The sequence below is a fragment of the Polistes fuscatus genome, unplaced genomic scaffold (assembly GCF_010416935.1).
Source record: "Polistes fuscatus isolate 324 unplaced genomic scaffold, CU_Pfus_HIC Scaffold12, whole genome shotgun sequence".
Lineage (NCBI taxonomy): Eukaryota > Metazoa > Arthropoda > Insecta > Hymenoptera > Vespidae > Polistes > Polistes fuscatus.
In genome coordinates this window covers 1884895-2029073 of record NW_025113020.1, presented here as the reverse complement: position 1 = coordinate 2029073, position 144179 = coordinate 1884895, and the positions used below count along the sequence as shown (strand labels likewise).

Sequence of the window (144179 nt, the reverse complement as noted above, 5' to 3'; positions counted from 1 at the left end):
TGAATCAAATGATCAAAATGAAAAGCATGCACACAGACAACGTTTCATGTGTCGTAAACAATATGAAAATGAAACAGTCAGACGTTTTGCTAATAGTTTGTTGGAAATAATTTCTGATTGTATGTGTGACGATCACTTAGATGAAAGATTATGCTACCAATTCCGTAGAGGAATTTACGACAAGAATATAAAAACTTATATAGATAAATATCCTGACTTATCATTCGATGTAACGGTAGGAATTGCAATTTCATACTCAAATGAATTATTTTTTATGGAAAATGAATAAATAAGCTTGAAAGACTACAAATACAAAAACAATAGACACATAAAAAATTACAAGTTAACCGAAATTCTGGGCAATTTTTTGTCTCTTACAATTCATAAAAATATGTACCACATCGAAAAATATCACATTAATATAAGATCTTCCAGGAACACAAAATATTCCACATTATTAAAATAACTCTATGAAATATTCAAAAAAAAATCTATTCCGCTTTTAAACATTACAATAACAAAGGTGTAAAAATTTTTAATTGGAGCAAAAAAGCTGTTTTTATCGTTAAAAAACATTCAAGCAGGTTATCGAAAAATTTTAAATGTTTCTTTATAGATTTTACAAAATTATAGAAATATATTTATATATAAGTCATAAAAATTTGTTCTTGAAATTAAACTTTTGTAAATATAAAATAAATAAACTGAAAGTAATAATAAACATTTAGAAAGATATATATATAATTAAAATTTTTACTTAATTAAAATACAATTTATATGATATGTTTTTATGTGTTTGACGACGAGTAAGACAAATCGTTAGTATGTGTGAGACAAAGATTTTTAATACTAAATGCAAGCCAGATGCTCAATAAACCGGCTCAATAATGAAAATTTCGAATAATGATGGACTTTCTCATAATAAAGCAGTTTGCGTTTAGTAGTCAAAAAGCTAACTCGTCTTACTGTATTAGTAATACTAATACATTATTTTATATTTTTAAAACTATATTAAATTTTCATTACAATAGGTTCCTTTATTTAACGAAACTTTTAAAACATAATCAGTATTCCTTTTTTTGTTCTTCAGATATCCTTTTAAAAAACTGACTAGAGAGAAAGAATCAAACGTTCTTGTCGAGAGTATTTTAGAAAGTTATAACGAGTAGTTTGTAGTATCGAGTAGTATTGTGAGATTGTGAGAAAAGAAGAAAAGCGAAACATAAATCTGTAGTTATAATTAATTAATAAATAATCGTTTGTTCACATTTGTTCGTTAACAATTGGGACTCACTCACTTGTTTGCGTAGAATATGCAAGAGGTACGTTTTTCTATATGAAAGTTCTTTTATTCAATATTGTTTATCTGACTTTCCGAAGACCATATACTTATAACAAAAAGTATTATTTGTAATAAATAGAATTTTCTTTTATGAAAAGTCATATAAACAACATTGAATAAAAGAACTTTCATAGATGACAACGTGCCAGTTTGAAGGTAAATTTCGAAGAGAACGGTTCATCGGACATATATTATGTGCTTTTAAACCACAATACACATTTCCTTCGTTTAATTAACAATTATTTTAATGCACTTTACTTACATTACAAGAAAATTTTACCCTCGAAGAAACTTTAAAATAATTATATAAAAATGATAAAAATGCTGAAATCAGAACGTTATAATCTTGAATTTTATTTATTAAGTTCATTATTCCCTTTATACGCATGCGCAATGTTTAGAAGGGCACATAAAGAACATTTAATAAAAGTAATTTTATAGAGGACAATGACTCAGTTCAACCGCGAATTTTGAAGAGGATGGTACATAGATCGTATACTCTGAACTTATAAGCAACAATAGACGCTTCTATTGATTAATTAACAATTATTTTAATACTTTAATACACTTCTTTTATATTTTAGATTGTTTGAACACATATTTATTGGTTGAAGCATTACACACCTTTTAACGTACTGTCAATAGAAACTAATTTCGAAATATTTTTATTTTATGTTTTTAAATTACTGTTTTTAACTTAAGATTTTTACAATTGTTAATTATAATCATAAAATTCTTCGATTACTTCCATTGTTTTTTAGTCAGTCCTTTGTTAGACTTTAACGTTTAAGCGTCGATGCGTCTTACTGGCGAATAGGTGATACTCTTAGGGTTGGACCTTAAAGTGTGGTTCCTTAAAAAATGTTTTCAGTTAGATCAATTTTTTTCTTTTCAATTTTATTCAAATGTGGACATATCCAGGATTCACACCCCTCGTAAGTCTTTGGAAACGGTTACCTCCTCGTGGTTAGACCCAAGCAATGGTATTTTACTTTCATGTAATGTTTAACGTATTTTATATGCTATACATTCCATTGCAAGGAAACTCTAGCCAAAGACTGCTTACCATAAATATTATATTAGGTGTACTAATAAGTTTCCGCCGTTTTTTATTAAAAATTAAGTATATATTCTAGAAGAATGGTAATTTTAAGGTTATTTAAAATACTGTCCATCACCTGCAATGACTTTTTCCTATCTCTCAAGCAACATTCGGATCCCACGTCGGAAAAACTCCTTGTCTTTTGAGGCTATCCACGAATCAACCCAATTTTTGGTATCTTCATATGATTTGAACCGCTGCTCCGACAGAGCATGTGCCATGGACCGAAATAGGTGATAATCGGACGGTGCAATGTCTGGTGAATACAGCGGGTGGGGTAACACTTCCCAATCAAGTGTTTCCAAATACTTTTTCACGGGAGCCGCTACATGTGGACGAGCATTGTCATGCAGGAGAATAATTTTTTCGTGTCTAGAATAATATTGAGGGCGTTTTTCCTTCAGAGCTCGGATCAATCTCATTAATTGTGTTCGATAGAGGGCTCCGGTGATTGTTTCGCTCGGATTAAGCAACTCATAATACACTACACCCAGCTGATCCCACCAAATACACAGCATGAGTTTTTTTCCGTGAATATTCGGTTTTGCTGTTGATGTTGACGTATGGCTTGGTAGTCCCCATGATTTTCTTCTTTTTGGATTATCATAATGTATCCATTTCTCGTCACCAGTTATGATACGATGTAAAAAACCCTTTTTTTTATGTCTAGCAAGCAGTATTTCACTTAAGCATAATCGGCGTTCAATATCTCTCGGCTTTAATTCGTACGGAACCCAATTTCCTTGTTTATTAATCATTCCTAATGATTTTAAACGATGTGAGACTGTTTGCTGAGTGACTTCTAATGTTACAGCAAGTTCTTTTTGTGTTTGAGATGAATCTTCCTCCAATATTTCCTCCAATTCTGCATCCTCGTAAATTTTTGGCCTTCCAATGCGATCTTTGTCTTCTACGTCGAAATCACCGTTTTTAAACTTTTGAAACCACTCACGACACGTTCTCTCACTCAAAGCAGTCTCACCATATGCTTCTACGAGCAATCGATGCACCTCAGCAGCAGATTTCTTTATATTAAAGAAGTAAACTAATATTTCCCGCAAATGACGCTTATTTGGCTCAAATTTGGACATTTTCAACTAAAAAAAATTATATTTTACCAATATGAAATCAATAATATTAATAGGTTATGTTGTTCTTAAACGTCCAAACTAATTTTTAAGCAGGATATCATCTGCGAAAGTTAACGGAAACTCCGCGCCGCGATATCTACATTAAAACGGCGGAAACTTATTTATACACCTAATAATTGTAATTATATATAGTTTTTTTCATTTTCCTAATTAACATCATATTATAATTCATTTCATTGTTTCACTTAAATACTCCCTTCATATTATATTTCTCATTATAATACTCGATTAATGTTTCAAGAACTCTAATCATGAACATTTTTTCAACCCTTTATGACATGCAGTGCGGTCAGTAATCACGTCGCGGTCGCGTTCGCGTTCACGATAAAGAAACTTTTTTCTAGTTTTTTTTTTGCTTACCGTCTACTACTCATCGTCATCTTAATGGTAAAGGACCAATCGGGCATTTATCAATGGCGATAAATGGTAAATTAATTAAATAATGGATTAAATGGTAAATTAAAGAAAAATTTTAATCGCGAAGTAGAGTCATTGTACGATTAATAAAAATAAAATTATATCGTGAAGTAGAGTTATTTTTTCTACAAATAATTAAAATAAAATTTTTATCGCGGAGTAGAGTAAATGCGCGAGTCGCGATAAGAAATTCAATGTTCTTATCTTCGTTTGAAAAGTGTACGCATCGTCATCTTAAGAGTAAGAGCCAAGTCTTACATTCATCAGTGAAGACTAACAGAAAGTAAATTTTTCTACCAAACATTTCTGTAATAATTTCAATGGTTTCATATTACGACGAGGATATTAATCGTTCTTTTTCTTTTTCTGTTTCAGAACATCATTGCAATCGTATGCGAAGCAATGTACGGGAGTGTTTGTTCGCATGATATTTTGCAACACCCATTTTATTACCGGATCTTCCATCTCAACTACCTTTCATTTTTTAGACATTTAGAACAGTTTTTACGTGCTAAACCAGTCTACAAATGAAGACAGTCTGAAAAATTCCAAATCAGAGTTTAATAATTCTAAAAATCAGAATTTTTTGAGGACAGCATTTATGCATTAAAATCTCATTGTGAAAATTATATTGAAGTAAATCCAATTTTATTTTGATTAAATAAATAGATCTTTTTTTTTTGAAGTTATACTTCTTCTGGCGCGTTTGAGAAAATGTGACGAGAATGATTTTTTTCCGAGCGACATGGTAAAAATCGTCACCACGAAGTTTGTGGGTATTTACGATGAGCGGTATTACAAAGAGCGATTTCAAATTTACGGCATAAAGTCGTCTTTTCTTTTTTTCTTCCTCTTTTTATTTTTCTCAAGCGGGTCACCCATCCAAGTACTAATCGTACTCAGAGCTGCTTGACTTAAATGATCGAGCGGGAAGTAGTTCTATCACCGCGCCATGACCGTTGACGCATAAATTAATTCGATATATCTCCCTTATATTTAGTGTGAACTGATATCTATATTTTGATATTTTGTTTTTTTTTGAAGTTATTTTATTGATGTTATTTTTAAGGTTATTGAGGTTAAATTCGATCTGGTACGCCAAAGAAGTATAACTTCTTACGTGCGTACATAAGTACACACACTAGTTTTTTTTTTTTAACATAAGACATGATTTTTTTGTCGAAAATCGAAAAAAATGTCAAAAGCAGCCATTTTGGTTATTTACAAAATAAATAAAAAAACTTCGATGAAGAACAAGTTTTTTTATAAACTGATGATTTATATTTTTTTTTGTTTCTTTTTGATTATCTGGTAAGATGTTCTGATAGTCACCACAAAGCACTACTTGCAAAACGGGGTCTAACAAAGATGACGATATTTTTCTAAATAATTAATATTTTTTTTTGAAATTTTGTTAAAGTCAAGTTGAAACATAATATAAAAACTCTGTGTAATCAGTTTTATAAAACAAACTTAATTACTATAAAAAAAAAATTATTCAAAATTCTCCTTTTTTTACACCTCTGACTGCATCTCCCCCTTAAGCGGGTTGCAACAGGACTGTATGTTTTACAAATAGAGCAATCATAGATATTCATGAACGTTCAAAAATTTTGTAAAAATGTATCGAATACAACATTACCAAATGGTGCTCGGTAATTTCTTCTAAAAGCTGCGATTATTAGTCGATTGTCACTTATTACAAGGGGGTACGAACGTATTGCCTATTGCCAGGCGCTGAATAATGTATAACACACCGTATAATTATATTTTTATTATTTTATTATTAGGAGTACAAATAGGTTTTCGCAGTTTTGAGAGAAATGGCATTGCACAAGGCTTACGTTAGAATTCGCAGATGATAACCGGCTTGAAAATTAGGTTACTCATTCAAGAACAACATAACCCTGTCATATTATTAACTTCGTATTAGCATCATATATTTTTTTTATCCAAAAATGTCTAAATTTGAGCCAAATAAGCGTCAATTGCGGGAACTTTTAATTTACTTCTTTAATTTAAAAAAATCTGCAGTTGAGGCGCATCGATTGCTCGTAGAAGCATATAATGAGGCTGCCTTGAGTGAGAGAACATGTTATGAGTGGTTTCAAAAGCGTAAAAACGGTGATTTTGACGTAAAAGACAAAGATCGCAGTGGAAGGCCAAAAATTTACGGGGATGCTGAATTGGTGGAATTATTGGAGGAAGATTCGTCTCAAACACAAAAAGAACTTGCACCTACTTTAGAAGTCACTCAGCAAGCAGTCTCACATCGTTTAAAATCATTAGGAGTGATTCATAAACAAGGTAATTGGGTTCCATACGAATTAAAGCGGAGAGATGTTGAACGCCGATTATGCATGAGTGAAATGCTGCTAGCTAGGCACAAAAAAAAGGTTTTTTACATCGAATCGTCACTGGTGATGAAAAGTGGATACATTATGATAATCCAAAAAGAGGAAAATCATGGGGACTACCTGGCCACGCGTCAACATCCACAGCAAAACCGAATATTCATGGAAAAAAACTCAAGCTGTGTATTTGGTGGGATCAGCTGGATGTGGTGTATTACGAGTTGCTTAATCCGAGCGAAACAATCACTGGAACTCTCTACCGAACACAATTGATGAGATTGATCCGAGCTCTGAAGGAAAAACGCCCTTAATACTACTCCAGACACGATAAAATTCTTCTTCTTCATGATAATGCTCGTCCGCATGTAGCGGTTCCGGTGAAAAACTATTTGAAAACACTTGATTAGGAAGTACTACCCCACCCGCCGTATTCATCAGAAATTGCGCCGTCCGACTATCAACTGTTTCAATTGCACATGCTCTGTCGGAGCAGCGGTTCAAATCATAAGATACCAAAAATTGGATTGATTCGTGGATAACCACAAAAGATAAGGAATTCTTCAGACATGGAATCCGAACGCTGCCTGAAAGATGGGAAAAAGTAGTTGCTAATGAAGGACAATACTTCGATTAAATTTAAACTACCGTTCTTTCACAATAAATATTATTTTTTTGAAAAAAAACTGCGGAAACTTATTTGTACTTTCGGTAATTTAATTTTAGTATCAGGATATTCCCATATACAGAACATAATTTTTTTTATGCTTGCATTGCGTTCTTGTCTTCTCGGAAATAATGCAATAAAATATGTCTGAAGTGGACGTCTTATTTTTCCATTTTTAAAATAAAATAAACACAAAACTAAAGAAATAATTGACATAATTAACATGAAATATATAATATTTATAATAAATAACATTTAATGATTCTATATAATGTTATGTACAATGCCTAGGAAAAGTTCCTAAAAATTCTTCTGTTTTCTGCATTGCCTAAAAACGCCTGGCATTGTGCGCAATACCGAGACAATGTTCGTAATTCCGTCATTTTCTACTTGGATTATAACATATATAATTCTAAGTGTATTATAGAATACTTATCGTTATAATATTAACATTTGATGGAGGCACGACTCTCTCGATTATATAACTGCTAAATTATTATAATATTATTATTATCCTAGTAAATATGAAAGGTTTCAAAGTTATCTGTCCAAATACTTTTGTGGCTTGAGCAAACATTATGTTTGTAATAAATAAATCATAACTACTTAATATATATTACGATTTAATTGAAACTATACTTTTATAATTTGGAGAGTCATTCCTCTATCCAATGTTAATAATATGTCGGTAATTGTTATATAATATACTTATTATAATTAATAAAGTATTTCATGGCAAAAGTTTCAAATACTTTCGTAAGTCACTGTATATTTTATTTTAAATAAAAACACAATGTATTTCCAATATTTATAAAAGAACCGATATGTAAGGAATTGCTACTTAGATCTTACAATTGCAAATATTCAAATTAAACCTAGTCTTAGATAAATAAATACAAATCAAGAAACTATATAATAGCTACTATATAAATAGATTTTTTAAACTGTCTATATCAGAAATTTTTAAAGGTTTCTAAGATCATGACACCGTTAAGAGGTTAACATATATGTTTCGATCTTTCCCACGTTCGAATTTAAAATATAAAATGAGCTGTTTATTGAGTTTATTGTTAAATATACTATTATTTATACAAGGACAAATGTATTCCCGCTGAACATATCCCCCCCTTCCAACAACTCCTATTCAAAAGCAATAAAGATAAAATTGTGAGTCGTTAAGTATACGTTAAACCGTTACGATATCGGTTGAAAAATTGCATGTTTAATTCTCAAAAACTTAATAGTTTTTTAAAAACATTTTTAATATCCGTTAAGACACTAAGATCGGTTACTTCAATAAAAAAGTCAAAAATATCCTACAAAATATAAAACGTATACGCGTTACTAAAAGAAAATTAATTTGAATTACATTACGAAAAGTGTATTACAGTTATTGGCAAAAGCGAAAAAACAAACCTTTAATAGATTATCTATTTACGTTCAAAAAGTAATAAAAATGCTTTTCCTTATTGAAAACAATGAGCGATCAGAATTTATTACACGATGAAGTTGAAATTAATTATTATCGACATCGAGTTCTTTAAATGATGAATATTTTCACTCTAGAAGATAATAAGTTGTTTTATACGTGGTTAAATAAATTTGAGTATATAGCAGATATAATCGAGGTACCAGATGATAAAATGATTGAATTTTTCAAAAAAATGGTGGATCATGATACCCATATATTTGTCGAGGAGTCATTAGTTTCTGTCGACTTCTCTCAACTTTCATACGAAGAAATAATAAAACATTATCTACGTTATTTTGCTCCTTCCTACGATAATGATTTAAACAGAAGACGTTTTAATAGTCGAAATCAATATTTATTTGAGCCAATAGAAAAGTATGCTAATAATATACAAGAAATATATAATAAGTGCGATGGTGAATATCAGGAAGAAGAATTATGCGGTCAATTTCTGAATGGAATTCGCGATGATGAAATGAGAAAAAAATAACAATATTCCTGCAAGTTTTCAAGAAATTTTAAATGTTTCCTTTTGGATTTTACAAAATTAACGAAATGTATTATTCAAATTTCAAACATAAAAGTTTGTTATGAACGCTAAACTTTTGTAAAAATGAGATGAAAATAAAAAGTTATAATTGTTACTTATTTGAATTTTTTACTAAATAGTCAGATAATTTATTTATGATATTTATGCGGTATGTGATGAGACGAATGGTGACGACGGTGAATCGTTAGTATGTGAGGCACATAGAGTGTGAGAGTATTAAATGAAAGTCAGAGAAGAAAACCAGCTCAATAATGTAAACATCGAATAATGATATACTTTTTTTCAGCGAAACATAAACGGTGTATAAAGAAGAAAAATTCTAAAATAGCAGTTAGCATCTAATAATCAAACAGCGAACTCGTCTTATTTATTTGTATTATTTTTGTATTTCATTTATCAAAATATATTGCATTTCTGTGAATAAAATAACATTTTTTATCAACAATGAACCTACCATCAAAATTATCGGAAGTTTCTATGTCTTGTTCGCCAAATATCTTTTCGGAAATCTAACTAGAGAGAAGGAATTGATACATTCGTGTCGAGGGTCATTATAAGTTATGATTTAGGAGGCCTAAATTATAATTTTTAAGTGTAAAATGTAAAAACAGAGCTGGTCATTATTTAATACTTATCTAAATATTATAATAATATTTATATGTGTCATTATTATAAATTTAAATTAATATGTAAATTCATAACATCGTTAGAAGTAGAGGATAATGTATTTGTTTACTCTGATCCCAGTTTAAATTTATAATATGGCAAGAACTGTTTATTGTGATAATCAGTAGATATATCAATTTCTCTACCAAAGACTAATGTAGGACGCCGAATAAAATCCCCTCTCCACTTCTATATAAGAACAATAAGATTTAAATTGATTAGTCGTTAAGCATACGTTAAACTGTTCTGATATTAGAATCATTTTTGTAAATTTATACACGTAATCTTAATGGTTTCTAAGAAAAATCTTTAATATAAATCAAAACACTCAAATCCTTTACTTATACAGAAACTTAAAGAAAAAAGTAACAGAAAATTTAAAACGTACACGTATTATTTAAAGAAAAGTTTTTGAATTAATTTATAGAAAGTGTATTATCAAGGTTATTGGTGAAAACAAACAAAAAACATAAAAGAACGATATACTTATAATAAAAAATAAAAGCGGTTTCAGTTTTAAAAAAAGCAATGAACATCCAGGACGTTTTACGCGAAAATAAAAAAGTAATTTCTTATCTAAATGAATTTCTTCGAATGATTTATTATAACGAACAAAATGAAAAAAAAGATATTTTGGTGGTGGTTGAATAAATTTGAGTATCTAGCAAATGTAAATTATGTACCAGATGAAAAAATGGCAGAATTATTCATTGAAATGGAGCATGAAAATATCCACGAGCGTGTGAAGAATGAAAACCCAGCTATCGACTTCACCGAACTGTCGTACGAAGAGATATTAAATCATCACATTTGTTACTTCAAATATTCTCCGGAAATTCTTTCGCAAAGAAAACCATTCAAGGATCGAAATCGTTTCGTACGAGAAGCAATAAAAAAAATATGCTGATATTTTACAGGGTATGTACAATAATAGCAATTATAGATTTGAATTAGAAAATAACTTAGCTACAAAATACTATTTTGAATTAAACAACATGGACAAAGGAATATATTAAGAAAACATTACTCGCTTTCCGTTAACTCACGTAGCGGCCGTTCAGATTGCAAAAGATATTGAACTAGCTCGGTATATAAATCCACCTCTTTCAACGATTCAAATTTACAACTCGAAAAACACGGACAATTTTCAAGAGTGGTTACATAAATTTGAATACGTAGCAAATATAACCAAAGTATCAGACAATAGAATGTTGCAATTTTTCAATAATATGATCGACAATGATGTTCACTCGGCAGTAAAAAGAGCTTATCCTTATATCAACTTAAATCAAATTCCATACGAGGAGAAAATCAATTTTTACCTTCTGTATTTCGTTCTTTCCGACGATAATGATATACACAAAACTCGTATTTTGTGTCTTAAACAATATAAAGAAGAAACGATTAAAAATTATGCAAATAGTTTAAGAATAGTTTATCGAAGAAGTGCTTTCATATAAGTGAAAAAAATGAAATTCTATGTGAACAATTTCTTAATGGAATATACGACAATGAAATGAAAACATTTTTAAAAAAACTTCATAGCTTTTCACTTGACAGTTTGTTAGAATGCGCTATTGAATTAACAAAATCTAAACAAATAAGTTATTATCTACAGGCAGCTTATTCAACGGTTAAAACATTCCATCTAATGAATGGAGAAGAATTTTATGAATGTTTAAACAAATTTGAATACGTAGCAGATATTCTTCAGTTATTAGGTGATAAAATCGTTAAAATCTTCAAAGACATGGTGCGTAGTGATGTTCATGCTACTGTCCAAGAGTGTAACCCTCGTGTAAACTTCCTTAAATTTCCATACGAAAGGATAGTAAACCTTTATCTTTGTTATTTATATATATCAAATTCAATGTATTTATACAGAAATCGTTTCATGTGTCGTAAACAATATGAAAATGAAACATTAGAACATTTTGTTAATAGCTTGTGGAAAATACAATATCATTGCATTTATAAAGATCGTTTAGATGAAATATTACGCGACCAATTCCGTAATGGAATCAACGACGAGAAAATAAAAACTTATATAGATAATTATCCTGACATATTATTCAATCTAATGGTAGCATTTGCAATTGCATATTCAAATGAATTAATTTTTATGGAAAATGAATAAAAAAGCTTAAAAGACTACAGATACTGAAACTATAGACAAATGAAAATGGATAAGCGGACTGTAATTTTGAACAATTTTTTGTCTTCTACAATTCATGAAAACAATTACCTAATCGAAAAATATCACATTAATGTAAGATCTTCTACGAACATAAGATATTCCACATTAGTAAAATTTCTCTATGAAATATTCAAGAAATAAAGCTGTTCCGCTTATAAACATTACATTAACAAAGGTAACAAAAATATGATGGGAGCAAAAAAGTTGTGTGTCTATCATTAAACAGTACTCTTACGCGTTATCGAAAGAGTTCAAAGATTTATTTTTGAATCTTATATAACAATTAGGAAAATATATTTATATTTAGAACATGAAAATTTGTTTTGAAAACAAATCTTTTGTAAAAATGAAATGAAAAATAAAAAATGATAATTGTTACTTACAAAGATATTGTTATCTATTTAAATTTTGTACAAAGTAGGCATACAATTTATTTATGATATGTTTGTAATATGTATGAAGACGAGCGAGATATATCTTAAGTATGTGTTCGACAAAGAGTTTCAGAATATTGAACGCAAGCGAGAATGAAACATCGGCCCGAAAATGTAAACAATTTAATAACGATAGTGTTTCTTATTGCGAGCCATAAATCAAATAAAAAAAATAAGATCTAAGGAAGCAGTTAACGTTTAGTAATCAAACATCGTTCTAGTCTTATTGTATTAATATTTGTTTTTGTATTTATTTATAACAATATATTGCATTTCTGTGAAAGGAGACATTTTTTATTTACAATGAACCTACCATCAAAATAATCGGCATTCCTATTTTCAGACATCCTTTCGAAAAACTGACTGGAAGGATAGAATTCCACATTCGCGTAAGATCTGATTATGAGTAATACAGAAAAAGGCCCTAATTAGAACTTTTAAGAGTGAAAATTAAAGCACCCCTGGTCATCATTTAAAACTTATCAAAATATTGTTAGATAAAACAATACTAATCAAAAATTGTAAGAATATCAATAACTAATTTGGGAGGTTAAATAAATTCCCTTTCCTACTTTTATCTAGAAGCATTAAGATTTAAATAGTCAGTCTTTAAGCATACGTTTAACCGTTTAGATATTTGTTGAAATTTTTAACGTTTATTCTAATTAACTACAGAATTTTTTGAAAAAAATCTTCAATTTACATTACAACATCTAGATCCTTACTTTATATATACATGTACAAATATAATATATAATATAAGATATATACATTTTTTCTTAAAAAAAAGTCTTCTAAATTACTTCATGAAAAGTGTATTGCTTTGTGTGATAAAAGCTAAACAAAAGTGCGAAGACTTAATTTTTAAGAGGTTTATTATTTACGAGCAATAAGTAATAAAAAGTGTATTCTGCTTGGAGAATAATGAGCAACGAGAATTCATTACACAAAATTGAACATATATTATTATCAAAATCAACTTGCTTCTATGATGAATATTTAGAAACCAGAGGGAGAGATGTATTTTCATACGTGATTAAATAAATTTGAGTATATAGCAGACAAGATCGAGGTACCAGATGATAAAATGGGTAAATTATTTCTGACAATGGTTAATAATGATGTCAGGGAGCATATGAGGAAGAAATTCCATCATGTTAACATCTCAGAACTTTCATATAGCGAGATAATAAAGTACTATAATACTTTATATCCTAGTATCAATAAATTACAATTTCACAGAGAGCGTTTTATTTGTAGAAAACAATATGAATAAGAACCGATAGCCAAGTATGCTAATAATTTACAGAAAATATAATATGTGTGATGACAAAAGTAGGTTACAAGAAGAATTATGCGAAAAATTCATCAATGGGATCCTTCATAAAGATATAAGAAATGTTTTAAGAAAAATGCCTGATTTATCATTTGATGGAACGGTAATTATGGCTATTGCTTATGAACATGAAATAAATTCTCGCAAAGGGAATATAACAGATTAAATTTTTTATAGGACTTCAAAAGGTAAACAAATAAATCAGAACAAGCGAACCGTAATACAGTTTAGTATTTTGTCCTTTTTTTAATTAACGAAAATAATTACCTAATTAAAGATTATCACATAATTATTCGATCTTCTACGAGAACAAGGTATTCCACATCAGTAAAATTGATCTCAGAACAATATTTAAGAAATATGATGTTCCGCTTTAAACATTACATTAAAAAAGGTGAAAAAATATGAAGTTAGCGAAAAAGCTGCGTTTCTATCCTTAAACAGTATTCCCGTACGTTTACAAAGAAAGTTTAAATATTTCGATTCTGATCTTACACAATTATGGAAATATAATTATATTTAAGACGTAAAAATTTGGTCTGGAAATTAAACTTTTTTAAAAATGAGATGTAAACAAAAAGTGATAATTTTAACTTAAAGAGGTATTCTTATATATGTAAAATTATTAATAAATAAAATTACAATTTATATTATATTTATATATATGTGTGAAGACGAGTAAAACAAATCGTTAGTATGTGTGAGACATAATAATAAAAAAAATTTAAATATAAATTTAAATTAATATGTAAATTGAAAACATCGTTCGAAGTAGAGGATAATGTACCGGTTTTCTCTGATCCCCGTTGAAATTTATAGAATAGCAATAACTGTTTATTTTAATAATCGGTAGATATATTATTATCTTTACCAATGACTAATGTAGGACGCCGAATAAATTCCCCTCTCCACATTTATCTACAAACAATAAGATTTAAATCTATCATTCGTTAAGCATATACGTTAAACTGTTCTAATATTAGTATAATTTTCGTAAGTTTATACACGTAAACTTTATGGTTTCTAAGAATAATCTTTAATATAAATTAAAACACAAAAATCCTTTACTTATACGTAAACGTAAAGAAACAAGTAACAGAAAATACAAAACGTACACGTGTTCTTAAAAGGAAAGTGTTTCGAATTATTTTATGGAAAGTGTATTATCAAGGTTATTGGTGAAAACAAAAAAATTAAAAAATTAATATTTATAATATTATCGATATACGTAAAATAAAAAATACAAAGCGTTTCCAGTTAAAAAAAAAAAATGGACGCCGACGATTTTTTACGCGACAATGCAGAAGTAATTTCTTATCTAAATGAATTTCCTCGAATGATTTATTATAACGAAGAAAATGAAAAAAAGATTTTTTTGTGGTGGTTGAATAAATTTCTGTATCTGGCACATTTAACTTGTGTATCAGACGATAAAATGGCATCATTATTCATTGAAAATGTGCATGAAAATATCCACGAGCGTGTCAAGAATAAATACCCAGCTATCGACTTCACCGAACTGTCGTACGAAGAGATAATAAGTCATTACGTTTGTTACTTTAATTATTCTCCTGAAGTTCTGTCGCATAGAAAACCTTTCAAGGATCGAAACTATTACGAGCGAGAAGTGATAAAAAAATATGCTACTTATTTACAAGATATGTACAGTAATGATTGGTACAGAAATCAACTAGAACATAATGTAGCTAAACAACTCATTAATGGATTCCACGACATAAAATTAACAAAATATTTAAAAGAAATCCCTGACTTAAAGTTACGTGACTCAGCGGCCTATAAATTTTCAAGAGCTATTGAACTCGCTCGTTATATAAATCCAGCACTTTCAATGGTTGAAATTTATAGCTCCAAGTATAAAGGCAATTTTTATGAGTGGTTGAATAAATTTGAGTATGTAACAAATATAATCAAAGTACCAGATGGTACAATGAAATATTTTTTCAATAATATGATCGACGAGGATACCCGTTTAAGCATAAAAAGGGCCTACTTTTTTTCTGCATTATTTGAATTTTCATATGAGGAGACAAGAAACTTTTACCTTGAGTATTTTGCTCCTTCAGATGATAGTGATTTACATAAAACCCGTCTTCTTTGTCGTAAACAATATCAACAAGAAACGATAAAAGATTATGCTAATAGTTTACTAAAATTATCCGAAAAGTGCTCAAATACAAGTCGACTAAATGAAATATTATTCGAACAATTTCTTAATGGAATCAATGACAAAGAAATAAGAACTATTTTAAGAAGTCTTCATGGTTTTTCATTCAAAGAAATTGTAGAATTCGCAGATGCATTAAGAAGCTTTAAAAATATAATTACTTATCTAAAACCAGCTGTTTCATTGACGAGAACTTACAATCAAATAACGGAAGGTACTTTTTATGAGTGGTTCAATAAATTTGAATTTATAGCAATGCTTCTAACCTTACCAGACAATGAAGCACTTAAATTCTTCAAAAACATGGTGCATAATGATGTTCATGTTAAAGTCCAAGAATGTGACCCTAGTGTCAACTTGTCTGAGCTTTCATACGTACAGTTTGTAAACTATTACCTTCGTTGTTTATATGATACAACTGAATCAATTGATCAAAATGAATTGCATGCACACGGACAACGTTTCATGTGTCGTAAACAATATGAAAATGAAACAATAAGACGTTTTGCTAATTGTTTGTGGAAAATACATTCTGATTGTAAGTATGAAAATCGCTCATTTAGAACATTATGCAACCAATTCCGTAGTGGAATCTACGACAAGAATATAAAAACTTATATAGATAAATATCCTGACTTATCATTCGCTGTAATGGTAGGAATTGCAATTGAATATTCAAAAGAATTATTTTTCATGCGAAATGCATAAGAATGCTTAAAATACTGAAGATATTAAAAAAATAGACAAACAAAAAAGTATAAGTTAACCTTTATAAGTGAAATTTTGGACAATTTTTTGTTTTCTACAATTCATAAAAATAATTACCTAATCAAAAATATCACATTAATATAAGATCTTCTAAGAACACAAAATATTCAACATAAATAAAATTACTCTATGAAATATTCAAGAAAAAAGCAGTTCCGCTTTTAAACATTACATTAACAAAGGTGAATAAAATATAAATTGACCAAAAAAGCTGTTTGTATCCTTAAACAATATCCCAACACGTTATCAAAAAATTTTAAATATTTCTTTTTGGACTATTTATACTATTTAGACTATTTATTTAGACTACTATTCTTTATGTATTTATTTGTAAGACATTATAATTTGTTCTGAATAGTCAACTTATGTAAAAATAAAATATATAAACAGAAAGTGTTAATAGTTATTTAGAAAGATATATTTATATAAATAAAATCTTTACTTAATTAAAATACAATTTATATGATATGTTTGTATGTGTTAGGTTACGAGTAAGACAAATCGTTAGTAAGAGTGGGATATAAAGTGTGAGAGTATTGAATACTAGCTAGAGTGGAAAATCGGGTCAATAATGTAAATATCGAATAATGATGGACTTTCTCACAGTAAAGCAGTTTGCGTTTAGTAGTCAAAAAGCCAACTCATCTTACTGTATTAGCAATACTAATACATTATTTTATATTTTTAAGACTATATTAAATTTTCATTACAATAGGTTCCTTTATTTAACGAAACTTTTAAAATATAATCAGTATTCCTATTTTTGTTCTTCAGTTATCCTTTTAAAAAACTAACTAGAGAGAAAGAATCAAACGTTCTTGTCGAGTGAGTACAGCGAGTAGTTTGTAGTATCGAGTAGTATTGTGAGATTGTGAGAAAAAAAGAAAAGCGAAACATAAGTCAGTAGTTATAATTAATTAATTAATAATCGTTTCACATTTGTTCGTTAACAGTCGGGAACTTTCATTTCATTAATAATAAAACGCCCAGATCCCACAATACTTAAGGTATAAAAATTTTTTTTTTAGAATAAATATTTTTATCAATGAGACGAAAAAGTAGGTGATAACTGTTATTAGAAACATTATTGTTATTTATTTAAATTTTTTACTATAAAAATATACAATTTACTCATGATTTTTACATAAAGATTGTTTATGAGTTAGCACATGATAGTACGTCATTTTTTCCAATTAGTCTTTTATCAACATTATCTAAAATCATTGAAAAAATGCTAATTAATTGTCTCTTAAAAAGCACTAAATACCCCAGCAATCTCTGAGAATCAGTGAGAGTCTCAGAAGTAATATTCCACAATTCAGCAAATTTATCATGTAACTCTTCATATATCATAAAATCTTGCACAAAATAAATTCTGTTCAGAAGAATTTCTGGACCTTAGACAAGCTTTCGATAATGTATAAAAAACTGGACTATTCTATAAATTCATAAAAACGCTGCTTTGTTCTTTCTACATGATTCTTAAATCTCACTATGGTGACATAAAACTCTTTACTCTGGTACCTAAACCAATTCACCACATCCCTACTAATCTTTTTCGGTGTCCCACAACCCATTGTACTAGGGCCACTATTACACGCAATTTACCCGGCAGTATTAATTACCCACATCTGATAAGATAACTACGGCTGCATTTGCGGAAAACACAGCTCAGAAATAAATCTTCGTAATTATTATAAATAATAACAATATCAATATTCCAAGTATTCAAAAAAATTAATAATTTTTTTTAGAAATATTAGCTTCTATTAAAGACTGTCAAACTCGGTGATTAACTTTTATATTAAATTCGTATTTGATTAATTAATTTGACTGATGATTATAAATGATATGTTGATCACATGATCAACATCGTATTTGACTAACGTTGTCAAGAAAAAAGATGAATTATTATACGTGTGACGACAAGCTTATGGTCGTGTATAAAACATTAACAACAATTTGTATTTTCTGGTAATTTGTAACTCAACATTCATATATTTATAAAGAAAATCTTTATATTTATTTATAAAGAAAATCTATATATTTATTTATTAAGAAAATCTTATTATTATACTAATGCAATGTTACTTTTTACTTTTTTAGGTTTCCGAGCATTGGGGAAATACAGCATTAATAGAAAACCTAATCTTATAATTATGTTTACTTTTTTATCTTCTTCATATTCGTTGTGGTCAATTCACCTCTATTCTTTTATACCATAAACAAGTGTATTTTCTAACGAAAGCTATAACTGCGATTTAAGAATACAAATATGATAGGAATTCTCACCAAAGACATTTTATCTGTTAGCAAATTAGTTGATCTACAATTTAAACATTTTATTTGATTATTTAAAAAGAACAATGTATCATAATGACCGAAAAAAATGAGTAATAGTTAAACGTGTAAATAAATTTAGATTGAATTTAACGCAGCAGTACTCGCGTTTTATAGTTTACAATTAGATTTGGATAGATCGAGACAAGTTATCATTGAAGTTTTCTACTCCGTACAAGTAAGCTTTAATTAATTATATTTGAATTGTTTAAACACGATGTAATGTACGTGGAGTATACTCAACTAATGTTTAAACAATAGTACATTTGTTTAATCCATACTCATTAATAAACTTTGAATATAAAATAATTTCGAATTTGAATGAATAACTAGGTTAGGATATTTAAACAATCAAAAATATTAGTAAAGAACAATACTGTATCCGATATACTTTAAATAATTATGTATGTAAATATTATGTACGTGTATACGTTCGGTTCACCGTTCTCTTCAAAATTCCTCGTTAGTCTAGCATGATATCCTCTATAAAAGTACTTTTAGTAAGGTGGTTTATATCACTTTCCTAACATTGCACATGTGTATCAAAGGAATAATGCACCTAATAAATAAAATTTAAGATTATAACGTTCTAATTTTAGTATTTTCTTTCTTTTTTATATAATTATTTTAATGATCCTGCGCAGTGATAACTTCGAGGAAAAAATTTTCCTGTAATATAAGTAGAGTGCTTTAGAGTATTAAAATAATTGTTAATCAATCCAAAGAAACTTCGATTGTTGTCTAAAAGCTCGAAGTATATGATCTAAGTACCGTCCTCTTCGAAATCCACGGTTAAACTGGTACAGTTGAACGACTGACGTGTTTTTAACGACTCCAGTGTTTTTTATTATCATTAGAAAATGCCGTCACGTGTGAATATCGAGAGTTGTATATTTGTTGGGAATAAGAATAGTATAAATAAATTAGTTATATTTTTGAGCCCAGCCAGTACTAAAGAGAACACTTTATTTTGCTCGTCAGGGAAAAGCTTTGCGACAAAAAATTTCTAGTTGAATTATATACACGATGAATCCTTACAACGACGACGAATGCCTTGCAGCTAGTTTGCCTATCGGCAAAGAAGAGATGCGTATGCAAAAAGCGGAATAAATTCTGACTACGTGTAAGACTGCCTTTTTCCTTTGTCGCTAGTAGTATTTCGATGATGTAATCGTTGCGCAAGAGTGTAGTTCTTTTCAATGTAATCTCTCGCAGGTCTCATGATAAAATAGAACGAGGATTGAGAAAATCGCAGGCTTTATAGGAAAAGGCGATGCAATGCACGGACTAATTGCTGACAAAATAAATACCGTAGCTGTCGATGCATATGATAGGCCTAATAGATGTGATGGGAGAACGCGCGCTAGAAGAACGAAGGAGCTCTTACAAAGGGATCTTGGCGTTCCTTGGTTTTACCGCTGAATTACGCTGCTTCTCTATCGCGGGTGTCGTCGCGCTTCGGCACGTCCCGACACGTCTCGACACGTCCCGACGCTCGACTTACTCACTCGTTTGCGTAGGATACGCAACAGGTACGTTATTCTTTATGAAAGTTCTTTTATTCAATATTGTTTATCTGACTTTCCGAAGGCCATATAAGTATAACAAAAAGTATTATTCGTAATAAATAGAATTTACTTTTATGAAAAGTCATATAAACAACATTGAATAAAAGAACTTTCATAGATGACAACGTGCCAGTTTGAAGGTAAATTTCGAGGAGAACGGTTCATGGGACATATATTATGTGCTTTTAAACCACAATACACATTTCCTTCGTTTAATTAACAATTATTTTAATGCACTTTACTTACATTACAAGAAACTTTTAAATAATAATAATAATAAATAATAATAATAATAATAATAATGATAAAAATGCTGAAATCAGAACGTTATAATCTTGAATTTTATTTATTAAGTTCATTATTTCCTTTATACGCATTCGCAATGTTTAGAAGGGCACATAAAGAACTTTTAATAAAAGTAATTTTATAGAGGACAAGTACTCAGTTTAACGGCGAATTTCAAAGAGGACGGTACATAGATCGTATACTCTGAACTTGTAAGCAACAATAAACACTTCTATTGATTAATAAGCAATTATTTTAATACCTTAATACACTCTTCTTATATTTCAGTTTGTTTAAACAGATATATGTAGGTTGAAATATTACATTACCTATTAACGTACTTTGAATATTAAATAATTTCGATGTGATATTCTTTTAGATGAAAATTTTATCATACGGAGTCACCACTATACAGGAGCGTTAAAACAAATGTACATTAATTTAAACAATTACATAAAAATATAAAAATGCTATAATAAACACGTTATAATCTTAATTTCTTTTTATTATATATACAATTCTCGTTACACACATGCGCAACTTTCGGAAAGCCATGTAAACAACATTCTATAAAAAAAACTTTGTTATATGACAACATATCCAGTTTAAGAGGAGATTTCGAAGTGGAAGGTACATCAAAAGCTACATCCATATTACTAGATTACAATATACATTTCCATCGATTAACAATTATTTTAATACTCTAATACACTCCTTTTATATTTTAGATTGTTTGAACACATATTTATTGGTTGAAGCATTACACACCTTTTAACGTACTGTCAATAGAAAATGATTTCGAAATATTTTTCATTTATGTTTTCAGATGACTTTTTTAAATCTGATTTTGTTACTGAGCCAATATATAAACATAAAATTTACCGATAACTTGCATTGTTTTAAATCAGTTTTTTGTTAGACTTTGACACGTAAACATATTACTTAAGAATAGGTGAAACTCTTAGGGTGTGGCTTAAGAGTGGGGCTCCTTAAAAAAAGTATTCGGTTAGATCATTTTTTTTTTCAATTTTATTCAAATGTGGACATCTTCAGGATGCATATCCCGGGTCTTCAGAAGCGGTAACCTCCACGTGGTTAGACCCAAGCAATGGAATTTTACTTTCAGTATAATGTTTAACGTATTTTATATACTATACATTCCATTGCAAGTAAACTCTAGCCAAAGACCGCTTACCATAAACATTATAATTGTAATTCTATATAGTTTTTTTCATTTTCCTAATTAACATCATATTATAATTCATTTCATTGTTTCACTTAAATACTCCCTTCATATTATATTTCTCATTATAATACTCGATTAATGTTTCAAGAACTCTAATCATGAACATTTTTTCAACCCTTTATGACATGCAGTGCGGTCAGTAAGCACGTCGCGGTCGCGTTCGCGTTCACGATAAAGAAACTTTTTTCTAGTTTTTTTTTTTGCTTACCGTCTACTACTCATCGTCATCTTAATGGTAAAGGACCAATCGGGCATTTATCAATGGCGATAAATGGTAAATTAATTAATTAATGGATTAAATGGTAAATTAAAGAAAAATTTTAATCGTGAAGTAGAGTCATTGTACGATTAATAAAAGTAAAATTATATCGTGGAGTAGAGTATTTTTTTGTACAAATAATTAAAATAAAATTTTTATCGCGCAGTAGAGTCAATGCGTGAGTCGCGATAAGAAATTCAATTTTCTTATCTTCGTTTGAAAAGTGTACGCATCGTCATCTTAAGAGTAAGAGCCAAATCTTACATTCATTAGTGAAGACTAACAGAAAGTAAATTTTTCTACCAAACATTTCTGTAATAATTTCAATGGTTTCATATTACGACGAGGATATTAATCGTTCTTTTTCTTTTTCTGTTTCAGAACATCATTGCAATCGTATGCGAAGCAATGTACGGGAGTGTTTGTTCGCATGATATTTTGCAACACCCATTTTATTACCGGATCTTCCATTTTAACTACCTTTCATTTTTTAGACATTTAGAATAATTTTCCAGAAAAGAGAGTAGGAAGTAGGTCAAGAAGAATCCTTCTATTCTTTAGACTACGGAGTCAAAGGTTGCACCTTCCAACCCAGTAACCATTCATACGAGGTGCATTTATCCCAATTGGATGAAATATTTGGCCTTTTTTACGAGAAGACTGCATCTCAATATATTTTTTCGTTTCGAGATGGAATGATGAACGAATTGTAGCGTATACTACGATAAAGAACGATGACTCCGTTTATATTACGTACCGTAGTTAGGATTAAAAGAAGCAGGCGCCAACAAGCGTATTTTTTGTTAAAAGGAATCCAGCACGTCATTATGAAGGTAAAAAATTTTAATTCCATATATTATTTCTACGTAACATTTAGGTGATAATTAAGACATAACATTTTTTCTTGGCTGTGACTACGAGATTAGCGAAAACGAAAATTGTTAAATATTCTTTAAAATAATATTACTATTTTAAATAGTTTTCCGTGTAGAAATAAGTGTATTGGTAAAAAGAGATAAAACATATATTTATTTTAAATATGTAGAATGTACAGGAATGTATTTTGTCTATTAAGATTATATTACATTTACATATTAAGCAGATATGTAATTTACCATTATTTGATGTAGACAATGGTAAAATTATTTTTTACTTTAAATGTATTTTAAATATATTTTAATATATTTTAATATATTTCCAAATACATGATTTATATAAATGTCTAATGATTATTTAAAAAAATATATTTATTAATAGCCGGGTTTATAAAAAAATTAAAATTCATTTAGCTTATTCATGTAAAAATTACCATTGCAGGAAGTCTTTGTTAGGTATTTAAACAACATCCGCAATAGTTTCAGCTAGAAATGTTAAAATTTATCACGGTTACTACGATTTTTACAAGAAATGATTTTTGCCTCGGTATAATATATATTTTATTTCGTTAATATTTCCATGTAGTTTAACCCTTGAAAAATATCCAGTATTTCCGTGATTATTAATTAAAACTGCTAATTTTTTCGATATGTCCACCCACCCCCATAAATGATTTATTTTTGTACAACATATATTTGAAATACGTTTATCGCAAGAAAATCGTATCTTATGAGTGAAGTGGTAATGTTTTCTTGATGCGTATTTTGTAATAGTTTTTAATTATCTATCGTTTAAGTTTAAACTTTTGCATTTGTTATTCCATGCTGCTATTTTTTCATTTATATTCAACTTGTAAATTTCGTGTGATAGTAGATCCCTTCCTAATACTGTGCACTAGAGCATTCTTCGTACCATATTTTTTCTTCTTATTAACTGACATAAGTGATTTCCTTACTATCAGGGATTGCACGATAAGGTTCAGGAGAAGGAATAACAGCATTTTTAAAGGCATTGATTATGTGGTATTCTAATCGATTTGTTTCTGATTTAATTTTTCATTTTTTTAATTATTTAACAATATTTACTATATTTAGTATAGAAATTTCAATTGCGAGAATATTCTAGTTCTATGAAATGCGAAATATGATATTCTCATCTGAGTCAGATAATGCATGCATGATTGATTAATATTTTCAATGATATTTTTTCTCTCTTGTTTAAAAGAATTTGATAAGGAATTTTGGAAAAATAAGTTTCGCTAGTTTAGGAATCTTACCGCCTCAGTTTGTTGCTCGTAACACCCTTTACCTGCACCCTTGTGCGATGTCAAATAAATTATGGATTATAAGAATATATCTATAGTGCAGTTGGGATTTCTGATTCTGCAGATTTGGAAACGACAGATTTCTTCCTTATTAACCTAAGATTTTAATTGGATTTTTTTCTAATTAAATGATCTATTATCAGAATATATAGTTTGAATATATCAGAATTTATATCTCGCGCACGAATATATAGTTTATAGTTTCCTTGTTCTTCTCACTTGACTGTAATAATAAAACAAATTCATTCATCATGCAACGAAATTTACGATATCCCTTCAAACTTTCCTATGTTAGTAAAAGTTACGCATACCGTTTAAATAAATCTAAAAATTTAGAGGTTCCGTCTAGTAAATTAATCTAATAAATTGATTTCTTATAAATAATATATAAAAAAAGAATCAAAATATAATATAATATATATAAAGAATGAATTCTTTCTATTCTCTCTATTTCTTTCTCTCTCTCCCTCTCTCTCTCTTTCTCTTTCTCTTTTTCTTCCTTTTTCTATTTTTTTTCCCCTCCTCATACTTTGTATATTACATTTCTTTATATTATAAAAGAAAGAGATAAACTTACCACGACGAATATGAAGAAGAAAAAAGTAAATGTAATTATAAGGTTAGGTTTATGTATTCATTCTGTATTCTATCAATGCTCGGAAACCTAAAAAAAGTAAAAAGTAAAATTGCATTAGTATAATATAAGAAAATTAAATATATGAATGTTGTGTTGCAACTTACTTACAAATTTAAATTGTTGCTAATGCTTATACATGCACACAAGCTTGTCGTTACACGTATGATAGGTCGCCTTTCTTGTTGACAACGTTAGTAAAACACGATGTATTGATTTATATATTAAATAAATCGAACATTAAATTCTATTTTTCCATTTGTGTGAATGTCTCTTGTTAATATTTTTAAAATAATGAATAGAATAACACCAATATATACTAAGAACCTTGTGTCGTATCGTACAGAAGAACAGAAGAAGCACAGAAGAATTGTAAAGAAAAGAAACGTCGTTGGTAGGCATCTTTAAAACAATTGACAATGCACACTATCAAAGTATTCAAATTGAATTTAGTACCTAATCGACAATGTAGATCAATACGGTAAAATTTTTCATTATCGATATAAATTACGCGAATTTTTTCTTTTACAAATGGCACACAGTGTCTTTTTCTTTTGAAAGATGTCTTTACAACAATAATTCTTTTCTATGCGCCTTTTTTCTTTGTGCAATGGGACAAAGTTTTTATTATATATTATGTTTATTCTATTCTGTCAGGGTGAGAGAAAATTTAAAGTAATGAGTGCATTGATATTTCTGGAAATATGGATAGACGATCTCCTTATAAGTACCACTAAGGAAATGTTATTCTTTATTTGTCGTATGTTGAGATAATATGGGTATGAGTGTATGAGAGTTTATTGTTGGATGAAAGAGAACGTTTCTCTAGACGGGAATGCATGTTTTATTTGTAAGATGACATTGCTTGGATTTATCCCTTTTGGGTGGTCACACCAATCTCTCGAACATTCCCGATACGGAAGTGCAGGAAGAATCTAGAATTTTTATGATCGGGATTGATCGGGAAGTTTTGGAAAAGAATGCAAGGAAATGATGAGACACGATGAAGGGGGTGATGAATATATGTAGGCGACAAAAAAGACCAATTGATTTGCATTTTTAGTACGAGGAGTGTTTGCGTGTGAAAAAAAACGAAAGACGACGACAACGAAGAATTAAGTACAACGATATCTTCGTTAATTACGACGTTTAAAGTAACAAATAACCCAACGAGTTGATTAATTATTAATTTAGACGAGTATAGATACTTAATATTTTTTTATATCTCATCTCATTATATCAAACTAAACCTTAATATTAAATAGATAAAATAGAATTATTAAATATAAATAAAGTATATTTTACATTACCTTAACCTAACCTTAAATAAACATCCAGGAGATTTCGTCTTGATAAATCGTTTCGATAAATATAAATTATAACGATTATTGTTCTTGATAAATATAACTGTTAGTAATATGCCTAACTTATCATTCAATGATACGGTAGCATTTGCCATCACATTTACAAATGAATTACTTTCTTTCCGAGGTAAATAAAAAAGTTCACAAAAATTACATGTACTACAACAATAAATAAATAAAACTAAATAAGCGGAGTGTAAATTAATGCAATTTTGTAACTTTTAAAGTTGACAGAAATTAATAACTAATAAAAGAATATCTTATTATTGTAATATCCATTAGGAGCACAAGAAGTATTCAAAACCAATAAAGTTTATTCATCGATTATATAAGAACAAAGAAGTTTCATTAAAAAGTTATGTTTGTACATACAAATACAGGAAATAATTAGTCGACAAGTTGTGTTTTTATCCTTAAACAATATTCCTGCAAGTTTTCAAGAAATTTTAAATGTTTTCTTTTGGATTTTACAAAATTAACGAAATGTATTATTCAAATTTCAAACATAAAAGTTTGTTATGAACGATAAACTTTTGTAAAAATGAGATGAAAATAAAAAGTTATAATTGTTACTTATTTGAATTTTTTACTAAATAGTCCGATAATTTATTTATGAAATTTATGCGATATGTGATGAGACGAGTACGGTGAATCGTTAGTATGTGTGGGACATAGAGTGTGAGAGTATTAAATGAAAGTCAGAGAAGAAAACCAGCTCAATAATGTAAGCATCGAATAACGATAGACTTTTTTTCAGCGAAACATAAACGGTGTATAAAGAAGAAAAATTCTAAAATAGCAGTTAGCAACTAATAATCAAACAGCGAACTCGTCTTATTTATTTGTATTATTTTTGTATTTCATTTATCAAAATATATTGCATTTCTGTGAAAAAAATAACATTTTTTATCAACAATGAACCTACCATCAAAATTATCGGAAGTTTCTATGTCTTGTTCGCCAAATAATTTTCGGAAATCTAACTAGAGAGAAGGAATTGATACATTCGTGTCGAGGGTCATTATAAGTTATGATTTAGGAGGCCTAAATTATAATTTTTAAGTGTAAAATGTAAAAGCAGAGCTGGTCATTATTTAATACTTATCAAAATATTATAATAATATTTATATGTGTCATTATTATAAATTTAAATTATTATATAAATTCATAACATCGTTAGAAGTAGAGGATAATGTATTTGTTTACTCTGATCCCAGTTTAAATTTATAATATGGCAAGAACTATTTATTGTGATAATCAGTAGATATATCATTTTCTCTACCAAAGCCTAATGTAGAACGCTGAATAAATTCCCCTCCCCTCTTCTATCTAAAAACAATAAGATTTAAATCTATTAGTCGTTAAGCATATACGTTAAATTGTTCTTATATTAGTGTAATTTTCGTAAGTTTATACACGTAAACTTTAATTTATATTAAGTCCTAATATTATTTATATTAATTTATATTAAGACACAAAAATCCTTTACTTATACGTAAACGTAAAGAAACAAGTAACAGAAAATACAAAACGTACACGTGTTCTTAAAAGGAAAGTATTTTGAATTATTTTATGAAAAGTGTATTATCAAGGTTATTGGTGAAAGCAAAAAAAAAATAAAAAAAAAAATAATTATATTAGTATCGATATACGTGTAATAAAAAATACAAAGCGTTTTCTGCTTTAAAAAAAATACAATGAACATCGAGCATCATTTGTGCGAAGATAATCAATTAATTTCTTATTTAAATGAATTTCTTCGAATGATTTATTATAACGAAGAAAATGAAAAAAAGATTTTTTGGTGGTGGCTCAATAAATTTGAGTATATAGCTAATATAACTATGGTACCAGACGATGAAATGGCTAAATTATTCATTGAAATGGTGCATGAAAATATCCACGAGCGTGTCAAGAATAAATACCCAGCTATCGACTTCACCGAACTGTCGTACGAAGAGATAATAAGTCATTACGTTTGTTACTTTAATTATTCTCCTGAAGTTCTGTCGCATAGAAAACCTTTCCAGGATCGAACCCATTACGAACGAGAAGCGATAGAAAAATATGCTACCCATTTACAACATTTGTACAATAATGGTCGTTACAGAAATCAACTAGAACATAATATAGCTAAACAATACTTTTATAAATTTAACGACATAAAATTAACAAAATATTTAGAAGAAATTCCTGCATTATCTTTACGTTACGCAGCGGCCGTTAAATTTGGAAAAACTATTGAACTTGCTCGTTATATAAATCCAGCTCTTTCAATGATAAAAATTTACAACTCAAAGAATACAGATAATATTTATGATTGGTTACTTAAAATTGAGTATGTAGCAAATATAATGAGAATACCAGAAGATGGAATGAAGAATTTTTTCAATAATATGGTCGATATTGATGTCCATTTGACCGTAAAAACGACCAATTCTTATTTCGATATACCTAACTATCCATATGAGGAAGCAAGAAATTTTTACCTTGAGTATTTTGGTCGTTCCTACGATTTAAATAAAACACTTCTTACTAACCGTAAACAATATACAGGAGAAACTATTGAAAATTATGCTAAAATTATTCGAAAATTATCTGAAAATTGCTTTCATATAAAAGGAATAAATGAAATTAAACGCGAACAATTTCTTAATGGGATCTATGATAAAGAAATAAGAACTATTTTAAAAAATCTTCATGGTTTTTCATTTGAAGAAATGGTAGAATTTGCCATTGAATTAACACAATTTAAAAAAATAACGACTTATCTAAAACCAACTGTTTCATTGATGGGAACTTACAATCAAATTACGGAAGGTGCTTTTTATGAGTGGTTAAATAAATTTGAATACTTGATAGATATTATCGGGGTAGAAGACAAACAAAGTGTTGAATTATTCAAAAACATGGTCCATAATGATGTTCATGTTAGAGTCAAAGAAAAAAACCCTAATGTCAACTTTTCTGAGCTTCCATACGAACAGATTGTAAACTATTACCTTCGTTGTTTATATGATACAACTGAATTGTATTCACACAGACAACGTTTCATGTGTCGTAAACAATATGAAAATGAAACATTAGACCATTTTGCTGAAGGTTTGTCGAGCATAATATATTATTGTAAGTATGAAGATCATTTAGATGAAAGATTACGCTACCAATTCCGTAGTGGAATTTACGACAAGAATATAAAAACTTATATAGATAAATATCCTGACTTATCATTCGATGTAATGGTAGGAATTGCACTTTCATACACAAATGAATTATTTTTTATGGAAAATGAATAAAAAAGCTTAAAAGACTGCAAATACTAAAACAATAGACACATAAAAAAGAATAAATAAACCGAAATTTTGGGTAATTTTTTGTTTTCTACAATTCATACAAATAATTACCTAATCAAAAATATCACATTAATATAAAATCTTCTACGAACGCAAAATATTCCACATTAGTAAAATTACTTTATGAATTATTGAAGAAAAAAGCTGTTCCGCTTTTAAGCATTACATTAACAAAGGTGAATAAAATATGAAGTGACCAAAAAGCTGTTTTCATCCTTAAACAATATTCCATCACGTTACAAAAAAAATTTTAAATGTGTCTTTTCGGATTTTACAAAATTATATAAAAATATTTTTATGTAAGGCATAAATATTTGTTCTTGACATTAAACTTTTGTAAAAATAAAATATATAAACAAAAAGTGTTAATAGTTATTTAGAAAAATTAATATTTATATAATTAAAATTTTTACTTAATTAAAATACAATTTATATGATATGTTTGTATGTGTTTGGTGACGAGTAAGACAAATCGTTAGTATGTGTGAGACAAAGATTTTAAATACTGAATGCAAGCCAGAGTACTCAATAAACCGGCTCAATAATGTAAATATCGAATAATGATGGACTTTTTCACAATAAAGTAGTTTGCGTTTAGTAGTCAAAAAACGAACTCGTCTTACTGTATTAGCAATACTAATACATTATTTTATATTTTTAAGACTATATTAAATTTTCGTAACAATAGGTTCCTTTATTTAACGAAACTATTAAAAAATAATCAGTATTCTTATTTTTATTCGTCAAAAATCTTTTTAAAAAACTAACTAAAGAGAAAGAATCAAACGTTCTTGTCGAGAGTATTTTAGACAGTGAGTACAGCGACTAGTTTTTAGTATCGAGTAGTATTGTGAGATTGTGAGAAAAAAAGAAAAGCGAAACATAAATCAGTAGTTATAATTAATTAATAAATAATCGTTTCACATTTGTTCGTTAACAGTTGGGAACTTTCATTTCATTAATAATAAAACGCCCAGATCCCACAATACTTAAGGTATAAAAATTTTTTTTTTAGAATAAATATTTTTATCAATGAGACGAAAAAGTAGGTGATAACTGTTATTAGAAACATTATTGTTATTTATTTAAATTTTTTACTATAAAAATATACAATTTACTCATGATTTTTACATAAAGATTGTTTATGAGTTAGCACATGATAGTACGTCATTTTTTCCAATTAGTCTTTTATCAACATTATCTAAAATCATTGAAAAAATGCTAATTAATTGTCTCTTAAAAAGCACTAAATACCCCAGCAATCTCTGAGAATCAGTGAGAGTCTCAGAAGTAATATTCCACAATTCAGCAAATTTATCATGTAACTCTTCATATATCATAAAATGTTGCACAAAATAAATTCTGTTCAGAAGAATTTCTGGACCTTAGACAAGCTTTCGATAAAGTATAAAAAACTGGACTATTCTATAAATTCATAAAAACGCTGCTTTGTTCTTTCTACATGATTCTTTAATCTCACTATGGTGACATAAAACTCTTTACTCAGGTACCTAAACCAATTAACCACATCCCTACCAATCTTTTTCGGTGTCCCACAACCCATTGTACTAGGGCCACTATTACACGCAATTTACCCGGCAGTATTAATTACCCATATCTGATAAGATAACTACGGGTGCATTTGCGGAAAACACAGCTCAGAAATAAATCTTCATAATTATTATAAATTATAACAATATCAATATTCCAAGTATTCAAAAAAATTAATAATTTTTTTTAGAAATATTAGCTTCTATTGAAGACTGTCAAACTCGGTGATTAACTTTTATATTAAATTCGTATTTGATTAATTAATTTGACTGATGATTATAAATGATATGTTGATCACATGATCAACATCGTATTTGACTAACGTTGTCAAGAAAAAAGATGAATTATTATACGTGTGACGACAAGCTTATGTTCGTGTATAAAACATTAACAACAATTTGTATTTTCTAGTAATTTGCAAGTCAACATTCATATATTTGATTTTCTTTATATTATACTAATGCAATGTTACTTTTTACTTTTTTAGGTTTCCGAGCATTAGGGAAATACTTTAAAATCTGACATTTCATACCTACCAATTTAAAAAATATAGGAATTGTTGAGACCTTGTTATGTTGTTACTTAAAACCGCTGTAAATAGGCATGTGTGTATAGATCGTACACATCGTTTCTTTGCATGTGTGAGCATATTTGTATCTAAGTCTGTTTGTAGGCGTTTGTATGTGTACGTTCACATTTCCTAATGAGTGTTTTTGTGCGTGCTGTATGTGTACGTTTAAATTTGTATGTGTATATGCATTCACAAGCTTATTCTGTTGTTCCTTCTATTACGGAAGGAGATTAATTGATTTTTTATAGTTTTAATCTGGATTTTATTAATGATAAAATAACACTTAAGAGAATCACTGAACAGAGAAACCATATGTAAACCTGAAGAACTTTTAATGCAAATCTAAAAATTCAACGAATACAGCATCTCAGTAAGCAATTTCGTACGCTTTCCTACGGAAATTGTATCTTTGGAAATTGTATTCCTTCGTCACTATCCAAGTAGACAGGTGATTAAGTGCTTTAAATCTCGATTGGAAAGCCAAGTCTACAAACTAATTTCCGATTGTGACTTCATTAGTGTCGACGAACTACTTCAACATCTAAAAGAAACGTTTTCTACTAAAAAATCTTTAAATTGTCTACGAAGAAAATTAGTTTCTCTTTTTCCAAAACCTAACGAAAACATTGTTCCTTAAAAAAAACTCCAATTAGCTCTATTGGACGAATTAGAAAACAAATATCCAAATAAACTAGCTTATTTAGTTGCGAATGCAGAATCTAATATAATTGAAAATTTCATTAACGGTACGAATTTTTATACTAGACTCGAATTAACAATGAGACAGATGAGATACACTACTCGTACTGTTGCTATCAATAAAGCTCTGAAAACAAAAAAAAAGAATCTCTGGAAATTAGGGGGAGGTACTGAGTTGACTCCTCCCACAACGAGAATCAACCAATAATCATCCCGTCCCCCTACACTCGCGACGCGAAGCACTTATCTCTAAAACCCTCCCCTCCCGACTCCGACCGATGACACGAACAAATGCCTAGTCCCTACGGAATTGGAAACATTTATCCCCACCGTAATACTAAACGCGCAACTATTGTAAATATTCAAATCGTTCGATCAAAAAATATTAAAAGTTTGCCAACATACTACGGAAACGGATAAATTTGTTCTTAGCAACCACAATGGAGGATCCGGATACTTTAGCTTTTATTCACAAAGACACGGTTTGATCGACCCCCCTTTTATTTTTGTGAAATTTTGCACACTTGTAGTTATTTATAAGAACATTCATTGCGTAGATGTTCAGCCGTTTGCAAAGAAACGCGAATTGAATTTTCATATAGATACGTATTTTTGTAGTTGTAGTAGTTTCTAAGCGGGGCTGTGTGTGTGTTTTTTATGCCGCTGATATTTATATATTATTTCGACAGAGCTAACTATGTTTTCCTTCTTTTATCCTCTTTTTTCTCTTTTTTTTTAATTTTTCTTTTCGTTATTGTAAAGTAAGCTTAAATAAATTTTCCTAATTTTTCTTTTTATATATATATATATATAAAAGTATTTTATATTATATAAAATATATATATAAGAAAGTATATATAAAAGTATATATATAAGTATAATATATATAAGTATATATAATAAGTATATATATAAAAATGTATTTTATATTATTTTTATAAGAAATATAATTTAAAAAAAAAAGGTATTTTTGTAATATAGGGCGTGTACATTTTTTTTGCTAATGTTATTACTTTTATTAAGAAATTAACATTATTACGCAAGTAATAATATTAATAATTATAAATTAAATAATATACAATAAATAACAAAAATTAATTTTTCTGTTATTTTTTTAAATATTTTTTTTATATTATAATTTATATATATATTTATATTATAATTTATATTATAATTTTTATATTATAATAAACGATTTATGGATCGTCACGTGGTAACAAGACTCCAAGGAAAAATATTTTTCGTATACTTGGACGATATTGTAATTTATATTAGAATTCTTGAGAAAAACGCAGAAAAATTTGATCTTCTTATTGAAAATTACAGTGGGGGGACAAAAGTATTCGTACAGTAAATATGTGAAAAGGGAAACATTTGTATTTTCTACATTATTAATTGTAATATCTAATACAATATATATGTTTGCATGTTACGCACTAACACTAATGTTAGTAAAAAAGTAAGTAATACAATTAAACAAAAATTAATTATAGTATTTTGTAATTTACAAGACTTCAACATTCGTTGAATGATAAAATTTTACCGTAACATAAGTATTCGTATATCGTTAATAATTAATATAAATGTAATTGTTAGTATTGCATATGATCCTTTTTTTGGCAAATAACTATACCTAATCTACGAAATCTGAACGAAAACCTAGCGTTAATGTCATTAAATAATTATAATAAATATTAAAATAATTATCGATTAAATAATACAGTTAGGTGTTACTTTATTCAATTTACATTTTTTTGAAATTTCTTCGCCTTGGTATTCAGAACACAACGTGGTTCCGTTACTGCGTCAATTTTACTTTTGTAATATTTGCATTTCATCATTGTAACTACAGAACCTGTTTTTCTTTGTTTTAATTTTTTAATATTTAACACACATTTATTTATAACAACAACTGACGCAATCCTAACACTCAAAATAATTTATTAAATCCGATTGTTACGTCAATCTTTATATAGTCACGATAATTCATTTTTGTTTATATTTAGAAAACTATTAAATATAATACCAATACTATTTTGAGACCAAGTTACCATTATAAGTTATTGTCTTTCGACTATTATTTGTCCAATGTTTATATCTTTAATAATAAAATATAACCGCAAACGAATATCGAATTTCATTATTCGATTATTTATATATTATCCGATATTATTCGATTCGAAATTAAATAAAAATTAAAAGCTTGAATTCTTGCGTTAACGTTTTAGAATCTTTTTTTATAAAAAATACGTTTCTTCTTCTTTTTTTACCTCAATTAATGTTTGCCTTTAATAGAGGCAATATTTCCTAACATAGCTTATACTTTCTATTACTTATAAAAATTGAGTTAGCTTGTAAAGGATGTTCTAGTTTTGTGACGTTCTTGAATTAATCCAATATCTTCATAAAATTATCTATTAAACTACTGGTTTTTATGATTTCTGAAATGGTTTACTTGACTAATTTATTTTATTTTTTTATTTTCTAATTGTTTTTAGTCCATTTCGGGTCTTCATTTAACGCTTTCAATTAATTTTAAGTCCATTGTTACAACAAACTAGATCCTATTTCCTTTAATATGCCATAATCGCATGATGTTGAATTTAGTATTCTATTGAATTCATTTTTCGTTTTTCAGTTCCTAGTAAAGTGAAAAAGTAAAAAATGATTTATGTAATGATCATAATTGCATCTAATACTTAGCTGCATCAAAGTGCAGCAATAGCGATGCATATATTCGCCAATTATATGTTTTCGATTGAAAAAACGATACCTTGCTGCAGAATATCCTTAATTATTTAAGTACATAACCTCTAACTGATGTGTAAGAACTTTCATTGAAAGTTCAAAGGGATTAAAAGGATCGACAGCACTTCGAAGTTGTTCATAGACGGAAGGTTCAATCATTATTAATAAAAAAGGAACCTTATCTTCATCTGGTATATTGAGCGTAACGATTGCTAACTCAAAATCATTTATCCACTCAAGAAAACACTCCTTTCTTGGATGGAACATTCGCAAGATTGCGAGACCTCGTTGTTGTAACAGCTTCAATGGACTCATTTTGTTTTATAAAATCTTTTTATTTATGTATATATATATATATTAATCTTTTTTTTTATGGCACTTAAATAGATTTAAATTACTTTGTTCGATTTTTTACTTCACTTTAACCGATGTACACTTTATTACTTTTGTTAAGTACTTCAAAATAATTTTGTAGGAATAACTGTCAATTTTTATATTTAGAAATAGTTGGTCCACATTTATTTATAATTGAATGAAGGAATTCTGTGTAATAAAGTTGGAAAAGTATTTTTCGTTCAATATTAACAAACAAAAAATATTCAATCTTAACTGATATTCCAACTGTCTAACAGATGCTTCACGACTATGTATTTAAACTTATTTGTTTGGTAACAGTAGAGAGCAAGAGAATTTAATAAGTGTCTAATATAAGTCCTTGATCAAGTTATTAATATGACTGAGAATTGTAAACAATTTGTACATTATTTAAAATTGATGAAACTTTTAATAAATAATAAATTATATATTTCCGTAATAACAAGTCTACTTTGAATTGTATTTTTTCTTTTAAAGTATTATATTTGTCAAACAGTTTTATAAATTATTTTCTAACTAATCTACGTTTCCTTTGCTTATGAGAAAACAAAATATCCAGGTTAAAAGCTTTACATTTCAATTCTGTTATCTATATATTGTTTAATGCATTCATTTCATTTTAATTAATTTTTTTCATACTATTTGTAGTATCCTTTTTAACATTTTATAAGAAAGTTATCATATCTGACTTATTTATTCATACTAACTCCACGTTTTCTACTAATAGAAAGTTTTGATATTGAAACAGTTTGATACTGGTAGTTTAAAATATTATAATAAAGTTATTCTCTCTTTTATTAATTTGACTGATGTCATTAAACGATGATTAGAGAAGAAATGTTGATGACAAAAAATTTGAAACTAGACTAAAGTAAACGATTACCGATTTGCGTTTGTTTATCCTCCCTTCAACGTTACTTCTCGTTTATAAATTTATATCATTGTCATATTTAGAAACGTTTCTCTTTTACAATTCGTCAGTATCTTGAAAAGTATTTCTGTCAATTTCTATTTGATTTTCTAGAACAACTATTTCTGTCAATTTCTGATTTGTCAGTCTCTAAATAAATATCAAAATTATTTTATCTTTTTGTTAAAGAAAAAATTAAAATTAATATATATAACAATTATTATTTAAATAACAATTAAAATTTTTGGTTTTCCTTTTTAAAACGTTCGAATAGAATAGCAAATTTTTATGTTTCCGGTATAAATATTATTTTCTAAAAGTATAACTTTCAGATCTAAATCTTCGAACGATTTCAATAACGTGCAGAATTACTGATTACAAACAAAAAAAAAACAACTTTTTCACTCGCTGCTTCTTCTATTAACCATTATTAACATATTTTTTTTAAACGGAGTTAGTTTGCTTTGAAATAGTCCATATAACAATGTCATACTTTTTGAATACTTTTTGTGCTTACTGGATAATATCGTCATATTTTGATTAATTATTTATCTGCACGAAATTTCAATGACAAAGAATTACACTGATTTCAAATTTGATTATCCTGTTTTATTTGTTTCTTGTTTTTTGGCCATTTGTTCATTTATTCTCTTAATTTGCCATTGTGTATGCAATTCCACGGCCTTCAATATCGCTTCTTTGAATGGGAGATCGTATGAACTGACATTTAGTATAGAAATACAAATATCTTTAATGAGCAATCCGTCTAAGAACCGTCTGGTTAATTTGCTTCCACCTGATTCTTTGTAAGAACACTCAATGAATAGTGCATGTAAATTTACAGCATATTTTGCTATCGTTTCGTGTCCATATTGCATTCGATGTTTAAAACGATCTCTGGCTATTTTTATTGCATCTAGTTGTCCATAACAACTAAGAAACACATGTTTTATCTCTTCGTATGAATAATTGAAAGCATGACTTGAAGATTCATCTTTCGTGATTTTTAAATTTTCTGGAAATTCCAACATTGAATAGAAGAATTCACCCATTCTGTGATCAGGTATTCCGACATAATCTGCTACAGACTCAAATTTATTTAGCCATAAAGAAACAAAATGTTTGTTATAATTAAATTTTTCTATCATTAAATTAGCTATACTTATGGAAGAATCAAATTGACTATTATCGCTAAACATTTTAAAAACAAATATAAGATCTTTAATAACTGCTCGTAAACAGGTAGTCCGTTAGAAGTTTTTTACTTAAACTTTTGTTTCACTTTCACCAGTAAACACTGAACTCTTCGCAATATACGTTGAAAGAATTTTTTTTTTAATAAAATTAATGTATTATATTTTTTACTATATTTTGTTATATTAATTTAAATATTTAGCTTATCAATGTCGTTATGAAGATTAATAATTTGTACAATAAGAAGATGAAATTAACAAGAATAAAAATATAAAAGTTTCACTTATATCTTTTGTGTCTAATTTACCTTCAGACTCGACTGTTAAGCAACAGAAGATGCAAAGGGCAGATATTCAACTGTTATTATAAATCCTTGTCTGAAATAATAATAAAACTGATGATTATAAACAGTTTGTTTATTATAAGGAATTTGAATATAACCTAAATCAACGGTTAACGATTTTTTCTAATTTTTTATGCTACAGAAAATATCAGAATTTTGTAAATATTAGAAACTTCTTAAATTGACTTTCTTTAAAACACTTCAATGTACATTTGCTTAAGATCAAATCTGTTTCTATTGTAGACACTGAAAATATCTAATCCATGCTTACTGCTATCCTAATCTTTATATAAACACACTTACAAATTTCTCTTTTTATTCAAGAAGATAAAATAATAACGATATTGTTTTGAAAAATAAATGACAATTACAATTTTTATTTACTAAATAAGTATAGTCAATAATCAAACTTTCAACTTTACTTGTAACATAGTACTTCAAACAAACATAACCTAGAATTAAGACTTTAAACTTTTGTAATAACATTATGGATTTTCTTTTACAGAAAATAGACTGAAACTCACTAGCATCCTATTCTTTGAATCCCGGCTAATTTAGTGTCCCATACGGACGCATGTTGATTAAAACAGCCTATATCATGATTTTTATTAATTATACAAATTTCTTGTGATCATATAGGGTTTCGTATTATTGTGGTGTTCTTTGATTAATTAAAAATCTTCTCAAATTCGATTATTCCAAAACTACTAGTATAAGAATGACTGGAAAAAGTTTACTTCTCCAACTTAAATATTTTTATTGTTTAATTGTTTGTTGTTTTATAATCTGTCCATTCGCATGATTTTAAATACATGCACCCATTCTTTGTCTTCAAGCGATTGTTAATGCTTCATCGAATGTTATATTTTCTTCTCATTTTAATAATTCAGTTTTAATTACATTATTTCTTACTCCATTTACAAATCCCATTAGGAAATTATCTTTCGTATTAATGTTTGAACTACAATGACTAAGTCGTTTCCTTAAAATGATTGCATAATTACAGATTCTCCAAATATTTGATCGCGATAATTAAAATGATATTTAGATGCGAATTCTCGAAAGAGTACGGGAAAATATTTGTTTCAACACTCAAATAAGCAACGCTTATGTAATGTTAAAAGGGTCAGAAAAAGTAACCTGAGTTTTAATTTTGACAGGAACACAAGGTTCGATTATATTTAATAAGAATTCAACTTTTTTTATTATCTGTTATGTAAAGCAGATCAACAATAAACTCGAAGTTATAATTCATTGAAAAAATACCATCAATCTCAAATCAAACTTCTATAAAAAAAAAAAGTTATAGTAACTAATTACACTGTTGTATTTCTTTTCAAAACGAAAAAAAGCTTTTTATTTCTTATAGTAAGTAATTGGATGATTTGTCAAAAGTTCGTTTGGTGTTCTTTGTTTTATTATTTGTAATGAACGCTTTGTATATTTCGTAATGAATTTAGAAATTCTTTTTTTTCTTGAACGACGTCAATGACTTTCACGATATCGTTATCTTGAGAAACACTTTTTCTACATCCGTCATTATCCTAATAGGTATTTTTAATGACCATGATTTTTTGTTCCGCCAATCCTTAAATGAATATCAAAAATAAATTCTATTTAAATTTAGAAAAGAATAAAAAATAATACTAACAATATATTGATTAAAAATGAATGTTTAACGTTATTATATTAAAAATGTATACCATCAAGACTGAATCTTTAAATCTCAACTATTAACATAATACTTAAAACAATTAACATCTAAAATTAAAAATTAAACTTATGCATGAAACGTGTTTGATTAGTTTTTCAACTAATTGTAAAGCGAATTCTGTTTGATTTGTATACTCCTTCAACAATTTCCACTAATTATGAAAATTTTCTGTACTTTAAAAGATGCTGTAATTTTTGTTTTTTGTTTTTTTATTATCAATTCTCGGTAAAAATTATAAGTAACATATGCTGATATGATACATTAACATGAATAACAAGAGTCGTTACAATGATAAGTGTAAACGGATATATCTGTTACAAAATAAACGTATTATTTATATATACTTATATATTATTTATTATATACTTATAAACATATTAGTTATAAACATATTATTAGGCTGAGTCATAAGTAACTTCCGTTTCTTTATCAGATATTTATTTTTCTCTCATTAAATAAAAAAATTACATTAATTGTTTTCCGTAAACACCACCGTTATTTATAACCTTCTCCTATCTTCCTGGCAATTTATAAATTCCTTCCTTGTAAAATGTGGCTTGTTTGAACTGGAAGAAGTTTTTGACAGCCTGCGTGATTTGCTCTTCAAAATTGAAAGTTTTTCCATTCCAAAAATTTTGTAGGGAACAGAAAAGGTGGTAATCTGTCGGGGCAATATCCGGGGAGTAAGGAGGATGTCGTAAAAAAGACCATCCATGCTCAAGAATTTTGTCTTGAGTCACCTCTGCTAAATGTGGTCGCCATTGTCGTGCAGAAGGATGACATTTTTTCGATTGACGATTCCCTAATTTCTCCAGGTGGCGGATAACGGTTGATTGCGATGTATTCAACCATTCTGCTATACATCTTGTCGATTGACGTAGATTTTGCTCCAATACTGCCTTTAAAAGGTTGTCGTCGAAGTCGGAAGTACGTTCTGCCCTCGGTTCGTCTTTTAAAGTCATATCTCCAGAACGGAATTTTACGAAGAAATTTCTAACTGCCCGATCAGTTATCAATCCTTCACCATACACTCTGCATATTTTTTCGGCTGTCGCTTTATCACTATTGCCTTGTTTAAATTCCGAAAGCATCACATGACGAATATGTACTTTTTGGCTCTCCATTTCAGAGGATAAAGAAGCAGTTTATTTTAACGTGAATCATATAAAGTTATTGACAAAAGACTAACGGAAACCTCGTGTAACTATTGAAATCAAAAACTCGTTGTATTGGTAACTCATAGCGGGTAAATTCGAATAATAGATTCTACATAGCTGCGTCGGAAATTACTTATGACTCAACCTAATATTTAACTAAATCTTATTTTTAGATTACAAGGATAGAATCTTTTTAATCTGCGTACTAAACAAGAGTTTTCAGGGTACATGACTATGAGTTTTCTGTTTAATTTTTTTTATAAGAAGATCGTAGAAAATTTATTTAATCTAAAGTATTACTAAGAATTGTAGCAATCAAATTTCTCACATATTTCTAGTGTTAACCAACAAAATCCTTATAGTAAGTAAATCATTGAAATGTGCAATTAGATATTGGAGGTTACCAAAGCTAGGCAATCCAAAGCATCCACCTAACTGTTCAAATCTTGATTTAAGTTATCACAATCTTCTATCCATAACAATTTATACTTTTAGTAAAAGATTTCACAACCTTAAATAATATGTTAAGATCATACATTTATATTTCTTAGCCACATTATAATCTCATGTTGTCAAATCTTTAAAAATTATTTTCAATGTAAAAATCCCTTTTTTCCAATTCAAATAATTTTTTTAAAGATATAAACGTTAATGTAAGATTGAAATAACTATAAGGGTCGAGAAATGTTCAAACTAAAGTGTCATATTTATAAAAAAGAAAGAATACGAACACAATCAATCTGTAATCTAAGATATTTTGTAAATGCTGATAGATTCTCTATTCTAACACCGATATACATAAAATAGAAAAGTATCAACAAAATATTCAGCGCCTTTCATGAGTCCTTCATTCAATTATCAATATTACAAAACACAATAAATAACTAATCAAGTATTACGAATTTGAACGTTGACGAATGTTAACGTTAATACCAAAGCAGAGTCATCTGCTGCGTCAATGTCTATAAAAATATCAGAAATAAAATCTGTTTTCCTCTTCAGTAAATTATACAGAATAATAAGAATATTGATCGGAAAAACCAAGATTAATTTATGTTTTCTTATTTTAAAGATTAATAGTCAATAATCAATCAAGTTTTGTTTTTTTATATAAACAAAGAATTTCAAATGGATAACATATAAAATTTGAATTTTAAATTACCGTGAAAACGTACTTTGTTATAGATAACAAAAAAATATAAAAAATAAAAATAAAAATAAAAGTATTACGTACTTTTTTTTCTTCTTATTCTGGCTAATGTACCGTTATAAATGAGAGCAATGTACTCTATCAAACTATTTACAGAATTTCTTATAAGTTATGAAAATTTGTTTTGCTCACAGGGGATCCTATTATTTGTCGGTTTTTATCGTTTATTCGATTATCATTATAAAATTAGTGATTGTAAAACTACTGTGATTTTCAAATGTCTTTTGAAATCTTTGCTTGTCCGTCGTACATTTCTGTACTTTCGGGTTACTTGTAATCCATTTTATCCAATTTTAAAGCATCTTAATGTGTATCCTCAAGAGATTCTATCCTCTCAGCCATATTTACTGCTTCACGGAATGAAGATACTTCCATTTTTAATAACACAAATTGAACTCGTTTATTTCTCAGTCCATTTATGAATCGACGGATTAAGTTATAGTATGTTTCAGAACCATAATTGCATTTAATAATTAATTTTGATAAAACTTCGGAATAATGTCTTGCGGACTCGCCTAAAATTTGATCTCGCCAATCAAAACGATACCTTGCTGCAGCGTCTTCTTTATAGTATGAAAATATTCCCTCCAATATTGACATAAGCAAATCGTATGGAAGGTTTGAAAGGTTTGCATGACCTACTTTTTTGCGTATTATTTCAATAGCCGTATGTTCCAACATACTTAATAAGAAATATGATTTTTCATACTCTGGTACTTTGAGGGTATCAACTAAATACTCAAAGCTATTTTGCCACACAAGAAAGACCATATATTCCGGATCGAACTTTCTGAGAAGTTGCATATTTTGTACCATTGATAACACTGATGAACTCATTGTGTTTATTATTAATACAACAAATAAGAGCTTCCTATATTTTATATCACGTTAAAAGATAATCAGAATGCAGGTTCGATCTTCTGTTTAACAATCGAACACTTTACACTTTTGTAATATACTTCGAAAATATATTAAGATCTTTAAAAGTGTTACGTTCACTGGTAAGTTTAAAAGAGAAATGAGAATAAACGATGAAAACTCTCGTTTTCCTTCAGTTATCCAATATTGACATATGTTTTGAAGTGTAAACCTTTAGCCCCTTAAAGTCTATGAATTTGTAAGAAAAGTTATACAGTTTAAAGGTTTGTTCACACCGCACCTAGATGTCGTTGCAATCGCAGAATATTTTACGTTAAACCAGCTTGATACGCTTACAGTGGAAATGAATTTTGACAAAATCAAAATTTGCAAAATAGCTCAAATTTCTTTATCAATCGTGGCATCTTTGTACTTGTATTTACGCAGATTTCTCCAACATGGAGTCCTCTTGTGATTATTTATAGCTAATGATAAGGAAGGTAAAGACCCGAATGAAAATAAAATTAAAACACGTGATCGTGCCAATAGAAAGTGTAATACTTTAAGGCTCGTCAGGGAAAAGCTTTTGCGGCAGAAAAACTGGTTGTTAATTCAGATACAGGTTAATGGTGTCCAACCTTAGATTGGACATGTAGCTTACCTCTCGCTCGCTTTATGAATATACGTGCAATAGGGTGTCTCACCAGGTCACTTATTTATAGAAATATAGAACGTTTACGTACACTTTCCTTATTTTCTTTCTCCGTCGGTTGCTGCTTCCGCGAATATTTTGCTCTTGGGTGCCACTTCCGCGGATGTACGAACTTATTCGATGACGAAAGTATATGGAAAAGTATACTTATCCTTGAAGGAATTCTCTTCTCGTTCTTATCACTTCTGCTTCCTTTTCTTTGTAAGTTCCTCGCTGGTTCTCTCCGATGTACCGTCGTATGCGTTCAGTTTAGAATAGAAGGAATATTTTTTGTAATGGGCCCAGCAGAGCGTACGTATAAGGGATTCAAATGGTGGGGGTGCGAACGTAGCGCTTCAAATTCCCTACAGGAGAAAGCGTGAACTTTTACATAACTATGGCGCGCATTTCGAATATAGGTTAGGTAGTCTACGATCGATTCCGATCGTACATTACTCGTCAAACAGTTCAAATACATTAAATGTTACGAAAGTGGAGTGTTTGCGGCCTCTTTAAATGATATAATAAGTAGATCGTTCAAATCGATTGAATTTTTTAATAAGTTACACTGAGGTTATGAAAACAAGAATTAATTCAATAACTTTGACGTCAACGCTGTGGCAACATCCTTGTTTCTATTTTACTTCTCACACGTATTTGAGAAGACAAAACTTCTAAAACATTGTGTAGAAGCAAAGAAATTTATTTTGAAAATATTTACTATACTTTATTACTTCCTCACTCTTAGACCTTTTAACTCATTCCAATCAAAACAATATATTGTTTTATGATTTTTGGTTGAACAATGAAGTTTCTAATAATGAAGTTAGTAAACATGGAATAGTTAGTATACAAGTTTAAACAGTAACAGATTTGATACACAAACATTTTCTTATTATTAGATTATTTAAGGTCAAAAATGAACATAGTGACTTTTGGCAGAACTTAGACCATACGAAAGGTCTAAAGGATTTGCAAAAGCATCTTTTGCCAATATCACTATATGAACGAAAGGTTCAATCACATTTAAAAAAAGTCATACTATTTAGTCATCTGTTACCTAACAAAATCTATTAAATATTCAAAACCATTTACCAATAAAGCTTTCGTTTTCAGGATCAAACTACCGGAGATGATTAAACAATTGAGATATTAAACTTGCCTGCCTCTTTATTTCGTCTAACATTTCAAAAACAATTAATATCTTGTCATTTTTTATGATTACAAAATGGATTTAAAGTATGGCATAGGTCTTTTTCTTATCTTTCACCAATAATTTAGTAATGTTTTACAAAGTAACTTATTTTTTCAAATACATATCAGTGGTTTTTATTTAAAAATAATTATTCTTTATTTATACACATAATAAGAAAACCTATATCGTACTGGACATTAAGAGTTGTTAAACAAAGAGTGCAATATTAACAAGAATAAAATTACAAATGTTTTGACTGATATTTTAAAAGTCATCATATAACCTGTTTATTCTGCTTCAGTTCATTAATATCTAATTGTACATTTGTTTATAACAATTACTTATAACGATATCTGATTCAATTTCTGACATTCATTATAAGCAGATTCATTAAGCAGATCCGAAAAACTATTGAATGTAATAGCAACAATACTACAAAGAAGTTTTATCATTTTACATTATCGTGTTTGTACCATTTACTGCCAATAACAAATTTTTATATATTTGGTATTAAAATGTAACAACAGACTAATAAAACGAAATAAAACTTTGAATCATTGCAGAGACGTGCTGAATTCTTTTCTGCAGTAAAAAATGCAACTTTGGCAAACAGTGACACTAAATTTCCTAACATAACCTATATTACTTTTTGTAAAAACTAATTTATTGCTAAGAAAATGGAACAATTGCTTTAAAGTTCTTTAGTTATCCAGTATTTTCATGAAAATAATAATTCTAAAACACTACTGATTCTTAAATGACTTCCAAAAGATTTACTTCTCCGGTTTTTACTTTTCTACTTTCTGATGATTTGTAGTCCATTTCATCTATTCATCTAGCGCTTTCGATTAAATCCATTTTCCTTTCTCGTAAAGATCTATTTGTTGAGCAACTAATATTGCATTGTCTAATGTTAATTTGTATACTTGTCGCAAATGACTTTTAGCTAGATCGCTTTTTAGTCCATTTACAAAATGTTCAGCTAGATTTACTTCAGTGCAAGTGTTACATTTGCATTTACTAATTATCTGTTTTAAGGCTAGGGCAAAGAGTTCTGGAGACTCCCAAGTAAATTGTTTTCGAATATTGAAACGGTAATGAATCGTATTAACTGATAGACAAGGTGAGAATATTAACTCTGACACATGTATAATATTTTCATATGAAAGTTTGAAAGGACAGAAAGGAGCAATGTATGATGAAATTTTCTTATAAGCATCAATTTCCAACATGTCTATTAAGAAAGAAACCTTTTCGTCATCTTTTACTTGGAGTAAATTGGATACAAACTCAAACTCATTTAACCATTGAAGAAAATAATGCTTTTCCGGATGGAATCTCGTCATATAACAAAGACCACGAGCTGTTACCGGCATTAATACTTCAATCATGTTTTATATTTCAAAAACAAATTAGATATCTATTTTATATTGCAGTGAAATTGATTAGAAATTCTTTGCTCGGTCTCTTGCTTCACTTTCACTATTGAACAATTTTGTTGTTTTCTAATATAAGATCATTTTTTTTTTTTTTTTTGAATAAATGTCAATCTTAATATATAGAAAAATACTTGGTTTACAATTATATATAGTTAAATATATAATATACAGGTAGTTGATTTTTTGTAATGAAATTGAAAGATCGTATTCAATTATATATTAATAAAAATAAAAATGCTTCAGTTTAACTAAATATTCTAACTGTCTAACAGATGTTTATCAACCGTATATTTAAACTTATTTGTTTAGTGACAAGAGAATGAATTTAACGCCTAACATAAGTCCTTGCTCGATTTATCAATATAACTGAGAAACGTAAACAATTTGCAGAATATTATTAATTTGAAAGTCGAGAAACGTCTGTGGTTATCAATTTACTGTTCTTTGAAATCCTTGTAACGACTTCATGCATTTGTGAGATCTGAGTATTTTATCTTAAAAAAATACAAATTAACATGTATTACCGATGCTGATTAAACGATTATTTATTAATTAATTACACTTACAGATTTCTCGCTTTTGTTTTCTTCTCACAATCTCAGAATGTACTACTCGATATATTCTCTCAAAATATTTTCGCAATACTCTCTAGTTTCTCGCGATGTTCTTTCTATCCTCACACTAATCTGTTATTCGCTATGTTCTCCTCTTTCTGTTATCTATTTTGTTATCCTCACAGTAATGGTTATTCACTATGTTCTCTCGATGCTGATTGGTTACTCACTTTGTTCCCTCGATGCTGATTGGTTACTCACTATTCTCTTAATCGAACAAAAGATGAAAAGACCATCTAAACAACAAAGATATCGGCTAGTTGATAAGGTTATGTCAATTGGTTTTTTTTTTAAATTTTTCCATTGACACTATTAAAAAATATATTAAAATGCAATAGAGGAAATTAAATGATATTTCGATTCAATATTATTCAAATCTAATTGATATTGATTTATATTTTGTTATAGCTAATCATAGCTAATATATTTTTTTTTAATTTTTTATGAGATATTTTTTACTTATGTTATATATGTTAAAAAGAGATTAAAATAAAAATATACTTTTTCAAACAAAAAGAAAAACAAAACAAAAGCTATCGGCTAGCAACGAAACACGTCTCGACTTGTAGTTGACTCAAGTAGACGACATCTTATTGTTAAGCAAATAACCAAACGCACGTATCTGGTGCGCCTGTCCCTTAGTCTCCCTCTCTCTTTCTCTCCCTCTCTCTCTCTCTCTCAGCTACAGTCCCCTAAACGATTTACTCTCAGAACAATTATTGATTAACGAAAGAGTCCAGGAGCAGTCCTTTAGAACCTAACATAATGACTGGCTAGAATTTTTTAAATAATACTGATCATCATAAATAATTATTTGAATAATACTAATTTAAACTCTGACGGAATTCAATGGTTTCCGGTTTTCACTCGCTTATCGTAGTTCTTGCGATAACGTCACTTTTTTTATAAATTTAAAATGATCCCAAAGATTGTATAATAAAACCAGTTTTTTAATGCGCGAATATCTAATTGCGCATTTGTTTATGACCAGAGCCACTTAGACTTCTGTCACTCTAAATAAATAATTGTAATCGTAAATAAAATCCCTTGCTGCGTTAATTTCTACATGGATATTTAAAGTGAAACTTCATTTAGGATAGTATCGAAAATTGTTAAGTCGAACAAAAGGTGCAAAGTTTTGAGATGGGCGCATTATTAGAGTGGCGAGGTAGAAACAGGGAAATATTGATGAGGCAACCGAAATAAATATTCGAAGTGTTAGGTGTTTGTATGATATTTATAGGTTAAAACTAAACCTACCGACATTTCATGTATACCTAATCCTAATATGAACGATAAAATGACCGCTTCAACAAAATATATGTATCTTAATATAGAAAGAGATTTTAGCCAATTGGATAGTAAACAAAATATTTTTCTGGTGCTACAATAAAAACCCACTCTTCTTTTTTCTATTTAAAAAGTTTTACTTACCCTTATGCATTTTCAGCACATGTTTTACAAATTACAGCTCTTTGTATTGCACATTTTCCACATATGTATTTTTTAGATTTTATACAAATTTTGTTAGTCTTATTGACTTTATAATATCTTATTGATCAACTCTGCCCTTTTTATAATATTTCGTTTAGCATATCCTGTCGGTCCTGATATTTCCTTGAAAATATTATAAATCGGTGCTCTTCCGCGATTAGATCCTTCTTTTATTTTTTGCCAAACAGTTCCGTTCATAGCAGTTTCAATCTCTTCCTCATTTTCACTTTCGGAACTAACTATGAGTCTCTTTCTTTTTTGTCCTCTTCGTATATTCAAAATATTCTCTTCATCCGTCTCGCTGTCAAATAAGTCACAATTATTTTCTGCTGTATCATTATCAATATCGGAAACTACTTGGTCATCTTCCGAACAATCCTCGCCGATATTATTTATTTTGTCTAATAAAATGATATTCCTTGAATGTCTTGACATTTTTGGGGATGAATATACAAATGATAAAGTAAATACTAAAATATAAAAATATTAATCAAACAGGGCAAAAACATTGAGACCAGAAATAAAAAAAAAAACAATTGTAAATCATACCACAAAATATTTGTTGGCTCTGTTGACTTTGTCGAAACTATCACTTACACCACTTAATAATTTCTATTATACACTGTGAAATTTTGATGCTCTCTGTTCGGATCGCAAGACCGTACTGTCGTACAAAGAACGCTGTACGTTTTCTCTATATAATCGCGCGTTTGTCTATACTGTAGATCCGCAATTACATTGTAGACTCGTAAAACAATTTCATGAGTGCACTTTCCGAAGAATATAATCGTGAATAACATAAATTTTTCAAACGGTCAAATGACCGTTCGTGGTAGACTAGACATGCTATAAATTTTTTTCGGAAAGTAAACAATACAAAAAGTTGTAAATATTGAAAAATGGGTTGTATGTATATTATAGGAAAAGACAATAAGCTACATGATGATACAATAACGTTGTATACGAAATTTCAAAAACTGTCATATGACCTCGCATTGTAGGTTTAGTTTTAAGTATTCATTGCTTTTTATTTTGTATATCGTAAGGGGTTGTACGATAGTATATATCCATGAAGTTTATTCGTCCACGGTATAATTAATAACACTTCATCCACGTTTAAAAAAAGAAAAGAATCCAGTTGAAAATAAAATTAGGAACAAAGGTTCTCAGTGGCGGAGAACCCAAGCTGCTTGAATGTTTTCAAACGACAAAATTTTTCTCCAAAGAGTATTTGTAAATAAAGGGTATTCCAGAGTATTTATAACGTCTTAGCATGCGCTCTTTAATTTACATTGCCATTGGTATTAATATATTGCAATTACAGTAGCATCCTATGGAGGGCCACTATAGTGGCCCGTAGTACTTCAATGGCATCTTATGGAAGGCCACTATAGTGGCCCGTAATAGCGAAATGGTTAATACTAAAAAAAAAGAAACGGAAGTAGAAAAAACTTACTTCTCTGCAGGAGCACATAATCGGTAATAAATATCGACCAATGGTATTTCAAGTATTGACCAATGGTATTTTCTAATATCGACCAATGGTATTTCAAATATCGACCAATGATATTTTAAATATCGACCAATGGTATTTTCTAATATCGATCAATGGTATTTCAAATATCGACCAATGGTATTTCGAATATCCACCAATGATATTTTTAAATATCGACCAATGGTATTTTCTAATATCGATCAATGGTATTTCAAATATTGACCAATGGTATTTTGTTATGTCGTGGTAATTGTTACTGACAGATGGTACTTCATAATTCGATCGCATTTTTGTTTCAGATTACTGTGTAAATAAGAACGTCGTTACTGAAGATGAATTATTTCCAACGTTACTGCTGTAATTTATTTGATAGAACGTATTTTTACGAAATTATCATTTTAACCTAAACCTAACATATGAGAACAAATTATACAATATTATTATAGAAATATTAATTTTATTAATCATATTATAATATTTCCTAAATAGTAATGCGAGGAAATTTTTTTTTATACATTAATATTAATGTAATAATGAAGTAACATAAATCTTGTATTTTTATTATATTTTCTTACATGGTTCTAGTCACTTTTCTATGAAAACATTTCCCAATTTTGTCAGTAAAAGCCACTTGAATGTCTACATATTGCACCTCGTTGGATTCGTTTTCTTATAAGCTACAAGACTGTTGTAGTGAAAATATGCAGTCCCATTAAAAAAAAAATACGATAACCTTGAAATTTCGAAAAGAATTACTTAAAGAAACAAATTTGGCCAATCATCGTATTGGCGCCTTCGAACAGAATATTTCTTTCCTGTGACATTTTTTCTATTGCACGAAATAAACGATATATTTAGAGTGATATAGTTAGGTGAAAGACCCTGTATAAAAATTATTCCTGTTATTAAGTCTCCGTTTCAAATATACAATATATATAATTTTTATATAATTGTGGGGTTTTGAATTATTTTAAAGGTATAGATATGAATGTGTTTTGCAGACGATACAGCTCTGCTAGCATCTGAGAGTGATCCACGAAACGCGACTGATATTCTCCAACGTCATCTGCACTTACTAGAAAAATGGTGTCAGAAATGGCGAATCAATATCAACGAAAGTAAATCAGCTCATATAACCTTCACATTGCGCAGAGGCACGTGTCCCCCTGTGGTCATTAATGGGGTAAATATTCCTGTTAGAGACTCGATCAAATATTTAGGTATTATCCTAGATAAAAGGCTGACATGGAAGCAACATATACAAACCAAAGTAAAACACCTCAAAGAACGAGTAAGAAAAATTTATTGGCTGTTTGGTAGATCGTCTAAGTTAGATTTGGAAAAAAAGCTCGCTATCTATAAAGCTATTCTAAAACCCATATGGACTTACGGAATCCAACTATGGGGAACTGCGAGTAACTCCAATATAGAGATTTTACAGAGGTTCCAATCAAAAACTCTACGAAACATCTGCAATGCCCCATGGTACGTTACAAACGAAAGAATTCATCAAGATTTAAGAATATCTACAATAAAAGAAGAAATTGTTAGCTTCAGTGAACGCTACAACTCCCGTTTAGCCAAACATCCCAACCCTTTAGCAAAAAATTTACTGGAAACAAATGAACTAGTACGAAGACTAAAAAGATTCTACCCTTCTGACCTTAAAACAAGATTTGAATGATTTAAAACATAGTAATATTATTTGAGTCTAATGTATTATATCTACACTCACCATTGTAAATCTTATTTATTTACATTTCATGTTATTACATCACGCAAGCCTAAAGTACTTATAATTCTCGTTGAGAATTGATTGTATGTTCTGTAATGAATAAAAAAAAAAAAAATATGAATGTGTGAATGGTATGAGTGTGAGAATGATTGAAAGGAATGAAAGAACGCATCGGTCGAGGATAAAGAAAGGAACCGTTGCGTTAGTTTAGGATATTTGTTTAGGTTTAGAGTTACACCGTCTGGACATTGTCGCCTTCAAGTGGCCACGTCGAAGCCTCTCGGGCGTTCTCGATTTTAAGGTGAAGAAAGGGCCTTTATTCATGATCGTGAATCATCGGGAAGTTTCCAGAAGGAATGACGAGAAACAACTTTTGTTCCACTGATGTAATAGTAGCGCAGGAGTGTAGCTCTCTTCGATATGATCGCTCGCAGGTCTCGTGGTAGAATAGCATTTAAGTGTGGAAGCACGCGGCTTTTATAGAAAAAGACGATGCAACGCGCGGACCAATTACCGAAAAGTTAGATAATGTAGCTGTCGATGCATACGATTGGCCTAATAGAAATGGTGGGAGAACGCGTGCAAGAAGAACGAAAGCGCCCTGCAAGGAGCACGCTGCGCTCCTTTGTTACACCGTAACTGAGATGTTTCTTTGTCGCTATATCTCGGCACGCGTCGACGTCTCGACACGTTCAGATGATTCTCACTCACTCGCTTGCGTAGGATACGCAACACAATGTAATAAAATGATCTTACACGAGGCAACGACGATTCGCGAACTGAAAAAGAACTTTGCATTGTATGAGGCTATGAAGGGAAGAATACAGAAAAAACTGAAAACTCCTAGGATGCATAAAAGCAAGGAGACGGAGGAACGACCACGCGAATCATCTACGGGGACTGACAGTGGACGCTGTTACAATTGTGGAAAGCTGGATCATCGAAAGCAAGATTGTCCATCGAAACCCAAGGGCGTGAAATGCTTTCAGTGCAACGAATTCGGCCATGTCTCAAGGAATTGTCGGAAGAACATCGAGCAGCGGGATACGCGGAAGCAAGCGTGTGGTGTGAGTACGGGGGGACCGGGGAAAAGTGTGTTAAGGAGGTGCAATTAGGAGTCGGTAATGTTACAACGTTGATAGATACATGCAGCGACTTGAGTCTAATTACAACGAACCAATATTTTAAAATCGGCACACTTAAATTGGGTAAGAAAGCTTTGCGATTATAGGGCGTAGATTCTGACTTAAATAATACGCATGGCGAAATAGAAATGCCGGTAATCATTGATGAGATAATATATTCGATTAGATTTCATGTGGTTTCTGGTACTCTTTTGGGAAATGACTAGTTTAGAGGTAAAGATTTTTTAAGAAAGGTAAATGTAGCAATTTGTTTGCGCGCAATGTGTGTATGCTAATGCGAATCCGTTTCAAACTAACGTTTTTAATTTTTGAAGTCGAATTATACGCTCGTCTTTTACGGAAATCTCGACGACAGTAACTTAATACGGTGTGGGTGGTTTTGTAGTAATACTAAAGGCAGTTCTTTAGTCAACAATAATTTTTTATTATTAAGTCTTGGCGACTAGTAATGGCGCTCGGGCAGAACTTTGGCGTTAAAAAAAGAATTTTACCCAAAAATATTTTCTCTGCATAGCTATGCCCATAACCTGTTATAATTCTGGGTTTAATGAGCACTCGCAATGCAGATTTAACTGTATTTATTGGATTACAAAATACAATTCAGACCAGGACGCCAATTCCACACTTGTTATGTTGCGAGAGAGAGAGCACCAGAGACTTTTCCCGTTTAGGATAAAGCGCTAGTGACGCATTCGGTAAAAAAGAATGAATCTTCTTCTTCTTCTTCCAGCGTCCAAATAGGCATATTGCCTGTTCTTCATCGCAACTCGCTTCTTGTAGGTATATTGTCCGCCCATCGTTTTCGTGGTCTTCCAGGGCTTCGTTTCCCTAGTGGTGATCTATCTCTAGCGATCTTCACAATTCGGTCTCCTGTCATTCGGGTTATGTGATCGTTCCACTGAATTTTCCTCCCCAATACCCAATCATTGATGTTGTCGATTTGGCATGTTCTTCTGAGGGCTTCACTTCTTTGTCTATCCCATAGAGATTTTCCGGTTATTCTCCGGATTATTTTCATTTCCGCTGCCTCCATCATCTGGCGGGTTTTAGATGTCTCGGGTCTTGTTTCCGCCACATATGTTAGTATGGGTCTTATAGTGGCCTTGTAAATACGGCTTTTTGTGTCTATTCTGAGATGTTTGTTGTGGAATATGGAGTCATTGAGTTGTGCCGCAGCTCTTGTTGCCTTAACCACTTGTGTTCTAACTTCCGTTTCTATTTCACCAAAGCTGGAAATTTTTATGCCTAAGTAGTCAAACTTCATCACTTGTTGTATAATGCTCTCATCAACCACCAATTTACATCTAAGGGGTATCTTGGATGTGGTCTTGCACTTAGTTTTGGATGTAGATATTACCATCCCAAGAGATTGAGCCATTGTGTTGAACTCATGTAGTAGTCTCTGCAGATCGTCTTCATTTTCCGCTATTAAAACTGCGTCGTCTGCATAGCATATGATTTTCAGTTCTTTATCTCCCATCATATAACCTCTCTGTTTACAGACTTTTTTTATAATTTTATTCATGATAATATTGAACAGTATCGGGCTCAGTGAGTCTCTCTGTCTAATGCCTCTTCCCAGTGTTATGGGTTCTATTAGTTCGTTATCTATTTTTTCCCGTATGTTGTTGTTCTGGTATATATCTTCTCTTGTTTTTATGATGTTGTTTGGTATTTGTCTGTTATAGAGGAGATGAATCACATCAGTTAGTCGTATCCTATCGAACGCTTTTTGTAGGTCTATAAAGCAGAAGAACGCCGGTTTATTATATTCTATCGACTTTTCCGTTATTTGTCTGACGACGAATGCTGCATCTGTACATGATCGTCCAGAGAGACGAAGAATGAATAAAACTCATAATTACATAATTCGTTGAACATCGGTTCTTTTAGCATATAATGATTATACTTGAGATCCTCTAGATTAAATTCATATTATTATTGATAACATTATAACATTGTCAGAAGGATAATGTAACTGTTGATTCTGCTTAACATTGAAATCTGTAATATTCTATAAACATTTTATTTTTCCGACTGCTTGTTATATTATTATTATTTCTAAACAAGACTAATATAAGACGCCAAATAAATTCCCTTTCTTTGATTCTATCCAAAAAAAAAAAAGCAAATAGATTTAAATAGTGAGTCAGTCGTTGAAAATACGTTAAACCTTTAATATATTAGTTGAAATTTTGTATGTTTATTGTTGTTAACTTTATAGTTTTGATCTAAATCTTTCATATTTACACTACAAAACTTAGATCGTTTACCTACATTTCAAATAAAAAATAATTAATGAACAATAGAAAACGTATACGTGTTCCGAAACTTTAGAAATCCTTCAAAATTGCTCTATGAATAGTGTACTAAAGTTGGTAATAATAGCATAAGAAGAGGGTTCGAACAAGGAATTTTAAAAGGTTCATCTATTACGGAGCTATAAGTAATTAAAAGTTTTCCCTTTATTCAGAATAATGTGCAACAAAGATTCATCAAAAGACGTTAATCAAATATCTTACTATGTAAATTTGGCTCTTTTATTTATGCCTGTCTTGAAAAAAAAAAAGTATTTAACAACGTTTCATACGTGGTTAAATAAATTTGAGTATGTGGCAGAAATGATCAAGGTACCAAACAATAAAATCATTGAATTCTTTGAAAACATGGTGGAAGAGGATATCCATAAAAGTGTCAGGCCCTGGAACTTTTGTACAAATTTATCAGAACATTCATACGGAAACATAATAAGCTATTACATCCGTAATTTATATAGTGAGAAAGAAAAATATTTCCATAGGAAACGTTTAAGAGCTCGAAATCAGTATGAACAAGAAACCATAGAGGAATATTCTATAAAATTACGGAAACTAAATAATAAATGCGAGTATTCAAAAACAAGTAATATATTATGCCATCAATTCCTAATTGGAATCAACGACGATAATGTAAGAAATTATTTACAAAATTATGTTGATTTATCGTTCGAAGATATGGTAGAAAAAGCCATTATATTTTCAGGATATAATGAAGTATATTCTGATGTAAATAAAGCACTTACACTTATTAATATTTACAATACAAACAATGCAGAAAAATTTTATGTGTGGTTTAATAGATTTGAGTATGTAGCAAAAAAGATCGAGATACCAAGTGATAAAATGGGTAAATTCTTCGTTACAATGGTGCACGATGATGTCCATACGCTTGTCAAAAATGAATACGATAATATAAACTTTTCTAATCTTTCATACAATGATATATTAAAGAACTACTTTAATTTTTTTTCTAATAATAACGAGAATAAATTGCACAGAGATCGTTTTAAAAGTCGAATTCAGTACTACGACGAAACGTTAGAAGAATACATCATTAATTTAAAAGAAATATTCAATATGTGCAAATATATCTTTCGCCCAAGTAAAACATTTTGCAAACAATTTCAATATGGAATCCGAAACAATAAATTAAAAAAATATTTAATAGAAAATCCTTGCTCTGTAATCGATGAAATGGTGGCAAAGGCAATTGAATTTGAAAGGAATAATGAAATACTTTCTTATATGGATCAAGCACTTTCAATGATTCATATTTACAATCAAGAAACGGGAGATGATTTTCACGTTTGGTTAAATAAATTTGAGTATGTTGCAGACATGATTAAAGTACCAGAAAAGTTGATGCTAGTATTCTTTAATAAAATGGTTAAACAAAATGTCCAAAACAATGTCAAGCAGAATTGGCTTAATGTCAACTTCTCCGGACTTTCATATGAACAAATAGTAAGCTATTTTCTCCGTTATTTTCTTCCCTCCGAAGACGATTTATATCTTAAACGTTTTAAGTGTCGAAATCAATATGAAAAGGAAACGATAAAAGAATATTCAATAAATTTAATGAAATTATCAAATAAGTGCAGTCATACTATTGACCGAAATGATATTTTATGCGAACAATTCTTAATTGGAATCCAAGACGATAATATGAGAAATTATATAAAACATTTTCCTGGCTTATCGTTCGGAAAGATAATAGAAAAAGCAATTACATATTCCGAAGAAAATAAATTCCATTCTTATGTAAATAAAGCACTTACACTTATTAATATTTACAATAGAAACAATGCAGAAAAATTTTATGAGTGGTTTAATAGATTTGAGTATGTAGCAAAAAAGATCGAGATACCAAGTGATAAAATGGGTAAATTCTTCGTTACAATGGTGCACGATGATGTCCATACGCTTGTCAAAAATGAATACGATAATATAAACTTTTCTAATCTTTCATACAATGATATATTAAAGAACTACTTTAATTTCTTTTCTGATAATAACGAGAATCAATTGCACAGAGATCGTTTTAAAAGTCGAATTCAGTACTACGACGAAACGTTAGAAGAATACATCATTAATTTAAAAGAAATATTCAATATGTGCAAATATATCTTTCGCCCAAGTAAAATATTTTGCAAACAATTTCAATATGGAATCCGAAACAATAAATTAAAAAAATATTTAATAGAAAATCCTTGCTCTGTAATCGATGAAATGGTGGCAAAGGCAATTGAATTTGAAAGGAATAATGAAATACTTAATTATATGGATCAAGCACTTTCAATGATTCATATTTACAATCAAGAAACGGGAGATGATTTTCACGTTTGGTTAAATAAATTTGAGTATGTTGCAGACATGATTAAAGTACCAGAAAAGTTGATGCTAGTATTCTTTAATAAAATGGTTAAACAAAATGTCCAAAACAATGTCAAGCAGAATTGGCTTAATGTCAACTTCTCCGGACTTTCATATGAACAAATAGTAAGCTATTTTCTCCGTTATTTTCTTCCCTCCGAAGACGATTTATATCTTAAACGTTTTAAGTGTCGAAATCAATATGAAAATGAAACGATAAAAGAATATTCAATAAATTTAATGAAATTATCAAATAAGTGCAGTCATACTAGTGACCGAAATGAAGTTTTATGCGAACAATTCCTAATTGGAATCCGCGACAATAATATAAGAAATTATTTACAACATTTTGTTGGCTTATCGTTCCAAGAAATGACAGAAAAAGCAATTACATTTTTAGAAACTAATGAAATAGATTCTTACGTAAACCTAGCACTTCCTATAATTCATACTTACAATCAACAAACGGATGATGAGTTTCACGTTTGGTTAAATAAATTTGAGTACATAGCAGATATGATCAAGGTACCAGAAGAGATGATGGTTGAATTCTTTAACAAAATGGTTGATCAAAATGTCCATACGAGTGTCAAGAAGAAATTCGAACTTATCGATTTCTCTGAATTTGCATACGAATTAACAGTAATCCATTACCTCCGTTATTTTCTTCCCGGCGAAGTTGATTTACACATAAAACGTTTCAAATGTAGAAATCAATATGAAAAAGAAACGATTGCTAACTATCTTGATAATTTAAAGAAAATATATAATAAATGTGATTATTTAGGTCGCCATATGGAGAACTTTTGCGAAAAATTCATCAATGGAGTCATTTACGAAGATATAAGATTTTATTTAAATAATATTTCTTACTTACCGTTAAACGAAATTCTAAGTATTGCTATTAATATGGAAGAGAAATATTTATCGGTCGCAAATCAAATGAATGAGCCTTCAAAAACTACAGGAATATAAAAAGGAAGCAAGTAAAAGTATACTAACCTAACTGTAGATAATTATTGAAATTTTTGGTCATTAATAATTTGCAACGGTAAATAATTGATTTAAAGTATGTCACATTATATGAACATTCTCTCAAATAACAAACACAGGTTAAATAAAATGAAATAAACGACAAAGCTATGTTACTATCATAAAACAGTATTCTTTTAGACCATCGAATTAATTCAAACAATTTTATTTGCATCTTACATAATTATCGAAATATATTTATATTAAGGACGCAAAAACTCGTATTTAACATTAAATATTTTTTACGAATTAGACGAAAACATAAAGTTATTATTGTTTATTAAGAGTTATTTATCTAAATTTTTTGCTAAATAGGCACACAATTTATGACAATTATGTATGTGCGTGACAACGAGTAATACAAATCGTTAGTACGTATGAGACATAAAGTTTGAAAGTATTGAATGCAAGCTAAATTAAGTCGTCGGCCTAATAGTGTATACAGTCGAATAACTATAGTTTCTTACGGCGAAAGGTAAACAAAGTAAACAAAAAAAAATGGCCTAAGAATGCAATCAGCGTCCAATAGTCAAACAGTGAACTCGTCTTATTGTATTAGTATTGTTTTTATATTTAATTTATAAAAATATATTGAATTTACGTGCTAAGAGATTCTTTTACTTTACTAAACTATCATAAACATTATTAATATCCCTCTTTTTATATCCTTTCGGAAAGCTGACAAAAATAAACAAATCAAACATTTTTGTATGGATTTATTATGAGTTGTGTATGAGGAGGCCCTAATTAAAACATTTAAGTGAAAAAATTCAAAGCATACCAGGTCATTATTTAATAAATAACAAAATATTTAAGATTCATTAACACCTAATAATGTATGTCTTTTCAATACATAGGAGACGTTAAACATTGATGATCGAGGTAATCTTTAATAACTTGTTCGCGAGCAATGTGTGTATGCTAACGCGAATCCGTTTCAAACTAACGTACAAATTTTTGAAGTCGAATTATATGCTCGTCTTGTACGGAAATCCCGATGACAGTAAATTATTTAATACGGTATGGGTGGTTTTGTAGTAATACTAAAGGCAGTTTTTTAATCAACAATAATTTTTTATTATTAAGTCTTGGCGACTACAGTACAATTATTGAATGCTTGATGTGGACTGTATGAATGTTTATGGACAACTAACTATGCTTAGTGTAGACTATGTGAGAAAGGCTGAGTGTAATGTTACAAGGACACATATGTGTGTATGTGAAAGAATATTTAAGGGTTTAGTGGTCGCTGGTTATATGCGTGTTTAGGAAAAGAAGCGGACGACAAGAAGTGTATAAGGTAGGCGACCGATGACAGAACAATGAATGATAGCCAGAAATGTATCGGGTAGGATGTTCGTTTACAATATCAATTATCGAATAAATTGAAACAAAGCGTGCCCGCTGAGAAAGAATGTGTGCGTCTTAGATAAGTGGAGTTTATGTTAGTCCTAGAAAATTAGGAATGTGTGATGTAAATAACAGAGAAAGAAAATGCGTGCATGACGTATGCTTATTAAAGAAAGAGAGGGGACTCTCATATGAGAAGTGTATTTGATACTGAACACAATTGACGCGGGTAATGTCTCCATCTGTGATACGAGGGAAAGCTCGGTGACGAACGACGAGGTGCACGAAATTTACAAAATAGATGCTATTTACAATCGTAACGAAGTAGATTTATTTCATTTTTACAAACGTGAGGCATAGAGGAAAAATAGAGACTTGAATAAAAAATTATTGGCCAGAGAAAGCCCGCGATATAGATCTGGAAATGAATATTATTTTAAAAGACGAAGAACTGGTGTATGAGCGTCCAAGATGGTTATCGTCAAAAGAAAAAAACGAGGTGGGGATGCCGAAATAAATAAATAGTTGGTAAACGGTAGAATACAACCATCGTTTTTAGGTTACCCTAGTCCGGTGGTATTAGTCAGGAAAAAGGACGGGACGGGAAGATTGCGTATCGAAAGCTGAACGATAAGATTATAAAGGACCGGTATCCGTTAACGCTGATTGAGGATCAATTAAACGCCTTATAAGATGCATGCGTATTTATCACGATTGATTTAAAAAATGGGTTTTACCATCTGTCGGTAAATTAGAACAGTAGTAAAAAGTACACGGCATTTGCGATGCCAAACGGTCATTATGAATTCCTAAAGGTTCCGTTTGGGTTATATAATTCACCTTCCGTTTTTCAGAAACTCATTAATTTATATAGTATTTAAAGAATTGATAGCTTCAAAAAAAGTGTTAACCTATCTAGATGACTTAATCATATCTTCCGACGGTATTCAAGACGGGAATTAGTATTAAAGACGGCAAGCAAATTCGGACTGATAATCAACTGGGAAAAATGCGAGTTCCTACAGAATCTCGTGGAGTACTTGAGACATTTAATCGAAGACGGTCGGATACAGTCTTCAATCGTTAAAACGGCAGCGGTGGCGAATTTCCCTAGGCCCTTTAATTGCAAGAGCGTACTAAGTTTTCTCGGGCTGAGTGTACTTTCGCAAATTTGTTGCCACAGTACTCGGTTATTGCGAGGCCGTTGTTTTTTTCGTTAAATTGCAGCTGCCTGAAAAAATGATAAATTTTTGTACCATTTTTTTTTGACTTTTCCGAATTTTTTAAAAATAGTAAAAATTGAAAATTGGTGTTAAACTATGATTAGTACGATAGAGAAATGTATAGAGAAGACTCATACCAAATTTCAAGTAAATCGATTCAGTAGAACTTGAGAAATCATGATAAGAATTAAAAAAAAAATAGTTTCGAGAAAAACGCGTTTAAAGTTTCGCGTAAAGTTACGCGCAGTCTAAGTTATAAAAGTGGTATCTTATACAAACATTTATTCAATCTGCCGTTCCTGTTTCATACATGGAACCTTCCTCGACTTCGAAAAAAGAATTTTCCGCATTTCTATCTTCCGTAACTATTTTCAATAATCACTTATTCATCGCTTGACTTACTCAATTTTGCTGCAGATGCACTCGTAAAACTACTTTCTTGCTCTGTCGTGAATCTATTGCCTTGAAACCACTTTTTTTTATCGATCCGCACGCGAAGTACTTCCCTTTTTTGATTTTCGATCCATTTTTCTTTGATAAATTAAAATTATAACTCAAAATATTTTAATTTTACTCAGAGCACACACACACACACTTGCATCCACGTAGTTTGAAGGTTAGAATTCAACTGTTAACAAATGGATCTAACTGATCACAAAATATGAAAGATTATTTCCAAATACATTAAGGTAAATTTCGGTTATTGTATTTCAACATATATATGTAGGATTCCTTTCTCTTCTAATCAGTCTTTCTACGAATATCTGAATATTGAAGATCAGGAATACTGGTGTTAATAATAAATTGTTCTTAAAGATGAATAGACCGTTTCAATGTAAACGCAATTTAATCTGATACAATTCAATACAGTAATAGATGTTCGCTGCTTAAAGGCTAAACGATGACTAACTTAGATCTTTGTGCTTTTTTCCACTGTTTAATAATTTATTACGTAAAACGCATATTTTTTTTAAACTGTCATAAATTGATAAATTTTCCGAAATTCAAAATTCCGAATCGACAAACTATAACTACAATATTATTTTATAAGAATTTTTCTAAATTTTGTACATCGATCAACATTTACTGAAGATATGATGCCGACCGTGGAACAACTTTTTTTTCTTAATGTTTGGGATCACGTAATTTTTTATATAGTAAGTTTTGTAAAAATAAAGTGAAATAAAATTTTGTATAAAGCTTAAATACCATTTATTTACCAAGCTTTAATACTATTTATTTTTATTAATTTCTATTGTTATCCTTACTAAAAAAATTTGTTCTTTTAGCGCATTTCTAGCTCTGTTAGATGTATATAAGGCCTTAAGAATTCAACAAACTCTACGTGGCCCTTACCCTTAACTATTATCTGTCAACACGTGCTAAGATAAAGAAACTGCAGGAGATGCGACTGGGAGTATCGGAAAACGTTGAAGTCGAAAGATAAACGGCCCGAGACCACCAACTTTCTCCTGTCGTCACAGAAACGTTATTGTGAACCATGAGACCTTTCGAGACATAGGCGCCGGAGCGCATCCATTTAATATAGAATTCTTATTTAAGACCCTTCGCCATATGAAAACTTTGAAACCATCGCCTATGCCAGGCTATCCGAAACCCAACGATAAATTAGCGATAACCACTTGAAACCGATCGAGTAATAGAAATAATATACCGTCATGAAAATATCGGCTACATAAACCTTTTTCAAAATGGAAATGTTAAAGTAAACTAACCATCATCCATTCGATAGAATATATTCAAAATAATCCCATCTTTAAATATTGTCTAGGTTTATAAAAGCTTTCTGTCATTGCACTGTATGAAATTAAAAAGAATTTCATAAAATTACGAACATAAACATATAAAGGTATTATTTTTTTTTGTTGAAAATTAATATTTGAGGGTTTTCAGGGTAGTTTGTTACGAATCTGATGTTATTTTCTTTTTAAACAAAAAAAATATTGCGGACAGTTTTATAAAAAATTGTTTTAATTGGTCAAACAAGACAATGCGTTTATTAACAGCTATTCAATAAATTATACAAATATATACGTATTATGTTCATGTAAAATAACAAATTTATAAAACTACAAATCGATAAAATAAAATCCTTGATTAAAGCTAACACTATAGTAATAGCTAAAACTAGATATTTGGTTACATAAATCTTCAATAAACAATTTAAACTCAATAACAGCAGAAGTACTAGCAGGATTTTTAACTATTTGCTCGTTTGACATATTATTTCTGCTATCGCATCGGTGAAAAATTCGTTGCTGTCTCCCTTCTAAAAGCAACTGCATTTGTTATTTATACAAATTCTTAAAAACATAATTCAGTCGTACTTGTTGTCAGGCAAAAATTACATATGTTAAAATCAGACAAATATTTATTGTATTATGAGCTCTTAAAGAGACCGTAATTTAATAATGTCTATCAATAAAATTAAACAATTGTATTTTTTGCTAACAATAATAGTTATCGTCCATATATTGCACTCATGTAAATTCGTATAAAAAAGAAAAATGTATTTCCTTCGTTTTATGGCCTTCCAAGCAAAACTTATTTAATCTCGAGGTAAAATAATTCTGTGTTCATTTAAATGATTCAATTATATTTCTTTCGAAAACTATGAGATAAAAATAAGATAATGACAAACAATGATTACATTTGTTCTTATTTTTCGTTGTCCTTTGAAAAAAGATTTTCTATTAATCGTATTTTTCAATCTACATTGAAACGTATAATGCTACGTTGTAATGTATATTAAAATTACAAGAGGAAAATCAATTATTCAACACTTTGGAGTTCAGATACTACATAATGTTTAAATAACCCAAAATTAATTTATCGAGCTATAAAAATGTTATACATCCACATTTATTTTATTTTCATTTTCATAGTTTTCAAGTTAATCGTATGAAATTGTTAATTACTGTTGCTAGTTATTTGCAGTTACTGTTTGAACAAATGAAATGATTACGAGGAGGAGCTTGTAATTGGATGACTCCTTTTTAATCTCACCGTACAGAAAAGAAACATTTTTTCGAACGAATATTCGGAAAATTCTACTTTTAAATCGTATTATCTTTCTATTAATCTATAAGTTAAAATGTGCTTTCTTGTCACACAAAATCGTCTCAGTAGTTTTAACATCCGATTTTCTCATATGAAATACAAAAAACTTTTGACGTTCCGAATTTTTTGCTAGCCAGACAATAAGCACGAATGATACTAAATGATACTTTTTATAATCGAAAGAATACTTTTTTAGATGTCACCAGAAATTCGAATACGAGCAAAATTAGTGATCGCTTAAAAAAAAAATGGCATCGAATTAGCTTTTAGACCTAATATTAAATTTATACATGGACATACTGTAGTTTAATCTATGAATACGTACCTGTACAGCGTAGGACTAATTAGAAAGATTCAAAAAATTACTGATCCAAACTCCATCCATGATAACAATTATAACTGACAAAAAATACATTATTAGGATTGTCGGTGTAACTTCTATTATTTGAAATCCGTAAGCGATGGAACTAAAGAAAATCACAATATTTATTATTGGTAATTGAACAATTGCGTTACTAGAAAAAACGTTTCTAGAATTATTAATAAAAGATATGAAATTACTTGATAACTACGTGGAATAAAAATATCAAATTACGAGCAACTATCCATATCATCGCAAGTATGATATTTACAATGTCCCAGAATAAGTGATAGTTAGTAAATTGTATCAATTTAATCCTCTATAAAAAAAAAATTTATTATATCATTTTTCTAATTAAAAACTAAGATTTCGTACTAGTTATCTAATCATTAATATGTATTTATTATCAAAATATAGAAAATAAAATATTTATTAACCAGTTAGCTGTGACTGAACCTGACGCAACCTTGACTCGTTATGTGGATAAAATATACTCGTTATGTGGATAAAATATACCCGTTATGTGGATAAAATACTTACAATTCGCAATTTAAATTGCAATTTTAATGAAAGCTCAAAATATATCTGTAAATTTTCAGATATTTTAAAATAATTAAAGATCGAAACGAAAGAAAATGAAGAAAGAATGCAGTACCCACACGCGATTGAAGTGAAACTAAAGATTTCTATATTTTATTGTTAATATTTATTATATATATTATATATTACTATATATTAATTATTAACTTAATAAATGAAAGTAAACATTTTAAATTACAAAGATAGTGTTTAGGATATTTTTTCATAAAAAATATCCTAAAATGATGAAAATACTTTGATAAACTTATAAATTATTCTGACAAGTCTCCTGAAGCTCTTAACAAAGTAACGGAATTTTTAACAAGGCTGTTTAAAAGTTATAAGATTTTTAGTTATAACAAATTTTCACGTACTTAAATGGAAAACGTGTTATCATGCCGAGTTTTGTAAACAAATAATAATGAAAAAAATATTCCAAAAATCCGTGAAATTTTAAACTAGTAGATTATATATCTAAAAAGCATAAGAGTAACTAACATTTTCAATTTTAATTACAGAGAAAAACAATAAAAATGTTTGATATTTACGATATTATTGAATGCAGAGTGTGATTCACAGAGAAAACGTGGCAACCTCGCAAGCAGCTACACGGAAAATAAAATTATACACAACAATAGCGAATAAAAGTTATGTTAACGCTATGTAACCGCGTAAATTCAAATGGTAATAAAATACGTTCAATTGTGAAGCGGTACCAACTATTAAAATATCGCGGTGTTGTTACGTCTCAATAAACAAAAATCACGATTATTTTATTTAATTAATTTTAATAAAAAAAAAATTTAATAATTTTCTGAAGTGCAGATCTGCCTTCTAATTTTTTTTAAATATACTGAGATAATTTTTTTAAGTGAATTCTAATTAAAAACATTATGGTATTTTTTATGTAAAGATGAATTCAAAGTACAGTCACTGACAATATTATTTTTGCAATTCTAACAAATATCCAACAAGTCTGTACCAACTCTGAAAATGAAATAAACTTTTCAAATTTATAGTTCCAAGAATCATAAATAACCTTGCTTTGTGTAGCAACAAGTATGTCGAAAAACCCGTAGAAAATAAGATCTCTATCACAACTTCGATCAATAGCAATCCAAAGAATACTAATCATCGATTACAACTAATTTTGTTAGTCTCTCAGACTTGTTTATCATCAAATATATTCCTTCACATTAACGGTACGTCTTATTGTTGAAGAAAAATTCTCTTATTATACAGATTCCAGGAAACAGACATATTAATTAAAAAAAATAAAAAAGATTTAATAGAAGAATTACAAGTGACTTGCTTTACTTTCTGATTTTTCTTCCAGACTTATTCTTTCCCCCCACTTCCGAGACTAGTTACTTTTTTGCATAACGAATCAGTATTTAGAATGTGTAGACTTTGCTCCATACTGGATAGGAACATGAACGCTTACAAGGCTCATTGTTTTGAGAATTTAACAAAGAGTTGACTAAATTTTTGGGGGTTATGTTCAGATGTCATTGGAATCCAAGAATTTCCAGAGTCTATGTCTGTTGATGAAAGAACTGTACTTTCATAAATGGTCAAATATTTTTTGAGAGCAATAAGAAAAATAAGATTTTTTTGATGTTTAGGTTATGTGAATCTTTTTTAAGCTTTTAGACGAGAGTGAGAAGCGAAACTGAAAAAATATTTTTCATTTGGTCCTTTAGTTTTAATAATAAACCTTTCTTGTGTTACCAAACCTTTGCATTCCACGAATAAAATATCGATCATAGCACAGGAGGAAAAAAAACGTCCTAGAACGTAACAGTGCCAATCTCACTAGAAATATAAAAAAGGAATGTTTTCCGACAAACTTGGACACGTGTAAGATGAAAAACAACAAGAAACTAATGAATATCCATTTACTACACTTATTATATTTTCTATACCATAATAGTCCAGATAACCAAGGGGCAATAAGAGTAAACATAAACTATGCAACTAATAAGAATAATAAATGGAAAATATAATGAAAAAGCGCAACCAAAATAGAACGAATTCGGCTAATTAAACATGATTTTAAATGTTTAATCGTGTTAAATTTTTCGAATTAATTGCAAAACATATCTTCAGAAAGTAATCCCATAAGAAAATGATTATATTGTTAGAAAAAAAATATTTGCAAACAATTAAAATATTGATATTCGACTGTATAAGTTTCATATTATATTATCTTGCTTTACTTAATACTATTAAATAAAAGCGGATTTAACTAATCATTTTTTTAAGTAATAGATTTAATTTTTTTATATGAAATTATATGTTTGAATTAAATAAATAAATGATAGTTTAATATAAAATTTGTAATAATACAAAAAAATAAAATAGTCATTTAATTGCAACCTAATTCGATATTGTTTTATCGCCATCGCGTTGTTTCAGAGACAAGATTTAGATACACATTTTCTAAAATGATCGCCACAGCTAACTGGTTAATCTTTCCTTTAAAAGTCGTTTAAATAAATATTAGCTATTTTTAAGAAAAATAATAATTGAACAATTGTGGATTTAATGTTTTACTTCTTCAACCCACTACTAATCCTATATTATTAATATATTTATAATTATAATATTAAAAAAAAGAAAATTTTTCTTAAAAATAATTAATTAGAAAACATAAGAAATTTAATGAATAAATAACGTTAGACTTACTTCTATAATGATATCACCAAAAACCACTCCTAATATCATTAATATGCCAAGTCTGATTAAATTTACAAACCATGCTAAATGTAAATAAGCAAGGAGGACCATATTATGAAAAAAAAATTCCATAAAGTTGTCTTTGTATGTACTAAAATAATGAATAATAATCCTACTCCAGTAATATGCCATATTTAAAATATAAAACCACCACATGTCATTAGTTACTTCGTGCAAAGGATAATCATAGTAGCATTCTTTTATATCCCATAACCATGGCTTATTCCAAAAAATAAAAATGCCACATGAGAATGTACATGTAGCATAGAAACCTCTCCAACTAAAATTTAAATTGAAAATTAAATATTGTAAAAATAGAAATCTTTAAGAAGACTTATTTATTTTAACTATTAATAACTTGTATGAATAATGAAATGGAAAAGAAAAATAGAAGTAATAGATTTTATAATTTTTTAGCAGGAAAAGTTGTAACTATGGATAGAATAGCAAAGAGGAGTACTTGTAATATGATTAATGAAATATGAGTGTAGATTATGAAAAATATTTCACTCTTAATATATTTTACCAGTTGTCACAGAAATGTCTTAAATCAGGTAGTTCCTCTTCAGAATCCCTAAGTTTGAACCACTGTTTTACTTCGTTTTTAGACCAGTGTAGCTGTTTAGATAATTTTACTATCTTAAAAATAAAATTATTTTATAATAAAAATATATCGCTACACATTAAATATAAAATTTTATTTTAATAAAAAAAATCTACCGTTTTATAATCAATTTTTCCACTAGCATAAGCGTTCTCTAGTATTTCATTTCGTTGAACAATATGTAGCTCACCTTGTACACCATACTTTTTGCCCATAGGTTCAAAAACAAATCTGTATAACAATAGAATAAAATTTGTGAAAAATTTTGTTAACCGAACAAGTACTCAAAGATTAATCATGTACTATTTTTTAAGGGATTCGTCTAATAATTCAGCCTTCTAAGGCTCTACAGTCAAATTCTTCACGTATGCTTATTTTATTTAAAATTCTGGTACTCGTTCCCACATTAAATTAAAAATATTAGTCATAAATTCTAAATAATAGAACCGAAATCGTATATTAATACAAAATACAAACCAATAGATGTTTATATTTGAGACAGTCGAACGAAAATTTCGTTAAAAATATTTTCTATTCGAAACTACGTTCAAGAGTAAATCACATTTGAATAACAATTGAAAATGATTTGATCGTCGTTATTCTGACCGTTTTCTATACGCGAGTAAGTATCAATCAATCACAGCCTATATCTTATTTGGTTAAGTTATTGTAAGATGATTTTTGACTAATGTTATGTGTGTTAAAAAAAATTAAAATAAAATCCTTCTCTTTCAAACAAACAAAAAGTTTATATTAATCAACATTAACCAGATCCCATACTCTACGAGAATCTAATAAAATTAAGGAATGAAATTATTATCACATTACATTAATTCTATATACAAATATATATTATATATCATAAATATAAAATTTATATTATACACACAAAAATGAAGGAAAATAGAAACAATTGTTATACGAAACTTTCATTCATAGACGTTTAATATCGAATGACTTTCCTATGAAAATTAATAAAAAAGTAAAACGATAATTCTGTTAAATATGAAAAGTCTTACCTTATAAACATATATCTGATGACGAGCATAATTATTCCCAAAAGCAAAGGATATAATAAATCCATATCATTAGGGTATTTATTTTCCCAATAGTTTTTAAAAATGTTAACTTTAGGCATTTTGTTAATTCGTGTCAGAAAATCGTTGCCTGTTATCTTCAACGTCTTGAGTAAGAATCGTCCTGATTTTGTGTACCTCTTGTTTCCTAGTTTCTTAATATGCTTTCAATATGTTCAGTGTTTATCTTCTTGAAATAAGTCGTTAAATCGTGTTTACTATTTATGATTTTGAAATAAATTAATACGAAACGTTTGACTCTCCCCTCCCTAAATTAATTCAAATATTTTATCAAGATATTTATTAATATAATTCCTTTCACAAAATTGTTTTTTCTATGTATTCACTTAACAAGTTATTTTATTTTCGTTTACGATATATATACTGTCGTCATGAAAATATAATTAATTTTCAGAACACGTAAATATCATTTGTATAATTACAATATTTTATTTATCGAAAAATAGCTAAATTTACTGTCAAAATTTCTTTTTCAATTATTGTCAATAATGTAAATCACGTCAAACATTAAGTTCTTACGTTTATTCTCATTTTATAGTATTCTTTTATTTAATATTACAGAAATATGCGAGCAATTCTCAATGAGAATTACAAGTAATTTTTGTTGAGGTAGAACTTACATAGATATCCTTTTTTACACTTATATTTTTCCTTTTTTTCTTTTCCCTTAGGTACAGTATGTTTTATTCAATTTATTTATTTTTTTCAAGAATAAGAAATACAAAAATAAAATTTAAATTAAAGAATAAGAAGCTGGTATATACAATACCATGCATATTAGTAAAAATTGTTGCGAATGGTAAAAAACAATACTTATAAATAATGTTTAATAAATGATGCTTATAAAATACAATTTCTTAAAAATAATATTTTTCAGATATCTTTATTGGCTCGCATCGTAAATTTTATAGGAAGCTCACGAGGTCTGTATGAACGCACATTCCTCCCACATATAGCTATGATCTAGTAATAGGTATAACCTTCAATTTATATAATTTGAATTAATTAAATAAAATAAAAGACACGGTTCAAAAGCCTATAGAAAAAAGAAAACTTTATTTGCTCGTAAGGTAAGAGACTTTCGATACAAAAACTCTTACTTTATATACAACGTAATAGTTAACATATGTTGAATCTGATAATATTAAAGTTGGTAAATCTCGTATCGACATGCTGTGAGTATGAATAGGTATAGTAATAGTAAATAAACAGATCGATGAATGCTCGGGTGTATGCGTATGTAGGATTCCGTCTTTCTATCTTCCGAAAGGATATCTAACAAACAAAAGGAAAGATTTCTCATAATTTTTGAAGTTATACTTCTTTTGGCGTGTTTAGGAAAATGTGATAAGAGTGAAATTTGTACGAACGACATGGTAAAAATCGACACCACGAAGTTTGTCGGATATTTAAGATGCGCGGCAAAGCGATTTCAAATTTACGGCATGAAGAGTCGTCTTCTTTTTTTCTTCCTCTTTTTTTTCTCAAACGGGTCACCCTCCCAAGTACTAATCGTAATCAGCGCTGCTTGACTTAAATGATCGAGCGAGAACTAATGCTGTAACCGCACCATGAACGTTGACGCATAAAGTAATTCGATATATCTTACTTATATTTAGTGTGAACTGATATCTATATTTTCATATTTTTTTATTCTTTCTTATATAGATCGATCGATTGAAAATGTGTTTCCTCTCTTTTTTCTGTTAAATAAATAAATAATAATAATTATTAGCTTATCTTCTCATACTTTCAATCCTCCTCCTTTTTACCTGGTCACGCTATATATATATTTATAAAATTAAATAAATAAATAAATAAATAAAAATATAATAATAAAAAAAATATTATCGATCATCAAGCAGGGAGAGGGGAACAGGTTTTTTTATCAACTATATTCTATGTAAAAAGAAAATTAATAATAATAATAAGAATAATAATATAATAATAATAACATTAATTAAATAATAAACAAGGTAAATTAAAAAGTAACAAGAAATATTAATAATGATAATAATAATTATTATTATTATTATTTTTTTTTAAGTTATTTTTTTGAAGTTATTTTTGAGGTTATTGAGGTTATGATCGTTTTGGTACGCCAAAGAAGTATAACTTCGTACGTGCGTACATAAGTACACACACTATTTTTTTTTCTTTTTATTAACTCCATATATCTTTACAATTTGTTCGTAGACATTTGGTAAATTGCTATATAAGTGAAGAAAGATAGCACGTGGACGGTTTCTCCAATGAGATTGTTCCTTCATTGTCGAAACACTTAAAAGAATTTAACGTAAGGGGAAATTCCGATAGTATTCACAAATATAAGGATACCCGACAAAGGGTTTTACAAAAAATAGGGAATATTTAGTTCGGCCACAGTGTTTTACTTCGTCGACAAACAAAAGATTATCGATAGCTACCTAGCTATCCCGTTTGGTATCCTATCTTAATTTCTAGAACTCGAAGGGTAGTGTATTTGGTCAGCTACCCCCACTCCAAGGTCACAACGGTGCCCTTAGTGGGACATACCTTAAAAGTGGAGGGGAAAGACCGCTAGGTCTCAATTTATTATATAAAGTTGCTTAAGTTTTTCTATACTCGTTAAGGGGAATCATGCACAGGAAATCCGCACACATAATAAAATCTATTACGCAACTTCAGCTAGCAGTAAAAATCAGAGGTTACTGCTAGTTAGAAACAATGAAATTAGGGCAGATAGTTATACAGGGTCCAAGCGCCACACTGATCTACTGTAAAACGAGTATTAAATATATATTTTTAATTCATTACATTTAAAGTGTATTATTTCTGGATCAACTCCTTCCGCCCTTACAACGTGGAAGTTGAAAAGGGTAAAAGTCCTTTTTCAAGCAGAGTAAGAAAGCACGTGCACGAGAACGTGCACAGTACGAAAGGGAAAAGAACTTCATAAGAGTACGAACATACACATACAAACATGTTTTTTTATTTCAAAAAAAGTATTTGAGGGTTGTCAGGATCGTTTTCTACGAACTTAATGTTATTTTCTCTTTAAATAAAAAACAATTGCGGACAGTTTTATAAAAAATTATTTCAATTGATCAACCATGACAATGCGTTTATTAACTGCTATTCAATAAATTATACAAATATATACGTATTAGGTTCATGTAAAAAAAAAAATCAATAAAATAACAAATCGATAAAATAAAAACCTTTCATAAAAGCTAAATATCGAACAATTGTGCAAGATAATTGTTAGACATTTGGTTTGATAAATCTTCAATATACAATTTAAACTCAATAACAGCAGAAATACTTGCAGGATTTTTAAATTTTGCTCGTTTTACATAATATTTCTAATATCGCATCGGTGAAAAACTCGTTGCTGTTTTCCCTCTAAAATCAACTGCATTTGTTAATTATGCAAATTATTAAAAACATAATTCAGTCGTACTTGTTGTCAGGCAAAAATTACATATATTAAAATCAGACAAAAATTTATTGCATTATTCGCTTTTAAAGAGACCATAATTTAATAATGTCTATCAATAAAATTAACCAATTGTATTTTTCACTAAAAATAATAGTTATCGTACCTATGTTGCACTCTTGTAAATCCGAATATAAAAGAAAAATGTATTTCCTTCGTTTTATGGTCTTCCAAGCAAAACTTTTTTAATCATAAGATAAAGTTTCACTGTTCATTTAAAGGATTCAATTACATTTCTTTCGAAAACTATGAAATAAAAATAAGATAATAAGAAAAATGATTACATTTGTTCTTATTTATAGTTGTCCTTTGAAAAAAAATTTTCAATTAATTGTGCTTTTCAACCAACATTGAAAAGTATAATGTTACTTTCGAATATGTACAGAAAGTACAAAAGGAAAATTAATTTTTCAAAAACCAGGACTTCTATTATTTCATAATGTTTAAATAACCAAAAATTTATTTTTCGAGCTATACACACGTGATACATCCGATTTTATTTTATTTTTATTTTCATAGTTTTATAATGAAACGTTAGAAATCTTTAATTACTATATGTAGTAATTTGCAGCTATTATTTTTACAAATGAAAGGAGCTCGTAATTAAATGATGACTTTAAAATCTCACCCTACAGAAAAGAAACATTTTTTAGAAATAATATTCGGAAATTTCTCCGCTTTATTCGTATTATCTATTATATTCATATTATTATTAGTATAATATATTTATATTAAATTATAATTAAATATTATACTATAATTTATTATTTTAGAAATTATATTATAATATTTATTAAATTATTATTAATTTCATATATTATATATTTTATATTAAAAATAATATTAATATATTATTCAATAGAATATATAGTATAATAGTATATATAGTAATATATAGCATTTTTAAGTTACAGTTATTACCTATCTATTAATCTATAATTTAGAGTGAACTTTTATGTTACACATATCGTTTAAAAAGTAATTTTCACATCCGATTTTTCCATTTAAAATACAAAAAATTTTCGACGTTTCGAATTTTTTGCGAACCTGACAATAAGTACGAAAAACAAATGATACTTATTCTAATCAAAAGAAGACTATTATAGATGTCACTGGAAATTTGAATACGAGCAAAAGTAATGATCGCTTAAAAAAAAAGGCAACGAATTAGCTTTTACTCCTAATATTAAATTTATACATAGACATACTGTAATTTAGTCTATAGATACGTACCTGTACAACGTAAGACTAATAAAGAGTCCAATGAAAACCAGGATGAACAAAGTCCATGATAAAAATTAAATACAGCAATAAATGCATTATTAAGATTGTCGGTGTATTTTTAGATCCTAATATTTCAGATCCGGCAACGAAGAAACTAAAGAAAATAAATATTTTTCGTTTGTGATTAAACAATTGCACTGCTAGAAAAAACGTTTCTAGAAAAGCTAATAAAAAATATGAAATTACGTGTAAACTATGCGGATTGGAAATACAAGTTCACGAGCCATAACCCATATTAACGCCAGAACAATATTTATAAAATCCCAAAATATGTCATAAGTAATTAATCTTAACGCTTTCTTCATCTGTATAAAGAAATAAAATTTATTATATCATTTATCTAAATAAAAACTATGATTTCGAACTTGTTATCTAATAATTAATATGTATTTATTATCAAAATATAGAAAATAAAACATTCATTAACCAGTTAGCTGTGACTAAACCTGACGCAACCTTGACAAATATACTCGTTATGTGGATAAAACATTTACCATTCGCAAATTTAGATTACACTTGTAGTAAACAATAAAAATATATTCGTATAAATTTTAAGATATTATAGAATATTTAAAGATTAATACGAAAGAAAATGAAAAAAGAATGCGAGTAGTATCTACACGCGATTGAAGTGAAACTAAAATTTTCTATATTCAGCTTTATTATTTATTAACTCAATAAAGGAAAGTAATCATTATAAATTTCAAAGGTAGTGTTAATGATATTTTTTATGTATATTGAAATTCATGAGAATACTTTGAAAAATTATAAATTATTCTGAAAAGTCTCTCTCTCTCTCTCTCTCTCTCTGTTGATGAAAGAACTGTACTTTCATAAATGGTCATATATTTTTTGAGAGCGATAAGAAAAATAAGATTTTTTTGATGTTTAGGTTATGTGAATCTTTTTTAAGCTTTTAGAAGAGAGTGAGAAGCGAAACTGAAAAATATTTTTCATTTGGTCTTTTAGTTTTAATAATAAACCTTTCTTGTGTTACAAAACCTTTGCTTTCCACCAATAAAATATCAATCATAGCACAAAAGGAAAAAAAACGTCATGGAATGAAACAGTGCCATCTATATAGACCATTATTTTTGTTTGTTTATTTATTTAATTTATACGATCACCTAATCTCACTAGAAATAAAAAAAAGAAATGTTTTCCGAAAAACTTGGACACGTGTAAGATGAAAAACAACAAGAACCTAATGAATATCCATTTAGTACAGTTATTATATTTTCTATACTATAATAGTCAAGATAACCCAGAGGCAATAAGAGTAAATATAAACTATGCAACTAATAAGAATAATAAATGGAAAATAGAATGAAAAAGCGCAACCAAAATAGAACGAACTCGGCTAATTAAACATGATTTTACACGTTTAATCGTGTTAAATTTTTCGGATTAATTGCAAAACATAACTTCAGAAAGTAATCCCATAAGAAAATGATTATATTGTTAGAAAAAAAATATTTGAAATCAATTAAAATATTGATGTTCAACTGTATAAGTTTCATATTATTTTGTCTTGCTTTACTTAATACTATTAAATAAAAGCAGATTTAACTAATCATTTTTTTAAGTAATACATTTAATTTTTTTATATAAAATTATATGTTTGAATTAAATAAATAAATGATAGATTAATATACAATTTGTAATAATACAAAAAAATAAAATAGTCATTTAATTGCAACTTAATTCGATATTATTTTATCGTCATCGCGTTGTTTTAGAGACAAAATTTAGATTCAATTTTTCCAGAAAGCCACAGCTATCTAGTTAATCTTTCCTTAAAAAGTCGTTTTAATAAATATTAGCTATTTTTAAGAAAAATAATAATTGCACAAGTGTCAAATTAATGTTTTACTACTTTAACCCGCCAGCAATTCCATATTATTAATATATTTATAATTATATCATTAAAAATAACAATTTTTCTTAAAAATAATTAATTAGAAAACATAAGAAATTTAATGAATAAATTATATTAGACTTACTTCGTTAATGATATCACTAAAAGCCATTCCGAACATGGCTAATATGCCAAGTCTGACTAAATTTACATACCATGCTAAATGTAAATAAACAAGGAGGACCATATTACGAAAAAACAATTCCTTAAAGTTTTCTTTCTGTGTACTAAAATAATGGATAATAATCCTACTCCAGTAATATGCCACATTTAACATATGAAACCACCACATGTCATTAGTTACTTCGTGAAAAGGATAATCATAATAGCATTCCTTTAAATCCAATACCCATGGCTTATCATACAAAATATAAAGGCCATATGAGAATATGCATGTTGCACAGAGGAATCTCCAACTAAAATTCAAATTGAAAATTAAATATTCTAAAAATAGAAATCTTTAAGGAGACTTATTTATTTTTACGATTAATAATTTGTATGAATAGTGAAAGGGAAAAGGAAAATAGAAGTAATAGATTTTATAATTTTCAGCAAGAAAAGTTTTAACCATGGATAAAATTGCAGAGAGGAGGACTTGTAAATATGATTAATGAAATATGAGTGTGGATCATGAAAGATATTTCACACTTAATAAGTATTACCTTTCTTCACATAAATTATTTAAATCAGGTCGGTCCACAGGAATAAGCATATATTGTAAATCCTCCTCTGTTATGACATTTACGTTGACATAAATATCTTCCCTTATACGAAAATAATTACGCGAAAGATTAAAGATGAATCTATATAAGAATTAAATAAATTATGTGAAAAATTTAGTTGACTGGACCAGGACTCGAAGACGAATCATGTTCTATGTTTTAAGGGATTAGTGTAATTATATTGAGCTATCTAAGACCCTACAGTCAAATTTTTCACGAATACTTATTTTATTTGAAATACTGGTGCTCGTTCCCAAATTAAATTAAAAGTATCAGTAATAAATATTAAATAGAAGAACCAAAATTTTCTATTAATACGAACCAGTAGATAATGTTTCTATGTGAAAAAGTCGAACGAGAATTTCGTTAAGAATATTTTCATTCGAAGCCTCGTTTAGGAGTAAATCAAATTTAAATAAAAATACAAAAACAATTAAAAAAAAAATAAAGCAAAAAGAAAGTTTGTATTAACCAACATTGACCTGATAGCATAATGTACGAGAGTCTAATACAATTAAGCAAATAAATTATTATCACTTTAACTTAAATTATCTACAAATGAAGAAAAATATAAACAATTGTTATACGACACTTCATTTTGTTGACGTTTAATATCGAATTACATTCCTATCAAAATTAATATATAAATTAATTGAAAATTCTGTTAAATATGAAAAGTCTTACCTTATAAAAATATATCTGATGTAGAGAACAATTATTCCCAAAGACAAACCGAAAAATAAATGCCATAAACTATTCTGTTTATTTTCGAAATAATCTCTAACAATTACATCTTTAGTCATTTTGTTAGTTCGTGTCAGAAAATCGTTGCCTGTTATCTTCTACGTCTTAAGTAACAATCGTCCTGATTTTGTGTACCTCTTGTTTCCTAGTTTCTTAATATGCTTTCAATATGTTCAGTGTTTATCTTCTTGAAATAAGTCGTTAAATGGTGTTTACTATTTACGATTATGAAATAGATTAATACGAAACGTTTGACTGCCCCCCCCCCTCTTAATTAGCTAAATTATTTTATCGAGATATTTATTAATATAATTCTATTCACGGAATTGTTATTTCTTATGTATTCACTTAACGAATTGCTTTATTTAAGTTTTCGATATGTATACTGCCAACAAGGAAATATAATTAATCTTCAGAACACGTAAATATCATTTTTGTAATTATAATATTTTATTTATCAAAAAAAAATTAAATTTATTCCTAAAAGTTTTTTCTATTTATTTCAATAATGTAAATCACGTCAAACATTAGGTTCTTAGGTTTATTCTTACTATATAATTATTTTTTATTTAATATTACAGAAATATGCGAGCAGTTTTCAATGAGAATTACAAGTAATTTTTGTTGAGGTAGAACTTACATGGATATCGTTTTTTACACTTACATTTTTCCTTTTTTTCTTTTCCCTTAGGTACAGTATGTTTTATTTAATTTATTTTTTTTTTCAAGAATAAGAAATACAAAAATAAAATTTAAATTTAAGAATAAGAAGCTGGTATATACAATACCATGCATATTAGTAAAAATTGTTGCGAATGGTAAAAAACAATACTTATAAATAATGTTTAATAAACGATGCTTATAAAATACAATTTCTTAAAAATAATATTTTTCAGATATCTTTATTGGCTCGCATCGTAAATTTTATAGAAAGCTCACGAGGTCTGTATGAACGCAAATTCCTAACATAAAAAAGAAAGAGAGAGAACCTGTAATATCTGGATTAATTAAATAAAATAAACACATGGTTCAAGAGTCAATAGAAATAAGAAAACTTTATTTGCTCGTAAGGTAAGAGATTTTCGTTACAAAAACTCTTACGTTATATACAATGTAATAGTTAACATATGTTGAATCTGATAATATTAAAGTTGGTAAATCTCGTATCGACATGCTGTGAGTATGAATAGGTATAGTAATAGTAAATAGATCGATGAATGCTCGGACGTATGCTTATGTAGGATTCCGTCTTTCTATCTTCCGAAAGGATATCTAACAAACAAAAGGAAAGATTTCTCATAATTTTTGAAGTTATACTTCTTTTGGCGTGTTTAGGAAAATGTGATGAGAGCGAAATTTTTACGAACGACATGGTAAAAATCGACACCACGAAGTTTGTCGGATATTTAAGATGCGCGGCAAAGCGATTTCAAATTTACGGCATGAAGAGTCGTCTTTCTTCTCTTCTTCTTCCTCTTTTTTTTTCTCAAGCGGGTCACCTATCCAATTACTAATAGTACTCAAACGCTGCTTGACTTAAATGATCGAGCGGGAAGTAGTTCTATCATCGCGCCATGGCCGTTGACGCATAAATTAATTCGATATATCTCTCTTATATTTAATGTGGACTGATATTTATATTTTGATATTTTCTTTTTCTTTTTTTTATTCTTTCTTATATATAATTATCATTATTTTTTTTTGTAAGAAATTTTTTTTCCTTGAAGTTTTTGTTTGAAGTTATTTTTGAGGTTATTGAGGTTATGTTCGTTTTAGTACGGCAAAGAAGTATAACTTCTTACGTGCGTACGTAAGTACACACACCAGTTTTTTTTTATTCTCCTTTTTATATATAATATAACGATCCATTAAAAATATGATTCCTTTATTTTTTTGTTAAATAAATAAATAATAATTAGTAGCTTATCTTCTCATACTTCCAATCCTCCCCGTCTTTACCCACTCACGCTGTAGATATATATTTATAAAATTAAATAAATAAATAAACGAATAAAAATATAATAATAAAAGAAAAATACTCAGCTTACATTAGGGAATATTATCGATAACCAAGCAGGGAGGTGGGAACATGTTTCTTTATCAACTATATTCTATGTAAAAAGAAAATTTATAATAAAAATAATAATAATAGTAATAATATAATAATAATAACTTTAATTAAAAAATAAACAAGGAAAATTAAAAAGTTTAGGAAAAATTGATAATGATAATAATAATAATATTATTAATAATAATAATAAATTTTTTTTTCTTTATATTATTTTTTTCTTTGAAGTTATTTTTTTGAAGTTATTTTTGAGGTTATTGAGGTTATATTTGTTTTGGTAGGCCAAAGAAATGTAACTTCTTACGTGCGTACATAAGTAAATACGCACCAGTTTTTTTTTGCTTGTATGAGTGTCTTACACGTTGATTGTATTTGTTTCTTTATTATCGTCCTCGGAGAGCGTATTGAAGTTCCTGACAAACTTTTAACAAATTTTTAGTAAAGGTCATCTGAAGGTCAACATTTTTCACGTCGTTGGATTCGGTTTTTTTTAACTCATAAGAATATTTTTGTAAAAATATTTTCCTTTAAAAAAAAATGCGATGACTTTTATTTTGAAAAATGACCTTGAAAAAAAAATGACTTTTATTTTGAAAAATATGACCTTGAAAAAAAATGACTTTTATTTTGAAAAATATGACCTTGAAAAAAAAATTCGGCCTATCACTATATTCGCGTCTTTGGACAGAATATTTTTGTCCTCTAACATTTTATCTATCGTACAAAATAAACGAGATACTTTAGGTGGTCGAGTTAGGCAAAAGACCCTATATAGTATAGTACTCATATACATACGTATGCACGTGCTGTAGGTAAGGTTTCGATGTGTTCCGGGATGTTATTACCGGAAAAATTGTCTACCGTATAAAATGTAGGCTAGTAATACTATAATATATAACGTGATATAACGAATTAACGTATTTCATTAAAATACATTTAAAATTTAATTTCTTTTGAACTTCCAAAAGTGTCTGCCATAGCTTAAAAACCGTCACAATTTTCTGCCGTTTTTTTTCTGCATAATAATACTAGTAAATAATAAAATATCTAGACGACAGTCTTGGTAAAAAGCTCTTGAAGTTGGTTTAAATTTTGAACCTGTGCTACCTGGGTGACGCTATATGGACCGCCGCCGAGCTTAGTTAATTTCCGCCTAATGTATGTATAGTAGGTATGAAAGATTGACTGAACGAAATTTGGATTTTGGTAAATTACGTGCAGTATGCTGGCCGCTGAATCTTGGATTATTGCGTTTCTATGTAACAATAATTTTCTAATAATTTTCTATTGAATCATTATCAGACAAGACAGACGTGTAATAAAACACGTAATAGAAATACATAACATACCATACGATTAAAACACGTGCGATCAAAAGAAAATTTGTCTAGCACATTAATTTAACATTTTAATAAGATAAGAAAAACTGAGTATTTTATCTTGAATAATTATAACTAATCGAAACGCTTATATAATAACAAAAAATAAAGTCATTTCAATCTGACCTTTAACCGAAGCACTTCTTGCTTCTCATTTTATGTATCTCGTTTTACTAGTAATTATTTATTTGCATGATATAAAGTCAATTAGAGGGAAGGGAAAAAAACAAGATTTCTTTAAGAAAAAACTATGCTTATAAGATTGTTGAACGACCGACGCCTTGTATCGGTACTCCGGTGGTTTTCTTGTCGTTGAAAATGCACTTATAGATGGATGTTAGGAATCGTTTATTTATGAGGAATGAGGGTAGATGAAAATAAATTAAAATATATTTTTTGAGCCCAGTCAGTACTAATAAGTACGATTTATTTGGCTCGTTTCAGGGAAAAGCCTTTCGGCATAAAAACCCTGGTTGAAATACAGTTGATGATGATGTGTCGCTGGCTTGCCTATTGGCAGTTATCGAGGTTGCTGTTAATCCAAAGCAGAATATAATTCTGACAACATGGCCTTCTTCCTTTTGTCCCTTTGTTCCACTGATGTAATAGTAGCGCAGGAGTGTAGTTCTCTTCGATGTGATCTCTCGCAGGTCTCGTAGTAGAATCATGTTGAAGCGTGAAAGCACGGGCTTTTATAGAAAAAGACGATGCAACGCGCGGACCAATTACCGAAAAGCTAGAAACCGTAGCTGTCGATGCATATGATTGGACTAATAGAAATAGTGGGAGAACGCGTGCCAGGGGACACAAGCGCCCTGCAAGGAGTTTAATGCGCTCCTTTGGTGCACCGTAACTAAGATATTTTTTGTCCCTATATCTCGGCGATTGTCAATACGTCTCTAGATGTCTCGAAACGATTCTCACTTACTCGCTTGCGTAGGATTACGCAACAAACATCGATTAACTTCTCTTTTCTAATGTAAGAAACTACGTAGATGATACATTCCGAGTACGCAAACTAGTATCGATACGCACGGAATAAATGAATTGATAAAATACAGCTTTTTGTCTAATTTTTTCCATACGTGTTTAAACTGACATCCTTGACGCCTGGACAACGTATGATCTCGATCTTGCTTAAATAGACTCCCCGTGTGATGATTCTTTTCTAGTTTATGTTAAATCACGGAAGATATAAGAAGTCGCTGCGGAGGTTAAGCTTAATACCACTTCTTGGCTTACAAGAGAGGGCCCAGTTGTATTTTAAAACTATTTTTGCTTGTTTAATAATTTTCTATTTGTTTAACTAAACATGTGGTATATAAATAAAGTTAGTGTTTCAACAGCAATAATAATAATTTTATTCTATGTTCTGAAATATATAATAAATAGATTTCGTGAGTACAACATGGTAAAAAATTTTTCGGGACCTAAAGCTTACCCTTTAATTGGAAACCTGAATATATTTCTTGGTGATTTAAAAGGTACAAATTTATTCTATTTTTATATTGTCTATATTTATGCGATCTCTATTGAATGAATTTGTCTTACAATTAGAAATAACTCCTAAATTAATGAAATTATCTGAAAACTATTCTTCGCCGTGGCTATTGTGGTTAGGCCCTCAATTAGCATTAATCTTCGATGATCCTGAAAATATTGAGGTAAGATTTATCAAATTTACTGCACTTCGTTATAAACGGATGCCCGAATTAGATTTTCTCTTATTTCGGCTTTTTTACATCAATTTTTTGCTTTCTTTTTAGTTTCTATTAAAAAGTTCTAACGGTTATGAAAAAAGTTCTGTATATGAATTTATGAGATATTCTTTGGGTAATGGAGTGTTTACTGCACCAGGTAAACTATAAGTTCACACGTGCTATATATATATATATAAGGATCTCTCTTTGTCTCTTTTTTAATAAATAAATATATAGAAAAAAAAACATTATAAAAAATTAAAGTAAGAAATATTTTCTTATTCAAAGCATCCATATGGAAGATTCATCGAAATATCTTAAATCCAGTATTCAAAGAAAAAATGGTTTCAACTTATGTGGACATAATAGTAAAACATTCAAACAGACTAAATAACATTTTAGAAACTACTAACGGAAAAAACATAGATTTCATGCATTACGTACATCTTTGTACGTTGGACATCATATATGGTGAGATTTGGATATTCTGAAAAGTTCAAATATATGTATGGAACTATTAAAATTTTCTAAAAATTATTTTTCTTATACTGACAGATAGCCTATTGGAAAGTGATTTAAATTTGCAGAGCAATCCGGATTGTAATCTTGATAAATATATGTCGAAGTAATAATTAGTAAAATATTTTTTTATTTGTATTGTAATCTACTATTATTGCATATTTGTCCTCTTATTGTGAATTTTATTTTTATTTAGAGCGATGGACATAACTATACAAAGAATGTTGAAATTCTGGTTACATCCAAATATTATATTTAACAATTCATCTAAGGGAAAACGTCTACAAGAATATTTTTCCCACATTAATAAAATAACGAGCGAGGTATAAATAAAACGATTATTCACACTTTTAATTATCTCAATTTTCCTCAATATATATTTTTCTAAAAAAATTAATATTTTATTCATGTATAAAACTTTCATTCCTCAAGATTATAAAGAAAAAGAAGGAGTCAATGCACAAGGATAACTTTACCCAGGAAGGAAAAGGTCCATGTTCAAGTAAAAACAACCATTTGAAAAATTATTCTTTTAATAATGTATTTATAGAAGAATGCTTTTTATAATAATTATAAATAATATATAATTATACTCTTCTCTAATTAAAGGAAAAGATACCAGTTCATTTCTAGACGTCATATTTAAATCGCTTTACGAGTCCGGAGAATATTCGGAGGCAGATATTCGTGATGAAATAAATACAATGGTTTTTGCAGTAAGATGAATTTATTTCAGATCAGATGAAATTTATTTTAATCCATTAAAACTAGAAATCAATTTGTATTATTTTTTAGGGAAGCGATACTGCCGCTAATACACTTTTATTTTTATTTTTAATGCTGGCCACGTTTCCAGACATTCAAGTACGCACAGATTGTACTTAAGCAGTATCTTATTTGTCATTATCTTTCAAAAATCAATTATATTTTCATACAAAACTTGTATCATGTATACGGCTTTTTCAATTCCAGAATCAAGTATACGAAGAGTTGTACGATTTGTACGGCTCAAGCGATCCAAATGAGGTTCCTATTACAATGGAAGATACTAAGAAAATGAAATATCTTGATCGTGTCATCAAGGAAACATTACGTCTATTTCCTTCAGCTCCATATATTGCACGGAAACTATATAGGGACACAAGAGGTATATTTACATATAATAAAATACTTTTTAGTATATATTTTTGTCCATTGACATTACTGTCTTATATAGTAATAATATGTATTTATTTATTTTATTAAGTGAACGACAATGTGATAATACCAAAAAATTGTCACGTAGTTATTTCAATATTTTCACTGCACCGAAAATATAAATATTGGACTGATCCGTTAAGATTTAACCCGGATCGGTTCTTGCCGGGAAATTATAACGAGAAATGTTTTCGTCCGTTCAGCTTTGGGAAAAGAGGATGTATAGGTAAAAGCATATTTTTATCCATTTTTGAATTAGTATTCTAAATAGTTGATCAATAAAGTATTTGTTATTTTAATATTTCTTTTTTAGGTCAAAAATTTGGCATGACGCAAATGCTGGTAATAGCTGCCACTTTATTGAGAAAATTTCTTGTTCGAATAGACAACCCAGTTTCCGTTGAAAATATTGTCGTAAAATCAAGAATAACTTTGCAACCAGCTGAAACTATATTCTTAAGATTTAACAAGCGATAATTTTTATAATTTTTGTTGATATTATTTTCCTAATAAAATAATTGTAATAATTAACTATACAAATAAAAAATAATTTTTAAAAACTATACTTTTCCAGTTTTCATTTAAGATATCGGTATTCGTATTTTAACAACAGAGGATACAATATCACAAATAGACTGAAAAATAAACACATTAAACTATTAATTAAGTATTTTACAAAATAACTCGAAAGACACTCAAGTTGCTTTTATCCATAAGTTTGGTATATTGAGGATATTTGATTTTATTCATAGAAGTCGAATTATCATATAGTAATTCTTAAATTTAATATAAATTTATTAGTTTTGTGTGAGAAGAGTGAATCTTTTCTCTGCATCTTCGCGTTCGATTCTTACTGTCAATAAATACACTGCTCGAAGAATTAATTGTGTCTGTATTGCATTAATTGCAAAAAAAATTATCGAGTAAGGAAAAATTAGAAACTCTTCCTAAACGCGATGGTACTTTCGACGAATTATCTAAAAACTAATAATTCAATTTACTCAAAAATAACTTTCTTTAATGTAATAAATTTCTGTATGAAATATATTTAACATATATATATCTTATCGAATTTTCACATTGTATGATCTGAAGACACGCAATCTTCGTCATTCATCAGATTCGACTTTAAATCGTTAATATTGTCACTCTTTGGAAAATTTCCTGATACTCCAGAAATGTCAACTGCACTATCTTCTAAGCCTTCTAATCTCATATATGCTAAATGTATCAGCACTATCAACTACTAATTCGTATGCCAAATAAGCTATTTGTTCTGCAATTTAAATGCGTTTACTATTCATTATGCTGCGTTGTCAATGCATTATTGTATAAAAGAAATCTTTCCTAGGGCTTTCGATGACCTGTGATTTAAAATTGTTTTTATATAAGAAAAATATTTCCGTATGAACGATACGTTAAACGATTCTAGATAGTTAATTCTTTTAAATTCAAGAAAATGTAATACTTGCTGTAATAGAAAATTTTTTCAAGATCCTATAAATATGTTGAATAGTAATATACTTCCATATAATATAGTTTTGTTTGAAATACTTTTCGAACATTCCTAATGTAGCATCAAAGTATTTAAATATTAGGGAAAATTAACAATTTATAGCATTAAAAAACATTCAACTACAAGTATTATTTTATTTCACATTTTATTTAATATTCTTTTTAAAGCATTATACGAATCATTAATCTCATAACATAGCAATACTTGAGATAATGATTCTAATTGTTAGTATTACACGCATAAGAAACTTTCACAGGAATTAATTTAGATGGAAAGAAGAATGTAGAATTAATAATATTCAGGAAACGTATATATATTTAAAATTTTTTTAGAGGAAGAATAACAATTAGTTAATGGAAAACTCAAAAAATGAACAAGAAAAAACTATTTCAACACAAGTATTCTTTGTAACTCAAGAGATTTTGATTAAAAGTGTTCTTGATTTAACCGCACAGTTTATTTTTTTTTAAATCTACGAAACTATAATAAAACTAATCTGGACATATGGATTACCGCTATGGGGTATAGCAGCGAAAAGTCACATTGCCAATCTCGAAACTCAACAATCCATAGCCGCGCACAATCGTGAATTCTCCATGGTATATCCATAACGAAAAGATAGGAAAGGACCAAAATATTAACGCGATAGAAGAAGATATAACCAAGGCAACCTGCAGATATAAAAGAAGAATTGATACGCACATAAACTCGCTAGTCAAAGATAACTACAACCAATACATCTCTGGAAGGCTAAAAAGAATACACCTAGGAGCATGAGTAAAAAATGAAACCTCATCGAAATAAATGACAATAGCGATGCTATCTCATTAGAGAAACTGTCCACGTGCCGTCTTTTTTACTTATATAACAATTTACCAAATTTCTACGGACAATATGTAAAGATGTTTGTGATGGATACTTTCTTTTAGATACATTTTCGTAACGATAGTAATAGGAATTACACTTATCTGCATTAGTTTCAAAAATCTCGAAAACTGAAACAGAAATTTAAATGTATATTGACACTGGTCAAAAAGCTACAAGGGATTATTATTTAATAAGAATTATTGTAGAACCAATTTATAAATAGCCAAGATGCAAACATTCTTTCTTTTATTCTTTTGATAGAATATAAATGCATATGATTTCTTCCCAGTGTGAATAAAAAGAAGATGTTCTCTTCCAAAATCTTTAAAAATTTCAATGCCGTTAGCTTCTTCTTATTGTTATTGAAAATAATGCTCTCTCTCTTTCAGTAAAATGATTGATAAATTATGCGGAGAGAATAAGTTTTGTAATTCTTTGAATAAATATTTTTCAAGAGAATTATAATATTTGTATCTTTTAGAAGCAAGATTATTATTTCTATCTTTTGACAGATTCATGTATTGCCTATTCCTTATAACTGTGGTTGAATTTTATTCACATGATAATTCACATGAAATCTCTACGAAGGAGTCATTAGTTAAAAGAAATTTTTATATTGGTAATCCATTGGAAAATAAAATTTATATGCACAGGTCCGATGCTGAGATGGAGTCTTCTTATTGGGTGTGTTACAGTCTTTGATTGGAACAAAATATGTAGAACTGCATATTTAGCTAAAACAATTTAAAAAAGTAGTTTATGTATGAAATATAAACATAAATATAGAAACAGATACCCATAAATTGAATTAAAAATTAATATAATACATATTTCTTACTCGGTAAAGTATTTTACCTGAACATTAAGCTATTCTACTTACTATTGTTTGTTATAATATCAGGATGAAGAGAACAATTTTAATTGATCGGTATTCTTACATTTAAATCAGAAAATTATCATCATATGGTTAAGGCATAAAAATTCGCATAGCATGTTATCCAGTTTATTCATTTTCAACCTGAATTGATGATCATTATAGAGAAGAAATGAAACGAATTAAAACTAATAAATAATAATACATACCTCAGTACATCTCAAAAAAACTAATAAATAATAATACATACCTCAATAAATCTCAAAAAAGGCTTTTATTACTAATATTTACAAATAATCAATGTGTTTGATGATATTTTTGAAGATATTCACAGTTTTTTAATATCAATCACCACCGTACATAATAACTAAAGTAAACCAGTCTAAGAATAGAACTAATGTCTTTGTTAAAGGCCCAGCAGGGCGTGCTTAGCAACGGTTTGAAGGTTGGGGAGACGCCATATAACAACATTTCGATATTCTCAATATTCTCAAGATGATTGAGCCGCGTATTTCGAATATACGCTAATAATCTATAATCTTTACAAATGGTACATAAATCGTTATCACGGGGAGTGCCACACAAATTCTGAAGGAAATCCTCGACAGGCCACGCTTGGTAATTAGTATTGAAAAAGAAGTATAACTTCAAAACAAAAACAATAACATTCACATTGCACGATACGTTGTCAGTCTTTTATGCCACACTCTCGATATTTTTATAATTAATTACAGGTCAACTATCACAATATTTACATATTATTATTATTATTATTATTACTTTTATTTTTTTACATAGAATATAGTTAATAAGGAGATCTGTTTCTCCCTTCCTACTTGATGACCGGTAATATTCGCTAATGTTAACCGATTTAATTTTTTTTTATTGAAGTAATACTTATTTTGGCGCGCTTGGGAAAATGTGATGGGAGTGACTTTTTTCCAAGCGACATGGTTAAAAATCGACACCACGAAGTTTGTCGGTATTTACGATGCGCAAGCAAAGCGATTTTAAATTTAAGGCATGAAGTCGTCTTTCTTCTCTTCTTCCTCTTTTTTTTCTCAAGCGGGTCACCCATCCAAGTACTAATCGTACTCAACGCTGCTTTACTTAAAATGATCGAGGGGGAACTAATACTATCACCGTGCCATGGCTAATGACGCATGAAGTAATTCGATATATCTCTCTTATATTTAATGTGGACTGATATTTATATTTTGATATTTTCTTTTTCTTTTTTTATTCTTTCTTATATAATTATTATTATTTTTTTTGTAAGAAATTTTTTTTCCTTGAAGTTTTTGTTTGAAGTTATTTTTTAGGTTATTGAGGTTATGTTCGTTTTAGTACGGCAAAGAAGTATAACTTCTTACGTGCGTACGTAAGTACACACACCAGTTTTTTTTATTCTCATTTTTATATGTAATATAACGATCCATTAAAAATATGATTCCTTTATTTTTTGTTAAATAAATAAATAAATAATAATTAGTAGCTTATCTTCTCATACTTCCCATCCTCCCCCTCTTTACCCACTCACGCTGTAGATATATATTTATAAAATTAAATAAATAAATAAAAATAAAAATATAATAATAAAAGAAAAATACTCAGCTTACATTAGGGAATATTATCGATAACCAAGCAGGGAGGTGGGAACATGTTTCTTTATCAACTATATTCTATGTAAAAAGAAAATTTATAATAAAAATAATAATAATAGTAATAATATAATAATAATAACTTTAATTAAAAAATAAACAAGGAAAATTAAAAAGTTATAAGAAAAATAATTAATGATAATAATAATAATATTATTAATAATAATAATAAATTTTTTTTTCTTTAAATTATTTTTTTCTTTAAAGTTATTTTTTTTGAACTTATTTTGAGGTTATTGAGGTTATATTCGTTTCGGTAGGCCAAAGAAATGTAACTTCTTACGTGCGTACATAAGTAAATACGCACCAGTTTTTTTTTGCTTGTATGAGTGCCTTACACGTTGATTGTATTTGTTTCTTTATTATCGTCCTCGGAGAGCGTATTGAAGTTCCTGACAAACTTTTAACAAATTTTTCAGTAAAGGTCATCTGAAGGTCAACATTTTTCACGTCGTTGGATTCGGTTTTTTTTAACTCATACGAATATTTTTGTAAAAATATTTTCCTTTAAAAAAAAATGCTGTTGATGCGACCGATGCCTTAATCGGTACTCCAGTGGATAGTAGTGAATCGAAAAATGCCCTTACGAGTGATATCGAGATTCCTTAATAATGGGAAGGAGGATAGGAAAATAAAGAACACAATAACAACTTTATTTGAGCCCAATCAGTACTAAAAAGTACGCTTTATTGGCTCGTCAGGGAAAAGCCTTTCGGCATAAAAACCCTGGTTGAAAACGATGAAGAAGAATCCACAAATCCGGATAATTCTGGCCACGTGCAGGACCTTTGTCCCTTGTCGCTGGCCGAACTTAGATGATATGGTATTACGCAATACAAAGAATTCTCCTTGAAGTAGTTCTCGCAAGTCTCAGCTAGATGAATCTCGAGCGATGAATCCAGAGTGACAACCGGCGCAAAAACGCGCTGGCTTTTATACCAAAAGGCGATGCAATGCTGCACCAATCACCGAAAAGTCCGAGCATAACGCGGCTGTCGATACATATGATTGGCGTGATAAATGTAGTGGGAGAACGCGAGCTAGAATAAAGAAAGAGCCCTTGCAGGCATCTTAGCGCTACCGTGGTTACCACTAAAAACAACGATATTGCTTTGTCGCACGCGTCTAACGCTTTGGCAGGGCCGTACGCGCCTAGGTGCTTCGCCCTACTCACTCGTTGCGTGGGATACGCAACATACTCCCCCCCTTGAACGGGCACCGTTCAAAATTTAAAAACCAAAATGCGCACACTTAAATACAAATTATAAACTATATATACATACTGTTAACCGCATATTACAATACATATTCAGTAATTAACGCGACTAATTACAAAAAGAAAAAATTTTTTTTTTTTATAAATCGCTTGGTAAAGGAGAAAGACGTTTAATACCGCGCTTTACAAGACCGTTGGCAGTTTTTACGCTCGCCACGCGTGCTATACCGTCGGCTCCTTTATGTACTCCGCGATACGTCCTAATGACCATTTGAGTGGAGGGGAATTATCTTCTCGCAAGATGACTAGTGTACCCGGACTTATTTTGTCTGCTGTGCCTCTGTGCCATTTTTTACGGACCGTCTGCTCGTTCAAATATTCCTTATTCCATCGGTTCCAAAAATGCTGTCTCATCTGCTGTACGTGCTGCCATTGGGACAGGCGCCCGGATGGTATATCCCTGTATTCGTCCTCTGGCAAACTCGTAAACGAATTTCCAATTAGAAAATGCCCAGGTGTAAGAGCGCGCAAATCATTCGGGTCATTAGACAGAGGCGTGATAGGACGCGAGTTAAGAATCGCCTCTATCTCGAGGACGTATGTTAATAATGCCTCGTAAGATAGCAATGTCTCGCCTATAATTCGAACTAGATGATATTTAAATGATTTTACGGCCGCCTCCCATAGACCTCCAAAATGGGGGGAACGGGGTGGGATGAAATGCCACTTGATTCCTTCATTTACCAAACTTCGCGAGACGCGCGCTTCTAGTTCGTTCGCCGCACCTACGAAATTAGTCGCGTTGTCGGAATATATGTCCGAACATTTTCCACGGCGTGCCATAAATCTACGCAAAGCTGCTAAAAATGCTTCAGTCGTTAGATCATTCACGAGTTCTAAATGAACGGCCTTGGTGCTAAAACAGACGAATACCGCCACATATATTTTCGCGCGACCACGGTTCCGGTGTTGCCTTTCCTTGATGAATAACGGACCGCAGAAATCTACGCCGGTGTGGATAAACGGACGATTCGGTAGAAGACGACTGGCAGGTAGATCACTCATAGGATATTGCGGCGTAGCGGGTTTTAAACGTCGACAAGTAATGCATTTATATATTACGCGCTTAACGCTACTTCCCCATTTATTGGCCAAAACGATTCGCGAAGTGCGTTCAAAGTGGCTTGCGTACCACCGTGCCCTATTTGATGGTGCTTTTCGCGTATTATCGCGTTTGTAATTGTATGGTCTTTCGGCAATAATGCGGGATGCCTTTGCTCGTATGGCAAGTTGCTCCTTGCCAATCTACCTCCAACTCTTAATATTCCTAAATTGTCTACAAACGGGCTAAGTACGGAGAATGATGCGCAAACCTCTTTACCGGACTTGATTAATTTGATGATCTCGGGAAATGCTTCTTCCTGTATCAATCTAATCGCGATTATTTCCGCGCCTTTCAATTCGTCCACGGTTAACTCACCCATTATTCTTTTCTCTTTTAAATTGCGCGAGTTACGTGCGAATCTAACGCAATACGCGATAATGCGCTTTAATTTGACGAACGAGGAGTACCGTCTAAATAGTTCGAACGGAGTAGCTACCCTTGCGTGAGTTACAATCCTTTTCTTTTCCGGGATTTCGATTGGTTCTAATCTACTATGCGGCCAATTTGATTCCGGCTGGATAAGCCATACAGGACCGGACTTCCAGAGCTTACTTTCACGGAGTTCGGCAGGTGTAACGCCGCGAGAAATTAAATCCGCGGGGTTATGTTCGGACGATACATGACGCCACAGCTCGCGAGCTGTGCTCTCTTGAATTTCAGCTACGCGATGTGCTACGTAGGTTTTTAACGTGTGAGGCGGAGTGTTGAGCCAATGCAAAACTACCGTAGAGTCCGTCCAAAATATTGTACGGCAGAAATCATTTCTACGCAAAGCGTTTTTAGTGGCCTTAAAGAGACGCGAAAGTATTAAGGCGCCGCAAAGTTCTAGTCGCGGAAGCGATTGCGTTTTAAGCGGCGCTACCTTGGATTTGGCGCAGACTAATCGTAAAGTGGGATTTTTTCCTAACGTTTTAACATAAATGCACGCGCCGTAAGCCCTTTCGCTCGCGTCACAAAAACCATGCATTTCCATTTCTCTCCATCACCTGCTACGTTGCGCGCGAACCTTATCTCCTCGAGCGTGTGGAGATTTTGGCGGAACTCCTGCCATATTTTATATATATCGGCGGGGACATCTTCGTCCCATGTTGATTTTAATTGCCATAGCCGTTGCATCATCAATTTCGCGTTGATTACTACCGGTCCTAATAAACCTAGCGGGTCGAATAACTGAGAAATTTCGGACAATATAACACGCTTAGTAACCTTCGATGGATCAGCTGCTCGCTTTACCGTATAGCCTATGTTGTCTTCGGCCGCGTTCCAATTAACACCTAATGTTTTTATCGTTCCTGACGAATCTAAATTTATGATGTTATTATCTGCGGTATCTAAGTCCTTTAGAATCTCGGCGCAATTTGACGCCCATTGCCGCAATGCATGCCTGCCCCTGCGGTTATACTTATTAACTCGTCGCGGACTTGCTTCGCTTCCCTAACCGTACGCGCTCCGGTTAACAAGTCGTCTACATAGAAATCTTCTTTAAGCGCGATGGCAGCTCTCGGGAATCTGTTAAATTCGTCGCTCGCGAGTTGATGTAACGTACGAGTTGCTAAAAACGACGCGGAGGCAGTTCCATAGGTTACTGTATTTAATCTATATGTTTTCACGGGATCACTTTCCTGTCGACGCCACAGTATAGTTTGATATTTGCGATCGCGCGGATCAATTATTATCTGCCGATACATCTTCGCGATGTCCGCGGTAATAGCAATAGCATGTGATCTAAATCTTACTAAAAGTGCAAATAGATCCTCCTGTATGGTTGGGCCAACCATTAATACGTTATTCAAAGATTTCCCGTTGCTGGTTTTTGCCGACGCGTCGAACACTACTCGCAATTTGGTCGTAATACTAGTATGCTTTAATACAGCATGATGCGGTAAATAGAATCTATCTTCGTGGGGTCCCCCTTCTATCCTTGTCATATGCCCTAGTTCTTCATATTCGGATAAGAATTTAATATATTCATCTCTAATTTTCGGCTTGCGCGATAATGATCGCTCTAATGCGTGAAATCTTCGTAACGCGCTCGTATACGAATCTCCTAACTGATTTTCTTCCTTAAAGGGCAATCTCACTATATATCTGCCAGTATCATCCCGTCGCGTGTTGCTTCTGTAATGTGCTTCGCACAAATTTTCCTCGTGCGACCTAATACTACTCTCAGCTACTTCCTCAATTTTCCAGAATTTTTCCAATTGTGAGTTCAAATCTACCGTGGCCGTGTGGCAATTAACGCTCTGCGGAGTGCGCGTATTTCCTGTGCTCATAACGAGCCATCCTAGTACAGTTCCTTGTGCCATTAAATTTTCATTCAACCTAATGCTCTGACCTGCGCGCCATAGTGAAGCAAAAATCTCGACACCGAGAATCGCGTCGATATTCGCGGGCTCATAAAACTTGGGATCTGCCAATTGGATCCCTGCCGGTATAGTCAATTCTTCTTGCGGAATTCGTTGCGAAGGCAACCTATTCGTTACAGTGGGTAATAATAAGAATTGTAATTCTAACGCGTAATTTTCTGTTCGCGATTTCAACGTTGCTAATATTGCCTGTTTGACTCTAGTTTCCGTTTGGTTTACGCCAGAAATGGGTACATTCACGTCCCGTTTGGCTATTCGCAGAAGATTCGCGAACCGGATCGTTAAGAAATGTGCTTCGGAACCCGAATCCAGGAGCACACGACACTCGTGCGGCCTGCCGTCGCGATCCAGCAAATGCACCACTGCAGTTAGTAACAGCGCGGGTGCCTGCGAGTGATGGAGCTCTACATGTGCATTCTGCACCGCCGACGCCGTTCGAACGCAACAATTCGTGATGCCCGCCGCTGCACCTTCTGCAACGGCCTCTCTCACATGTAACAACTCATGATGCCTGCCCTTGCACTTACTGCAGCAGTCATTCTTAATACATGTGTATACGCGGTGACCAGCTTGTAAACAATTACAACACAAATTGGCGTTAACCACGATTCTTCTGCGCTCCTCGGGCTCGGCTCTCAGTAGCTGCTCACACTCCGATGTGTTATGCCTCTCGCGACATATGCCACACGAGACAGTCGCGCTTGTGGAATACGCTTGAACTTGTCCTCGGTCGGAAATTCGCGGCCAATTTCGCGGAGAATTAAACCGCGGCTCGTTACGCATCAAATTCCTTGAGCGAAAATTTCTCTCGGGTCCTAACGGTGCGTTCCTTCTGCTATTGTTAATTCTTTTAGAATGTTCTGCCGGCTGGGAGTTTACTAGCGCATTTCCCCGATCGCGCAAAAATATCACAAATTCGTCTACCGTCGGTAAAGCATCTCGGGAATACCGTTGTTCCCATTGAAGCCGTGTTGCTGGATCCACTCGCGAAAGATGTGCGGCAATAGCAAATTGATCGACAAACACTTTTTTAGTCGCTACTAAAGCCCTATAATTTGCGCTTAGCGCATCGGACGCGGCAATTAAAGACGAGGGAAATTCACTGTCAATAGGGGGACCCTCTAAAATAGCTCGTACGTGCTTATTTATTAATATTAACGGATTGTCATAGCACTCGACTAAGGTCTTCCACGCAATCGGATAATTATCCGCGGTAATTTCCAAAACTCTTATTTTCTCCGCGGCCGGTCCCGATAAACATGATTTCAAATATGCAAATTTTTGTATATCGCGAATCGCGGGATTATCTCCTATCACCGATTGAAACGTGTCCGCGAAACTCGGCCATTCCTCATGCTGCCCGTCAAAACGAGGTAATTGTACCGCCGGTACTCTGTAAATGCTATCTACGGACGGATTGCTAACCGTAGTGCTAACTGGAGACAATAGATTCGTAGTAGGCGCATTTGTGTCTAAAGTGGCTACCGATTCAGCTCTATTAATGATCAATTCCGCCTCCGCCCTGGCGTCGATGACTGACTCGACATGATTGTGAATTTCGTCAACCAGCGTTCCCATCGTTTCACCGGAAGTCTTTTCTATCAATCCTCTAATATTGCCACATTCTTATCAACTTTGGAATTCTAAGCTTTAATTTCATTATATCGCGCGGGTTGCTATGATCTATCTCGCTCACCGCCTTTTGAAATTGCGCGAATTCTCTCTTTACATACTCGAATCTACGTATAACGCGCTCAACATCACCACGTGCACTACTCGAACGAGGCATTTTCACGACAAAAGGCAAAATTAAGAAGAGAAAAGAGGGGGAAAAATACAACTACGAAGAATGATCAAGCAACAGAAATTACAAAACTCACGTGAATCCTCTGAATAAGGCGTCCCGTGCAGCGTACTCACGCACCGGAAGAATAGAAGCTTCTCGGCTTGTAGCGATGATGCAATACCTCCTTTGTTGCTCGATCGGAAGTCTTCCGTTGCCTCTTTCTCCTCCGTTGAAGAAGACTGTATGCACAATAGACGCCGGACGAAGAGTGGGGAGGAAGATCCCTCGATCCGGCTCAAGGACCAAAATGTTGATGCGACCGATGCCTTAATCGGTACTCCAGTGGATAGTAGTGAATCGAAAAATGCCCTTACGAGTGATATCGAGATTCCTTATTAATGGGAAGGAGGATAGGAAAATAAAGAACACAATAACAACTTTATTTGAGCCCAATCAGTACTAAAAAGTACGCTTTATTGGCTCGTCAGGGAAAAGCCTTTCGGCATAAAAACCCTGGTTGAAAACGATGAAGAAGAATCCACAAATCCGGATAATTCTGGCCACGTGCAGGACCTTTGTCCCTTGTCGCTGGCCGAACTTAGATGATATGGTATTACGCAAACAAAGAATTCTCCTTGAAGTAGTTCTCGCAAGTCTCAGCTAGATGAATCTCGAGCGATGAATCCAGAGTGACAACCAGCGCAAAAACGCGCTGGCTTTTATACCAAAAGGCGATGCAATGCTGCACCAATCACCGAAAAGTCCGAGCATAACGCGGCTGTCGATACATATGATTGGCGTGATAAATGTAGTGGGAGAACGCGAGCTAGAATAAAGAAAGAGCCCTTGCAGGCATCTTAGCGCTACCGTGGTTACCACTAAAAACAACGATATTGCTTTGTCGCACGCGTCTAACGCTTTGGCAGGGCCGTACGCGCCTAGGTGCTTCGCCCTACTCACTCGTTGCGTGGGATACGCAACAAATACGATGACTTTTATATTTTGAAAAATATGACCTTGAAAAAAAAATTCGGCCTATCACTATATTCGCGTCTTTGGACAGAATATTTTTGTCCTCTAACATTTTATCTATCGTTCAAAATAAACGAGATACTTTAGGTGGTCGAGTTAGGCAAAAGACCCTATATAGTATAGTGCTCATATACATACGTATGCACGTGCTGTAGGTAAGGTTTAGATGTGTTCCGGGATGTTATTACCGGAAAAATTGTCTACCGTATAAAATGTAGGCTAGTAATACTATAATATATAACGTGATATAACGAATTAACGTATTTCATTAAAATACATTTAAAATTTAATTTCTTTTGAACTTCCAAAGTGTCTGCCATAGCCTAAAAACCGTCACAATTTTCTGCCGTTTTTTTTCTGCATAATAATACTAGTAAATAATAAAATATCTAGACGACAGTCTTGGTAAAAAGCTCTTGAAGTTGGTTTAAATTTTGAACCTGTGCTACCTGGGTGACGCTATATGGACCGCCGCCGAGCTTAGTTAATTTCCGCCTAATGTATGTATAGTAGGTATGAAAGATTGACTGAACGAAATTTGGATTTTGGTAAATTACGTGCAGTATGCTGGCCGCTGGATCTTGGATTATTGCGTTTCTATGTAACAACAATTTTCTAATAATTTTCTGTTGAATCATTATCAGACAAGACAGACGTGTAATAAAACACGTAATAGAAATACATAAAATATCATACGATTAAAACACGTGCGATCAAAAGAAAATTTGTCTAGCACATTAATTTAACATTTTAATAAGATAAGAAAAATTGAGTATTTTATCTTGAATAATTATAACTAATCGAAACGCTTATATAATAATAAAAAATAAAGTCATTTCAATCTGACCTTTAACCGAAGCACTTCTTGCTTCTCATTTTATGTATCTCGTTTACTAGTAATTATTTATTTGGATAATATAAAGTCAAATAGAGGGAAGGGAAAAAAACAAGATTTCTTTAAGAAAAAACTATGCTTATAACATTGTTGAACGACCGACGCCTTGTATCGGTACTCCGGTGGTTTTCTTGTCGTTGAAAATGCACTTATAGATGGATGTTAGGAATCGTTTATTTATGAGGAATGAGGGTAGATGAAAATAAATTAAAATATATTTTTTGAGCCCAGTCAGTACTAATAAGTACGATTTATTTAGCTCGTTGCAGGGAAAAGCCTTTCGGCATAAAAACCCTGGTTAAAATACAGTTGATGATGATGTGTCGCTTGCTTGCCTATCGGCAGCTATCGAGGTTGCTGTTAATCCAAAGCAGAATATAATACTGACAACGTGGCCTTCTTGCTTTTGTCCCTTTGTTCCACTGATGTAATAGTAGCGCAGGAGTGTAGTTCTCTTCGATGTGATCTCTCGCAGGTCTCGTGGTAGAATCATGTTGAAGCGTGAAAGCACGGGCTTTTATAGAATAAGACGATGCAACGCGCGGACCAAATACCGAAAAGCTAGAAACCGTAGCTGTCGATGCATATGATTGGACTAATAGAAATAGTGGGAGAACGCGTGCCAAGGGACACAAGCGCCCTGCAAGGAGTTTGATGTGCTCTTTTGGTGCACCGTAACTAAGATATTTTTTCTCCCTATATCTCGGCGATTGTCGATACGTCTCGAGATGTCTCGAAACGATTCTCACTTACTCGCTTGCGTAGGATTACGCAACAAACATCGATTAACTTCTCTTTTCTAATGTAAGAACTACGTAGATGATACATTCCGAGTACGCAAACTAGTATCGACACGCACGGAATAAATGAATTGATAAAATACAGCTTTTTGTCTAATTTTTTCCATACGTGTTTAACCTGACATCCTTGACGCCTGGACAAAGTATGATCTCGATCTTGCTTAAATAGATTACCCGTGTGATGATTCTTTTCTAGTTTATGTTAAATCACGAAAGATATAAGAAGTCGCTGCGGAGGTTAAGCTTAATATCACTTCTTGGCTTACAATTGAGGGTCCAGTTGTATTTTAAAACTATTTTTGCTTGTTTTATAATTTTCTATTTGTTTAACTAAACATGTGGTATATAAATAAAGTTAGTGTTTCAACAGCAATAATAATAATGTTATTCTATGTTTTGAAATATATAATAAATAGATTTCGTGAGTATAACATGGTAAAAAATTTTTCGGGACCTAAAGCTTACCCTTTAATTGGAAACCTGAATATATTTCTTGGTGATTTAAAAGGTACATATTTATTCTATTTTTATAATGTCTATATTTATGAGATCTCTATTGAATGAATTTGTCTTACAATTAGAAATAACTCATAAATTAATGAAATTATCTGAAAACTATTCTTCGCCGTGGCCATTGTGGTTAGGCCCTCAATTAGCCTTAATCTTCGATGATCCTGAAAATATTGAGGTAAGATTTATCAAATTTATTGCACTTCGTTATAAACGGTTTGCCCGAATTAGATTTTCTCTTATTTCGGCTTTATACATCAATTTTTTGCTTTCTTTTTAGTTTCTATTAAAAAGTTCTAACGGTTATGAAAAAAGTTCTGTATATGACTTTGTGAAATATTCTTTGGGTAATGGAGTGTTTACTGCACCAGGTAAACTATAAGTTCACACGTGCTATATATATATATAAGGATCTCTCTTTGTCTCTTTTTTAATAAATAAATATATAGAAAAAAAAACATTATAAAAAATTAAAGTAAGAAATATTTTCTTATTCGAAGCATCCATATGGAAGATTCATCGAAATATCTTAAATCCAGTATTCAAAGAAAAAATGGTTTCATCTTATGTGGACTTAATAGTAAAAAATTCAAACAGACTAAATAACATTTTAGTAACTACTAACGGAAAAAACATAGATTTCATGCATTACGTACATCTTTGTACGTTGGACATCATATATGGTGAGATTTGGATATTCTGAAAAGTTCAAATATATGTATGGAACTATTAAAATTTTCTAAAAATTATTTTTCTTATACTGACAGATAGCCTATTGGAAAGTGATTTAAATTTGCAGAGCAATCCGGATTGTAATCTTGATAAATATATGTCGAAGTAATAATTAGGAAAATATTTTTTTATTTGTATTGTAATCTACTATTATTGCATATTTGTCCTCTTATTGTGAATTTTATTTTTATTTAGAGTGATGGACATAACTATACAAAGAATAATGAAATTCTGGTTACATCCAAATATTATATTTAACAATTCATCTAAGGGAAAACGTCTACAAGAATGTCTTTCTCACCTTAATAAAATAACGAGCGAGGTATAAATAAAACGATTATTCACATTTTTAATTATCTCAATTTTCCTCAATATATATATTTTTTTCTAAAATAATTAATATTTTATTTATGTATAAAACTTTCATTCCTCAAGATTATAAAGAAAAAGAAGGAGTCAATGCACAAGGATAACTTTACCCAGGAAGGAAAAGGTCCATGTTCAAGTAAAAACAACCATTTGAAAAATTATTCTTTTAATAATGTATTTATAGAAGAATGCTTTTTATAATAATTATAAATAATATATATACTCTTCTCTAATTAAAGGAAAAGATACCAGTTCATTTCTAGACGTCATATTTAAATCGCTTTACGAGTCCGGAGAATATTCGGAGGCAGATATTCGTGATGAAATAAATACAATGGTTTTTGCAGTAAGATGAATTTATTTCAGATCCGATGAAATTTATTTTAATCCATTAAAACTAGAAATCAATTTGTATTATTTTTAGGGAAGCGATACTGCCGCTAATACACTTTTATTTTTATTTTTAATGCTGGCCACGTTTCCAGACATTCAAGTACGCACAGATTGTACTTAAGCAGTATCTTATTTGTCATTATCTTTCAAAAATCAATTATATTTTCATACAAAACTTGTATCATGTATACGGCTTTTTCAATTCCAGAATCAAGTATACGGCTTTTTCAATTCCAGAATCAAGTATACGAAGAGTTGTACGATTTGTACGGCTCAAGCGATCCAAATGAGGTTCCTATTACAATGGAAGATACTAAGAAAATGAAATATCTTGATCGAGTCATCAAGGAAACATTACGTCTGTTTCCTTCAGCTCCATTTATTGCACGGAAACTATATAGGGACACAAGAGGTATATTTACATATAATAAAATATTTTTTAGTATATATTTTTGTCCATTGACATTACTGTCTTAAATAGTAATAATATGTATTTATTTATTTTATTAAGTGAACGACAATGTGATAATACCAAAAAATTGTCACGTAGTTATTTCAATATTTTCACTGCACCGAAAATATAAATATTGGACTGATCCGTTAAGATTTAACCCGGATCGGTTCTTGCCGGGAAATTATAACGAGAAATGTTTTCGTCCGTTCAGCTTTGGGAAAAGAGGATGTATAGGTAAAAGCATATTTTTATCCATTTTTGAATTAGTATTCTAAATAGTTGATCAATAAAGTATTTGTTATTTTAATATTTCTTTTTTAGGTCAAAAATTTGGCATGATGCAAATGCGGGTAATAGCTGCCACTTTATTGAGAAAATTTCTTGTTCGAATAGACAACCCAGTTTCCGTTGAAAATATTGTCCTAATATCAAGAATAACTTTGCAACCAGCTGAAACTATATTCTTGAGATTTAACAAGCGATAATTTTTATAATTTTTGTTGATATTATCTTCCTAATAAAATAATTGTAATAATTAACTGTACAAATAAAAATAATTTTTAAAAACTATACTTTTCCAGTTTTCATTTGGATATCGGTATTCGTATTTTAACAACAGAGGATACAATATCACAAATAGACTGAAAAATAAACACATTAAACTATTAATTAAATTTTACAAAATAACTCGAAAGTCACTCAAGTTGCTTTTATCCATAAGTTGGGTATATTGAGGATATTTGATTTTATTCATAGAAGTAGAATTATCATATAGTAATTCTTAAATTTAATATAAATTTATTAGTTTTGTGTGAGAAGAGTGAATCTTTTCTCTGCATCTTCGCGTTCGATTCTCACTGTCAATAAATACACTGCTCGGAGAATTAATTGTGTCTGTATTGCATTAATTGCAAAAAAATTATCGAGTAAGGAAAAATTAGAAACTCTTCCTAAACGCGATGGTACTTTCGACGAATTATCTAAAAATAATAATTCAATTTACTCAAAAATAACTTTCTTTAATGTAATAAATTTCTGTATGAAATATAATTTAACATATTCTTATCGAATTTTCACATTGTATGATCAGAAGACACGCAATCTTCGTCATTCATCAGATTCGACTTTAAATCGTTAATATTGTCACTCTTTGGAAAATTTCCTGATACTCCAGAAATGTCAACTGCACTATCTTCTAAGTCTTCTAATCTCATATATGCTAAATGTATCAGCACTATCAACTACTAATTCGTATGCCAAATAAGCTATTTATTGAAATCGCTGTTTATATAGCCAATCGAATAAGTCAATTTAAATTCTTAATTATGATTTAGTTCTGCAATTTAAATGCGTTTACTATTCATTATGCTGCGTTGTCAATGCATTATTGTATAAAGAAATCTTTCCTAGGGCTTTCGATGACCTGTGATTTAAAATTGTTTTTATATAAGAAAAATATTTCCGTATGAACGATACGTTAAACGATTCTAGATAGTTAATTCTTTTAAATTCAAGAAAATGTAATACTTGCTGTAATAGAAAATTTTTTCAAGATCCTATAAATATGTTGAATAGTAATATACTTCCATATAATATAGTTTTGTTTGAAATACTTTTCGAACATTCTTAATGCAGCATCAAAGTATTTAAATATTAGGGAAAATTAACAATTTATAGCATTAAAAAACATTCAACTACAAGTATTATTTTATTTCACATTTTATTTAATATTCTTTTTAAAGCATTATACGAATCATTAATCTCATAACATAGCAATACTTGAGATAATGTTTCTAATTGTTAGTATTACACGCATAAGAAACTTTCACAGGAATTAATTTAGATGGTAAGAAGAATGTAGAATTAATAATATTCAGGAAACGTATATATATTTAAAATTTTTTTAGAGGAAGAATAACAATTAGTTAATGGAAAACTCAAAAAATGAACAAGAAAAAACTATTTCAACACAAGTAATCTTTGTAACTCAAGAGATTTTGATTAAAAGTGTTCTTGATTTAACCGCACAGTTTATTTTTTTTTAAATCTACGAAACTATAATAAAACCAATCTTGACATATGGATTACCGCTATGGGGTATAGCAGCGAAAAGTCACATTGCCAATCTCGAAACTCAACAATCCATAGCCGCGCACAATCGTGAATTCTCCATGGTATATCCATAACGAAAAGATAGGAAAGGACCAAAATATTAACGCGATAGAAGAAGATATAACCAAGGCAACCTGCAGATATAAAAGAAGAATTGATACGCACATAAACTCGCTAGTCAAAGATAACTACAACCAGTACATCTCTAGAAGGCTCAAAAGAATACACCTAGGAGCATGAGTAAAAAATGAAACCTCATCGAAATAAATGACAATAGCGATGCTATCTCATTAGAGAAACTGTCCACGTGCTGTCTTTTTTACTTATATAACAATATACCAAATTTCTACGGACAATATGTAAAGATGTATGGAGTTAATGAATAAAAAAAAAGCTGGTTTTTTGGACTTATGTACGCACGTAAGAAGATATGTTTCTTTGGCGTAAAAAAACATTTTTTTCGCAGCCTATACGCCTTACAACATTCCGCGTTTGTTTGTGATGGATACTTCCTTTTAGATACATTTTTGTAACGATTGTAATAGGCATTACACTTATCTGCATTAGTTTCAAAAATCTCGAAAACTGAAACAGAAATTTAAATGTATATTGACACTGGTCAAGAAGCTACAAGGGATTATTATTTAATAAGAATTATTGTAGAACCAATTTATAAATAGCCAAGATGCCCACATTCTTTCTTTTATTCTTTTGATAGAATATAAATGCATATGATTTCTTCCCAGTGTGAATAAAAAGAAGATGTTCTCTTCCAAAATCTTTAATAATTTCAATGCCGTTAGCTTCTTCTTATTGTTATTGAAAATAATGCTCTCTCTCTTTCAGTAAAATGATTGATAAATTATGCGGAGAGAATAAGTTTTGTAATTCTTTGAATAAATATTTTTCAAGAGAATTATAATATTTGTATCTGTAAACGTCTCATGCAGGTTCGTGCACGTTGGTGCCTGCACTAGTGTGAGTGCGTGCGGATGTTTGTTTAGGACATCGGTATTCTTATGATTAAGTGTGAGGAACAGAGGCTGTATGCGTCTCCCGTGGAGAGAGGCCGATGCTTCGTCGTTCGATGAAAAGGTATAAAAGGGGCGTCGGAGAATACGGCCGGGGGAGTTAGGAGAGTGAAGGAGTTTAGTTCAGTATTTGTCGGTTGGAGGGATGAAGCTATCTTAGATACAACTTACGACGACGGAGCGACCGCCTTAGAAACACCGGCCACCGAAGATGGCGAAGTAGAAAGTCTCCGTCGGCAGGTAGAAGACCTTATGCGTGAGGTCGGGCAATTCAGGGGAACAACAAAACAACGACCCCCGAATGATCGACACCGCGTGGTCAGCTTAAGTGTAATCTCTGATATGGTCGACGTTTTTGATGGAAGCGTTGGTACTTTTACCGTCTGGGAGAGACGAGTGCGCTATATACAACGAATGCACCAGCTTCGGGATACCGAAATTGTTATGATAATTAGTCTAAAATTGAGAGGAAAAGCATTGCGATGGTTTCACTCAAAACCCGAATTCGTGACTTATGGAATGGAGGAATTATTAGCAGCAATAGAGAAGATGTTTAGCTCGCGACAAAGTGTTATCACGTTGAGAAGACAGTTTGAGGAACGTAGGTGGAACGGCAACGAGTCGTTTAGAGATTACCTACATGACAAAATGATTCTGGGTTACCGAATTCCCCTCCCAGAACAAGAAATTTTGGAGTATGCGATAGACGGCATTCCAGACATTGCATTAAGAAACCAGGCCCGGATGATTGGTTTCCGAGACCAGGAGTCATTGCTGACGGCTTTCGAAAGTATTACGCTATACGCCGGGTTAAGGATGCGAGCGACGGGCCCTCGAAGTCCTACAAAATACGAAGAAAGGCGGCCGACGGGAGAAGGAAGAAGAAAACTGATCGACCATAAAGGCCGTCGGAGGAAAATTATGCCAGATGCTTCAACTGTGGAGAGACAGGACATTTTGCGGGGGACTGCCCCCGTCCGAAGAGGGAAAGAGGCAGCTGCTACAAGTGCGGTAAACATGGACATCTTAGACCAGAATGCCCGGAGAAGGGTGGCGAAGTCCACAGCGTCACCAGGAACTTGACCACCGATGACGACTACATCAGGAAGATAACTTATGATGTCGATTCAGGCAATATACACTACATCTTAATTTTAGACACCTTGTTGGACTCCGGTAGCCCCGTGAGTTTCATAAAGAAAGGGTTAGTGATGGGACCGATCGACTCTGCGCCGGAACTCGGAAGTGAATATTATGATACTAATCATAGTCGTCTGCAGGTACACGGCTCGATACGAGTTAGTTTAAAATTAGATGACGGCGAAAGGGTTGACACTCGTTTGTTGGTAGTACCGGATACTACAATGATGAACTCCGTTATTTTAGGTCGCGATGCATTAAAAAAATATGGATTAGTTTTCAGCAGAAAAGATAAACGCTCCGAAGAAGAGGTAGTGATAGATCAGATTATGAATATAGAAATAAATGATTCCACCGATAATCAAACTACCGAATTAGACATTAATCCCGAAATCACGGTGGAAAAACAAAATGAATTAAAGGAAATCTTAAAGGTAAATTACTTAGATGCACCTCGTCCGGAAAAACCTAGAATAAGCAAGGAGCACCTGCGAGCAATGGAAGAGTTAAAGGATAAATTAGTTATAGCGCCATTGTTAGCCAAATTAAATGACAAATCATCAGGAAAAGATTGGCATCAATTTTTAACGGATATTGAATACGCTTTAAATAACATTTCGAATGCATCAACCGGGGAACCTCCTAGTAAATTATTATTCGGTGTAATCCAGAGGGGTGACATTGTCGATAATGTCCGTAGTTATTTAGAAAACACCATCGCGAATAGCGAACGCGATTTAAAAGCAATTAGGAATAAGGCCGAAGATAGAATGGCTGAGAAGCAATATTATAACAAGAGGTATTATGATAAACGCCATCATAAGATACGGTCAGAATTTAATGTCAGTGATTATGTGGTGGTAAGGAATTTTGATAGCACTTCAGGGGTTGGAAAAAAACTGATACCAAAATTTAAAGGTCCGTACGAAATTATAAAAAAATTACGAAACGATAGATACGTAGTTGCCGATATAGGGGGCTTCCAAATATCTCAAAGACCGTATCAGGGAACATGGGAATATTGTAACATGCGTCCCTGGCGAGGAACGGAACAGGCCAAAGAATAGAGAGACAAGAGAACAATCTCAAGCTCAAATTTAGTATATTTTATCCTTACGATTAAAACTCAATTGTATTATGTTTCATTTCATTTTATTTCCTTTAAAGATAGTGTACCGACAGTTAAAAGTTTATATTTAGTGTATTTTATCCTTATGATTAAAATCCAATTTTATTATGTTTCATCCCATTTCCTTTTTAAGATTATCACTGAAATCGCATCTCGCTTCATGTTTGTAAGAATAAATTGTAATCTTTACAGCACATAAGATTTCATAAGGCCGTTACTTTCAATAGTGGACAATTCTTAATAATTGTAATAACCCGCTACGGTAAGATACATAAGACTCATAAGAAGGGTCATCATAACTAACATAAGAACCGACAAAACTGAACTAACTCACTCACTCCTCTACAACTCTTCTATAACTCCCCCGGCCGTATTCCCCGACTGCCCTTTTATACCTTTTCATCGAACGACGAAGCATCGGCCTCCCCCACGGGTGACGCATACAGCATCTGTTCCCCACACTTAATCTTAAGAATTTCGATATCCTAAACAAACATCCGCACGCACTCACACCAGTGCAGTCGCCAACGTGCACGAACCTGCATAAGACGTTTACAGAATATTATTTTAGTTATTAATTAGATCGAAAAGAAAAAAAAAAAAAGAGAAGAGAAAAAAAAAAAAAAGAGAGAAATATTGTGTGTGTGTATCCCAGTGATTTTATTTGTTATCTATGCGTTTATTTAATCTTTAGACCCTTTTATATCAGCATTTTTAGGACCTTTTATACTAGCCTTGCGTTTGTGTTTATTTTGTAATTGTATTTCTTATGTATGGATTATCTTATATTTTCTCTTTCAGATTATTACTTTTATTTATGTGTTAATTTTTGATTGTATTCTTATGTTTGTATTCATGTACTTCTTATGTATGTATTAACCTTATGTTCATGTTCATTTTACGTTGCGCCTTTATGTATGTGTGATGGTCTAGTGACCGAGGGCGGTCACTGTCAGGACTGGCCGATTGTAAACGTCTCATGCAGGTTCGTACACGTTAGCGCCTGCACTAGTGTGAGTGCGTGCGGATGTTTGTTTAGGACATCGGTATTCTTAAGATTAAGTGTGAGGAACAGAGGCTGTATGCGTCACCCGTGGAGGGAGGCCGATGCTTCATCGTTCGATGAAAAGGTATAAAAGGGGAGTCGGAGAATACGGCCGGGGGAGTTAGGAGAGTGAAGGAGTTTAGTTCAGTATTTGCCGGTTCTTATGTTAGTTATGATGACCCTTCTTATGAGTCTTATGGTAACGGGTTATTACAATTATTAAGAATTGTCCACTATTGAAAGTAACGGCCTTATGAAATCTTATGTGCTGGGGAGTTTACATATCTTATAGAAGCAAGATTATTTTTTTTACCTTTTGACAGATTCATGTATTGCCTATTCCTTGTAACTGTGGTTGAATTTTATTCACATGATAATTCACATGAAATCTCTACGAAGGAGACATTAGTTAAAAGAAATTTTTATATTGGTAATCCATTGGAAAATAAAATTTATATGCACAGGTCCGATGCTGAGATGGAGTCTTCTTATTGGGTGTGTTACAGTCTTTGATTGGAACAAAATATGTAGAACTGCATATTTAGCTAAAACAATTTAAGAAAGTAGTTTATGTATGAAATATAAACATAAAAATAGAAACAGATACCCATAAATTGAATTAAAAATTAATATAATACATATTTCTTACTCGGTAAAGTATTTTACCTGAACATTAAGCTATTCTACTTACTATTGTTTGTTATAATATCAGGATGAAGAGAACAATTTTAATTGATCGGTATTCTTACATTTAAATCAGAAAATTATCATCATATGGTTAAGGCATAAAAATTCGCATAGCATGTTATCCAGTTTATTCATTTTCAACCTGAATTGATGATCATTATAGAGAAGAAATGATACGAATTAAAACTAATAAATAATAATACATATCTCAGTACATCTCAAAAAACTAATAAATAATAATACATACCTCAATAAATCTAAAAAAAGGCTTTTATTACTAATATTTACAAATAATCAATGTGCTTGATGATATTTTTGAAGATATTCACAGTTTTTTAATATCAATCACCACCGTACATAATAACTAAAGTAAACCAGTCTAAGAATAGAACTAATGTCTTTGTTAAAGGCCCAGCAGGGCGTGCTTAGCAACGGTTTGAAGGTTGGGGAGACGCCATATAACAACATTTCGATATTCTCAATATTCTCAAGATGATTGAGCCGCGTATTTCGAATATACGCTAATAATCTATAATCTTTACAAATGGTACATAAATCGTTATCACGGGGAGTGCCACACAAATTCTGAAGGAAATCCTCGACAGGCCACGCTTGGTATTTAGTATTGAAAAAGAAGTATAACTTCAAAACAAAAACAATAACATTCACATTGCACGATACGTTTTCAGTCTTTTATGCCACACTCTCGATATTTTTATAATTAATTACAGGTCAACTATCACAATATTTACATATTATTATTATTATTATTATTACTTTTATTTTTACATAGAATATAGTTAATAAGGAGATCTGTTTCCTTCTTCCTACTTGATGACCGGTAATATTCGCTAATGTTAACCGATTTAATTTTCTTTTTATTGAAGTGATACTTATTTTGGCGCGCTTGGGAAAATGTGATGGGAGTGACTTTTTTCCAAGCGACATGGTTAAAAAAATCGATACCACGAAGTTTGTCGGTATTTACGATGAGCAGCAAAGCGATTTCAAATTTACGGCATGAAGTCGTCTTTCTTCTCTTCTTCTTCCTCTTTTTTTTTCTCAAGCGGGTCACCCATCCAATTACTATAGTACTCAACGCTGCTTGACTTAAATGATCGAGCGGGAAGTAGTTCTATCACCGCGCCATGGCCGTTGACGCATAAATTAATTCGATATATCTCCCTTATATATAGTGTGAACTGATATCTATATTTTGATATTTTCATCTTTTTTTTTTTTTTATTCTCCTTTCTATATATAATATAATGATCCATTAAAAATATGATTCCTTTATTTATTTGTTAAATAAATAAATAAATAATAATTAGTAGTTTATCTTCTCATACTTCCAATCCTCCCCCTCTTTACCCCCAGTCACGCTGTAGATATATATTTATAAAATTAAATAAATAAATAAACGAATAAAAATATAATAATAAAAGAAAAATACTCAGCTTACATTAGGGAATATTATCGATAACCAAGCAGGGAGGTGGGAACAAGTTTCTTTATCAACTATATTCTATGTAAAAAGAAAATTTATAATAAAAATAATAATAATAGTAATAATATAATAATAATAACTTTAATTAAAAAATAAACAAGGAAAATTAAAAAGTTATAAGAAAAATTGATAATGATAATAATAATAATATTATTAATAATAATAATAAATTTTTTTTTCTTTAAGTTATTTTTTTCTTTGAAGTTATTTTTTTTGAAGTTATTTTTGAGGTTATTGAGGTTATATTCGTTTTGGTAGGCCAAAGAAATGTAACTTCTTACGTGCGTACATAAGTAAATACGCACCAGTTTTTTTTTGCTTGTATGAGTGTCTTACACGTTGATTGTATTTGTTTCTTTATTATCGTCCTCGGAGAGCGTATTGAAGTTCCTGACAAACTTTTAACAAATTTTTCAGTAAAGGTCATCTGAAGGTCAACATTTTTCACGTCGTTGGATTCGGTTATTTTTAACTCATAAGAATATTTTATATAAGCCAAAAACTAAATGTAGTGTCAATCTATGCACCCGAGGATAATAAAACAAAAGAAGAAAGAGAAGCCTTCTACGACCAACTACAAAATTTAGTCAGATCATTACCAAGTAACCAACAAATGATAATCCTTGGAGATTTCAACGCTCGCATCGGAAATGAAATAATACCTGGAATAAAACAAAGGTTCAACGAAAACGTGTTAAATGACAATGGAGAACTAATGACGCAGCTATGCACATTTAACGAGCTAAGGATTAATAATACATTTTACAATCATAAGGAACAATATAAATTTACATACAGCAACACCAGAGGCTTCAGGTCTACAATTGATTACATTGTTACTAACAGATACGTCCAACCAAACCAAATATTAGATGTTAGGACATTAAACTCCGCGAATGTAGGAAGCGATCATAGCCTGCTATTAGCAAAAATAAGAATGAAGTTTAAACCCCAAAGGAATCTTGCACGAGCAACTCAAGAATCGAAAATAAACATCGAGTCACTATGGAACTTACCAACCAAACAACTATACGAGAACAGGTTGAAAGAAAAAATCGAAAAAGACCCAATAAAAGAAGAAGATAACATAAACATAGCCTGGAAGAAACTAAGAACCAACATTTTAGAAGCTGCATACGAAGCCCTGGGAACACGAACTGTAAAAAACCGGGCTAGAATGATCAAGACTCCTTGGTTCCGCCCAGAGATTAAGGAAATATGCAAAAAAAAGAAAATGGCATACCTTAACTATAGGACATTACGAACACCTGAATCATACGAAATGTATAGACGAATCCGGAATCAAGCAGCGACATTAGTAAGGCAAACAAAACAACATCATTGGGAGATTTTTTCGAAGAGAATGGAGAGTGACTTCTATGGACTACAAAAACAAATCTGGCGATTTATTAGAAATCAAAGAAAGGAGGTCAACGAAATGATCGAAACAAATCAGATCACAAGAGAAACCTGGATTAACTACTTAACAGAACTCTATAAATCAGAAGAACCTCAAGTGGAACTAAATACGCCAGAAATAGTAACTAAAAACGACATACAAATTGAGTCCAGTGATGTAGAAACAGCTATTCGAAAACTAAAGAATAGGAAGAGCTCAGGGCAAGATGGCATCCCAAACGAATTACTAAAATATGGTGGCCAACGTCTCACACAACAGTTAACATTCCTAATCGAAAAAATACTATGCTAACACAAAATACCTGATGAATGGCGAACCAGCACAACTATAGTTATGTTTAAAAAAGGAGACAAAAAACTACCTACAAATTACAGGGGAATAAATCTTTAAACACTTCATTGAAACTAACAACAAAAGTCATAACGAATAAAATTAACAGCTTAACGAATCTAGAAGACGAACAACAGGGATTCAGATCAGGTAGATCATGCACAGACGCGGTTTTCATCATAAGACAGATAACAGAAAAATCAATTGAATACAACAGACCAGCATATGTGTTTCATTGATCTGGAAAAAGCATTCGACCGTGTGCAATTAAAGGATGTTATTCACCTCCTCTATAACCGGCAAATTCCGAATAATCTTATTAAGACCATAGAGAACATCTATAGAAACAACAAGATCCAAGCAAAGATAAATGGTGCCTTGACTGAACCGATTGATGCAGGTCGTGGTATCCGACAAGGGGATTCTCTAAGTCCCCTGCTTTTTAACATCATCATGGACGAAATAATAAGAAACGTAAGACTGCTAAAAGGATATAAAATGGGCAGTGAAGAAATAACCATCCTATGCTATGCTGATGACGCTGTATTAGTGGCCGAAAATGAGGATGATCTACAACGTTTACTACACCGATTTAACTGCATAGCCAATCATTCAACATGAAAATATCGGCCCAGAAAACAAAATGCATGACAACATCAAAGACACCGTTAAGATGCAAACTGGAAATTGAAGGGAAGTTATTCAGCAGGAAATGAGATTTAAATACCTAGGAATAGAAATCTCAGGATATGGTGATGTTGAAGCAGAGGTAAGAGAACAGACAACGAAGGCATCCAGAATAGCGGGTTGTTTGAATGACACAATATGGCGAAACAAAAACATTGACATAGAGACCAAAGCAAGAATTTACAAGGCAATGGTAAGACCTATTATGTCATATACCGCAGAAACTCGACCAGACACGGCGAAAACGAAACAGTTACTAGAGACAACCGAAATGAGAGTGCTTCGCAGAATAGTTGGAAAAACACTGCTGGATCGAGAGAGAGCGAAGATATAAGAAGAACATGCAAATGGAAAATATCAACGAATGGATCACTAAAAGGAAAAAAGAATGGAACGAGCAATCAATCTGAGATGGACAACAGAAGAATTGTCAGAATTGCCAGGATAAGTCACCGGCATGGCCGTAGAAGCCACGGGGGCGCCCACGAAACCGATGGTGCGACAATTTAACAGTGCAATAGGCCGAAAAACGTCGTTAAGAACAGGCAATTTGCCAAACTAACGAAGAAGAAGAATATTTTGAAAAATCTTTTCCCTTTAAAAAAAAACCGATGCCTTTTATATTTGAACAATATGACCTTAAAAAAAAATTCGGCCTATCACTATATTCGCGTCTTTGGACAGAATATTTTTGTCCTCTAACATTTTATCTATCGCCTACAAAACCTAACAACCAAAAAAAAACCCCAACCTACAACCAACCACCAACCAACCCCTAAACAAAACACACAACCCCAACCAACCCAAACCACCACACACAAACCCACAACACAACACTACACCCCCCAACAAACCACACCCAACACACCCACACATACATACTTCCCTTCCTACAACCCACCTCCTCACCCCCCCCCCCCGCACCCCCCCCCCCCCCCCACTCCCCCCTCCCCCCCCACCCCCCCCCCCGGGTGGCTGGTGGCGCGTTGGGGGCTGTGGTTTGGGTGGTGCCTCCGGTGGTGGTGGGGGGTTGTGTCGTTCGGCCTATCACTATATTCGCGTCTTTGGACAGAATATTTTTTGTCTCTAAACATTTTATCTATCAGTACAAACATAAACGAGATACTTTAGGTGGTTCGAGTTAAGCCAAAGACCGATATAGTATCGTACTCCATTACATACGTATGCACGTGCTGGGTAAGGTTCGATGGTTCCGGGATGTTATTACCGGAAAAAATTGTCTACCGTTAAAGGGAAGGCTAGTAATACTATAATATATAACGCGATATAACGAATTAACGTATTTCATTAAAATACATTTAAAATTTAATTTCTTTGAACTTCCAAAAGTGTCTGCCATAGCTTAAAAACCGTCACAATTTTCTTCCGTTTTTTTCTGCATAATAATACTAGTAAATAATAAAATATCTAGACGACAGTCTTGCTAAAAAGCTCTTGAAGTTGGTTTAAATTTTGAACCTGTGCTACCTGGGTGACGCTATATGGACCGCCGCCGAGCTTAGTTAATTTCCGCCTAATGTATGTATAGTAGGTATGAAAGATTGACTGAACGAAATTTGGATTTTGGTAAATTACGTGCAGTATGCTGGCCGCTGGATCTTGGATTATTGCGTTTCTATGTAACAATAATTTTCTAATAATTTTCTATTGAATCATTATCAGACAAGACAGACGTGTAATAAAACACGTAATAGAAATACATAAAATATCATACGATTAAAACACGTGCGATCAAAAGAAAATTTGTCTAGCACATTAATTTAACATTTTAATAAGATAAGAAAAACTGAGTATTTTATCTTGAATAATTATAACTAATCGAAACGCTTATATAATAATACAAAATAAAGTCATTTCAATCTGACCTTTAACCGAAACACTTCTTGCTTCTCATTTTATGTATCTCGTTTGACTAGTAATTATTTATTTGCATAATATAAAGTCAAATAGAGGGAAGGGAAAAAAACAAGATTTCTTTAAGAAAAAACTATGCTTATAACATTGTTGAACGACCGACGCCTTGTATCGGTACTCCGGTGGTTTTCTTGTCGTTGAAAAATCTTCTCTCAAAATAGGAATGCATGTGTTTGCTTAGTAAATTAACACCACTTGAAGGGTCTGTCGTCCGCATGTTTCGTCACACCGAAACCTCTTGAATATCCTCTTGGTTGATAAGTCTGTTATTTTGCTAGTTTTATGGATTTCAAGAATGTACTATGATATCTTCTCAGAATTTTCAGCTACGACACTTATGGCTTGAACGGTATCGAAAAACATGCTGGTCGATTTATAACTTTCGTTCCGTTTTTATATAGCAACACTTTCTATAATATACTTCGAAAAAACATCGAAGAAAAAGAACCCTGATTTTATCTTTGGTACTGATCTATTATGTAATAAAGACAAAATATTAGATTGAAATACTTTCTGCGATAATAACATTCATTCAGAGAATATATTCAGATGATAGAAAAATAAAAATGTTACATTCATACGTTCGAATAATGTTAATATACGAAGATTTCATCATATTTAATACAAAATAAGTTTTTCTATAATCTGGTACCTTAAATACATCCCAAAAATACAAATCTATTTTAACATACGAGAAAAATCATAATGCGCAGCATTGCCGAGGATCAAACAGTGGCAGACAAGGAGGATAAAATGACCGGCTTGTCATCTTGTGACACTGGTATATCATTGAAACTTGTGATGACAATGATACGTTTCCGGAAAAGTTTTCTTGGCTTCATCACTAGACGTGCTGATAAAAAACGCTTCATGGTGACCCTTACAACAATGACAGAGGGACTTCAACTGTGTCAAAGTCATCCGAACTGAAGACAGTTCACTTAACAGCACGACAGTCGGTATTCTCTTGAATTCCGCGCACTGTCCGAAAATATGCATGGTTGCTTCAAGAAAAAATACGATATAAAGGTCGTTTTAAAGATCTACTGCTCCCGAATATAAGGTCGAGTCATAAGTAACTTCCGACGCAGCTATGTAGAATCTGTTATTCGAATTTACCCGTTATAATTTACCAATACAATGAGTTTTTGATTTCAATAGTTACACGAGGTTTCCGTTAGTCTTTTGTCAACAACTTCGTATGATACACGTTAAAATAAACTGCTACTTTATCCTCTGAAATGGAGAGCCAAAAAGTACATATTCGTCATGTGATGCTTTCGGAATTTAAACAAGGCAATAATGCTAAGGCGACAGCCAAAAAAATATGCAGGGTGTATGGTGAAGGATTGATAACTGATCGGGCAGTTAGAAATTGGTTCGTAAAATTCCGTTCTGGAGATATGACTTTAAAAGACGAACCGAGGGCAGAACGTCCTTCCGACTTCGACGACAACCTTTCAAAGGCAGTATTGGAGCAAAATCCACGTCAATCGACAAGATGTATAGCAGAAAGGTTGAATACATCGCAATCAACCGTTATCCGCCACCTAGAGAAATTAGGGAATCGTCAATCGAAAAAATGTCATCCTTCTGCACGACAATGCGCGACCACATTTAGCAGAGGTGACTCAAGACAAAATTCTCGAGCATGGATCGTTTGTTTTACAACATCCTCTTTACTCCCCGGATCTTGCCCCGAGAGACTACCACCTTTTCTGTTCCCTACAAAATTTTTTGAATGGAAAAACTTTTAATTCTGAAGAGCAAATTACGCAGGCTGTCGAAAACTTCTTCCAGTCCAAACAAGCTACATTTTACAAGGAAGGAATTTATAAACTGCCAGGAATATGGGAGAAGCTTATAGACAACGGTGGTGTAAACGGAATAAATAATTGTAATTTTTTTATTTAATAAGAGTAAAATATATATCTGATAAAGAAACGGAAGTTAATTATGACTCGACCTAATAATTCAAAATGGTGATGACACTTTTATCACGGATCAGCTATAAAAATACTAAGTGTTAATTTTCCAAGAAAGGAAGTAAAAAGATAAATTATATTTGCTCCATTTATAATAGTCTAAGAATCCAAAAACACCGTCAATGATTTTCTCTTGTAAACTCCCCAGCACATAAGATTTCATAAGACCGATACTTTCAATAGCGGACAATTCCTAATAATTGTAATAACCCGTTACCATAAGACTCATAAGAAGGGTCATCATAACTAACATAAGAACCGGCAAATACTGAACTAAACTCCTAACTCCTTCCTCCCCCGCCGTATTGTCCGACTGCCCTTTTATACTTTTCCATCGAACAACGAAGCATCGGCCTCCCTCCACAGGTGACGCATACAGCCTCTGTTCCTCACACTTAATCTTAAGAATACCGATGTCCTAACAAACATCCGCTCGCACTCACATTAGTGCAGGCGCCAACACGCACGAACCCGCATAAGACGTTTACACTCTGTATTTATATACCAATAACATTCGGGAAACTATTTCTATTTTTAAGAATTTTAAAAGAAGGAAAATTTCTGAACTATTTCTTCTATTATGTTAGTCCAAAAATAATGGCCATTTCAAAAACAGATTCCTTATTTGGAAACAGCCATTATTTTGCATTACCTTAATACAAGTTCGCTGGATAGCTTTTGATGAGGAAACAATGCACATGTAACGGAAGATGTACTAGTCAATTGACATAGTTAGTTGATATAATTCTCAGTTAGTATATAAGTTGTTATATAGTCAGTTGTCATAATTCATTAGAAAGACAGAAAGCAAAATACATAAATCCTAATAGGAATCACACATCATGCTGATCTGCATTGTAACTAGATATCAGAATATCTATTGAATAATAATATTTGTAATTAAAGCGTACATTTTCTAGATTAACTCCTTCAGCCCTTGAAGCCTGGTAGTCGACAAAATTTTTATACCAGGTAGGGTGAGAAAACACATGAACGTATGTGTGCACAGTACGAAAGAAAAAAGCATTTCATGAGTGTAGGAACATACACATACAAACATGTTTTTTTATTTTGTGGAAAATTAGTATTTGAGGGTTGTCAAGATCGTTTTTTACGAATCCGATGTTATTTTCTTTTTAAACAAAAAATAATTGGGGACAGTTTTATAAAAAATTGTTTTAATTGGTCAAAAATGACAATGCATTTATTAACAGCTATTCAATAAATTACACAAATATATACGTATTGGGTTCATGTAAAATGAAAATTAATAAAATAACAAATCGATAAAATAAAAACCTTGATAAAAGCTAAATATCGAACAATTGTGCAAGATAATTGTTAGACATTTGGTTAAATAAATCTTTAATATACAATTTAAACTCAATAAAAGCAATATTACTTGCAAGATTTTTTACTTTTTACTCGTTTCACTTAATATTTCTAATATCGCGTCGGTGAAAAACTCGTTGCTTTTTTCCCTCTAAAAGCAACTGCATTTGTTAATTATGCAAATTTTTAAAAACATAATTCAGTCGTACTTGTTGCCAGGAAAAAATTACACATGTTAAAATGAGAAAAATATTTATTGCATTATTCGCTTTTAAAGAGACCGTAATTTAATAATGTCTATCAATAAAATTAACCAATTGTATTTTTCACTAAAAATAATAGTTATCGTACCTATGTTGCACTCTTGTAAATCCGAATATAAAATAAAAATGTATTTCCTTCGTTTTATGGTCTTCCAAGCAAAACTTTTTTAATCATGAGATAAAGTTTCACTGTTCATTTAAAGGATTCAATTACATTTCTTTCGAAAACTATGAAATAAAAATAAGATAATAAGAAAAATGATTACATTTGTTCTTATTTTTCGTAGTCCATTGAAAAAAGATTTTCTATTAATCGTCCTTTTCCACCAAAATTAAAACGTATAAATTACGTTTCAATGTGTATAAAAAGTACAAAAGGAAAATTAATTTTTCAAAAACCTGGACTTCTATTATTTCATAATGTTTAAATAACCAAAAATTAATTTTTCGAGCACACAAGTGATACATCCGATTTTATTTTATTTTCATTTTCATAGTTTTATAATTAAAAGTTTGAAATTTTTAATTACTATATGTAGTAATTTGCAGCTATTGTTTTTACAAATGAAAGGACATCGTAAGTAAATGATGACTTAAAAATCTCACCCTACAGAAAAGAAACATTTTTTAGAAGGAATATTCGGAAATTTCTCCGTTTTAATCGTATTATCTATTATATTAATATTATTATTAGTATAATATATTAATATTAAATTATAATTAAATATTATACTATAATTTATTATGTTAGAAATTATATTATAATATTTATTAAATTATTATTATTTTAATATATTATATATTTTATATTAAAAATAATATTAATATATTATGCAATAGAATATGTAGTATAATAGTATATATAGAAATATATAGTATTTTTAAGTTACAGTTATTACCTATCTAGTAATCTATAATTTAGAGCGAACTTTTATGTTACACATATCGTTTAAAAAGTAATTTTCACATCCAATTTTTCCATTTGAAATATAAAAAATTTTCGACGTTTCGAATTTTTTGCGAACCTGGCAATAAGTACGAATAACATCTAAATGATACTTATTCTAATCAAAAGAAGACTATTTTAGATGTCACTGGAAATTTGAATACGAGCAAAAGTAGTGATCGCTTAAAAAAAAAGGCAACGAGTTAGCTTTTACTCCTATTATTAAATTTATACATAGACATACTGTAGTTTAATCTATAGATACGTACCTGTACAACGTAAGACTAATAAAAAGGATCCCAATGAAAACCGGGAATAACAAAGTCCAAGAAAACAATTAAAAATAGCAATAAATGCATTATTAAGATTGTCAGTGTAATTTCAGATCCTATTATTTCAGATCCGGCAACGATGAAACTAAAGAAAATAAATATTTTTCGTTTGTGATTGAACAATTGCACTGCTAGAAAAAACGTTTCTAGAAAAGCTAATAAAAAATATGAAATTACGTGTAAAGTATGCGGATTGAAAATATATAGTTATGAGCAATAATCCATATTATCCCAAGAGAAATATTTATAAGATTCCAAAATAAGTCAAAAGTACTAAATCGTATAATTTTTTTCATCTGTAAAAAGAAATAAAAATTATTATATCGTTTTTTAAGTACAAACTATGATTTTGAACTTGTTATCTAATCATTAATATGTATTTATTATCAAAATATAGAAAATAAAACATTTATTAACCAGTTAGCTGTGACTGAACCTGACGCAACCTTGACAAATATACTCGTTATGTGGATAAAAAATTTACGATTCGCAAATTTAGATTACAGTTGTAGTAAAAACTAAAAATATATTCGTATAAATTTTAGGATATTTTAAAATATTTAAAGATTAATACGAAAGAAAATGAAAAAAGAATGCAAGTAGTATCTACACGCGATTGAAGTGAAACTAAAATTTTCTAGATTGCCAGCTTTATTAATTTACTAATTACAGCGAAAAATAACAAAAATGAATAATTTTTACTAGATATTATTGAATGCCGAGAGTGATTTATAGAGAAAACGTGGTAACCTCAGAAACAGCTACACGAAAAATAAAATTCAATACAGCTAAACCGAATTAAAGGTTAGCTATAGGCTCTTACTAACCTCGAACGGCAGCATTTTTGTAAATAATTAGCTCTGTTAGTGCGCAATGCGTACACGCATTATATGTGCATGTATATATATATTAATTAAGTATTTAATTATTTTAAATAAAAACAAATAAACATCATTTTCTGAATTGCAAATCTGTCTTTTCATTATTTTTAAGTATGCTGAGATTATTTTTCTCAATGATTTCTAATATATAAAATCATGATTTTTTTTCAACGTAAAGGTAAATTCATAGAACAGTCACTGACAAAATTATTTCTGCAAATCTAAGAAATATCCAACAAGTCTGTGCCAATTCTGAAAATGAAGTAAACTTTCTAAATTTAGGAACAATAAATAACCTAGCTTTGTGTAGCAACAAGTATGACGAGATAACTGTAAAAATAAGATCTCCAAAGCTACTCCGATCAACAGCAACCAAAGAATACTAATCACCGATTACAACTAATTTTGTTAGTCTCTCGGACTCGTTTATCATTAAATATATTCCTTCACATTATAACGGTACGTCTTATTGTTAAAGAAAAATTCTCTTATTATACAGATTCCAGGAAACAGACATATTAATTAAAAAAAATAAAAAAGATTTAATAGAAGAATTACAAGTGACTTGTTTTACTTTCTGATTTTTCTTCCAGACTTATTCTTTTCCCCCACTTCCTAGACTAGTTACTTTTCTGCATAACGAATCAGTATTTAGAATGTGTAGACTTTGTTCCATACTGGATAGGAGCATGAACGCTTAGGCTCATTGTTTTGAGAATTTAACAAAGAGTTGACTAAATTTTTGTGGATTATGTTCAGATGTCATTAGAATCCAAGAATTTCCAGAGTCTATGTCTATTGATGGAAGAACTGTACTTTCATAAATGGTCATATATTTTTTGAGAGCGATAAGAAAAATAAGATTCTTTTGATGTTTAGGTTATGTGAATCTTTTTTAAGCTTTTAGACGAGAGTGAGAAGCGAAACTGAAAAATATTTTTCATTTGGTCCTTTAGTTTTAATAATAAACCTTTCTTGTGTTACAAGACCTTTGCTTTCCACGAATAAAATATCGATCATAATACAGGAGGAAAAAAAACGTCCTAGAACGTAACAGTGCCATCACATTATACCATTATTTTTGTTTGTTTATTTATTTAATTTATACGATCACCCAATCTCACTAGAAATAAAAAAAGGAATGTTTTCCGACGAACTTGGACACCTGTAAGATGAAAAATAACAAGAAACTAATGAATATCCTTTACTACACTTATTATATTTTCTATACTATAATAGTCAAGAGAACCTGGGGGCAATAAGAGGAAACATAAACTATGCAAATAATAAGAATAATAAATGGTAAAATAGAATAAAAAAGCGCTACCAAAGTAGAGCGAACTCGGCTAATTAAACATGATTTTACACGTTTAATCGTTTAAAATTTTTCGGATTAATTGCAAAACGTATCTTCAGAAAGTAATCCTATAAGAAAATGATTATATTGTTAGAAAAAAAATATTTGGAAACAATTAAAATATTCATGTTCGACTGTATAAGTTTCATATTATATTATCTTGCTTTACTTAATACTATTAAATAAAAGCGGATTTAACTAATCATTTTTTTAAGTAATACATTTAATTTTTTTTTATGAAATTATATGTTTGAATTAAATAAATAAATGATAGATTAATATACAATTTGTAATAATACAAAAAAAAAAAATAATCATTTAATTGCAACTTAATTCGATATTATTTTATCGTCATCGCGTTGTTTTAGAGACAAAATTTAGATTCAATTTTTCCAGAAAGATCGCCAAAGCTAACTGGTTAATCTTTCATTTAAAAGTCGTTTAAATAAATATTAGCTATTTTTAAGAAAAATAATAATTGCACAAGTGTCAAATTAATGTTTTACTAATTCAACCCGCCAGCAATCCTATATTATTAATATATTTATAATCATATTATTAAAAATAAAAATTTTTCTTAAAAATAATTAATTAGGAAACATAAGAAATTTAATGAATAAATTATATTTGACTTACTTCGTTAATCATTTCACTATAAACCATTCCGATCATAATTAATATGCCAAGTCTGACTAAATTTACATACCATGCTAAATGTAAACAAGCAAGGAGGGCCATATTACGAAAAACCAATCCCAGATATTTTTCCATGTTTATTCTACAATGATGCATAAAAATCCTGCCCCAGTAATATGCCAAATTTAACATATAAAACCACCACATTTCATTAGTTACTTCGTGAAAAGGATAACCATAGTAGCATTCCATTATATCCCATAACCATGGCTTATTCCAAAAAATAAAAAGGCCATATGTGAATGTGCATGTAGCATAGAAACATTTCCAACTAAAATTCAAATTGAAAATTAAATATTGTAAAAATAGAAATCTTTTTAAGGAGACTTATTTATTTTTACGATTAATAATTTGTATGAATAGTGAAAAGGAAAAGGAAAATAGAAGTAATAGATTTTATAATTTTTCAGCAGGAAAAGTTGTAACTATGGATAGAATAGCAAAAAGAAGTACTTGTAATATGATTAATGAAATATGAGTGTGGATTATGAAAGATATTTCACTCTTATTATATTTTACCTTCCTTCACATAAATTATTTAAATCAGGTCGGTCCACAGGAATAATCATATAATGTAACCCCTCCTCTGTTATGATATTTACGTTGACATAAATATCTTCCATTATACGAAAATAATTACACCAAAGATTAAAGATGAATCTATATAACAATTAAATAAATTGTGTGAAAAATTTAGTTGACTGGACCAGGACTCGAAGACGAATCATGTTCTATGTTTTAAGGGATTAGTCTAATTATATTGAGCTATCTAAGACCCTACAGTCAAATTTTTCACGAATACTTATTTTATTTGAAATACTGGTGCTCGTTCTCAAATTAAATTATAAGTATCAGTAATAAATATTAAATAGAAGAACCAAAATCTTCTATTAATACGAACCAATAGATAATGTTTCTATGTGAAAAAGTTGAACGAGAATTTCGTTAAAAATATTTTCATTCGAAGCCTCGTTTAGGAGTAAATCAAATTTAAATAACAATATAAAAACAATTAAAAAAGAAAAAGCAAAAAGAAAGTTTGTATTAACCAACATTGACCTGATAGCATACTCTACGAGAGTCTAATACAATTAAGCAAATAAATTATTATCACTTTAACTTAAATTATCCACAAATGAAGAAAAATATAAACAATTGTTATACGACACTTCATTTCGTTGACGTTTAATATCGAATTACATTCCTATCAAAATTAATATATAAATTAATCGACAATTCTGTTAAATATGAAATGTCTTACCTTTTAAAATTATATCTGATGTAGAGAATAATTATTCCCAAAGGAAAAGCGATAAATAAAGGCCGTAAACTATTCTGTTCATTTTTGAAATAATCTCCAACAATTAAATCTGTAGTCATTTTGTTAGTTCGTGTCAGAAAATCGTTGCCTGTTATCTTCTACGTCTTAAGTAACAATCGTCCTGATTTTGTGTACCTCTTGTTTCCTAGTTTCTCAATATGCTTTCAATATGTTCAGTGTTTATCTTCTTGAAATAAGTCGTTAAATCGTGTTATTATTTATGATTTTGAAATAAATTAATACGAAACGTTTGACTCTCCCCTCCCTAAATTAATTCAAATATTTTATCAAGATATTTATTAATATAATTCCTTTCACAAAATTGTTTTCTCTATGTATTCACTTAACAAGTTACTTTATTTTCGTTTACGATATATATACTGTCGTCATGAAAATATAATTAATTTTCAGAACACGTAAATATCATTTGTATAATTACAATATTTTATTTATCGAAAAATAACTAAATTTTCTGTCAAAATTTCTTTTTCAATTAATGTCAATAATGTAAATCACGTCAAACATTAAGTTCTTACGTTTATTCTCATTTTATAGTATTTTTTTATTTAATATTACAGAAATATGCGAGCAATTCTCAATGAGAATTACAAGTAATTTTTGTTGAGGTAGAACTTACATGGATATCCTTTTTTACACTTACATTTTTCCTGTTTTTCTTTTCCCTTAGGTACAGTATGTTTTATTTAATTTATTTTTTTTTTCAAGAATAAGAAATACAAAAATAAAATTTAAATTTAAGAATAAGAAGCTGGTATATATAATACCTTGCATATTAGTAAAACTTTTTGCGAAAGAAAACAAGCAATACCTATAAGTAATGTTTATTGAACGATGCTTATAAAATACAATTTCTTAAAATTAATATTTTTTAAATTCCTCTATTAGTTTGCATCGGAAATTTTATAGAAAGCTCACGAGGTCTGTATGAACGCAAATTCCTCCAACATATATAGTGCTCTAGTAATTGGAATAAGCTATAGAGAGTGAGAGAGAAAGAGAAAGAAAGAGAGAGAACCTTTAATATTTGGATTAATTAAATAAAATAAAACACATGGTTCATGAGTCAATAGAAATAAAAAAACTTTATTTGCTCGTAAGGTAAGAAACTTTCGGTACAAAATCTCTTTTGTTATATACAATATATTTGTTAAGTTATAATTATACAACTTATATTTTAATTATATGTATAATTATATGCATAATTATATACAATATAATTGTGAGTTATACATGATAATATTACAGTTCTAAACCTCGCATCGATATCCTTTATGTGTTAGTTGGTGTACTAATCGTAAATAAACAGAGCGATGAATGCTCGGATGTATGCTTATGTAGGATTCCGTTTTTCTTGTTAGTTTTCCGAAAGTATATCTAACGAACGAAAGGTAAAAATTCTTATAATTTTATTAAAATAACATATATTTTAATAAATGAGCTACAAAAATGATAATAATATAGTAAGATATGTTCGCTGCTTGAATAATAAACTTTTTAAAAATTCGCTTTTTCTTTTGTGTGTGTGTCTCACACTCTTTCTTTTCGTCTTTTTCTTCTTCTTCTTAAATCTAACGCTCTCTCGCTATTTGCTTATTTATATTAATCGACCTCTTCTTACTCTCTCATAAATCTTATACTATCCTACTCTGTATCTTATTTATACTTTTAAGCTATTTCACTCGCTCTCTCCCATACTGTACGTATGTTTATTTAAGATATCACCTGATTCCGATCAACTGCAAGCCCACACACGTTTCGTTAAACGGCCTTGCCCAGGGGTGGCCAAAACGTGACGCTTTAATTAGTTCTGAATAAGTCAACGTGATAAACAATAATTAAATCATTTAAAAAAGTAAATTATGTCTATAAACATACTCCTATTAAAAAGAATAAATATAAGAAAGTTCCGATGACTGACATGGTACAAAACGTGTTAAAAATGAAATTCAAATTTATTAATTGAACTCATCATATTAAAAATAAAATAAATTTAATATAATAAAAGAAAAAGACTTGTGTGTGTACTTATGTACGCACGTAAGAAGTTATACTTCTTTGGCGTACCAAAACGAATATAACCTCAATAACCTCAAAAATAACTTCAAAAAAATAACTTCAAAAAAAGAAATAAAAAAAAAGTAATAATAATTAATATTATTATCATTAATAATTTTCCTTGTTACTTTTTTTAATTTTCCTTGTTTATTTTTTAATTAATGTTTTTATTATTATATTATTTTTATTATTAATTTTCTTTTCACATAGAATATAGTTGATAAAGAAACTTGTTCCCCTTCCCTGCTTGATGATCGATAATATTCGCTAATGTATTATTTTTCTTTTATTATTATATTTTTATTCATTTATTTATTTATTTAATTTTATAAATATATATATTTATGGTGTAGGTCGAATACAGTTAAAAACAAAATTGTGTTTCTGTAACGAGAAGATTTAAACTTTTATTTTCAAACTTATGTGACTAATATTTACATTTCTTACCTGTAACGAGAAGAAACGACATTTAGTGTTCGTTATAAACCATATCGTCCCTACTGCTCAAGTAAACGCTCGCGACTGATCTCGCAACTCTTATCTATTCCCCCTCTCTTTTACATCAGCTGACTTGTATGTCAGGTACGTACCGACGATTTCGACTAACGCGGTAAATTAATTAAAGAATATTTCTTTACATATATATAGCGTGACCAGGATTGGAAGTTTTAGAAAATAATCTACCAATTATTATTATTTAATTATTAACAAAAAAGCAGTATATCTTCAAAAAAAAGAAAGGAAACATATTTTCAATCGGTCGATATATATATATATATATAAGAAAGAATAAAAAAATATCAACATATGGTTATCAGTCCACACTAAATATAAGAGAAATATATCGAATTACTTTATGCGTCAACGGCCATGACGCGGTAACAGCACTAGTTTCCGCTCGATCATTTAAGTCAAGCAGCGCTGAGTACGATCAGTACTTGGATGGGTGACCCGCTTAAGAAAAAAAGGAGGAAGAAGAAGAAAAAAGATCTACTTTCTTGCCGTAAATTCGAAATCGCTTTGCCGCTCATCGTAAATACCGACAAACTTCGTAGTGTCGTTCGAAAACAAATCACTCCCATCACATTTTCCATAAACGCGCCGAAAGAAGTATAACTTCAAAAAAAAGAGAAGAAAAGAGAGAAAATTAAATAAAACTACATGTGTTGCATATCCTACGCAAAAAGTGAGTGAGTCGATCGTCGGGACGTGTCGAGACGTGCCGAAGCGCGACGACACCCGCGATAGAGAAGCATCGTATTTCAGCGGTAAAACCAAAGAACGCCGAGATCCCTTTGTAAGGGCTCCTTCGTTCTTCTAGCGCGCGTTCTCCCATCACATCTATTAGGCCAATCATATGCATCCTCGTCAACTATCGCAAGATCTTGAAAAGAAAAAATACTGCTCCGCAGTATTCCTGGACATAAGGCAAGCTTTCGACAAAGTCTGGCACACCGGACTACTTTATAAACTTAAGAAAATATTTCCATATCCTTTTTTCCTGATCCTTAAATCCTACCTTACAGATAGAAAATTCATGGTTAAATATCAAAACCAATTCACTTCAGCTTATCCAATCTTGTCCGGTGTTCCACAAGGCAGCGTACTTGGGCCCATACTGTACACAATTTACACGGCAGATCTACCTACCTCGGAAGGGATAACTACTGCTACATTTGCAGACGATACAGCTCTGCTAGCATCTGAGAGTGATCCACGAAACGCGACTGATATTCTCCAACGTCATCTGCACTTACTAGAAAAATGGTGTCAGAAATGGCGAATCAATATCAACGAAAGTAAATCAGCTCATATAACCTTCACATTGCGCAGAGGCACGTGTCCCCCTGTGGTCATTAATGGGGTAAATATTCCTGTTAGAGACTCGATCAAATATTTAGGTATTATCCTAGACAAAAGGCTGACATGGAAGCAACATATACAAACCAAAGTAAAACACCTCAAAGAACGAGTAAGAAAAATTTATTGGCTGTTTGGTAGATCGTCTAAGTTAGATTTGGAAAAAAAGCTCGCTATCTATAAAGCTATTCTAAAACCCATATGGACTTACGGAATCCAACTATGGGGAACTGCGAGTAACTCCAATATAGAGATTTTACAGAGGTTCCAATCAAAAACTCTACGAAACATCTGCAATGCCCCATGGTACGTTACAAACGAAAGAATTCATCAAGATTTAAGAATATCTACAATAAAAGAAGAAATTGTTAGCTACAGTGAACGCTACAACTCCCGTTTAGCCAAACATCCCAACCCTTTAGCAAAAAATTTACTGGAAACAAATGAACTAGTACGAAGACTAAAAAGGTTCTACCCTTCTGACCTTAAAACAAGATTTGAATGATTTAAAACATAGTAATATTATTTGAGTCTAATGTATTATATCTACACTCACCATTGTAAATCTTATTTATTTACATTTCATGTTATTACATCACGCCAGCCTAAAGTACTTATAATTCTCGTCGAGAATTGATTGTATGTTCTGTAATGAATAAAAAAAAAAAAAAAAAAAAAAATATGCATCGACAGCTACGGTATTTGTCTTTTCAGTAATTAGTCTGTGCATTGCATCACCTTTTCCTATAAAGCCTGCGATTTTCTCAATCCTCGTTCTATTTTACCACGAGACCTGCGAGAGATTACATTGAAGAGAACTTACACTCTTGCGCAACGATTACATCATCGAGATACTACTAGTGACAAAAGACAAAGGCAGTCTTCTACACGTTGTCAGAATTTATTCTGCCCTTTGCATACGCATCTCATCACACGATAGCCGCCGATAGGCAAGCTAGCTGTAAGCCATTCGTCGTCGTTGTAAGGATTCATCGTGTATATAATTCAACCAGAATTTTTATAACGCAAGGCTTTTCCCTGACGAGCCAAATAAAGTGTACTCTTTATTTGAATTGTAACGTTTTTCGTTAAAAATTCCATTTTCAACAAAAGCAAGTAAAAAGATAAATTATATTTGCTCCATTTATAATAATCTAAGAATCTCTTCGAAAACACCGTCAATGATTTTCTCTGTATTTATATACCAATAACATTCGGGAAATTATTTCTATTTTTAAGAATTTTAAAAGCAGGAAAATTTCTGTACTGTTTCTTCTATTATGTTAGTCCAAAAATAATGGCCATTTCAAAAACGGATTCCTTGTTTGGAAACAGCCATTATTTTGCATTACCTTAATACAAGTTCGCTGGATACCTTTTGATGAGGAAACAATGCACATGTAACGGAAGATGTACAAGTCAATTGACATAGTTAGTTGATATAATTCTCAGTTAGTGTATAAGTTGTTATATAAGGTAAAAGCCCCCTCGGTTGGCCAGTTAAGCCGTTTTCTTTTTTAGAAAAATTATATTCATTCAATAAAATAACTTACATCTAAACTAATGGTTTAACCTGTAAGCTTGAGCTTTCAGCTTTGAATAAAAATAAAGAAAAGACAAATTATTCATAAATATTTTAATAATAAATTAAAAAAAACATAGATTTGCAATGTCCCTATTTTTAGCCAACTTTCTCCCTCTTTTGGCCACGCATGTCCCCTCATTTGGCCATGTTTCCTATTTAAAATAAATAATTAATTAATAACTAATTTATTAAATAAATCAAAATTGAATAATTCAAAACTCGTGTACAAAGAAATTAATTACTCATTAGTATTAAAAAAACTAGTTGAATACTTTATGTACAAATATATAACCTCAAAGCGAATAGCCATAAGTTGGCTAATGATAAAAACAGAGGCAATAATACTGTCTCCATGCTTGGCCACCATATTTTTAATGGAGAATAATTAAAAATCACTTAATTTTCAATTTCTATAATAATTTTAAGCTATGTTAATTGCAGAAAAAAAAAATATTTTGGTTGCTATTGTCAAAAATGAAATATATAGGTTAATAAAAATCACAGTATCCTTACCTTACTTAACAAGAAACCATCCAAAAACAGAAGTCTTGCACAACTTTTTTTTTTTCGGTTTTAAATATATTTTTAAAATAATCCGAATTACTTTCAATGATATTTTAAAATTAGAATTTTCTTTTTTAAAAACTGTCACCATGTGCACATCAGCATATAATTTATAATCACTGTTGTGGCATAAAGTGGCCAATAGAGGGGGCCTGGCCAACCGAGGGGGCTTTTACCTTAGTCAGTTGTTATAATTCAGTAAGAAAGACAGAAAGCAAAATACTTAAATCCTAATAGAAATCACACATCATACTGATCTGCATTGTAACTAGATATCAGAATATGTTTTGAATAATAATATTTGTAATTAAACCGTACATTTCCTATATCAACTCCTTCAGCCCTTGCAGCCTGGTAGTCGACAAAATTTTTATATCAGGTAGGGTAAGAAAATACATGCACGTATGAGAGCACAGTACGAAAGTGAAAAGAATTTCATGAGTGTAGGAACATACACATACAAACATGTTTTTTTATTTTGTTGAAAATTAGTATTTGCAGGTTGTAAAGACCGCTTTTTACGAATCTGATATTATTTTCTTTTTAAACAAAAAATAATTGGGGACAGTTTTATAAAAAATTGTTTTAATTGGTCAAAAATGACAATGCGTTTATTAACCGCTATTCAATAAATTATACAAATATATACGTATTATGTTCATTTAAAAAAAATATTAATAAAATAACAAATCGATAAAATAAAAACCTTGATAAAAGCTAAAAATCGAACAATTGTGCAAGATAATTGTTAGACATTTAGTTAAATAAATATTCAATACACAATTTAAACTCAATAACAGCAGTAGTACCCGCAGGATTTTTAACTTTTTACTCGTTTCACTTAATATTTCTAATATCGCATCGGTGAAAAACTCGTTGCTTTTTCTCCTCTAAAAGCAACTGCATTTGTTATTTATGCATTTTTTTAAAAACATAATTCAGTCGTACTTGTTGTCAGGCAAAAATTACATATGTTAAAATCAGATAATTATTAAGAGTATTATGCTCTCTTAAAGAGACCGTAATTTAATAATGTCTATCAATAAAATTAACCAATTGTATTTTTCACTAAAAATAATAGTTATCGTACCTATGTTGCACTCTTGTAAATACGAATAAAAAAGAAAAATGTATTTCCTTCGTTTTATGGCCTTCCAAGTAAAACTTATTTAATCTCAAAATAAAGTTTCACTGTTCATTTAAAGGATTCAATTACATTTCTTTCGAAAACTATGAAATAAAAATAAGATAATAACAAACAATGATTACATTTGTTCTTATTTTTCGTAGTCCTTTGAAAAAAGATTTTCTATTAATCGTACTTCTCCACCAAAATTAAAACGTATAAAAGTACGATTCAATGTGTAAAGAATGTACAAAAAAAATTTAATTTTTCAAAAATTTGGACATCAATTACTACATAATGTTATTATAACCCATAATTAATTTTACGAGATATAAATACGAGATACTTCCGCGTTTATTTTATTTTTATTTTCATAGTTTTCTAGTTAATCGTATAAAGTAGTTATTTACTATATGCAGTAATTTTCAGCTATTGTTTTTACCAATAAAAAGAGCTCGTAATTAAATGATGCCTTTAAAATCTCACCGTACAGAAAAGAAACATTTTTTCGAAGAAATATTTGGAAATTTCAACATTTGAATCGTATTACCTATAATAATAATATTATTAAGTTACAGTTATTATCTATCTATTAATCTATAAGATAAAGTGTCCTTTTATGTCACAAAAATCGTGATAAAAGTAATTTAAACATACGATTTTTCCATTTGAAATACAAAAAATTGTCGACGTTTCGAATTTTTTGCGAACCTGACAATAAGTACGAATAACATCTAAATGATACTTATTCTAATCAAAAGAAGATTATTATAGATGTCACTGGAAATTTGAATACGAGCAAAAGTAGCAATCGCTTAAAAAATAAAAAGAGCAATGAATTAGCTTTAGCACCTAATATTAAATTTATACATATACATAGTATAGTTTAATCTATGGATACGTACCTGTAAAACGTAGCCTAATAAGAACTACCTATATAAGACTTGGTCCAAACTCCGTCCAGAATAACAATTAAAATTAACAAAAAATACATTATTATGATTGACATTGTAATTTGTATCGTTTCTAATCCGGCAATGATGACACTAAAAAAAATCAATATTTTTCGTTTGTGATTGATGAATTGCGCTTTTAGGAAAAACGTTTCTAGAAAAGCTAATAAAAGATATGAATTTACCCGTAAACTATGTAGACTGAAAATATATAATTACGAGCACAGACCCATATTAGCAGAAGTATAAAATTTACAGTGCTCAAGTATTTGTAAAGAGGAGTAAGTCGAATCAATCTTCTTATCTATAAAAAGAAATAAAATTTATTATATCATCTTTCTAAGTAGAAACTATGATTTCAAACTAGTTATCTAATCATTAATATGTATTTATTATCAAAATATAGAAAATAAAACATTTATTAACCAGTTAGCTGTGACTGTACCTGACGCAACCTTGACAAATATACTCGTTATGTGAATAAAATATTTACAATTCGCAAATCAAATTGCAATTTTAGTGAGAACTAAAAATATATCCGTAAATTTTAAGATATTTTAAAATAATTAAAGATCGAAACGAAAGAAAGTGAAGAAAGAATGGGAGCAGTATTCACACGCGATTGAAGTGAAACTAATAATATCTATATTTTATTGTTAATATTTATTATATATATTATATATTACTATTAATTATTAAGTCTATTATTTTCATTTTATCGTCATCGCGTTGATTTAGCAAAAAAATATGAATACACATTCTCCGAAAAGATGGCCACAACTTACTGGTTAATCTTTCCTTTAAATTTTATTTAAATAAATATTAACTATTTAGAAGAAAAATAATAATTGAACAATTGTGAATTTAATGTTTTACTATCTAAACCTACAACCTATTCTTCATTATTAATATATTTATAATAATAATATTAAAACTAGAAATTTTTCTTAAAATTAAAAATTATTAAAAAAAATCATTAAATAATTAAATATATTATATTAGACTTACTTCTACAATGATATCACCAAAAACCATTCCGAGTATTATTAGTATGCCAAGTTTGACTAAATTTACATACCATGATAAATGTAAAAAAGTAAGGAACACTACATCATGAATATAAAATTCACTCATATTTCTTGTATGAACAATCAAGATGATCCTACCCCAGTAATAAGCCATAGTTAACATATAATACAACCACATGTCATTAGTTACTATATTAAAAGGATAATCATAGTAGCATTGTTTTAAATCCCATAACCATGGCTTATTCCAAAAAATATAAAGTCCATATGTGAATGTGCCTGCTGAATAGAGGAATCTCCAACTAAAATTCAAATTGAAAATTAAATATTGTAAAAACAGAAATCTTTAAGGAGACTTATTAATTTTAACGATTAATAATTTGTATGAATAGTGAAAAGGAAAGGGAAAATAGAAGTAACAAATTTTATCATTTTCAGCAGGAAAAGTTGTAACTATGGATAGAATAGCAAAGGGGAGGACTTGTAAATACGATTAATGAAATATGCGTGCGGATCATGAAAGATATTTCGCTCTTAATATATTTTACCTTCTATAAGTGAAAAATCTTAAATCAAGTACATCCTCTTGAAGAAGCCTCAGGTCGAACCAATCTTTTATTTCTTTTTTAGTACATTTAAACTGTTTAGCCAATTTATTTATCTGAAAAATAAAATTATTTAATAAGAAAGATATTCTACTTCATTCAATGAAACTTTATTTCCATAAGAAAAATTTACCATATTAGGAGACACATGTTTTTTAGAATAGTAATAAACGCTCTCTAGTATTTCATTTGGTTCGACAAATATTACTTCATCTTTTATACCAAGCAATATACCCACAGGATTAAAAATGAATCTATATAACAATTAAATAAAATTTGTGAAAAATTTATTAAGCCGGACCAGAACTCGAAAAAGAATCATATTTTATTTTTTTAAGGGATTGCTCTAATTATTCAGCTATCTAAGACTCTACAGTCAAATTTCTCACACATGCTTATTTTATTCGAAATACTGGTGTTCGTTCCCAGATTAAATTAAAAGTATCAGTAATAAATTTTAATAGAAGAAATAAAATCTTCTATTAATACGAACCAATAGATAATGTTTCTATGTGAAAAAGTCGAACGAAAATTTCGTTAAAAATATTTTCATTCGAAACTTCGTTTAAGAGTAAATCAAATTTGAATAACAATTGAAAAACAATTGAAAAAAAAAGAAAACAAAAAAAAAGTTTGTATTATTAAACATTTGCCTGATAACATACTCTACGAGAATCTAATATAATTAACGAAATAAATTATTATCACTTTAACTTAAATTATTCACAAACGAAGAAAAATAGAAACAATTGTTATACGACACTTCATTTCGTAGACGTTTCACATCGAATTACTTTCCTATCAAAATTAATAAATAAATAAAACGATAATTCTGTTAAATATAAAAAGTCTTACCTTCTACAAAGTTCTCTAATGAGAAGCATAATTATTCCCATAGGAAATGCGACAAATAAAAGCTCTAAGCTATTCCGTTTATTTTTCAAGGAGTCTCCAACATTTTCATCTTCAGCCATTTTGTTAGTTCGTGTCAGAAAATCGTTGCCTGTTATCTTCTAAGTCTTAAGTAACAATGGTCCTGATTTTGTGTACCTCTTGTTTCCTAGTTTCTCAATATGCTTTCAATATGTTCAGTGTTTATCTTCTTGAAATAAGTCGTTAAATCGTGTTTATTATTTATGATTTTAAAATAGATTAATACGAAACGTTCGGCTTTACCTTCCTAGATTAGTTAAATTATTTAATCAAGATATTTATAAATATAATTCTTTTCACGGAATTGGTTTTTTTTTTATGTATTCACTGAACGAATTGCTTTATTTTTGTTTTCGATATGTATACTACTAACAAAGAAATATAATTATTCTTCAGAACACGTAAATATCATTTGTATAATTACAATATTTTATTTATCAAAAAATAATTAAATTTACTGTCAAAGTTTCTTTTTCAATTAATGTCAATAATGTGAATCACGTCAAACAACAGGTTCTTAGGTTTATTCTCACTTTATAGTTTTTTTTTTAATTTAATATTACAGAAATATGCGAACAATTCTCAACGAGAATTACAAGTAATTTTTGTTGAGGTAGAACTTACATGTACATACTATTTTACACTTACATTTTTCCTTTTTTCTTATCGTTTTTGTACGGTATGTTTTATTTAATTTTTTTTTTTTTCCAGAATAAGAAATGCAAAAATAAAATTTTAATTAAAGAAAAAGAAACTGGTATAAATGTCACCATATAACAAATAACATAAATAACAAAAGTAACATAAATTAATCTTTTGACGTGCCTGAACATTTTTCGGGATGATATTTCTCGTATAGACACACGAAACATAAGTTTTTTCGGCACATACTGCATTTTATGAATCCAGGCTTCTTACGTGTACACGGGGACTTCAAATCTTCCTTGGTTTAACTTTAAAGTGTGTGTGGTTTAACTTTCCTTGTTTTAACTTAAAACTTGGTTTTAATTTAAAAAAAACTGTTCTTTCTTCACCCAATTTTGACGTAAATTTTATTATTTTTTTTTGCTACTTTGGGGATAAAAAATTGTGAGTGTTGACTAATAACTGTAATCGTAAACCATAAATTTATCACTTGGTAAAATTAATTTAATATACTTAGCATATGTATAGACCTTACACTGCTTTTCTGATTTTCCATAAATATATAAATAAATAATAATATTAATGTTAAAATATATAAGACCTAAATTTAACTGTTTACCTTAATTAAAACAAAATTTAGTGACTTTCTTTTGGTTGTTGAGATAAGAACTGAAAAACAAACAAAAAAATAAATAAATAAATAAAGTTTAGTTTTTAAACCCTAGTAAAGCTTAGCCTTCGTGTATCGCATTTAGGGCCTGCAATAAACGTTCTTATTAACGAATAAAAATGATAATTTACGAAATATTTAGCTACTGTTTATACATTATGAACGATTTATCTATTTCTTCTCATTACCTCATAGGTTGTTACTTTTCATTTTTTTCAAAGAGCGCTTACAATATGAATTTGTTAATGCGCATGCGTATAACATATCTCCCATTCATGAAGCTAACATTTTATAATTTTATTCAAAGTGCAATCATTATTTTCAACTAATTAATGATAAATAAAAAAATATTTAATAAAATAAAGTTGAGGAGCCGGACAAACAAAAAATGAGCAATTGATTGAAAACAAAAAACAATAAAAATTTTATTGCTTTGCTTAGAAATGAGAAAAAACGTTTCCGTTTTTTCAATTATTAATAACTAATTAACAAATTAATTAATAAAGTTAGCAATTATAGAGTTTAAATAAGCATTTTGTTAGCAAGTTAACGCACTTATTCGTTTTTTTTCTGTTATTGCAAACTACGTTGCTTTCCTTAGAAATAAAAAAAAAGTTTTCACATTTTCAATTATCAATAACTAATTAAATAATTAATTAAAAAAGTTAAAAAATATGGATTTTGAATTAGCAAATATCTATCAATTAAATGCACTTATTCATTTTTTACAGCTGTTGAGGTTCTATGCCAATTTTTTAATGCTGCTATCGTCAAATTTTCGAACTTATCTGGTAAAGAAGAGAGCAACATTATCGACAGTACATCGGTAATTTAATGCCCGCTTCGCTTAATTGTTCGGATTTGTTTGTGCTGTAAATTCGTTCATGTACGTTCTCATTGCGTCCCCTGATTCCTTTTTCATTCTATATAATTGTTTATATAGAGTTGTTTTTCTAACGGGTCCCTTGGATTCGTGAATACGTTTCAAATCCATCCCACGCGGCATTCGAAGTCTCGGCCTTTTTTACGTAATTTAATCGGCCACGTGACACTCTCAAAACTATATATACGTTAATACTTTCTGATCCTTTACTATCCACGCCACTGCATTTTCAGCAGGCTTTATCACAGTACCGTCTACGAATCTCCATAAATCATTAAATACCAAAACGTTTTTATCTGGATTTTCCGAAATTCGTAATTATCCTCCGTAAGTTTTTCTATACTTTGGATTCTATGTGCTCCGGCCATCTTTATTTTCTCGGCCCATAACCTGATGGAGATAACTTATAGAGAGACGTTTGGCATTTACTTGGTTCACACAAGCTAATAATAATTATTTAATAAGAACTATCCTGGATACATAATCGAATATAAGGGATAAACTATTCTACTGCACAAATACGAGTTACATGCCATTCAACGTGAGCGTTCCTTAAGGGGTTATACGCAGTTAGGATTTTCAAAAAATCGATTTTTTTTTGCATTTTCGGAATGTACATATATTTAAGTATATTCTCTGAAAATTTCAAATCGATCCGACAAATATTCTTCACTTCATGTAAGCTGCAAGCAAAAATTTTTAACTATGTGTAAACGTCTCTTTGAAACTTTATACGCGTTTTTCTCAAAACGGTATTTTCAAAGTCGGTGATCTCGATTTTGCAAAAACGGCTTAACCGATCGGTTTCAAATTATTACACAATCTTCTTAGATATATTCCTCAGGTATTAAGTATAAGGAATAATTTTTAAAAAAATTTATTACTATTTTTTTGTAACAATTTAGAGCGAAAATTTTAGTCAAAAACAACAACTTTTTTTCAAATAGACGCCATTTTGTCAAAAATCAAAATTTTTATTATTCCTTGGTTTTAATACCTGCATTAATCTATCCTTTAAAAGAATCCACCATATTTTTTAATTTCGGATAATCCAAACCGCCAAAATGGAAATCACCGCCAAACGTCTTTGTTTAGAGGACGTTCAGGAAATCATCTACAGGAGCAGTGCAGATTAATATTTTTACAGAATCGACGCGCTATTGTATTCTCAAAAGTTCACTCTATTTGAATTACCAACAATTTTTTTTGAGAAATAAAAACTGTTTCTAGAAATAATTCATGAAAATACGTCTTTTTCGAGCCTCGCAACTGCGTATAACCCCTTAAGAAGAAGAATAAAAAGATTGATAACAAAGAAAAGAAGAAAAAAAACAAGAGAATTAAAAAACTCAAAACGCTTTCGCATGTACTGAACTGAAATTATCCGTTAAGGACATCTATCTATAAGCGCTGGAATTACCAATGTCTTGCAGTCACGGATCTACATTTACATAGTCATTTGTTATAATTCAGTAATTTGTTATAATCAAGACAGAAGGCAGAATATTTAAATCATAATAGGAATCTAGAATCAAGCTGATTTGTTTTGTAGCTAGATATTAAAATATATTGTCAATGATAATATTTGTAATTAAATCGTATATTTCCTATACAACTCCTTCAGCCCTTGCAACGTGAAAGTCAACAAAATTCTTATACCGGGTAGGATAAGGGAACGCCTACACGTGAACGTGCACAGTACGTAAGTGAAAAGCATTTCATGAGTGCATGAACATACATATACAAAGATGTCGTTTTATTTTTTTGAAAATTAGTACTTGAGGGTTTTCAGGATCATTTTTTACGAATTTGATATTATTTTCTTTGTAAAGAAAAAACAATTGAAGACTGTTTTATAAAATTCTTTTTAATTGTTCAATCAAGGCAATGCGTTTATTAACAATTATTTACTACATTAAAAAAATATATACGTATTATCTTCAAGTAAAATGACAAATTAACAAAATACAAAATCGATAAAATAAAAACCTTGATTAAAGCTAACGCGCACAATTGCGCAAGTAAATTGTTAGATATTTGGTTTCATAAATCATCAGTAAACAATTTACATTCAATAACCGCAAGATCATTCGATGGATTCTTAACTTTTTGCTGACTTTAAATAATAGTTCTAATATCGCATGGGTGGAAAGCACGTAGCAGTTTACCCTCTAATAGCAACTGCATTTGTTATTTATGTAAATTTTAAATAACATCATTCAGAAGTACTTTTGTCAGGCAAAAATTACATATGTTAAAATCAGATAATTATTAAGAGTATTATGCTCTCTTAAAGAGACCGTAATTTAATAATGTCTATCAATAAAATTAACCAATTGTATTTTTCGCTAAAAATAATAGTTATCGTACCTATGTTGCACTCTTGTAAATTCGTATAAAAAAGAAAAATGTATTTCCTTCGTTTTATGGCCTTCCAAGCAAAACTTATTTAATCTCGAAATAAAGTTTCACTGTTTATTTAAAGGATTCAATTACATTTCTTTAGAAAACTATGAAATAAAAATAAAATAATAACAAAAAATGATTACATTTGTTCTTATTTTTCGTAGTCCTTTGAAAAAAGATTTACTATTAATCGTACTTCTCGACCAAAATTAAAACGTATAAAAGTACGTTTTAATGTGTATAGAAAGTACAAAAAAAAAATTTAATTTTTCAAAAATTTGGACATCAGTTACTACATAATGTTATTATAACCCATAATTAATTTTACGAGATATAAATACGAGATACTTCCGCGTTTATTTTATTTTTATTTTCATAGTTTTCTAGTTAATCGTATAAAGTTGTTAATTACTATATGCAGTAATTTTCAGCTATTGTTTTTACAAATGAAAAGAGGCTCGTAATTGGATGATTCCTTTAAAATCTCACCATACAGAAAAGAAACATTTTTACGAAGAAATATTCGGAAATTTCAACATTTGAATCGTATTATCGATAATAATAATATTATTAAGTTATAGTTATTATCTATCTATAAATTAATAAGTTCGAGTGTCCTTTTATATCACCAAAATCGTGATAAAAGTAATTTAAACATCCGATTTTTCCTTTTGAAATACGATCAATTTTCGACGTTTCAAATTTTTTTCTAGCCTGATAATTAGTACGAATAACTCCTAAACGATACTTTTTATAATCAAAAGAAAACTATTTTAGATGTGGCTGGAAATTTGAATACGAGCAAAAGTAGCGATCGCTTAAAAAAAAAAAAGGCATTGAATTAGCTTTACACCTAAAATTAAATTTATACGTATACATAGTGTAATTTAATCTATAGATACGTACCTGTAAAACGTAGGCCTAAATAAAAAGACTCACATAATACTTGGTCCAAACTATGTCCATGATAACAATTAAAATTAACAAAAAATACATTATTGTGATTATCTGTGTAATTTGTATCATTTCAAATCCGGCAGCGATGACACTAAAGAAAATCAAAATTTTTCGTTTGTGATTGAAGAATTGCGCTGTTAGAAAAAACTTTTCTAGAAAAGCTTGTAAAAGATATAGATTTACCCGTAAACAAAGTAGATTGGAAATATATAATTACAAACTAAAACCCGTATTAGAATAAGTATAAAATTTATAAACTTCAAGTATAAGATATTAGGTCTAAGTCGTATCATTCTCTTCATCTGTAAAAAGAAATAAGATTTATTATATCATTTTTCTAAGTAGAAACTATGATTTCGAACTTTTTATCTAATCATTAATATGTATTTATTATGAAAATATAGAAAATAAAACATTTATTAACCAGTTAGCTGTGACTGAACCTGACGCAACCTTGACTCGCTATGTGGATAAAATATACTCGTTATGTGGATAAAATATACCCGTTATGTGGATAAAATACTTACAATTCGCAAATTAAATTGCAATTTTAATGAAAGCTCAAAATATATCCGTAAATTTTCAGATATTTTAAAATGATTAAAGATCGAAACGAAAGAAAATGAAGAAAGAATGCAGTACCTACACGCGATTGAAGTGAAACTAAAGATTTCTATATTTTATTGTTAATATTTATTATATATATTATATATTACTATATATTAATTATTAACTTAATAAATGAAAGTAAACATTTTAAATTACAAAGGTAGTGTTTAGGATATTTTTTATGAAAAATATCCTAAAATGATGAGAATACTTTGATAAACTTATAAATTATTCTGACAAGTCTTCTGAAGCTCTTAACAAAGTAACGGAATTTTTAACAAGGCTGTTTAAAAGTTATAAGATTTTTAGTTATAACAAACTTTCACGTACTTAAATGGAAAACGTGTTATCATGCCGAGTTTTGTAAACAAATAATAATGAAAAAAATATTCCAAAAATCCGTGAAATTTTAAACTAGTAGATTATATAACTAAAAAGTATATGAGCAATTAAAATTTTGTGTTTTCCATATTAATTAAAGAAAAACAAAACAAGAAAAATGAGTGATATTTACGATATTATTGAATGCAGAGAGTGATTCACAGAGAAAACGTAGTAACCTCACAAAAAGCTACCCGGAAAATAAAATTCAACACAACTACAGCGAATTGAAAGTTTACTATAGACTATGTTACTAACCTCGAACAGAACATTTGAAAAATATTATAACTACCACCTATTAAAATGTCGCAGTGTTGTTACGATTCATTAAATGAAAATCATGCTTATTTTATTTTATTAATATAAATAAAAACAAATTAATAATTTTCTGTGGTGCACATCTGTCTTCTAATTTTTTTTGAGTATGCTGAGATAATTTGTCTCGGTGATTTCTAATATATAAAATCATGATATTTTTTTTATGTAAAGGTAAATTCAAAGTACAGTCACTAACAAAATTATTTCTGCAATACTAACAAATATCCAACAAGTCTGTGCCAACTTTGAAAATAAAGTAAACTTTCTACTTTTAAGAACAATAAATAATCTAGCATCGTGTAGCAACAAGTATGTCAAAATACCTGTGAAAATAAGATCTCCAAAGCAACTCCGATCAACAGCAACCAAAGAATACTAATCACCGATTACAACTAATTTTGTTAGTCTCTCGGACTCGTTTATCATTAAATATATTCCTTCACATTAACGGTACGTCTTATTGTCAAAGAAAAATTCTCTTATTATACAGATTCCAGGAAACAGACATATTAATTAAAAAAAATAAAAAAGATTTAATAGAAGAATTACAAGTGACTTGTTTTACTTTCTGATTTTTCTTCCAGACTTATTCTTTTCCCCCACTTCCTAGACTAGTTACTTTTCTGCATAACGAATCAGTATTTAGAATGTGTAGACTTTGTTCCATACTGGATAGGAACATGAACGCTTACAAAGCTCATTATTTTGAGAATTTAACAAATAGTTGACTAAATTTTTGTGGATTATGTTCAGATGTCATTAGAATCCAAGAATTTCCAGAGTCTATGTCTGTTGATGGAAGAACTGTACTTTCATAAATGATCATATATTTTTTGAGAGCGATAAGAAAAATAAGATTCTTTTGATGTTTAGGTTATGTGAATCTTTTTTAAGCTTATAGCCGTGAGTGAGAAGCGAAACTGAAAAATATTTTTCATTTAGTCCTTTAGTTTTAACAATAAACCTTTCTTGTGTTACAAAACCTTTGCTTTCCACGAATAAAATATCGATCATAATACAGGAGGAAAAGAAACGTCCTAGAACGTAACAGTGCCATCTCATTATACCATTATTTTTGTTTGTTTATTTATTTAATTTATACGATCACCCAATCTCACTAGAAATAAAAAAAGGAATGTTATCCGACGAACTTGGACACCTGTACGATGAAAAATAACAAGAAACTAATGAATATCCATTTACTACACTTATTATATTTTCTATACAATAATAGTCAAGAGAATCTGGGGGTAATAAGAGGAAACATAAACTATGCAAATAATAAGAATAATAAATGGTAAAATAGAATAAAAAAGCGCTACCAAAGTAGAGCGAACTCGGCTAATTAAACATGATTTTACACGTTTAATCGTTTAAAATTTTTCGGATTAATTGCAAAACGTATCTTCAGAAAGTAATCCTATAAGAAAATGATTATATTGTTAGAAAAAAAATATTTGGAAACAATTAAAATATTCATGTTCGACTGTATAAGTTTCATATTATATTATCTTGCTTTACTTAATACTATTAAATAAAAGCGGATTTAACTAATCATTTTTTTAAGTAATACATTTAATTTTTTTATATGAAATTATATGTTTGAATTAAATAAATAAATAATAGTTTAATATACAATTTGTAATAATACAAAAAAATAAAATAGTCATTTAATTGCAACTTAATTCGATATTATTTTATCGTCATCGCGTTGATTTAGCAAAAAAATATGAATACACATTTTCCAAAAAGATTGCCACAACTAACTGGTTAATCTTTCTTTTAAATGTTGCTTAAATAAATATTAGCTATTTTTAAGAAAAATAATAATTGCGCAATTGTCAATTTAATGTTTTCCTATTTAAACTTACAACCAATCCTGCATTATTCATTTATTTATAATTATAATATTGAAAAAAGAAAATTTTTCTTAAAATTAATTATTAAAGAACTAAGTAATTTAAAGAATTATTTTCTTTATGAATTAATTATGAATTTAATGAATATATTTTATAGACTTACTTATGAATATATTATATTAGACTTACTTCTACAAGGATATCACCAAAAAGCATTCCCAATATGACTAGTATGCCAAGTTTGACTAAATTTACATACCATGATAAATGTAAAAAAGTAAGGAAAACTACATCTTGATAAAAAAAATCCATTAAAGTTCTTCTTGACCTTATAATCAAGATGATCCTACCCCAGTAATATGCCATAGTTAACATATAATACCACCACATATTATTAGTTACTACGTTAAAAGGATAATCTTTGTAGCATTGTTTTATATCCCATAACCATGGCTTATTCCAAAAAATAAAGAGTCCATATGCAAATGTGCATGTTGAATAGAGGATTCTCCAACTAAAATTCAGATTGAAAATTTAATATTGTAGAAATAGAAATCTTTATAGAGATTTATTTATTTTAACGATTAATAATTTGTATGAATAGTGAAAGGGAAAGGGAAAATAAAAGTAACCAATTTTATAATTTTCAGCAGGAAAAGTTTTAACCATGGATAAAGTAGCAAAGAGGAGGACTTGTAACTATAATTAACGAAATATGAGTGCGGATCATGAAAGATATTTCACTCTTAATATATTTTACCTCCAATAACTGAAAATTATTAAATCAAGTCGATTTTCTTGAAGAAGCCTCAGGTCGAACCAATCTCTTATATCTTTTTTAGGACATTTAAGCTGTTTAGCCAATTTATTTATCTTAAAAATAAAATTATTTAATAAGAAAGATATTCTACTTCATTCAATAAAACTTTATTTCCATAAGAAAAATCTACCGTATTAGAATTCACATTTCCTTTAGCATAAACTTCCTCTAGTACGTCATTTCGTGGAACTATTATTACTTCTTCTTTTATACCAAAATATCTACCCACAGGTTTAAAGATGAATCTATATAACAATTAAATAAAATTGTGTGAAAAATTTATTAAACCGGACCAAAACTCGAAAAAGAATCATATTCTATTTTTTTAAGGGATTGGTC

The 144179-nt window shown here is 30.0% G+C and overlaps 9 protein-coding genes and 1 long non-coding RNA gene across 10 annotated transcripts; 4 read left to right on the top strand and 6 right to left on the bottom strand.

Moving 5' to 3' along the window:
- Positions 1–48561: 48561 nt before the first annotated feature.
- On the bottom strand, positions 48562–49311 carry LOC122526712. Its single transcript, XM_043650267.1, has 2 exons — positions 49199–49311; positions 48562–49119 (listed from the first exon to the last, which is right to left on the bottom strand). Exon 2 carries the CDS (start codon positions 49082–49084, stop codon positions 48698–48700), a length of 387 nt encoding a protein of 128 aa, XP_043506202.1. The 5' UTR covers positions 49085–49119; positions 49199–49311; the 3' UTR covers positions 48562–48697.
- A 4470-nt stretch (positions 49312–53781) lies between these two features.
- LOC122513583 lies at positions 53782–54504 on the bottom strand. Its single transcript, XM_043629994.1, has one exon. The coding sequence runs from the start codon at positions 54502–54504 to the stop codon at positions 53782–53784; it is 723 nt and encodes a 240-aa protein (XP_043485929.1).
- Positions 54505–67912: 13408 nt separating this feature from the next.
- LOC122513582 (ceramide synthase 5-like) lies at positions 67913–69822 on the bottom strand. Its single transcript, XM_043629993.1, has 5 exons — positions 69704–69822; positions 68801–68915; positions 68607–68719; positions 68030–68360; positions 67913–67918 (listed from the first exon to the last, which is right to left on the bottom strand). Exons 1-5 carry the CDS (start codon positions 69820–69822, stop codon positions 67913–67915), a joined length of 684 nt encoding a protein of 227 aa, XP_043485928.1.
- A 4685-nt stretch (positions 69823–74507) lies between these two features.
- Positions 74508–77986, bottom strand: LOC122513581 (ceramide synthase 5-like). The gene is made up of 5 exons (XM_043629991.1): positions 77868–77986; positions 77124–77264; positions 76547–76877; positions 74730–74848; positions 74508–74637 (listed from the first exon to the last, which is right to left on the bottom strand). Exons 1-5 carry the CDS (start codon positions 77984–77986, stop codon positions 74508–74510), a joined length of 840 nt encoding a protein of 279 aa, XP_043485926.1.
- A 4796-nt stretch (positions 77987–82782) lies between these two features.
- On the top strand, positions 82783–85305 carry LOC122513580 (cytochrome P450 4C1-like). The gene is made up of 12 exons (XM_043629990.1): positions 82783–82858; positions 82932–83038; positions 83141–83231; positions 83363–83545; positions 83630–83699; positions 83790–83916; positions 84026–84095; positions 84203–84309; positions 84389–84457; positions 84566–84740; positions 84840–85016; positions 85104–85305. Exons 1-12 carry the CDS (start codon positions 82783–82785, stop codon positions 85265–85267), a joined length of 1416 nt encoding a protein of 471 aa, XP_043485925.1. The 3' UTR covers positions 85268–85305.
- Positions 85306–85865: 560 nt separating this feature from the next.
- Positions 85866–98661, bottom strand: LOC122513579. Its single transcript, XM_043629989.1, has 7 exons — positions 98504–98661; positions 93534–96064; positions 93076–93390; positions 92047–92968; positions 91182–91840; positions 87183–87301; positions 85866–86033 (listed from the first exon to the last, which is right to left on the bottom strand). The coding sequence occupies exons 1-7, from the start codon at positions 98659–98661 to the stop codon at positions 85866–85868; spliced, it is 4872 nt and encodes a 1623-aa protein (XP_043485924.1).
- Positions 98662–99304: 643 nt separating this feature from the next.
- On the top strand, positions 99305–100084 carry LOC122513577 (cytochrome P450 4C1-like). Its single transcript, XM_043629988.1, has 5 exons — positions 99305–99476; positions 99550–99656; positions 99759–99849; positions 99979–100034; positions 100076–100084. The coding sequence occupies exons 1-5, from the start codon at positions 99305–99307 to the stop codon at positions 100082–100084; spliced, it is 435 nt and encodes a 144-aa protein (XP_043485923.1).
- A 9-nt stretch (positions 100085–100093) lies between these two features.
- On the top strand, positions 100094–100516 carry LOC122526733. Its single transcript, XR_006306183.1, has 3 exons — positions 100094–100161; positions 100246–100315; positions 100406–100516. It is a non-coding gene; the product is annotated as an uncharacterized LOC122526733 (long non-coding RNA).
- Positions 100517–100519: 3 nt separating this feature from the next.
- On the top strand, positions 100520–101954 carry LOC122526692 (cytochrome P450 4V2-like). The gene is made up of 7 exons (XM_043650235.1): positions 100520–100532; positions 100646–100715; positions 100819–100925; positions 101004–101072; positions 101210–101384; positions 101484–101660; positions 101748–101954. The coding sequence occupies exons 2-7, from the start codon at positions 100670–100672 to the stop codon at positions 101909–101911; spliced, it is 738 nt and encodes a 245-aa protein (XP_043506170.1). The 5' UTR covers positions 100520–100532; positions 100646–100669; the 3' UTR covers positions 101912–101954.
- A 26892-nt stretch (positions 101955–128846) lies between these two features.
- LOC122513576 (ceramide synthase 5-like) lies at positions 128847–134333 on the bottom strand. The gene is made up of 5 exons (XM_043629987.1): positions 134215–134333; positions 133493–133613; positions 133303–133415; positions 132735–133056; positions 128847–128873 (listed from the first exon to the last, which is right to left on the bottom strand). Exons 1-5 carry the CDS (start codon positions 134331–134333, stop codon positions 128847–128849), a joined length of 702 nt encoding a protein of 233 aa, XP_043485922.1.
- Between the last annotated feature and the right edge of the window lie 9846 nt (positions 134334–144179).

What these genes read in the sequence shown, in the direction of transcription:
- LOC122526712 (XM_043650267.1), bottom strand. Translation starts at nt 49,084, where the DNA reads ATGTCAAGACATTCAAGGAATATCATTTTATTAGACAAAATAAATAAT.
- LOC122513579 (XM_043629989.1), bottom strand. Translation starts at nt 98,661, where the DNA reads ATGATTCTACCACGAGACCTGCGAGAGATCACATCGAAGAGAACTACA. An exon ending in ACCTCGATAGCTGCCGATAG is followed by an intron (nt 96,065 to 98,503) that starts GCAAGCAAGCGA and finishes TGGCAATATTAG; the next exon opens with AGGATTGATAGAAAAGACTT. An exon ending in GTTCGCGCGCAACGTAGCAG is followed by an intron (nt 92,969 to 93,075) that starts GTGATGGAGAGA and finishes CTTTACGATTAG; the next exon opens with TCTGCGCCAAATCCAAGGTA.
- LOC122513577 (XM_043629988.1), top strand. Translation starts at nt 99,305, where the DNA reads ATGTGGTATATAAATAAAGTTAGTGTTTCAACAGCAATAATAATAATG. An exon ending in ATTTCTTGGTGATTTAAAAG is followed by an intron (nt 99,477 to 99,549) that starts GTACATATTTAT and finishes TCTTACAATTAG; the next exon opens with AAATAACTCATAAATTAATG. An exon ending in TGGAGTGTTTACTGCACCAG is followed by an intron (nt 99,850 to 99,978) that starts GTAAACTATAAG and finishes TCTTATTCGAAG; the next exon opens with CATCCATATGGAAGATTCAT.
- LOC122513581 (XM_043629991.1), bottom strand. Translation starts at nt 77,986, where the DNA reads ATGACTAAAGATGTAATTGTTAGAGATTATTTCGAAAATAAACAGAAT. An exon ending in ATCAGATATATTTTTATAAG is followed by an intron (nt 77,265 to 77,867) that starts GTAAGACTTTTC and finishes ATTCTTATATAG; the next exon opens with ATTCATCTTTAATCTTTCGC. An exon ending in AATAATTTATGTGAAGAAAG is followed by an intron (nt 76,878 to 77,123) that starts GTAATACTTATT and finishes TTTGAATTTTAG; the next exon opens with TTGGAGATTCCTCTGTGCAA.
- LOC122513583 (XM_043629994.1), bottom strand. Translation starts at nt 54,504, where the DNA reads ATGGGAGATAAAGAACTGAAAATCATATGCTATGCAGACGACGCAGTT.
- LOC122513576 (XM_043629987.1), bottom strand. Translation starts at nt 134,333, where the DNA reads ATGGCTGAAGATGAAAATGTTGGAGACTCCTTGAAAAATAAACGGAAT. An exon ending in ATTAGAGAACTTTGTAGAAG is followed by an intron (nt 133,614 to 134,214) that starts GTAAGACTTTTT and finishes ATTGTTATATAG; the next exon opens with ATTCATTTTTAATCCTGTGG. An exon ending in AGATTTTTCACTTATAGAAG is followed by an intron (nt 133,057 to 133,302) that starts GTAAAATATATT and finishes TTTGAATTTTAG; the next exon opens with TTGGAGATTCCTCTATTCAG.
- LOC122526692 (XM_043650235.1), top strand. Translation starts at nt 100,670, where the DNA reads ATGCACAAGGATAACTTTACCCAGGAAGGAAAAGGTCCATGTTCAA. An exon ending in CCACGTTTCCAGACATTCAA is followed by an intron (nt 101,073 to 101,209) that starts GTACGCACAGAT and finishes TTTCAATTCCAG; the next exon opens with AATCAAGTATACGAAGAGTT. An exon ending in ACTATATAGGGACACAAGAG is followed by an intron (nt 101,385 to 101,483) that starts GTATATTTACAT and finishes TATTTTATTAAG; the next exon opens with TGAACGACAATGTGATAATA.
- LOC122513582 (XM_043629993.1), bottom strand. Translation starts at nt 69,822, where the DNA reads ATGCCTAAAGTTAACATTTTTAAAAACTATTGGGAAAATAAATACCCT. An exon ending in ATCAGATATATGTTTATAAG is followed by an intron (nt 68,916 to 69,703) that starts GTAAGACTTTTC and finishes ATTGTTATACAG; the next exon opens with ATTTGTTTTTGAACCTATGG. An exon ending in GAAAAATTGATTATAAAACG is followed by an intron (nt 68,720 to 68,800) that starts GTAGATTTTTTT and finishes TTTATTTTTAAG; the next exon opens with ATAGTAAAATTATCTAAACA.
- LOC122513580 (XM_043629990.1), top strand. Translation starts at nt 82,783, where the DNA reads ATGGTAAAAAATTTTTCGGGACCTAAAGCTTACCCTTTAATTGGAAAC. An exon ending in ATGATCCTGAAAATATTGAG is followed by an intron (nt 83,039 to 83,140) that starts GTAAGATTTATC and finishes CTTTCTTTTTAG; the next exon opens with TTTCTATTAAAAAGTTCTAA. An exon ending in AGGAAAAGGTCCATGTTCAA is followed by an intron (nt 84,096 to 84,202) that starts GTAAAAACAACC and finishes CTCTAATTAAAG; the next exon opens with GAAAAGATACCAGTTCATTT.